At 47.2% G+C, this 121,896-nt stretch overlaps 1 protein-coding gene across 1 annotated transcript; it reads right to left on the bottom strand.

Annotated features, from left to right (window-relative positions):
* Window positions 1-1,361: 1,361 nt before the first annotated feature.
* Window positions 1,362-104,616, bottom strand: TP73 (tumor protein p73). The gene is made up of 12 exons (XM_084821707.1): window positions 104,428-104,616; window positions 76,071-76,316; window positions 32,052-32,238; window positions 29,401-29,516; window positions 25,015-25,124; window positions 21,377-21,519; window positions 15,789-15,877; window positions 15,485-15,609; window positions 13,388-13,542; window positions 9,068-9,200; window positions 7,945-8,038; window positions 1,362-2,595 (listed from the first exon to the last, which is right to left on the bottom strand). The coding sequence occupies exons 1-12, from the start codon at window positions 104,464-104,466 to the stop codon at window positions 2,275-2,277; spliced, it is 1,758 nt and encodes a 585-aa protein (XP_084677833.1). The 5' UTR covers window positions 104,467-104,616; the 3' UTR covers window positions 1,362-2,274.
* Between the last annotated feature and the right edge of the window lie 17,280 nt (window positions 104,617-121,896).

The raw sequence follows: 121,896 nt of genomic DNA, 5'->3' as shown, positions 1-121,896 counted from the left end.
CGAGTATCCAATGCAGCAGGAGGTGCATTGTGCCTCCCACCCCGCATTTTAGCTAGACGGGTGATTTTGCCCATCTAGCCAAGGCTTCAGGGAAGGGGAGGAAAGGAAGCTGGGGATGGCTGGGGATACTTTGTATCTCCACATCCTCAGCCCCCTCCCTGCCCCTAGGAACGCCCCCTTCCACCCCCTACAAGCTCGCATTTGTGAGCTTGTAGCAGCAGCCAGTGTGGTTTTCTTTGCCCTGGCTGCAAGGGGGTGGGAAGTGTGGTTTCCTGGCTCCATGCATGGAGCCCTGGTTCTAAGCTTGAAGCCAGGAGACTGAAATATCCTTTGTCCACCCAGATGCTGTCTAGGGACTATAGGATTTCTCTCAAGGTGTTCAGCGAGCAAAGGGCTGGATGCACCCGCTGATCCTGTAAGCTAAGCAGGGTCAGCCCTGGTTAGCCCTTGGATGGGAGACCACCTGGGAGTCAGGCTTCCTGCATTGCACAGGGGATTAGAGTCGAGGGTCTTGTAGGCCCCTTCCCACCCTATGATTCTATGATGTCGAGCAAAGGGCTAGATGCGCCCAATCTCGTCTGATTGCGGAAGCTAAGCAGGGTCAGCCCTGGTTAGTCCTTGGATGGGAGACTGCCTGGGAATCAGGCTTCCTGCATTGAGCAGGGGGTTGGACTCGATGGCCTTGTAGGTCCCTTCCAACCCTATGAGTCTGTGTCTATAGACTCCACCTGGGGGTGGAGCTATCCTCTCTATGGCCATTCTGAATAATGCCCCAGGTTTTGCTACACAGCTGTTGATACAGAATGATTTGCACAATTCTCTGCGACTGTGTTTGTGGTCTTTGTGGATGTGGGAATGAAAGGATGGGGACAGGACAGGAAAGAAGTAGGAATTGTGCATTAGAGAAGTGGCTAGGAGCACAGGACATGCTTTGCCTGCAGAAGGTCAATCCCTGGCATCTCTAGCTGAAAAAAAGAACCGGGTAGCAGGGGATGGGCAAGATTCCTTCCTGAGACCTTGGGGGGCCAGTATTCAGGGCTAGAAATTTGCTGGTGCAAACACTTTAGAAAATAAAAAGAGAATGATTCCTCAGGAAGCAACACATTGCACCCAATTCAGTAAAATATGCACTATGTTGAATACAATCCTCTGCCACCAAAGCATCCATTTGTTTGAAATTGAGGAAATGCGACTGTTTTATGGGGCTAGCAGGTAAAAAACCGCACCAAACTATGTATAATTGTGTGTATCTCTGTGTGGAGTGTAATCATGTAGAATCCATCCACACAGGCTCACACCCAAGGCTAAAGCTATGGCTTTTTGACATTTCTCTCTTAGGAATCGATTCCAGAGACCAAAATAATTATTTGGATTTTATCAAATGGGAAATCTTTGACTGTACAGATATTTGAGAGGGGGTTCCCCTTGGTAGAACAGGGAAAGAAGGATCAAGTCTTTACGTTCTCTTGGTGCAGGGGGTGGGGGAACGGGGGTGTGTGGAAGAGTCTTGCACATCTATCACCTCTTTATAGAATAGCTTACACAGAAAATAAACCTTACAACAACATGGCAAGTATACTGTATATACAGTGTGTGCAGGGAGTTGCCTCTCTATGCGACGTTTTCATTTAGCTAATATGAGCATTGCTTAGGATCGTCAGATTATAAAGAGCTGCTTTTTCCATTCTACAAAGAACTGTAGAAAACAAACACTTTTTTGGCAGTCCTATAAGGAAAAGAAGTTCTTAAATGGTTTTGTACCAAGCAGCCATGGAGACCTCCCAAGAAAGGGGGGGGGCGTCATGTAGGGATGACCCAATTTCCGCTGAAGAACTAAACATAGGGGCTTGGCCACCTCTGATGAGATGGATCAGGGTAGATGAAAGGGACACAGATGATCCTTAATGAACGAAAGCTGGTCCTTTACATTGTGATGCAAATTTGACACAGGCGTGTTATGCCTGCAACATACCAGTAGGTTTTCACCAATGCACGTTCTCTTGCTGAATACGACCACCAAAGACCTACTGACTGTTTCGTCTCGTGAGTTCCCTGGAATGGAAATAATAAATGCCACTCTTCATAGAAAGGTATGTAGGAATGCACTGTGCTTAAAGTTCCACCGTGCAACTGTAACTTTCTGCTACAAGCTCTGAAAAATACTTTTGGTGGCTACCCAAAGGCTCATTTCTGCCTGGCTTTCATGCCAAATACCTTTCAGGTCCTGTTAGTTTCCATCTCAGTCCGTCGGCTGCCATGCTGATATGGACATGCTCAGTTGATTTCTCCCTCTGTGAACTCCTCTTTGATGGACTGTTTGTGGGACTTGCAGTCCGGGAGGTCAAAGCCAAAGTCCGCCCACTCATCAGCCCCGCTGCGGTTCGGGATGGTGATGGTGTGGCGGACACGGAAGTGCACAGCTTCCATGACACGCTGTCGTTGCAGCTCACCAGATGTGCCGATGGAAATAGTGGATGCATTGCTGCTGGAGCGGATGAGTTGCTGGGCTCCATAATCGTGAGTCTGTTTCAGTTCTTGGAGACCCCTCCAGATAATCATCCGGTACTGCTCTGGGATCTTCAGTGCTCCAAGATCCTACAAAGACATCACAGCATTCAGTTAAAAACTGGATGAGCCGTAACAACAGATGGCAGCCATTCCAAACAACAAATGTGGAACAGTTCTGACATAGAAAGTAGTCGGAAGAGCTGTGAGCTACACTTAGGGCTGTGTGGACGCTGCATTAAGATTCTGCTGCGCCGTGGTGATCCATATCTGGCACCCAGAACGTTCTGTGGTGCAGATAAGTTCTGCTAATGAAGCCCTCTGTTCAGAGGAACTCAACCCAAGGTATCGTTAAAAAAAAAAAAAACGTAGTAGGCAGCTTTGTTTTGAATGAGATGTTGGCCTCAGAAAAGGTGTTTTCCCCCTCCTCCTGAACTCAAAGTCTTCTTTTTTAAATTGTAAAATTGTTTATGCCTGAAATGTGCCTATAGTGTCTACACATCAAATGATTTGCTGTAGATTTACAACACAGATGTCTCCTTTTTTTTTTAAGTGCAACTTTTAGGGCCAGAATAAGAATGACGAATTCCATTTTTCAGTTGGTGGTGGTAAGGGGATCCTATTGCAAAAGTGGTAGGGTGTCTGCTTCTTGAAGTACTCTAAAATAAGGCGATACTTTAAAAAAAGACATTTTTCTCTGTCACTCCAAAATAGCATTCGGAGAAGCCATACTGGTGGAACTTCTGCCCTGCCCCCTGCCCCAACTCTCCCTATTGGCAGGTTCTGTTCCATGACTCTGAGGACATAGCTATCGCACAAACTGATTTAACAGCTTTTCCCTCGCCCCAAGGAACCCTGGGAAATGTAGTTTTGTGAGAGAAGCAAGGGGAATTCTCATAGAGATTTCTGGGCACCCTCATCAAACTACAGTTCCTCGCATTCTGTGAAGGAACACCATAACAGTTAAACTGGTACGAAACTGATATAAACTTGTTACGGGTGGCCATCTGTCCTCTTTTACAGAGGACAGTGTTCTATTTGTAGGGCTGCCAGAGAACTGTCCTTTATTTGAAGGTGCCGTCCTGTCAAATTCCAGTTTACAGATAAAGAACCATAAGAGCTATTGCTCATCGACACGTAGCACCTAGGGAGAAAAGCAAACAGGTAGGCACACAGGTCACCTGATCACAGTCCTCCATACTATGGTGAGATTTACTGTATTTCTACTCAACTTATAATAATTATTTCTAAATTTGCGTCTATACATATACATTAGCATATGCAAAGTTTCTGCAAATTTGCATCCTCTTTTTTGCTGTTTCAGAAGTGGCCACCCAGCACATGGCGGGTGACTGCCCCAGGCAACTAATTTTCAGTTATGGAGGGCGCACTCCAATAGGGATAGTTGTCCACCTCTGAACTTGGAGGCAACCAACTATCAATGCAGGGCGGGCAGAATGCAGAGGGGACCTTCTCCTCCGTGCTCCGGCCACCCTGCATTAGCGACAACACATTAGCGGACCGGAATGGGGGGGAGGCCAGCTGGCACATAGGAAGCATCACAACAACACTTCCGCCATCCCCTCCCCAGCCCCAGGAACGCCCCCTTTCCCCCCACTCTGCACTGCTGTTATGAGCGCTGAGCCGGGGACGAACTGTGCCTCTTAGGAGGCGGCAGGGTCAGGGGGGCGGTTTTCTGGGAACTGACCTCGGATCGCTGGGTCTGAGGTCGGCTCCCGAAAACCAAATAACCCTATGGCCATCTAGCCACTGTCTAGCAGCCATAGGATTGCGCCCTTAATTCATTACTGTATTTGTATTGCCATTGAAAGGCACTTGTGAGATTTTCTGCCCCAGGTGCCAAAATAACTTGCCCACTCTTGGGTACTTGTGGGGAGGGGAGTTGCTACTTTTTATTTTGCCTCAGACAGGAACTACCTGTTATGTCACGTATGAGGGCTAACACCTTTGTGGTTTGTTTGTTTTTTCCTTTTTCACTTGAAAGTGCAGCCATGGTGAGCGATCGCGATTGAAAGCATGGGGCGAAGAGAGGAAAGGATCTAGTCTTTCACTTCTGGCCGCAGCCCTGACAAAAATCATGCTCTGAAGTGGCTATTTGCATTGGGAAGGAAATTGTCGTTGGCACACCAATGCAAACTCTCCAATGCTTCTCTCCCAATGCAAACAGCAACTTCAGGGAAGCGGTTTTTGTTAGGGTTGAGAAACGGGGGGCAAACGTTTAAATTTTTTAAAAAACATACATGTAACTTCCTCTCTTGCAGCGGTTCCAATCCTGGTTGTCCCCTCTCTCTCCATGGCTGGTATTTCAAGTAATAAGTAAGTAAATAAGCATGCAAGCATGCATTTAATGTAACATTCATGAAGGAAATAATTTGGAGCAGAGAATGGGGCGACATTACAGCCAACACAGGCGTTTAGATTCTCGTTAGCTGATTGATTTATTAAGCATATTTTTGGATCACCCCTCCACTCAATGAGTGCTTGAGGCGATGTACAATAAAAATACGAAGATTAAAATATATCAAATTTCAGCTGATTTTTAGACTTACCCCTGAGTCGGGCCAACTATTCATGCATAGCTATTATTTTGGTTAAAACAGTAAGTGCAATACTGTCTTGTGAGTGGGAGCTCAGCAAGTGAAGAGAAAGGCTTGATAGAATCGTAGAATCATAGAAGAGTAGGGTTGGAAGGGGCCTATAAGACCATCGAGTCCAACCCCATAAATTTGCTTTAGAAACAAAACACACAACACTAAACATTATCGGGTTAGTGGTGAGCAAGTTTGGATTCTAGTCTAAGATTGTGCAACTGGCCCAAGCTATTAACGAAAAAAAGTGTATCAGAGAATCCTCCTTATTATACGTATTTTCCATTCAGCACTTGATGCCCGGAGTGAAAATGGCCTGCAGCAAATGGCCCAGAAGCTGTGTGCAATCAGAACAAGGATCTGGTGCTGTGCAAAATGTGGCATTTATTGGGTGGATTTGTGTGTAGTGTTGCCAGGTCCCCTTAGGACAGTCTTCCCCCACCTGGTGTCCCCCCCAGATGTCTTGGACTACAACCCTCCCATTGCCCCCATGATGGGATGCTAGTCGGGGTTTATGGGAGCTGTAGTTTTGTACATATCTGGAGGGCACCAGGTTGGGAAAGGTTGCTTTAGGAGACTAAAGAGTGATACTTCAAAGGAAGGTGGTGATGGACCAATCTGCTACTTCCGATCTGTCTCACTCTCACAAGTTTTTACCCATCATGCCATTTTTATATCAATCTGCATTTCATTTTTTAAAAACCCTCTCAAAAATAAATGCCTATTTTGATATGGTGAAGAACTGCGGAGAAATGATCAGCACCATGAATCCAGGAGGGTGCCAATCAGGTCATTTCATGCATTAATTTTCAAAGATTGGAGTCCTCAAATATTCTTAGTAATGAGAAAGGGTGGCATCATAGGATGGCATCCGGTAGGTAGGGATGTTGGAGGAATCCGTTTGGGGGGTGGAGCTCAGTGAGTTTTCGCCAGCTCAGCCCCCTGGACCCTGGCTTGCTCATCCTCTTAGTTGGCCCAACTCAGTATGCGACAAGTCAGGCCAGCTCATGGATTTTTGGGTGGGGGTTATGCAAATTGCGGCCATAAACAGCACAATTTGTGCAAAGCTGCGGGCAGAAATGGTCTAATTCACACAAATCAGACCATTTACACCTGCAACTTTGCGCAAATTGCACTATTCATGGCTGCGAGTTTGCGCAAATTGCGATTTGAGCAAATAAAAAACACCCGATAAAGCGCCCAGGTTTCGAGAACTAACCCACAGCACAGCTTGCCAATGCAAGATGAGTTGGGGTACGTGGGGATCTGTCGGGACCCAAAAAGGACCGGATTTCCCCACAACGGACAGCCCTACTGGTAGGACCAGGGGCAGAGTCTGGTGTGGCAGGGGTGGAGCCTGGTGACTATAAGGAAAGGTTCCTCCTGTGCAAGCACCGAGTCATTGCTGACTCCTAGAGGGACGCCACTTGCGCTGGCGTTTTCATGGCAGACTATAGCGGGGTGGTTTGCCATTGCCTTCCCCAGTTGTGACTACCTTTCCCCCAGCAAGCTGGGTACATTTTACCGACCTCGGAGGGGTGGAGGGCTGAGTCGACCTGAGCCAGCTACCTGGGACCTAGCTTCCACTGGGATCAAACTGGGCAAATAGCAACAGCTCTCTAGCCAAGCCAAAAATAACGAGTCCTATGATTCTGGCCCTGAAAAGCAGCCTTCTGGAGTCGAACCTGACCTGACACTTTAGGCCAAATCCTTTAGGTGGGATCCTGAGGTCGGTCTCTCTCTCTCTCTCCCTCCCTCTCTCTCTCTGGGTGTTTCTTTTGGCTGAGAAGAACTAGTGGTACTGTTGAAGGACACTGCTAACAAAATGTGAAATATGTATTTGACTTACAATAAACAACAACCAACCAGCTACTGGATAAACCAGAAACCAATAGTAACGATAAGAAAATACAAATAAACACTGAGTACAGAAGTGATTGGACATAGCATACATACACATATACACCCTTATCATACAAGGGAGAAAATATCCTCAAAGAAGAAATAACCTCAGAAGATTCAAAGTCTTCAGGGAGTCAAAGTTTGATGTGAGTTTAAAGAGATATCTGTTATTGCTACTGCTGGTTCTGTTTTTATCATAGAGTCAATGAGTTGGAAGGTACCCTAGAGGTTATCTAGTCCAACCCCCAGCTCGTGGGCTGCAACTACAGCAAAGAGGCAACTATAGCATAGGGTGCACAGTGTCTGCTTAAATACCTCCAGCGAAGCCCACCACTTCCTGAAGCAGTCTGTTCCATTGTCAACCAGCCTTACCATTAGGACGTTCCTCCTTACATTTAGCCAAAATCTGCTTCCTTGCAATTTCCATCCATTCATTCTAGTCCTGCCTTCTGGAGCAACAGAGAACATACCCAGTTTTATCCAGTGGTTTTTGTTGTTTATTGCTAATTAAATCCATATTTCGTAGTTGGTTGGCACATACCTTTATTCAAGTGTTCTATTTACAAGTGGAATTCAGTTTATCAGTTTCGTGTAGCGAGACTGGTATTGTGGGATGCCTTCCACCCTCCTCTTGGGACTAATATACTAACAGTGTACTCCTATACAAGTCTACTCAGAAGTACATTTGAGTTCAAAAGGGATGACTCCCAGGTTAGTGGATATAGGATTGCAGCCAAACTCTTTCCCAAGTTAGAGTGAACGTACATAGGGAGCGTGGAAAGATGACAAGCAGGCCTTATGGCCGCTTGAGCTTCCCCATTCCCTCCCTGTTCCCCATCCCCTAAACTACTTCCTCTACATTTTACGAGCAGCAACCCCGAGAGAGACAGAGCACCGAGCAAAAGATCTTCTCAGAAAGTGTATTTACCTCCAGGGTTAAGTTCTGCAGGTGGTAAAGAGTCTGTAACCCTTGTGAAGTGAAATAGTCAATGCAGTTTGAGCACCCCAATCCTGTTAAAAAACTGCAGAAGGAGAAGAAGAAAATATATATGGAAAATAAAACCAGTGTTAATTCCTCAGGTACTCTTAACTGCACACTCCTCCTATACATGTCTGCTCAGAAGTAAGTCCCATTGAGTTCAGTGGGACTTATTCCTAGGACACTGTGTATAACAGGGATGGGGAACCGGCGGCCCTCCAGATGTTGTTGGTGTCAACTCCCAATGGTCAGAGAGGATGGCAGTTGTAACCCAAGAACATCTGGAGCACCATAGTTTCCCCACCCCAATCCAAAGCCAATATTTGATCATCATTTGTTGAACAAGAGGAGACAGGAAAGCCAATCGGCTAGTAAAACTCAGTGCTCTGACCCCTTGAAAGCATGGGGAGGATGTAGGGTGGCCATGTGTCCTACTTTATAGAGGACAGTTCTCCACTTTAAGGAGTCCTCTATCTGAAGGGCTGTCCAGTCAAAAACCAGTTTGACAATAAAGAGCCATCGGAAGGGAGAGCGGGGATGCCTTGAAGTTGCCCATCAACAGTTAGCACCGGGACAGAAGATTAAGCAGCAGGCACAGAGGTCACCTGGTGCCACGTCTTCCCCACTGTGGTGAGATGTATTGTATTTCTATTTAAACCCTAGTGATTTTGCATAAATTTGCATTTATACATGTAAATCACCATATGCAAATTTTATGCAAATGTGTGCTGCTTTGCATAAAAAGGGAGGGTGATGCGTAAGAGACCACCCTAGGAGGAAGTGCCTTAGTGCCAGCTTCTCTCACTCCAAATGGGATCACGCTTTTGGGGCGCCTTAATCAGCTAGCGGACCTGCATCTACAAACCATCTCATGAGCTTTGAGATGGAGAAGACAAATCTGCAAATTGGAGAGCGTGTTTTGTCTTCTCTCCCTCCCCATGCCGCCCACGCACCAAACGGAGCAGTGTGACTCCTGACACAGAACAAGCAAACCAGTTGCTACAGAGGTTAGTGCAAGGTTAAAACAACAAGAGACGTCGCTGAATTGCCCCAAACGGAGTCACTTCCCTACCTGACAAGGCTTGGGTCTGGGTTGTAGGGTGGAGGGGGAGTGCAATGCGACCCCGAGACCATCGCCTGCGAGGAGTGCCCACCATTCATCTCTCCGTTCGACTGCATGGCGTGGCTGTTCAGCATTCCTGGCCCTGGGTTCGAGAAACAGCCGCAAGCCTGCTTGGTAAGTTTGCACATATCTTCCCAGTGCAACCGTAGACACATTTACTTAGAATAGGTCTTGCTGTTCTCAAGGGGATTTACTTGGGAAATGTGCATAAAGGCAGTAAGCTAGCATAAGGACTGCAGCCTTAGAGTGAGGAGGTCTCCCCTGAGTTTGAGGGCTTCTCCGCACCAGGCTTTTTATCCTGCAACTTTACCGGGGCTTCTGCTTCCAGATTCTTTGCAGGATTAAGATTGGCTCCTTTACACACACTTCGTCTCCCACCCCCCACGATTGCCTTGATCTGCAAGTTCGATATGTTTCATTATACAGCCACTGGATGGTACTGCTGTTATAATGCAACTTCCTCTCTACACAGAGAAATTCAAATAGTTTTTATTAGCTCATTATTTCTGTTTCAAATAAAGCTGTGGAAATGGTCAGGAAGCACAGGAAAGGCCCTGGCAGGTGACAACGTCATGTAAAGGACCCGCAGTAGCCAATCTTGATCTCAGGATAAATGCCCCATGTGGAGAAGCCCTTAGTCTTCTACTCTGATCTTTTGCTCTAAAGCAGAAAGCCCTTTACCTAAAGCATCCCAGACAGAAGCCTTCTGGTCTAGATTTTTCTTCGTGATCATCAAGCAAGGAAGGTCCCACTGTTCCCAGCAGCTCCATGCAGTACTAAGCATATTTGTTTGTGCACTGGTTGAATCATAGAATTGGGAGGGACCTCAAAAGTAATCAAGCCTAACCCCCTGCCGATGCAGCAAAACCACAGCATCCCCAATTGGTGGCCACCCAGCCTCTACTTGAAAACCTCCACGGTGGCCATTTTGTGAGAGGACCCACTGCACTCTCTCAAGATTCCAAATGTGCCCACTGGCCCAGAAAGGCTGAGGAATGTTGCGAGCGTTGTGGGTACTCTGACAAAATGGCTGCCATGAAAGAGCTTGCCCATTCACAAAATGGCTGCCATGGTGGGTGTGGCCAGTCAGAAAACACCCATTTCCCGGAAGGCAAAGTAGTGGGAGAACGTCACTCATCCGGGATTTAATTCTGGACAAAGATGCTGACCCAGCATGCATCACGGAGACCTGGCTGAGGGAAGAGGGCGGAGTGTGTCTCAACCAGCTCTGCCCGCCAGGTTCTTCCACGGTGCAGCAGTCTAGGGCTGGGGGGCAGAGTGGCAGCAGTCTATACGGATTCTGTCTCACAACCTCAATGCTCCATCCAGCAGTCTGCTAATGTTGAGCACATGCTGCTGTGGTTGGGTGGCCCCGTGGTGTAGGGATTCTGTTGCTGTACCACCACCCTTCATGATCTAGCTAGGGGCAATCTTGGGGCCGGTCCTAGATCACCCCAGATATCTTCTTCTGGGGATTTCAATGTTCATGCTGAAGTTGCTCCATTAGGAGTGGCTCAGGATTTCATGTCTGCCCCGGCGACGATGGGTCTGTCCCAAGTACTATCTGGCCCGCAGGGCACACCGTCTGGTATTCTGCCCTGGCACAGTTGGTGCTCTGAAGGTGGAGGAGTTATATGTACTGTATAAGACTTCTTTCACCAAGATGGAGGAGAGCGGAAGCCAGAGCAGTCGCTCGCAGTGAATAATTTGCTCCCTTCTTTGCGGATCAAGTTGCTTGCATTTGCCTGGACTTGGACTCCCATATTGGAGCAGGTCAAAGTGACATAACCTTGGCAGCTGCTTGTCCAATCGTTCTGGATTCTTTTCAGTTCGTGGATCTCGAGGATGTGGACAGGGTATCTGGAGCAGTGAGGGCCACCACCTGTGCAGTCGACCTTTGCCCTTCTTGGCTGATTAAATTGGCCAAGCTGAGACTGATGCCATGGCTTAGGGAAGTGATTGATGCTTCTCTGCAAGAGGGGATCGTTCCCTCTTGCTTAAAAGGGGCAGTAATAAGAAAAAGAAACCAAATGCACAGTTACAAGATGGGGGATACGTGGCTCAACCACACTACAAGCGAGAAGGATCTTGGAATTGTTGTGGATCACAAGCTGAATATGAGCCAACAATGTGATGTGGCTGCAAAACAGGTAGATGCTATTTTGGGGTGCATTAATAGAAGCATAGCTTCCAAATCCTGGGAAGTACTAGTTCCCCTCTACTCAGCACCGGTTAGGCCTCATCTGGAGTACTGTGTCTCGTTCTGGGCACTTTAAGAAGGATGCAGACCAGCTGGAGAGGGTTCAGAGAAGGGCAACGAAAATGATCAGGAGACTGAAAACAAAGCCCTATGAAGAGAGACTGAAAGAACTGGGCATGCCTTGAGAAGAGAAGACTGAGGGGAGACAGGATAGCACTCTTCAAGTCCTTGAAAGACTGTCACAGAGGGGAAGGCCAGGATCTCTTCTCCATCATCCCAGAGCGCAGGACCCGAAATCATGGGCTCAAGTGACAGGAAGCCAGATCCCGGCTGACAGCAGGAAAAACATCCTGACTGTTAGAGCAGTACGACAATGGAACCTAGGGAGGTGGTGGGCTCTCCCACACTGGAGGCATTCAAGATGTAGGGATGGCGGAGAATTCCGCCACAGACTCCAATGAGGCAGGATTCTTTAGAATCCAGCCCCCGAGAGTCTGTGGTGGAACGGACCACTCCCCTCTGCCACCCTGTGAAATTCTCCCCGAACAGACCCTATCTGCCACCGGCCGGGCCGGTCCATCCGCTGCCATCCGCTGCTCTGGTCTGCGGCCACAAATGGCGTCCGGCATAGTGGACGCCATTTGCATCCCTGCTTTAGCCATGATAGGCTGTGTAAATATTTACGTAGCCTATCACGGCTAAAGCAGGGATGCAAATGGCATCCGCTGTGCTGGACGCCATTTGCGGTCACAGACCGGCAGCGGACGGAAGTCTGGCTGCGGATGGGCCCGGCCGGCAGCTCCGTGAACCCACTGTGGAGCGGAGCCGGCCAGGGAGGATTCCGGAGGGAGGGACGGGTCACCTCCCCCCACAGACACCCTGGACTGGAATGGTAAGTGGATTTCGTACACCCCTGTCAAGATGAAGCTGGACAGCTATCTGTCGGGGATGCTCTGACTTGGATTCCTACCTTGAGCAGGGGGTTGGACTCGATGGTCTTTTAGGCCCCTTCCAAGACTACTATTATATGATTCTATGACTTAACCCAGGAGATCTTTCTATAAGCCGGTCTCAAATGTACCATTCTTAGCGACTGAGAAGCATTGCGACTCCAGATGCATCTGGGCAAAACTGATTATTTCGAGCCATTTCAATCAGGCGTTTGGCCAGGATGTCAGACTGAGATTGCCTCAGTTGCCTTGGCGGATAACCTATGTCGGGAACTGGATGGGGAGCAGGGAGTGTGACCCTATTAGTTCTCTTGGACCTCTTGGCAACTTTCAGTACCATCAACCATGGACTCTTTCTGGGCAGCCTGGCAGGCCTGGGCCTTGGAGGTGCTGTTCTGCACTGGTTCCGGTCATTCATTCATTCATTGCATTTCTATACTGCCCAATAGCCAAAGCTGTCAGCCTTTCTGGTGGGCTGTGTCCAGAAGGTGGTGCTGTAACCTCTGGCCTGTGGTGTCTCTCTCTGGGTTCTACCCCATGTTATTTAATATTTTCGTGAAACAACCGGGAGAGTTCATTTGGAGCTTTGGAGTAAGGTGTCATCCATATGCTGACGACACCCAGCTCTATTGCTCTTTGTCACCAAAGCAGCTGAAACCCTTGAGCGCTGGCTAGCTTTGACAATGGGTTGGGTGAGGGTGAACAAGTTCAGGTGAAACCCAGACAAGAGAGAGGTGTGGTTGATCTATAGAAAGCCTGGATTGGGAATTAACCTGTTCTGGAGACGGGTGTGCTCACCCTGAAGGATCAAGTCCACAGCTTGGGTGTGCTGCTTAATCCTACACCATCTCTCGATCTTCAGATGGCAGTGGTGGCAAGGAGTGAATTTACGCAGTTATACTTGGTGCACCAGCTGCGACCCTTCCTGAGTCGGTTTGACCTGGCAACAGTTCTCCATGCCTAGGGTACATCCCATCTAGACTACTGCAGTGCACTCTACATGGGGCTACCCTTGAAAGGAGATCCCGCAAGCCTGACGTCTGCCCATTTCTGTTCTAAAGGAAGAGCGGGACATATGTATCATTACGTATTTCTGGTCAGTTGCATTAGGTGCTTTACCCATAGGCCCGAGGTTTGGCCCAGTGCCAGGGCCGTGCTGTGGAGGCTGCCCGACCAGCTGATTCACAGATGGCAGCTTGTTGATCCCTCCTGTGTGGAGCTTGTTCATCGGCGATAGAACTGGGCCATACGAAGAAGGAGGCTGAAGGTGAGTCCTGCTTGGGAACAGAACCAACAGTCAGCGGAAACAGAATCCACCAAATCTATGGTGGCCCTGTGTCCCACTTGGACTCCTGCATTGAGCAGGGCGTCGGACTCGGTGGTCTTATAGGCCCCTTCCAACCCTACTATTCTGTGATTCTACTTTATACACCTCTACTTGAAGGGCTGTCAGAAGATGGGCCTCTACTTGAAGGTGTCCTCTACTTGACCGTCTGTCTGTCTGTCTGTCTGTCTGTCTGTCTGTATATCTATCTGTCTGTCTGTCTATCATCTAGAAATTTAATGCAAATTGGTGTTCTCTTTTGTCCTCTTTTTTTGGCAACGTGTAAGTGGCCATCCTGTCTAGATCCTTGGGTGCTGTTAAGTGTGAGCTAACATCACCTAAGGAAATCCCTGCTGGTTTCAGCCTGGTAGGCTTTCTTTCTCTTCAGACTGTACTAATTTTGTGATGAGTTCGCTGCCTGTCCAGGTCAAAGCTTGGCTCACCTCACATCCAGCAGCTTATCTTGGGCTCCCAAATTGGTTGGCCAGACCGGGGGGGACATGGCCTGCAACCTGGACATGAGTTGAACTGCTCACAGGTTGAAGTAGCAAGAATGAGCATGCTACGTCGAGAAGCAGGGGCCCAGAATAAAACAACCACATCAGTTTCCCCCACTCCTCAAGCCTTTGATAAGAAGATGTGTTCCGAAGAACAGAAGTGTTCTCTCTCAGAAACTCCCTCTCCCGTCTGCTTCTGCATCTGGCCACTCCATTTCCCAGGTTGGCCAGCCAGATGTTCTCGGGCAACCGCAGGGCAGGAGGGCAGGAGCTAGGCTTCTGTGTCTTGGCTGGCCATGGCGAGTGCAATGAGCCCTGGCCTTCACCCAAAGCTTGGAGCTGTACAGGTGGGTCAGGACCGTCACAGTAACTGCATAGCTTTCCTTGCCCCCTCCTCAGCTCTGGGGACAGGAGGAAGGCTGGGGGTTGTGTGGCCACTGCACTGCTCTACACTGCACTGCTCTGTCCAGCTGCTGGATGGGCTTCCTGCTTTGGTATAGGAAATGAGTGGCGGGCAAGGGGAGGGGGCCTTCTTTGGATGCTGCACTGCTAAGGCATATCTCAGCTGCACAGGGCCAGACCTGCAGGCTTGGGGCGGCCCTTCCCAGCTTCAAACCTGGAGCTGGAGAGGGGAGCAGGGGACTCCTCCTGATTCACATGAAGGCACAGTGCAAGGTCAAGGACAAAGCGGTGGGAGCAAACGTCCTGCCATCACAACTAGCTACCTAACAAAACTGGCCCAACATTGTGGACCCCTCAGAACAGCCTTCCTCTGCCGACATGCCCCAGCAGCCAGTTTCCCTCTGAACGTGGCAATTCAGTAGAGACAAACTAGCAGGGAACTAGTAGTGGTGAGGAACCGTGGCATCTTGCCAGGGATTGACAAGAACTTGAGAGCCCTGCTGGGTTAGGCCAGGGGTCCATCTAGTCCGGCATTCTGTTCACACGGCGGCCAACCAGTTCTCGATCGGGAACCCACAAGCAGGGCACGAGTGCAACAGCACCCTCCCGCCCATGTTCCCCAGCAACTGGTGCACATAGGCTCACTGCCTCTGGTCCTGGAGGTGGCACATAGCCATCAGGACTAGTAGCCATCGATAGCCTTCTCCTCCAGGAATTTGTCCAACCCCCTTTTAAGGCCATCCAAAGTGGTGGCCTTCACAACAGCCTGCGGGAGCGAATTCCATAGTTTAGCCATGCACTGTGTGAAGAAAGACTTCTTTGACAGTGTGCACACTGAGATCCCTGCAGTTGCCCGAGGGTGCTGACCTCTAGATGCTGGCCCTGCCCACCCACTTTGATGAAACCCTCCCACGGGAAAACAAAGGTTGCCCCAGACGGGGCAGAAGGGGAAGCTCTTTACAGAGGGTGGGGGGGACACCGCTCGGGACTCACTGGCGCTGCAGTAGCTGTTGCTGCTGCTGACGATAAGAGTCGACCAGCTGCTGGGGGACCAGTTCGACCAGCTCTAGGCTCTCCTTGATCTTCATCAGGATCTCGAAGTTCTCTCGGCCGCGAACCTGAATCGCAAAGGAACAAGCAGCACAGTCCAAGCATCAGGCCCGGTTTTGTCCTTGTCGAGGGACAGGAGGGGGCACAGTCAGACCAACATGCATCTAGTCTGCCTTAAGTCTGGGGGCTCATCTGCCGGCCACTTGCAAATCCCTTCTGCAAAACGTTGGACTTGGATACTACTTACAGGCACGTAATACGTCTCCTCTTCCCCGTGCCTCCGTTTCTTAATTCCAGCCCCTAGTGCTGGAATACCTTGAGGACTCTGCTTGAAAGCTGGGCAGGGGGTGGGGGAGAGGGGGAAGACAGAGAGAAAAACAAGGAATGCTATTATGCAGGGTTTAATTTGAGCTGGGGGCGTGACAACACAGATGACTCTGGGGAGCACTGCAGAGGGCCCGCGTCTCAGTGGTGGAGTACCTGCTTTGCACACAGGCTAAAGAAGCTGCCTTACACGGACTTGAGACCATCGGTCCCTCCAGCTCTGTGTTGTCTATGCTGGCTGGCACTGACTCTCCAGGGTTTCAGGCAGGAGTCTTTCCCAGGCGGGAGTCTTTCCCAGTTATTTCTGGTGGGAGTCTTCCACTGGTTTCAGGTGGGAGTCTTTCCCAGGTGGGAGTCTTCCACCAGTTTCAGGCGGGAGTCTTTCCCAGTTCTTTCTGGTGAGAGTCTTCCACCGGTTTCAGGTGGGAGTCTTTCCCAGTTATTTCTGGTGGGAGTCTTCCACTGGTTTCAGGTGGGAGTCTTTCCCAGGTGGGAGTCTTCCACCGGTTTCAGCTGGGAGTCTTTCCCAGTTCTTTCTGGTGAGAGTCTTCCACCGGTTTAAGGTGGGAGTCTTTCCCAGGTGGGAGTCTTCCACCAGTTTCAGGCGGGAGTCTTTCCCAGTTCTTTCTGGTGAGAGTCTTCCACCGGTTTCAGGTGGGAGTCTTTCCCAGTTATTTCTGGTGAGAGTCTTCCACCGGTTTCAGGTGGGAGTCTTTCCCAGTTATTTCTGGTGGGAGTCTTCCACCGGTTTCAGGCGGGAGTCTTTCCCAGTTATTTCTGGTGAGAGTCTTCCACCGGTTTCAGGTGGGAGTCTTTCCCAGTTATTTCTGGTGGGAGTCTTCCCCTGGTTTCAGGTGGGAGTCTTTCCCAGGTGGGAGTCTTCCACCAGTTTCAGGTGGGAGTCTTTCCCAGTTCTTTCTGGTGAGAGTCTTCCACCGGTTTCAGGTGGGAGTCTTTCCCAGTTATTTCTGGTGGGAGTCTTCCACTGGTTTCAGGTGGGAGTCTTTCCCAGGTGGGAGTCTTCCACCAGTTTCAGGTGGGAGTCTTTCCCAGTTCTTTCTGGTGGGAGTCTTCCACCGGTTTCAGGTGGGAGTCTTTCCCAGTTATTTCTGGTGGGAGTCTTCCACTGGTTTCAGGTGGGAGTCTTTCCCAGGTGGGAGTCTTTCCCAGTTATTTCTGGTGGGAGTCTTCCACCGGTTTCAGGTGGGAGTCTTTCCCAGGTGGGAGTCTTCCACCAGTTTCAGGTGGGAGTCTTTCCCAGCTCTTTCTGGAGATGCCAGGGATTGACCCTGGGACCATGGAAAGTATGGGCCCTGCCACTGAACTACAGCCCTGCCCCCATTCTCCAGACTCTGGACCTTGGAACATATTGGGCTTGCCTGTGTGTGTGTGTCTCCTGGACCTTCCACCACCCTCATCTTCTGGCTCTTGACACGGATTAGACTCTGCCTGCCTATTGGTTGCTGTTCTTGCCATCCACCCCAGACTGTTCAATGGACCTTGTGTTTCCACGGCTGTCTGTGTTGTCCACTTCCCCAGCACAGGATGCAGGAACTCTGGTCAGCAGAGGGAACTGTAAGCGATTCAAGCTGGAATCTAGGAACCACAGATCAGAACCTTCCTGATCCTGGGAGTTAATTGACCAGCACCTGTTCCATGCCACTGTCTATAACATAATTCCGCTTGTACTTATTAACCTTTGTTAAAAAGCCACTCTGGGAGCCTTTTTCAGCTGAAGAGCGGGGTAAAAAAAGCAATGAATGAATGTGTTTTAGTTTAGAAGCTAATAACATACTGGATTTCTCGCCCCTTTCCCAATATCTTTGCATGGAACAATTTAATTTAACAGTTCAGTTTCTGAAGCACATAATTGGTTAAGTTCATATTTCACAGTAATGAGAGACCTGTATAACTCAGGAGAGGGATTCAGTGCATATGAAATGAATATTGTTTCAACTCTTTGTGCTAAACATACATACGTAGTTAGCTATTTGCTGTTTCCTTTTATATGAAGCATATGCTATAATATGACCTTGAACAAACACCTTCACCAAGACAATGATGTGAGTCCCTATTAAAATGAAGCCTTTGATATGGTACACTAGGGTTTTATATGGTACGCTGGGGTTACTGTTACGTGTTTTGACTAAATATGGATTTCCTCAAGTGTTGGCTCTTGGATAACTAAGTTATATATGGCCCCTCAATCATGATTGATCACTGTCAGCGTGTTGTTTGTGTAGAGGTTCATATCAAGAGATTCCCTTATCCACTTTTCTTTTAAATTTAGTATTAGAATTGCTTGCTTGTGCTATTAGAAACTCTGAAAATATAAAAGGTATTACAAGGATATAGCTGGGTTGAATATACGGTGTTTTTGTATGCAGATGACACTCTTATGTTTGATTGATAAACCAGGATTTTTAAATTCCTAACCTTATTTCTTTAATACAACAGTTTGGCATTTTATCTGGTTATTCTATAAATCAGGGTAGTTCTCTGATTTGATGCCACTGGGTTCTAATAGCATTGCTGACATAGTCAGGACTTAGGGTTTTAGGCGGTGTTTGGATTCTTTGGTTTACCTTGGCATAATGGTCCATTGGAAGCTTTCTCAAGTCGTTAATTTAAACCTATTATCGTTTTTGGTACAAATGAAACATGATTTAGACAGGTGGTGTGTTTGGTGTTAGATAAATGCATTCAAGATTAATTCAGAGATTGGTCTATATTTTAAGAGCTCTTCTTATCTTCATAGCTTCATGTTATTTTAAGGGAGTTTATGAATCATTTAATAATTTTCTTTGGCAAGGACACCCTCCTAAATTTTCAGTACACAAACTGCAACTACCTATAGATGAAGGTGAGTTTAATGTTCAACCCTATGCATACTTACCAGGAAGTAAGCCCCATTGAAAATAGTGGCAGCTACTTCCAAGTAAACATGCCTAGGATTGCGCTGTTAATCTTCCACGCTGCCGACCTTTCCATTGGGCAAGATATAGCTTCTGTTACAGATTGCAATAAAGAGTCTCAGAATTTAGTTTCCCTTTGAGCTGAACTTGAAAGTTATTATCTCACTCCGCTGAAATCGTGGCAGGTACTAGATTCCTTATTTGTCCAGGAATCTGATTTATTACCAGTCCTTAACACTGTGAGATATATATGGAAAATACTGGGTCACGGGTATTGTTTTGGTCCTATTATTGATGGAACGCTTACATTGTGGAAGAATCCTAGTTTTAAAATGGCTCATAAATCTTTTGGGGGGGAGTTAATTAGGCCTCCAATAGTATTGCCACTTTGGATCAACTCATCTCCTCTGATGCCACTTTTAAAACTTTTGATGCCTTAAAAGCTTAAAAGCTAAAATCTATCTCAGAGGGCTTTTGGGCTGTTTATTCAACATCTGTTATCTCAGCTTTTTGATCCCAGTGCATGTGTGTGGCTTCTGAAGCTCCATTTTGAAATTGGATTTTGACTTCCAGTAGATGTACCTAAACCTGCAATGTATCCTAACCAGAAACTCAAAGATGGACATAAAATTGGTATTAATTATCTCTGAGATCTTTGGAATAATGAACTTGGATGCCATATTCTCTTAAACCAATAGTGGACTGCATTACAAACATAAATGCGGTTAATTCAACAGAAAGTTCTATTTCGTATTTATTAGACACCTCGAAGAAGGTTTAATAAGGCTGGTTACCGACCATTTGTTCCCAGTGACCAATAGTCACTGAAAGTTTAATTTGGGAGTTAGAAAATTCACTCATATGGTTTGGGCTTTTCCTACAGTAGTTCTGTTTTGGTCTGACATTCACAGGTTTTTTTTTAATACGATTCTACAACAGTTGCTTATTTATTAAAGACAGGCTATATCCCTAGTATATGGAATCCACCTTCATAGCAAGAGTTATAGACACTTTGAGCATGGGGTGTGGCTAAGAGAATGGTTATACAATATTGCAAGGACAAATCCACTCCTGATTTACGGCACTGTATATTTGATACGTGTTCTTTGTCGATGTTTGAATGGGCTTTTTCTCAGTGGAGGCAAGGAAGAAGCCTTTCAATCAATTTGTTCAACGTTCATTGAGTTGTCGGCTTTGTAATTATGTGTGTGTGTATTTGTTTCCTTTTTTCCTTTTCTCTCTCTTTTAAATGTTTTAATTTTCATTCATACCTTCTACATTAATATACTAGATTGGCTTTGTAGTCTTTATTGCTCATTTAAATTATATTGCCTTCTATTGGTGCTCTATCAGATTGCTTGCTCAATGTTTTACAACTAGGTTTTTGGTACGTTTATATTGTAATGGCCATTGGCAATAAACAATGCAATTTGAACACTGCTGATTCCAGGTCAGCTCCCTGTCCCACCCAGCCACAGGAAGCGGGTCTTTGGATGGGCTTCCTGCCTGGGCTACAAACTCCATCCAGGTTTCCCAACTTGACTTCTACTTTCAGGCACCTGCAACCTCTCCAGCCACTGGGGGTTTGATCCTGCCAGCACACAAGTGCCAAGCCCCCAGCGCTTGCTTTAGCAAGCATTACTGGCCAGGCGAAGCTGTGCATAAGCATAAGCACCATAATGCAACTTCTTACTTGAGCATCATCTAGCTGGTCAGCCATGTGGTGGAGTTAGGGATGGCAGAGAATTCCACCACAGATTCCAGTGAGGCCTGATTCTAAAGAATCCAGCCCCCCGGAGTCCGTGGCGGAACGGAAGACTTACCCCCGCCTCCCCGCGGAATGCTGTTCGGCCGGATCCTCCGGCTCCGGATTGCCAGTGATACGGCTGCCATGCCGTATCGCTGGCTGAAGGGGACCGACTGTGGACGCAAATGGCATCCAGGATACCATTTGCGGCCTTAAAGGCCTTAGTTTAAGGTAAATGCAGCCGTAAATGGCTGCATTTACCTTAAACTAAGGCCTTTATGGCCACAAATGGATGCCGTTTTGCAAACTGGACGCCATTTTGCAAAATTTGCCTGGACGCCATTTGCAAAAGTGCTTTTCATTCACGAGATAGGCTATGCAAATATTTGCGTAGCCTATCACGTGAATGAAAAGCATGGATGAAAATGGCGTCCTGGACGCCATTTGCGGCCGTAAAAACCTTAGTTTAAGGTAAATGCAGCGTCCTGGAAGCCATTTGCATCTGCAGGCAGTCAAGTCCCCTTCAGCCAGCGATATGGCATGGTGGCCATATCGCTGGCGCTTCGGAGCCGGCCGGCGGCTCTGCAGAATTGCCGCGGAGCAGAGCTGGCCAGCGAGGATTCCAGGGGGAGGAACGGATCGCCTCCCTGCCCTGTAGACACCCCCCCCCCCGACTGGCAGGTAGGGGATTCGTACATCCCTAGGTGGAATGGATGCTGCTTCTCGACTGGCCGATGGCTGCCCCTGTTCTAGCCATGATAAGACAGCTCTCTGGGCATCAGTCATGATGTGTAGGGTTCCGTCCTCTGAAGACTAGACCTGGGCCTGAGCTACAACCCAATGACTTACTCCGCTTGTTGGGGTTGCCATTTTTCGCTGCGCTTTCGTTCAGGGCTTGCTGCTCTCTGTAATGGTCCTCATCTGCTTTCCGGTCTCTGCCAGGGCAAGCGCAGATCCGGCCTTCAAATGACCTCCGCCCCAAAACCTGCCCACTGAGAAGCAAAGTGCAAGTCAATGAAATGGACGATAATCCTACCGTAAAAGAGCAAAGTCCCCTGCAAGGAAAGGGGTCTTTCAGTGAGCTATTCCTACTACCCCAAGATAACTGGATGAGTGTAATGAGCTCTGTGTGGCGCTGCCTTTGAAGACAGTTCAGAAAGTTCAGTTGGTACAGAACATGGCAGAGAGCTCAATGTTCAATTTAAGGGAAACCGGCTCAATCACATTCATCCCAAATATCTTGGGGTCACACTGGATAGGACACTTTCCTATAAAGAACACTTGATGAAGGCTGCTGCCAAACTGAGAAGCAGAAATAACATTCTACACAAACTATGCGGCACTAGCTGGGGCTCGACAGCGGAGACACCAAGAACGACCGCACTCAGCTGGTTTACTCAGCAGCAGAGTGCTGTGCCTCAGTGTGGCTTAATAGTCCGCACACGAGAAAGATCGATACACAACTGCATGAGTCAATGTGCATTGTTAGTGGGACGATACGATCTACTCCCACATACTGGCTGCCTGTTTTGAGCCATATACCACCTCCGGATGCAAGACGAAAGAGCGCCCTTCTTCAAGAATACCGGAAGATTATTGACAATCTCCAGCTACCAATATTAAATGATGTAACCTACTTGGAGCGAAACAGGTTAAGATCAAGACATCCAGCCATTTTTACTGCTAAAGCTCTTCTAGAAGATGATTTCAATATCCACAACACGTGGAAACAACATGGGCTAGGAAACTGCCCTCCACAATGTCGAAGCCTGCCCTGCATCTTGGACAAACCACCTGGATTTGACCAGCCCCGTGCGATATGGACAACCTTGAACCAAATTCGCATGGGTCATGGCAAATGTGCAGATGCCCTTTATAAATGGGGCAAAACAACATCATCAAATTGTGATTGTAGGGCTGAAAAACAAACTATCCAACACATAGTGACAGAGTGCCAAAACCGAGCCTACAATGGAGACTTTGCTGATTTCCTGGCTGTGACAACTGAAGCAAAAAACTATATCTGTAACCTAGACAGACGTTGGTAATATTCCTGTCTATATTTTATATTTTACATTTCATAGTTATTATGCTTTATGTTTTTATTGTAATGCGATGTAAATGTGTCACACGATAAATAAATGGCAGCAATAATGCTGGTAGGAGCCAAGCATTCAGAACATGTCACAACAATTCCGCACCAGTTACACCGGCTGCCCATTTGTTCCCAGGACCAATTTAAAGCGCTAGCCTTGAAGCCCTGAATGGTTTGGGACCAGGTCATCTGAAGGACCACCTGCACCTGTACATGCCTATCCAGACTTTGCAATCAGCAAATTGCTCTCTGGCCCACTGACAAGATATATTGGGTTGACAGTTATCACAGGCAGGGCCTTTTTGGCAATGGGCCCCCACTTTGAGAACAAACAACTTGAAACATGTTTGTTTCAGTCTGCTTTTTAGTCATTGCTGCTGCTGTTGATGTTGTAACTGCCACTGCTCAGTTTTAAGGGGTATAATGTGGTTTTAATTGGATGAATATATTATTATGCTTTGTGATTATTCTTGTTGTAGTTTATGTACACCTCTTTGGAGTGGCAATTGTGCCCGAAGAGGCGGTACATAAATTAGGCAATGGATAAAATAACTGCCCCTTTCCTCTGAGGCCCCAGCAAGAGCGGTAGCTAGTCTTGGGGACTCTAGGACCTACACTTCAAACAGAGGCAGGCTGGTGTGGTGGTTAGTGTGTTACGTTAGTATCCAGGAGGCCCGAGTTCCAGTCCTCCCTCAGGCATGAAGTTCCCTCTGGCAGCCTAACCTACCCCTCAGGCTTTTTGTAAAATGAGGAGAGAGCAATCGTGCATACTGCCCTGAGCTCCTTGGAGGAAAAGCAGAATCAAAACGGAAATACACAGACTAAGGGCAAACTAGCCTGAAGACTTAGAGCCAAAGTAGACATGACATGGGAGATTGTGAATACATCTCCTGCCATCTTTTCCTCTGCTAAAACCAACTGGGGAGAGGAAATTTGGATTGCAGCCACAGTATGGGTAGAGGAAAAGGGTCCAGGCCTTTCCTCCTACATTCTGATCCAATACCACCCCCTCTGGGTCTGCTATTGGGCACAAAGGGGAAAACTAAAACTTTGGGAGAGGGGGCAATTTTAAGTCACAGAATCAATGTGACCTCTCCCTCTCTATTCTATAGCTCCAGGCCAGCTCTCTCCTCTCCCTCCTGGCTGCTTTTAGAAGAAGGAAATGGCATTGGGAAAAATTCCCCAACTATGGAATTCCACCATAGTATCTACCTTGGCCCTTAGAAAAGGCATCCCTCACTTATATCTCTGCCATATGCATAATCTCGAAGCATAATCAGCTAGCTTAAGACTCCTTTCATCATCGGGGTTGGACTCGATGGCCTTGTAGGCCCCTTCCAACCCTGCTATTCTACAATTCTACGAGGAGTAAATATGAGCAGTATTTCCCTTTCCCATTAGGGATGGAAGGATCACTGTACTTCCACTTCATGTCAGTTTTGCACATGTTCATTGGTAAGTCTATTCCTTTCCATTTCCACATCGATCTGTTATTATTTTTTAAATCTGCATGAAAACGAATATATGTATTTTTGGAGCCTTTTCTTCCAAAATACACACGTATAAATGTATTTTATCTCATTTTATCTCAGTACATATTTCTAAGCTTATGTTATCCTAAAACACTTTGTGAGATTTTTTTGAGTCAAGAACTGCATTGCAAAATGTAGAGAAAACTGAACGAGAACTGTGTTCAACCCACATACTAATCTGGGAGGTACGGATCAAGTCAGTTCACATCAGAATTCACAATGGCTAAACTCCTTAAGTAACCCTATTCCACATATGACAGCGTGGACGTGTGTGGGGTATATCTCACTCAGGGCTTCTCTACACAAAAGCTTTTTATCCTGCAACTTCACTGGGGCTTCTGCTTCTGGATTCTTTGCGGGATTAAGGTCGGCTCTTTCCATGCACTTCTGCTTTTTTTCCCCCCCAGAGGGAGTTCCTTTATTTGCAAATTCTATATGTTTCATTATACAGCCACTAGATGGCACTGTGGTATAGCTGCTGCTAAAGCGCCACTTCCTTTTTTCATGGAGAAATTCAACTCACGATATTTAGATAGCTCATTATCCCTAATCTTTAAAAAAAAAAAAAAAAAAAGGGATGAAGGTCAGAAAGGACTGGAGAGGCCCTGGAAGTTGACGACGTCATGTAAAGGACCCGTGAACGTCCATGAGTAACCAATCTTGATCCCCTGTGGAGATCCCCCTGTGGAGAAGCCCTCACACACTGTTCCCAGTGATCTCCTCCTCCAATCCGCAGCTGCCAGATCCCTCACCCCACCCCCGCTCCCAAATTAGCCTTCCATCTCTCCCTTGGGAGCTGTATTAGCAGCACCGTTGCGTGGCCTCTTTGGACGCCAGCATTTTTGCTTTGACTGACTCACTCTCTGGTCTCCAGGGTGATGATGATGAGGATGGGGCGCCTGTTCATCCCTCCCACGCAGCTGCTGTTGCACATGAAGTTGTAGAGGATGGTGGTGAATTCGGTACCCACCTGCTCCGAAGAAAAGAAAGAGAAGGTTCATTTCCTCGGCAGTCACCAAGGTGCTGTGGTGAGAGAAGAAGTGCTGAATTTCTACACTGAAGGCCATGCTAGACATGGGTGCGGCAGCTACGTTACTCTGCTCCCACTCTTATCCCAATCATGTATAAAGTGTCAGGATTCCCCTTTTGCCCTGCTGAAAACTCCAACAGCCAAAATCAACACTCGGACAAGAGGCTGCATTTCCAAGGCTTTAATTCCATTTACCCTGATGAAGCATACAGATGCAAATTGCTAGAGACTCACAGACTACAAAGGAAAAGCCTTCAAGGAGTTCAAAGGGGAGCTATGAAAATTGGTCTCGGTTTGGGGAAAGGCAGCAAACTCTCTTAACTTAAGGGGTGGGAAGGGAAACTCTCCCCCTGTCCCGTGACACCTCTAGGCACAGCTGTTGACGTTGAGCCAATCGGGCAGAGCACCTAAGTTCAGCCCCTGCGATTTCCCGCTTGTGCCTCCGTCTGCACCTTGCGTCTAAGAGTTCAGGTTGTCCTTCCCTCGCCTCCCCCCATTCGCTATCACTCACAGGGAAGTGTGAAGGGAGGGCCTCTCCATCCACTTGTGCCTCTGAAGCCTGGGAAACTTCCTCCCCCACGTGTTGCAGCTCTTCCTCAGAATGTGAACTGCTCTGGCACTCTATATGCTCAGAGGCAACCCTGACATAAAGTGTGTGTGTTTCATTTTTATACCAAAAGGTGCAAGGGGATGAGGAGAGCTGAACTCCAGGAACAATGCACAGAGGGGGTTGCAGGGACACCCTGCCACCATCCAGGACAGTAACACTCAGGGCTGGCCCTACCATTAGACAGAGGGAGGCAGTTGCCTCAGGCGCCAGATGCTGGGAGGCGGCAGCAAGGTATTGGAGAAGAGAGTGTCTGCCACACAGCCCGCCCCTAAGCTAGTCTGCTGCCTTCAGGTGTGGCAGAGGATGCTGTCCCATCAACAGCGTTGAAGAAAGCTTAATTGCCAGTCTAGTCAGCGTTTGTGCATGGACTGGGAGGGGGCGCCATCTTGTTCTTCGCCTCAGGCCGCAAAGCCTGTCAGATGTGAAGTGAGGAAGTGCAGGTTCAAAACCCCCACTCAGCCATAAAGCTCACTGGGTAACCTTGGGCCACTTACTACCTCTTAACCTAACCTCCCTCCCAGGGCTGTTGTGAGGATAAGGCGGGGGGGGGAGAGAACCATGTATGCTGCCTTAAGCTCTTTGGACGAATTCCATTTGGACTCCCCGCTCTCCCATGGGGTGTCAGGGTGGAAACTGAGCTGATAGAACCCCAGAGCAGTTCTGATTCTGAGGAGGATCAGCAATCCGTGGGAGAGGAGCCTGCCTCCTGCCGGCATTCCTGGGATAGATAGTGACCTGGGCAGCGAGACAGTGCGGGAGGGGGGCTTGCTAGACACTTGGTGCAGACGCAGGGAGCGACGAGTGATGGAGGGCGCGGAAAGGAGACGTAGTGCCTATTTGGTGCGCAAGCAACAGCCGCGTTTCATGGACCCAAGGGAAAGAGGGAGGATCTCTCCCTAGCCCATAAGTTCAGGGTCTTCAAGTGATTCTCCTTCAAACGGGGACCAACTGCCTACCCGGAGCACAGGCTACTCTGCTGTTCATTTCTTAGTCGCTGGTGATTAGCATCTGAAAGAGTCATTAAGTTGTAAAAGGATTAAAGCCTTGAAAAGAATCCTTTCGTCTGTGTCTTGAGTTGGCTATTGGAGTCTACTGAAAGAGGCCGCCAGGGCACTCCTGACACAGGGCTAGCTGACATCACCTGCCCTGGGAGAAAAGAAGGCGCGAAGGAGACAAGAGCAGGCCGAGGGAGAAGTGGGGCCTGCTCCAGCTGGACTGTTCCCCCGCTCTCCCAGGGAGATGAAAGGCAAAGCAGGGCCATTCCACAGCCCTGCTGAAAATCTGCTTGATTTTTTCCTTTCCCTTCCGGATCCCCATTTCCTTGTGTGTTGTGTCTTTCTAAAAAGCGTTTTATCGATTTTAAGCCACTCTACGAGCCCCCCTCCTTTTTTTTTTTTTCCCCTGAAGAGCAGCATAAAAATACTATTAATTAATTAATTAATGTCAAATAATACAGGTGGGTGCAAGAATAGAATCTGCAATTATTTTGCCAAACAGTAGGGGGTGCTCCAAGCCTGTAAGCAGTCTCTCCCCCTCCTCCCTCTTCTTGGACCTGCCTCCTTTGATGTTTTATTTATTATTTATTTAATTATAAACAATGTATTTATATCTATTCATAAATATGCTGCAATGTAAGTGATGCTACATTTTATTGCCCTAACCGTACAGACAATGGGAAGTATCAAGCTGCATGTACACTTTTCCATGGGGGAAGCATAAAATACATATGTAGTTCTAGATCTAGCCACTTCTTGATTTCTAGGTAAGATGAAGTGGAACCTAAGAAGAGCCCTGCTGGATCAGGTCAAGGGTCCATCTAGCCCAGCATTCTGTTCACACAGTGGCCAACCAGCTGTTGACTGGGAACCCACAAGCAGGACACGAGTGCAACAGCTCCCTCCCGCCCATGTTCCCCAGGCAGGTGTTTTCAACTTCAGCTCTCAGAAGCCCCTGTCACCATGGTCAGAAATCCTGGGAGTTACAGTCCAAAACATCTGGAGAGCTATTTCAGCCCACCCCTGCTATAAAATAATTATTTAATACTTGCAAGGCTGTTGTAGTGGCTAGTGAGGTCATGTATATAAAGCGTTTCTGAGCACTTGAGAAAAAGTGCTCTATAAATATGAATTCTCAAATAATTCTCAAATTATTCTCAAAGAACCCAAAGCCTTTAGTGACTTTTAAAAAATCCTGTTGTTCTTTTTGTTTGTTTCTTTTGTTTTGTGGAAACTCACAATAAAAAACTGATTTAGAAAACCATGGGAGAGAAGCAGATCTAATCCAGTGGACCAGAGCATCAGCCTCAGCAGGTTCTCCTGAGTGAGTAAGAACTGTGGAAATGAGCAGGAGGTATGCAAAATGCTCCTGTGCAGCTTCCGCTCCTTTCCATAAGGCTGGAGAATTTCCCAGGCAATTGCGCCCAGCCGTCAATCAGTGTGAGGAGGGGTGTTTGGATTTCCTGGCTCCAGAACCCAAATACCTTTAAGCTGGCGCTGCCGACATTTTAAGCAGCATTAACCCCTACGCAGTCAGCGACAGCTTAATCTGCAGATGTTAGTAGTTTGGAGAAAAGCCATCGATGCGGATTTCTATGGCTCACGCTGCTGTTAAAGGCACAGGGGCAGGACAGGCTGGTCAGTTAGCAACCCTGCTTTGAGCCAGCCCTGCTGACGGCAGAGGGCTGGCCGGGGTGCCTCAGTGCTAAGGGGAATGTACTGTGCCCACATAATGAGAGATACCGTTTTTCATTATCACCGCACATGCACTAGGCCAGCCTTCTCTAGCCTGGCGCAGTCCAGATGTTTTGGACCTCAACTCCTATCAGTCTTAGCGAGCATAGCTAATGGTCCGGAATTCTGGGAGCTGTAGTCCAAAACATCTGGAGGGCACCTGGTTAGGGAAGGCTTCACTAGGTTCAAGTCCTGCTGATAAAAAATAGATGCTGGGCTGAGCCCCGATCGGTACCTGTAAAACACTAGAACGGTTTATATTCTAGCAAAGAACCCTCTGTCCCAAATGTTCAGAAGAGCCATTAAACTGCAGCTGGGTGCATCCTTCCCCACAGATGTAGGGCCCAGCAAGACCTGATGTTAAGCGTGCTTTAGAAAAAGGTGTGTTTAAGCCTGCTGCTTTTATCTGGAAAGAAACGCTGCATCCAGATTCTACTCCCAACCCAGAACAGGGTCCCGGACAGCTGCTTTCCTTTCAAAACAAAAGTGGCTAGCTTAAGTATGCTTTTAAAAAGTGTCTATCGTGATGTGTACTTTGGTCCTTTGAAATGGAGAAATTTGCGCAGCATCCATTTTTGTCCACCTTTGTCAGGTGGTAGGAGCACATCATCTGGACCTGCGAAAGCACTCAAGCATCTACGAAAAGAAAATTTCTAGCCGCCAGCAGCTTCCTTTGTTTTAAAGGATGCCTGATGAGGATGCCGCTCTAAATGCTCTTCCAACAGCTGTCACCGAATCCCCAAGGTCTAGCAATGCTCCCTTCGGGGCTGGTGGGACACAGCCTCCCTTCCCTCCCCAAATAATGAACTTATACTGAATTACAGAGCTTCCCATATTGCTCCTGCAGTCCGTGATTTTCCCGATAGCGAGACCTTACCTGGGGGGGCTCATACGGAACCATCACACTCTGCCTTCCAGTTACAGGGTCATCCACATACTGCGAGAGGTTGTTACCTTCCACGCGAATAAGGTGGCTGGCGGGAGCTGAGAGGCCTGTGGAGACAAAGGGCAGGTTTACTGCAAACAGAAAAGCCACTCGGCAGAACTCAAAAGTCGATGGTAGAAATTCCCAGGGCTTAAAGACGTTGTTCTCAGCCCCTGAGAAAGTCAGACTTCTTGTTAGATCAGACGTAATTCCATCCAGGCCAGCTATTTCTTTCCAACAACAGCTATTCTTCCAGAAGCTCTAGGTGCCTCAAGAACTTCAAAGGGAAAATGTCTTGTCGTTTATCTCCAGTATCTGGTACTTAAAGCTACACTGCCTCTGTATAGGGAAGGTCCATCAAGTTACCTGGCTAATAGCAATTGACAAGTGGGACCTGCAAACAAATGTTGCAATGGGGAGTGCACCTCTGCAGGGTACCAGCCAGGCAGCCATGCCCTCTTCTAGGATACTCCATTCCATTGTAGGGATGGGGGGAATCTGTCACGTTCGTTTTTGGCCAGGTTGTTGGACTTCTGTAGTTAAAGTCATTCTGTCCCATTTCCACAATTATTTGCATTTTAAAAAAAACAACCCTGCATGAATATTGGTGCATTTTTTGTATGCATTTCTCCAAATATACACATTTTTGTATATAATTTTCCAAATATTAGCCTTTTAAAGAATGTATGCATTTTCCCCATAGGCAAAAGCAATTTTCTGTGGACTTTTCTCTAATATGCTCATTTCCGGTGAACTTTTTCTTAACCTATGCATTTTGAGCATATTTTCAAATCGCTGAACTTGAGCTCAACGTTAGGGGAAATACAGGTTACACAGCATCACTGCATTCCGGTTCATACTTTGGTTCTGGGAGTATGAATTAGGTATGATCACATCAGAATGAAAGCCAGTGTGGTGCAGTGGCTGGAGTGATGGACTGGGAGTCAGGAGATCTGGGTTCAAGTCCCCACTCGGCCACGAAAGCTCACTGGGTGACTTTGGGCCAGTCACGGGCTCTCAGCCCAACCCACCTCACAGGGTTGTTGTTGTGAGGATAAAATGGAGGAGGGGGTGGATTATGTACACCACTTTGGGTTCCTTAGAGGAAAATGGTGGGATATAAATGAAATGAATGAATGAATAAATGAATGAATGAATAAATAAATAAAATTCAAACTGAACCAAATTCTTACCCATCTCTATTCCAGCCTCCTATTCAGCCATTTTTCCATTTCCTCTTCCAGTAGCCAGTCAGCTTTCTGTGGCCATGTTCACTCCTCACTGTGCTGTTTTGGGTCCTCCGTCCTTTATTCCTGCCCCCCCCCCCCAGTTTTTCTACTTCTGAAAAACACCCAAGTTTGCTGATACCACGGTCCTCTACATGGGTTGTGCTATATTGGCTACTTATGTATGTGATGGCACTTATGTAGAGGGAGGGATGGACCGATCCTTTGTGTATTTGTTTAATACTTGTAGGATTTGTCTAAAGTACCGGCCATTGTTTCGTGGTTATTTCTTTATTTCTTTATTTGCAACATTTGTATACTGTTCCACAACCAAAGAGATGCGGGAGCAGTGATTAAGGAGAGTTAAAATGATAGAATGATAAAAAAAGAATAAAACACGATATTAAAATCACTCTTTTTAAAAATGGAGTGCTGATAAAACCATGGCTGGTCAACCAAGGAAGGCTTCCTGTAAAAGAGCTGTTTTCAGAAGGTGCCAAAAACAACACAGTGTTGGTGCCTGCTTGACCTCCAGAGGCAGGGAGTTCCATAGGAAGGGGGCCACCACACTGAAGGCTCTTCTCCAGGTGGACTCCACTCGGGCCGTAGGTCCATGTGGAACTACCAGGAGCATGTCCTCTGATGACCTCCTTGACCAGGCAGGTTGGTAAGGGAGAAGGCACTCTCTCAGGTATCCTGGTCCCAACTCATTTAGGGCTTTGTACACTAGTGCCAAAACCTTAAACCTGGCCTGGTAGTGAATAGGCAGCCAGTGCAGTTCCCTCAGCAAAGAAGTTGCATACTGAAAAGGGGCAGCTCCTGCCAACAGCCGAGCTGCTGTGTTCTGCCCTAGCTCCAGCTTCTGGAGCAGCCTCAAGGGCTGCCCCACAGAGAGTGCATTGCAGCAATCCAGCCTGGAGGTGACTAGCGCCTACAGCACTACGGCCAAGCTATCCCTGTCCAGAACAGTTACAGTGCAATCCTATACATGCCTACTCCGAAGTAAGTGGCATGGAGTTCACACAGACACACCCGCACACATGGGCTGGGATCACTGGGTGTGTGGAAGTGATACCAATTGGGACTGGGATTTCCCTGCCCCTCTTAGCAGTGGAGAAACAGCAGTCCTGGCTGCATTGGGATCAATTGTGCTGGGGGTGGGGGAGGCATGCAGGAATGGCTCTCCCTACACACACCCTTCCCCAGCTCAGTCAGGTTACGGAAAGCCTGCCAAACAGCTGCCCGCTTCTGGCGCCCAGGAGAAAGCAATGGTGATGGCGGAGGGGAACTGATATCAAGCAATCCTTTATTGGGGGGGGCAATGTTTTCCTGAACTTCTGGGGCGTGAAGACAAGCTCCTGTCTGCAGTGATCTCACCATCATTGAAGTCGCGTCCAAGCTCGTGGTTTGGGCACCGCTTCACCACTTCCGTCACGTGCTCTGCCTTCTTGTAGACGGGCATGGCCCGGATGATGGTGCCTGGGGGAGGCGGTGTAGAGACTTTGATCTGAATGGGGCATGTCTTCGCAATTTGACAGTAGAGCTTCTTCAGCAGTGGGGAATACTAGAAAGAAGAACAAGTTTCGTAGAGATCAGGCAGGGTTAGAACATAACGTTCGTTTTCCTGGCTGACCATGGAGAGAGGACAATTCGTGTGGAGTCAGATGACCGATGTCTAAGGGGATTAGAATATCTGAAGGGACCCGAAGTACTTCCAGAAGAGGCTTTTTTCATGCCACCACCCTGTGCCAATCACAGAATTTTGTGGAGGGTCTAAACCAGGATTGCGGTTGTCCTCTACTCATAATCCACCGCTTCTTCCATCTTTTTTCTTACTACAGAAAATCTGTTAAGGAGGAAAAGACAGAATAGCTGCACAAGGCCTTCTCGTTGATAGTGCTAAGAGCTGTCCATCTGGAAGCACCCCTGGTAACTAGAGATGTCAGAGGAATCTGTCCTGGGTGATGGTGGTGGAGCTCAGCAAGCTTTCATAAGCTCGGCCTCCCGGACTTGACCTTCTTTCCTCTGAGCCAAGTCAGGTAGCTCGCGGATTTTTGGGTTTTTGTTTTGTTTTCGTAAATAGAAATTTGCACAAATTATGCAAGTTACAGCTGAGATTTGCACAAATAATGCAAACTGCAGCTGCAATTTGTGCAAATTTCTAGTTACAATTTTTTTTAAAAAATGAAAGAAGCTCCCAGATTTGGGGAGAAACCTCATGGGTCAGCTTGCAAATGCAAGCCAAGCCGGGGGCACCACAGAAATCCCGCAAGCCCCACTGGATTTCTCAGTGACGGGCTCTGCAGCTCATCTAACAAAGGAGATTTATGCATCTTGCCTATTTGTTTGTTTGTTTGTTTATTTCATTTTTATACCTCCCAATAGCTGAGGCTCTCTGAGCAGTTCACAAAATTGGAACCACAAAAATACAACAGAAAATACAATATAAAATACAACAGATTAAAACTACAGAATAAAAATACAACCAAGGTAAAACCTAGCAGCAGTGCAGATATTTAAAATGCAATTGCAGATTTAAGACAGCAGAGCTAAAAATACTGGAATGCTAAAAATGCCTGGGAAAATAAAAGAAGGTCTTCACCTTGCGCCGGAAAGAGAACAATGTAGGCGCCAGGCGAACCTCTCTAGGGAGTTCATTCCACAACCGGGGTGCCACAGCAGAAAGGGCCCTTTTCCTGGTAGCTACCTGCCTTACCTCTTTTGGCAGGGGCTCCTGGAGAAGGCCCCCTGAATGGATAATGAAACAAATAATCCTAATAATTCGTTCTAATAACTAACAGCTCAAGGTCTTGCGGTCTTGTTTCATCATGCCCCATCAAGATCAGGACAGGACACACAGCCCTAGTACAAAGCAAGCAGCCATGGAATCTGTTGGTCTTTGGATCCATGAAGACAACTGAGTTCCACTTGAAACTCCTCGGAACTCCTCAACTTCCCCTTACAGCCATTCTCCAAACTTTAGCCTGGCAATCTGTGCATGCTGAGGCAGCGGGGCTGTTCACACAACATGCTAATTTGGGGTTGTTTAACCCATGAACAACACCGAGTGCTCAGTTTCAGACATCACAGAGACAACTTATGAATGTTGCATTCGTAGGTTGTTGCTGGAAACAAGAAGCCACTCACATGCAGCGCGCATACCCACAATCCCTGGGTTAATTAACCTACAAATTACCGCCGAAAGCCAGCATTGCTTCCAAACACAGTCTATAATTATCTGAAAAGCGAGATAAAAATGGTGCTGGCACCTCAATTGTGGAATGTCCTCCCCAGAGAGATCCCCTTGGCACCTACTCTGTGGCCTTTTCAGGATCAAGATCTTGCAATGTTCCTAGGCCTTTTTAGCCCTCCGGTTTTAAAAACAGCGTTAGTGTGTTTTCAGATCATTGCAGTGCTGCAGGTGTTTATCGTGGTTCCTACATTGCTTTTCTTCTGTTTTAAGCTTATAGTTTTTATCCTATGCTTTACTGCGTTATTGCATTTTATGGTTTTATGTTTGTTTTATGAACTTCCCAGCTAATGGGTGCTATAGAAATGTAATAAATTGACAAATCGATGCAGTCAATAAATATGTCCTCTAAGGAGATTGTTCCTTACCGTACTCACTCTTTTTGCTTCCCGACCCTAGAAGCAAAATGCAAGGTTTGGCTAGTCCTTACATGGCAGGGCATGTTTTTCTGTTGAACACATTCCACCATCTCCCTACAAAATGCAATCTGTGTCTGCCAAAACAACACACACACACAAATCCTTTAAAAATACCACCCCATACAGAAAGCTTCCAAGGTATGTTAAATCATCAAGGAGGTTCCTGCCCACACATGTCCTTCCAAATAAGATCCCAGGATGCAGCATGTGGTACCTAAGAGCAAAAGCAGCTATGACCTTGAGCTCAGCTTCCTTCACTTTTCCATCATCACTTGCTGGAACCCCATGGAAAGAGAGGGTTCCATCAAGCGTTTAGAGGAACAGATGCTGTGATCAGGTGGCTTAGTCCTTGCTGTGGTGGTACACCTGCGTCTGGGGTATACCACTTCAGACTTCAGTCAAGCTTATGAGCCTGAATGCTGTTCCATAGCAAAATAAATATGCACAAATTCCATGCCGACAGAAATCCGTCACATCTCGGTGAGCTGGTCTAAAAGGCACAACACAAAAGGAGGAGAGACCGGGAGAGAGGAGGAAGAAAGCAAACGTAGGCACCAGTTCCTAGTCGCAACCTTTTAATCTATGCTGCAGTGCAAAGATTTTAAGGAGAGGATGAGCCAAAACATGCTGTCCTGTCAGGAGAGGTGACGTGACAGGACGAAGCCTTGCTTCCCTTGTCTCCCTCTGTTGCAGGCTGACTGAATGGCTGCGGCCAGCCAGGCGACTTTCGACTTGTGAAGCAAGCAACCCAGATGCTTCCAGTCAGAGGTAAAGTCTGGTTGTTGTTTCAGAAGGCGGCATATTTTGGATGCCACTAAGGCTGCAAGCCTATGTGCACTTACTCGGGAGTAAATCCCACTGCATTCACAGAGACCTGCTCCTAGGAACATAGGAAGCAGCCTCACGCTAGGTCAGACTATTTGTCCCTCTAGTAGCATCGTCTCTTCTAACTGGTGGCAGCTCCCTAGGGTCTCAGGCAGAGAGAGTCTTTTTCATCACCCCATCCTTTTCACTGGCGATAGCGGGGACTGAAGCTGGGACCTTCGGGATACCAAACAGGGGCTCCACCACTGTGTGAGGGTCCTGAGGAGATACGAACAGGCTGCAGCGTCAAAGGCAGAGAGCACTTACCTAGCGGCACAATCTGCTGTGACGTTTTACCGTGCAAGACCCAGCAGGCTCTCGGTGTCCCTGCAGCCCAAGTCCTCAGAATCTGAGGACAGTGATGCAGTCTCCTCTGGAGCCAACCCCTGGGGTCTTTCTGGAGCTCCTTCAATTCCATGTCTACACAGCTGATGCAGGAAAGCTTCCAAGTACATCCTGCGCTGTGCTCATCAGTGGGAGAAGCCTGTTGGATTTTCCAGCTCAGATGCCATTTTAAAACTCTCTCAACCTAGTCTACTTCACATGGTTGTTGTGACCGGGAGTTTGTTGTTTATTCGTCCAGTCGCTTCCAACTCTTCGTGACTTCATGGACCAGCCCACGCCAGAGCTTCCTGTCAGCCGTCGCCACTCCCTGCTCCCCCAAGGTCGAGTCCGTCACCTCCAGAATATCATCCATCCATCTTGCCCTGGGTTCAAACCCTCACTGTGCTGTGAGACTCACAAGGTGACTTTGGAGCCAGTTGTTTTCCCTCTCTCAGCCTAGCCTTCCTGACATGTTTGTTGTGACAGGGAGACCTGGGTTCAAATCCTCATTCTACTGTGAAACTCACAGGGTGACTTTGGGGCCAGTTGTTTTCCTTCTCTTAGCCTAGCCTACCTCACATGGTTGTTGTGACAATAAACTGGCTTGCTTTATTTGAGCTTCTTGGAGGAGGTTTTTTTTTTTTTAATGTATGAAATGAATAAAATAGAAGGGTATATGACAAAAACGGATGCTAGGGAAAGTGGGAGGCCAAAGGAAGAGGGGCCGACCAAGGGCAAGATGGATGGACGATATTCTGGAGGTGACGGACTTGACCTTGGGGGAGCTGGGGGTGGCGACGGCCGACAGGAAGCTCTGGCGTGGGCTGGTCCATGAAGTCATGAAGAGTCAGAAGCGATTGACCGAATAAACAACAACAACAAATATGACAAAAAGCAGGTGATTTCTCTAATGCTTTCTATTATTAATAATAATTGTTATTGTTATTGTTACTGCTGCTGTTGTTATTAATGTTGTTATTATTGTTAACATTAAGAGCTAATCCTGTACATGGTGCTTTACAAAGAATAAGAGTCTCTGTCCCAAGGGGTTTACGGTATAGAAATAGACACAAGGGGAGGTAACCGAGGAAGGGGAGGCAGGAGTAAACTGGGAAGCAATATGCAATTATTCGATGGTGTACTGGAGCAGGAAGGTGTGGGAATTCCACTCTGGTACTTTTTTCACAGCAGGAGCGATGACATCAATTGCCAGGGTGCTGCTTGCCAGTGTTGCAAGTTTGAGGGGTTGGAAGACAGGTGTGGCCTGGCACATGATCCTGTAATGGACCAAGGTCTTCAACCCTTGTCCTCAGAAGAAGAAGGTCCAGAGTTAATGGGAGAGGACTTGGCCATGCAAAGGCATCAGGAGGCTTCCATCTCCCCAGGACCCAGCTCTCTAGAAAGGCCCTGGGGGTCGGCTCCCCTAAATCCAGAGGAGGTTGCATTACAGTCCTCAGACTCTGAGGACACAGGCCTGCAGGATACTAGTGTGCCACAGCCACTCCCACGTTGTCACAGCCTGAAATTGCTAAAACAGGCCAGGCCCCTATAAGAGACAAGCCTCCATCAATATGGAGATAGGCCCAATCAGCCTAAATGCGGCTAAACTCTTATTAAGACTCAGTCTTGCTTTGCTCCTGTCAAGGGCTCCTTGGAGGCCTCTCTCAGTCTAATCCAGTAGCCAAGTCCAGACACAGACAAAGGGATTCTTTTCAAAGCTTTATTCCTCCTTTACAACTTAACAACTCTACTGTTAGCAACTAGATATGAGCAGCAGAGCACCTATGCCCTACGTTGGAACAGCTGGTCCCCGTTTGAAAGGGAATCACTGGCAGACCCTGAACTTAAGGGCTAGGGAGAGTCCCTCCCCTTTTCCCTTGGATCCTCTGGGCGCAACCATTGTTTGCGCGCCAACCGGGCACTACGCCTCCTTTCCGCGCCCTCCATTTGGCGCCACTCTCTGCGTCGGCGTTGCGCATCCATCAAGTCTGCTTCCCGTGCTCTGCCACTCCCAGGACTGCTATCTAAGCTAGGAATGCCGGTGGGAGGAATCTCCGTCAGCTGTTGGCCCTGGGAAAGAGGAGCGTGCTCCTCTCCCAGGAGCGACTGCTCTTCCTCAGAATCAGAACTACTCAGACAAGCCTGTCTGGCTTCCAGCCCCCAGTACCATCCTGAGCTTTCTGCAGTGCTGTTCTATTACTGTTCCTGAAACTTGACCTTGCTGACCATTCCTGGAACCCAGCCTTTCTGAAAAACCCAATACATAGGGCCTGCAGTCCAGGCCTCACCAGCATCTAAATGACCCTAAGTCCTCACCACAGTAGAGCCAGAACAGAACAGAACAGAACAGAACTGATCCGCTTCCTAGGTAGGCTAGGCTCAGGCAGTAACTGGCCCAAGGTCACCCACTGAAGTTCATGATGATCCAGGATATGAACACAGGTCTCCCTGGATAAGCAGTTCTGTATATGTGCACACACGCACACATTCAAATGCGCACAGAGCTGCCAATGGATCAACAGAATTCCCTGAATTCCCTTGGGGGTTTGGGAATGGACTCTTCTAGGGTGTGGGGGCTATGATTATGAGCTCCTGCACTTCAAAAGGTGTCTCTGCACCACAGCATGTATTTCTGTACTTGGGCTTAGTTACAAGTGAGTAGAGGGACTAGGACGTTGTAGCCAGTGGTTTCACAGAAAAACAAATGACTCAGCCAGGATATCAATTAAAAAACACACACCACCGAACGGTTCAGTCCAAAACAGAGAATGTTATTTTGACTTTTCACTGCAGGTGTGATGACATGCAGTGGTGTTTCTGCCTTGGCATTTATGTCTTTGTTTCGCTAATGAATTACCATGACTAACCCATTCGGGGTGCAATCCTATGCATGTTTAGGGCGCAATCCTATGTATGTTAGACAGAAAAAGTCCCACAATTCCCAGCATGCCCCAGGCAGCCATGCTGGGAGTTGAGGACTTTTTTCTGTCTAAACATGCATAGGATTGTGCCCTAAACATGCATAGGATTGCGCCCTCAATGACTGAAGGGAAGAATGGCTTCTAGGGCTTCTTGCATTCCACCCATCTTTAGACATTAAGTCCCAACAATTATCGTCCTCCAATACATTTATTTCTAAATAATGCAGAATACTTCAGCTATCCTGTCACCACCGTTGTGGATTCCAGCTAGCCACAGGTGAAAGGAATGAAAGCAGTTCCTGTAAGGAAAACCCTGCCACCCAAGCACCATTTAATTAGAACTGGGCCAGCCAACAAAAATAATGTCAGATTTCCTTCATGCAAACTTACATCAGCCATACTTTGCCTCTCCCGGCGGCCCGTCAACAACTCTTGAAGAGGAAACGGGATGAGAAATGGAATGGAAGCATTTAGAAACTGACTTTTTCAGTATTTTCTGCTGGTGAAATCTATGTATTTTGTATCTGGGTGTGTGTGGGTTCTTAAAAACATATTTTTGTGGTGAGATGATGGGTTGTTTACCATTATAGCTCTGTATATTTCAAACACTTGTTAGCGGCCCCAAAAGTGGGACTTGAAACAAAATGTTCAGGTTCCTGCCAGCCGGCCATCCCTTTTCCTTCCCCCCTCCCAGTTCCCCATTCACCCACCCCCAGCAGACACTCAGCGTTGGGTGGCTGGTTTGTTCTCCTCCCCGCCCCCCCGCCCATATTTTCTTTCCCAATTTCTTTCTTTTTTGGTATTTTTCCAACCTGGGGTTTTCCCACACTCTGCTGATTCCTCCGTCTTATGCATGAATGGTGCTGATTTGATTACATAAAGACACTTGGAGAATGAGTTTGCTGTTAGGATATGATAATTGTAGTTGAGTAATTGTTTATTAAGTATGATTAATTACTGGCCCTGTTCACACGTAACGTGAAGCCATGATGGTTAGGGAATTTCTCCTAACCACGGTGGCTTCATGTGGGGGGAAAAAACCACTTTCCTCATGATTAGTAAGCCACCCTGGCTAACCACACCCCTACAAAAGGGTTAAGGGGTCCCAGGGTGGCTTCCCGTGTTGTCTGGCGAGCTCCCCGGTGGTTAAAATAGCCTCTGGAGAACTTCCAGGCCATGACCATAGACCTCGCTGGCTAGAGTGTCTGCTACCTCTGGTGACACTCTAGCTGGCACGGACTTTCTCTATGGTCAGCGGAGTATTGGAATGGCTGGAGTGGTCAGCGCACATGTTTTCACGGCACGTGGGCCACCGGGATCACCGGCGGTGGCAGGAAGAGGGTTAAGATAATTACGGAGGGGTGGTTACAGGAACTATGTGGTGCCACATGGTTCCCAGTCGTGTGACGGGTGCACGCGTCATGGTTATGCTATCCCCCTCTCCATAGTTACCCTAACCACCCTCCCCCCCATGTGCATCTGAACAGGCCCACTAATTTTCATAATCTTATATAGTGACAGATTTGCTTATTATTTATTGGTTGGTTGTTTGAATTTATACCTCAGCCTTCATCGAAGGAGTATATAGGGACATATCCAGGGAGTTAACTCATTTTATCCTCACAGTAGCTTACATTCAGTGTGAAGGAACAGAACTGTCTTATACTTTTGTATGTAGTTTGGATATTATGGGGTTGATTTCTTTTCTGTGTCGGCTGAACGAAAAGTTCGCAAATTCGAGAAGCCAAAGGCCTTGGTGCCATCAGGTCTGAAAGAGCAACGCAGAGAACAGGAGGTTCAGCAGACAGTCAGCAAGAAAAGGAGCTTGCAAAAGGGTTGTGTTTTCATTGTGGTGCACTGTAAACTACAATGTTTACAAGAAGTTTCAGTTTTGCAAAAAATGTTGCAAAAAGGACAGAAGAAAGACACAGGGACTCAGTTTGGGTAAAGGTGAGCCCTCCTGATTGGTCGGAGTTACAAGATCATAGGCTAGCTTTAACATATAAAAACTTGAGGCTAAAAGGCCAGATTGTGAGAGAAGCTGAGAGTGAAAGAGAGAAGTAGTTGGTAGTCTGGAAGGACAGAAGAAATAAGATCAAGAAAGAAAGAAAGTTGCTTGAGAAAATTGTGAATACTGACAATAGGAAATTGCTTGGAAAAACTTGGATAAAATAGGGACAATCTAGTTAGAACTAGCTGCATGCGTTTTGCTCTTGTGGTTTTGTTCTGTGTGTGTTGTAACCATTCCTTCATGTTAAATGTTTTCCCCTAATAATAATACCTTTTCCGTAAACTTTTAAAATGTTGTTGCTTAAAATGTGTGGTCTCTTTTCTTGTTGGGTCACCCACCCCATGACTAGAAGCCAAACCCCACACTACCTAACAGTATTTACAAGAGACCATGATGATCTTAAGGCTGTTTAGAGGAAGCAGCCGGGGAAAATAAAGAATTCCACCTGATGGCAGCAGAAAGGTCATAGGAAAGGAAGGACACACAAGAGTGGGGCATTTTATTTGGCCTACTCTCCCTTCCACACAGATTAAGATGTTGATAGTCCCATGATACTGAGGGTCAAAGTACACATCCATGACTAGCTCTCCCAGTGTCTGCATGTGTGAGTGTGTGTGTGAGAGAGAGAGATTTGGACTGGGACCAAAGCACTGGGGTAGGTACTGTTTAACCATTTTTCTCTGTACCATTTTCCTAATCTTCCCCCTCTACCCCCTTTGGTAATACCCTTTCTGGAGGGCAGGAAATATACAATACATATATCTGCCTATTTTGTTCAGCAGGTAGGGTGGCCATGTGTCCTACTTTACAGAGGACTGCACTCTCTTTGAAGGCATCCTTTATTTGAAGGGCTGTCCAGTCCAAGTTTTTAAAGATAAAGAACCAAAAAAGGGGAGAACAGGGGCCTTGAAGCTGCCCATTCAGAGTTAGCACCTGGACATCAGACAGCGCAAGACACATAGGTCACCTGGTCAATTTTCCTCACTATGGTGAGACGCACTGTATTTCTATTTAAATTCTAGTAGTTATTCCTATATTTTCATCTACACAGCTTATGAAAAGGGTATGCAAATCAGTGCCCTATTAATTCCCCCCCCCTTTTTGGCAATATGTAAGTGGAAACCTTATCAACAGGGCTAAAAGAAATGGGGGGGGGGATTTTGACTGGGGAAAGGACCCCTTCTCCAGTGGCACTGCTCACTAAACCTCCCTACTATCCCCACTCAATGCTCACCTAACCAGTGTCCACTTACCCCATTAAACATAATGGAACTTACCCTTGAGTAAACCTGCACTGAGATCTGTGCTATTGGTCACAGATCTCCTGTGTCACCCGTCATTTCGCACTGACAGATGGAACTGGGCTACTCTTGCTCTAATCTGTCAATTTAAACCATGTTCTGTTGGTTTTTTAAAAACACTTTTTTGTTGTTAATTTATAAACTTTTTATTTATTTATTTATTACTATTCTATACCGCCCAATTGCCAAAACTCTCTGGCCGGTTCACAAAAGTGAATCATATATAATCTATCTATCTATCTATCTATCTATCTATCTATCTATCTATCTATCAGTCATGAAGTGGAATATATATTCCATATATATTCCACTTCATATGGAGTACTGTGTCCAGTTCTGGGCACCACACTTCAAGAAGGATGGAAGCAAACTGGAAACGGTTCAGAGGAGGGCAACGAAGATGATCAGGGGACTGGAAACAAAGCCCTATGAGGAGAGAATGAAAGAACTGGGCATGTTGAGCCTTGAGAAGAGAAGGCTGAGGGGAGATAGGATGGCGCTCTCCAAGTACTTGAAAGGTTGTCACAGAGGGGAAGGCCAGGATCGCTTCTTGATCATCCCAGAGTGCAGGACACGGAATAATGGGCTCAAGTTACAGGAAGCCAGATTCCGGCTGAACATCAGGAAAAACTTCCTGACTGTTAGAGCAAGACGAGAATGGAACCAGTTACTTAGGTAGGGGGCCCCCACACTGGAGGCATTCAAGATGGTCAGCCATCTATGATTAAATCAACACTCTCTAATTGGTGTACAAAAGCACAACAGCACAACTGTGAACCGCCCAGAGAGCTTTGGCTATTGAGCAGTATAGAAATGAATGAATGAATGAATGAATGAATGAATGAATGAATGAATGGAAGAACTAATTATGTGGGGGAAAACAATTCAAAACCAAAAATGAAAGTAGCATTAAACAAACAAGCAAACAAATTGGAGAGTAGCAAAGCAGAACCTTAGATGGACCACCGAAGGCAGAAAGAAAACCAAAAGCTCTTAACTTGTGTGCCCTCAGCTTCCAGGAGGCCAGAAGAATTGTGTACAGACAAAAGGAAAAGTTGCTTCTGTAGATTGATGCCTATTGCCATAGTCTGTATGTTACCTTTGAGAGAACAGCCTGGATCCTGGACCCACTGCAAGGGACACAAACGGGCTGTCCCTTCACGCACGATACACGACACACCCCTTTATTATATTTTGCCTTTGCATGGACATTTGAAATTGCTTTGGGAGCCTGTTACAAGCATGCTGTCTGCTATGCAAGGTATCCATGTTGTAAGCTGCCTTCAGTATCGCTCAATAGGAAACACTGCGTATTTTAGTAATTAAATAAATATGTGCAAATGGGGTGGTGGAAGCAGATTTTCCCAACCCTTCCTCCCCACATGAGCCCCTCCAGCCCCCTGGAAATGGTATATGCCCTGCTAAATGGGGTACAGGGGAAGGGGACCCCCCCAAAAATCAGGCAGAGGCCCGTTACGTCAGTGGAGCCCTTCCATCAATGGCAGGTAGATCCTGGCTCCAACCCAACAGATCATTAGATAAAATGCTTCTCTCTTTCGGTGACCAGGCTGTTGAGTAGCACTGGCTTACTGTCCTTTGACGGCTGGTGGTTACTCCAAGCCATTCAGACGTGCGTCACATCCCACCTTCCTGGGTGAGCGCCGGAAGGAAAAAAAACGCGAGTTCAAATTGGGGCAGGTGAATTTGTGTGTGGGGAACTAGTTTGCAAGAAGAAGCCTTATTTGGGATGGGGCGGGTGTGTGTGTGTGTGTTCAAAGAGCGTGCTGTTACTTTAGAGAGATTGATGCTGCTTTAAAAACTAGCTTGCCCACGTGCTGACTACATCTCTCTTGAACCTCAACTTCTTACAGTTCATTATTGTGCTACCAATGGCTCAAAAGTCTCCACTATTCTATTCTACTAGTGAACTGAGCCCTATGAAAAAGGCTCACTCTCTTGACCTCTCTCCGCTTTTCGTATGAACATCACTGTACGCTCGCGACCCAGTCAAAGCTCTCATGGGTTCCTGTGGGGAAGGGATAGCAGAGAATGTTTCTGGCCAGGTGTTAAGCAAACCGACAACTCCTGTCAAACAATCCCTTTCATGCTGACATTCCCAGGCACGTCCCCGACATGCCCGGGAAACGAAAAACTTCTGGGACAGCGGAGGGGCTTTATGCTTTATGCTCGGTACAAATTATCTCGTTATGCCATGTTGTGACACGGAGAGCAGTCGGAAGCATTGCCCTGCGGGGGGAGAAAAGGCTGCCACGGCCTCATGCAGACAAGCCTCCTCTGATAACCTCGTCAAGTCCCAACAGCACTGGTGAGGCCTTCAAAGATCCATCAACAACAAACCCATTTTGGCAGCACGTGCCAAGGATCGGCGTGTTCCGATGGAAGTTGGATGAGCCGGGGTAAGCAGAAGGCAAATGGAGATCTACTAGTAGATCTCTGAGTGATTTGTAATAGATCAGAAAGGCTGACTCCCGATTGTTTAAATGATACAACAACTAAAAGGGGGTTGGACGTGATGGTCTTATAGGCCCCTTCCAACCCTACTAGTCTATGATTATTCTATGATTTCTCCCATACATTTTTGCTAAATTGTTGAAGTGAAATTAATTAACTGAGATTCAACTCTATTTCCTATGCTTTGAACAAGGAAAAAGGCTGTGTTTTTAAGTCATACTACCTATGTGAAGTAGCTCACCATTGCAACAATGTCTACGTTATCACCTAAGGTTTTTGAATGACAACTGTTAAGACAATTATCACTGTCTGTGCTTCTTGCATTTCAATTCCCTCTGACAACACAGTTTACATTCCCTCGCCCACCCAAGATGTATACTTGTGCGGAGCAATCTGCCAATTTGAGGTTAACGCTTCTGATGAAGTGGACAGTGCCCACAAAAGTCTATGCCAGAATAAATTTGTTAGTCTGGAAGATGCCACAAGACTCTTCGTTGTAAATGTTGACAGCGGGAGGACAGGCAACATATGGGAAAGAAAGCGTAACAAAAAGATGGAGGAGTGAGGGGAGGATGGGAAGTTTAACAGTGCAGGTTATTTTCTGGGTTTCACAACTACGGTACAGAGTTCTGCTAGTAGGTCTTGATCTACTTCTGTTCATCCTGGCCTTAGGCTGTATTCTATTTGAGAAAACACATTCTCTTCCCACTACCCAACATGACCATTTCCACTTATTTTCCCTCCTCCACCGTTACAAGAATAACAAAGGACCAGAGGGCTTCAGGCACTGTTACACCTGACAGGATTTCTTCCCTTCGTTTCTTCTGTCTTTGCTTTGGCCATTTGTCAAAGGAGCTGTCCCTGGTATTGGGGAGGGAAATAAAAACTTATTGAGCGGCCGGTGCATCTGAGAAAAGGATTAAGGAAGCACAATGTAAAAGTAAAAACAAGACCCATTTTCCTCATCATGTGATATTCTTTCTTGGACAAAATAGAAATCACGCTTGTTAGGTGGATTTGACGTGGATTGAAAAGAATGTGATTTTGTTCTGGGCAAGGTGATGTCCAATGTAATTATATAACTGGCTCAGATATGGGCATGAGGGAGATTTTCATCTGTCTTCCTTTCCCTATTTAGTTATTGAATGTATTTTTTAATCAGCCCACTATTCATGAGTGCTTGAGTTAATTCACAATAAAACCATGATGCAAAAAACGATGACAAAAGCTAAAACTGATTTCGAACTGTGGTGCTGGAGAAGACTCTTACGAGTCCCCTGGACTGCAAGGAGGTCAGATCAGTCCATCCTGAAGGAAATCAACCCTGAGTGCTCATTGGAAGGACAGATACTGAAGCTGAAGCTCAAATATTTTGGCCACCTAATGTGAAGAGAAACTCCCTGGAAAAGATCCTGATGCTGGGAAAGATTGAAAGCAAAAGGAGAAGGGGATGGCAGAGGATGAGATGGCTAGATAGCATCACTGATGCAATGAATATGGACTTGAGCACGCTCCAGGAGAGAGCGCAGGACAGGAAGGCTTGGCGTGCTCTGGTCCATGGGGTCACGAAGAGTCGGACACGACTGAACGACTGAACAACAATGCGAAGAGAAAACTCCCTGGAAAAGATCCTGATGCTGGGAAAGATTGAAAGCAAAAGGAGAAGGGGACAGCAGAGGATGAGGTGGCTAGATAGCATCAGTGATGCAATGAATATGGACTTGAGCATGCTCCGGGACAGAGCGGAGGACAGGAAGGCCTGGCGTGCTGTGGTCCGTGGGGTCATGAAGAGTCGGACACGACTGAACAACAACAACAACAACAACAATGCGAAGAGAAAAGTCACTGGAAAAGACCCTGATGCTGGGAAAGACTGAAGACAAAAGGAGAAGGGGATGGCAGAGGATGAGATGGCTAGATAGCATCACTGATGCAATGAATATCAACTTGAGCGCACTCCAGGAGAGAGCGGAGGACAGGAAGGCTTGGCGTGCTGTGGTCCGTGGGGTCACGAAGAGTTGGACACGACTTAACGACTGGACAACAACAGCAAAAATACAGTCAATACAGTAAAACAGGAGACCCCTCTAAAATCAAGGAGTGGCATTAATTACTGAATGCTGGGCAGAACAGTATTGTTTTTAACAACCGTCTAATGGCCAATAGTGAGCTGTAATACAGTGTTCTTAATGAAAACATCCACGTCCACAGTTCCCATTTATTTCAACTGAACTTTCATGGGAGAACTTTCCAGGAGATCCAGAGGACGCTGCTTTACATGAAGACAGACCATTGAACTGTACTACCTACACCACGGGTGGGCTACTTCAGGGCACCCAGAGGCCACTTTCCACCCCTACAGGTCCCACTCCTGCTGCGCCTGCACCACTGAATCTAGTGGCACAGCAGGGAAAAAATAGTGGCACACTGCTACGGAAGCTTAAAAAGGAGACATTTAACTGGTTTCCAAGTGGCCATGGTGTCTCGGAGTGCCTTTTGCCAGCTTCGACTGGTTAGAGTCATAGAATCATAGGGTGGGGAGGGGTCTACAAGGCCATCAAGTCCAACCCCCTGCTCAGTGCAGGAAGCCTGATTCCCAGGCAGTCTCCCATCCAAGTACCAACCAGGGCTGACTCTGCTTAGCTTCCGAGATCAGATGAAATTGGGCGCGTCCAGCCCTTTGCTCAACGTCATAGAATCATAGGGTGGGAAGGGGCCTACAAGACCATGGAGTCCAACTCCTGCTCAGTGCAGGAAGCCTGATTCCCAGGCGGTCTCCCATCCAAGTACCAACCAGGGCTGACCTGGCTTAGCTTCCGAGATCAGACGAGATCAGGCGCATCCAGCCCTTTGCTCTCCAGCTACAGCCCCTCCTGGACAGGGATAGCTTGGCCACAGTGGCACGGGCACTAGCAACCTCAAGGCTGGATTACTGCAATGCGCTCTCTGTGGGGCTGCCCTTGAGGCTGCTCCGGAAGCTAGTGTGGTGTAGTGGTGAGAGTGTTGGGCCGGGAGCTGGGAGATCCCGGTTCTAATCCCCACTCAGCCATGGAAGCTCACTGGGTGACTTTGGGCCAGTCACAGACTCTCAGCCCCACCTACCTCGCAGGGTTGTTGTGAGGATAAAATGGAGAGAAGGAGGATCATGTAAGCTGCCTTGGGTTCCTTGCAAGAGGAAAAAAGGCGGGATATAAATGCGATAAAAATAAATAAATAAATAAATAAATAAATAAAAGAGCTAGTGCAGAACTCAACAGCTCGGCTGTTGTCAGGAACTGCCCCTTTCCAGCATGCAACTCCCTTGCTGAGGGAACTGCACTGGCTGCCTATTCACTACTGGGCCAGGTTTAAGGTTTTGGCACTAGCGTACAAAGCCCTAAACAGCTTGGGAACAAGATACTAGAGACAGCGCCTTCTCCCTTACCAACCTGCCTAGTCTCTGAGGTCATTGTAGGGCATGCTCCTGGTTGTTCCACACAGACCTATGGCCTGACTGGAGTCCACCCAGAGAAGAGCCTTCAGTGTGGTGGCCCCTTTTCTTTGGAAATCCCTGCCCCTGGAGGTCAGGCAGGCGCCACCACTATGTTGCTTCTGGCACCTCCTGAAAACAACTATTGATTGATTGATTGATTGATTGATTGATTATTTAATTTCTTAATTGCCCATCTGGCAGGTCACCTGGCCACTCTGGGCGATGTACAGCAATACAGCCGTTTTAAAACAATAACATTCTACTTTGAAACATCATATTTCTAAAAATACCCTAACCCACCCCAAATGCCTGCCTGAACAACCATGTTTTTAATGCGTGGCGGAAGCTCATTAAAGAGGGGGCATGGCGGAGTTCCCTAGGGAGGGAGTTCCACAGAGTGGGGGCCACCACAGAGAAGGCCCTCTCCCTCGTACTCACCAGCCTAGCTGTCCTGGCTGATGGGACAGAGAGCAGGCCATCCGAGGCTGATCTTGTTAAGCGGCCTGTCTGGTGCTGCTGGAGGCGCTCCTTAAGATAGGCTGGGCCGGAACCATATAGGGTTTTAAAGGTCAAAACCAACACCTTGAATTTGGCCTGGAAAACAACTGGTAACCAGGAGCTCTATTCCAGGAAGCATTCCTGAACTGACCAGCCACGTTTTTTATCAGCATTCTGGTTTTTTTAATAGAATAATTTTAATATCATGTTTCATTCTTTGTATCGTCTCACTGTTTTACTTACATTCACCACTCCAGAACCTGTTCTAGATATGGAGCGGTATACAAATGTTGTAAATGCATAAATGTGTCCTTCGTAAGCATCGGTAGTGGTTTCAGGGGCTGCGCCTGAGGATGTGTGGAGGGGGGTGGGCAGAATACAGCGGACGTGCTTTGTGTTGCTCAGCCCCAGTTTACACTGGTTACACTTTACAATGCAGGTTCCTAGCATTTCAGACAGGAGTCTTTCCCAGATGCCAGGGATTGAATCCAGACCTTTTGCAAGCAAAGTGCTCTACCACTGAGCAATGGATCTTCCTAATACATAGTGTGCTGCCTTATATGGAATCAGACCACAGGTTCATATAGCTAAGTACTATTGACATTAACAGGAGCTCTCCGGGTTTTTAAATGGCGCTCTTTCCTAGCCCTAGCTGGATATGCCCAGAATTGAACCTGAGATCTTCTGCATGCAAAGCGTGCAGAGCTACACATTTCCCCCGTTTGGCAGGTCAGATCTGTTCACCTCCCACTCTGCCACCCTCAGCATCCTTTCTGGCTGCCTCATAGCAAGATCCGCCTCTCCCTCTCTTGAGGCTTGGGGTTTTCCATAGTAGGGGAAAAGGTGGGGGAGAGGTGAGGTAACGAATGTTTTCCCCATCGCATTTGGAGAGCTCGGCGTTAGCCACACTTGCCAAATAATATTCCTCAAGAGAAACATGTCCTTCCCTCCCACTCTCCAGAACCGCTAGATGGATGTGTCCTAACAGAATCCCAACCGATAAGATCTTGTTTATCATTGGCTTTTTACGCAGAAGTGTCTAGACTTGAATGGCAAAGGGCGGGTTCATCTTCCTTCTTTCTTGAAGGAAATGATTTGAACCATTCCTGTTCCCCACTCATCACATACACACGCTTCGTTCTTTTTTTTTTACATTCCACTCTCCTCATTAGAATTCTCTTCCAGACATGTTTGGGACTGCAGTCAATGGATCCCAAGAAAGCCACCAGCCTGGAAGGAGGGAGCAAGACAAGAAAAATGGTGCCTCGGGCTGCTAATTTCCCTGCACTCCCTGAGCAAGCAGCTGCAGAGTCCCCTTCCCAAGGCAGGTTTGGGCAGATAGCAGCAGAGAGGTGATAATAATGTGTCTGTCATTTCCCTCCGACATGTAGAATCTTGCAAACCGCAAATACCGTTAACCAGCTTGGTCAAATCTGTTAGGACAGATCCCGAGAGATGAGAACACATGCCTATTGCAAGGTCCGTGTTCGTTCTTTCTTTCTTTCTTTCTTTCTTTCTTTCTTTCTTTCTTTTCCTTCCTTCCTTCCTTCCTTCCTTCCTTCCTTCCTTCCTTCCTTCCCCTTCCTTCCTTCGTTATGTTTAGGAGCAAAATGCCCACCAAATTAGGGGAACGTGTTTGGAAGAAATATTACTAGAGTTGGAAGAATCTTTACATAAGGAGAAGCAGTTTTGTCTTCTTTCTCCTAGGCCTCCCTCTTGGTCCCTCTTTCTCAAAGTCCTGTCTTGTAACTTAGTTGTCCCTCCAGACGATAATAGTTAAACTCACTGTTGTCCCCCTCTATATTCCCATGCACATTTTTTAGCCTTGACTTCCATGGTTGTTAAGCATGTCAACCATCGCCTTTGCTTGACACAGAGAGTTGGTTGCTAGGCATGCAAATAGGTCTGAGATGAGAGAAAGGATTGGTGTAATGGCTGCTGATATCATAAAAGTACTGAAAGTTCCCAAAAGCTGGAGGAAGCAGTGATCTTCCCCTATGGAGTTCCTAGGGGAATGGACAATGAGGGGGATTTCTCTCTGCTGAACGATTTAGGACCTTGTTACTTCTCTTAGCCTTCTGTCAGTACCTTTCTTGCCCACACTTGGAAAGCAATTGATGAGAAGAAAGGGACAGACAGACTCTTGCAAAGCATGTGGAACATTATTATACATTATTATCATCATTATATAAGGTTTTAATCATCAATCTTTCATGGGAGATGTAAATTTTGCCTCAAAGTTACCTCAGGCCCAATTCAAGGGTTCTTTCTGCAGCAAAGAATTAAGTATAAGCACACAGCCCAGAAAATGACTAGACGAACATGCTGTCTTGAACTTCCAATACTGAATGGAAAGCCAGGACTATGACGCAGATGGTATGTGTGCATGGCGGGGAATGTGGGGAGGTCACACTATCCACTCTACATCACTATGCGGCAAGACTTATTTGCCAAACACTGGTCACCATGCAAAAAGCCACATTCAATTTGATACTGGAAGCACCAATCAAACTGCACAGGACAGAGAACCCTTGGGATGCAAATTATCCTCTCTGCTAGGATAACCCAACTTTCAATGATGGCTTAGAGCCCCTCAGCCCACCCAGACATGGGTCAGTCAATGGCACTCTGCTTCCTTTGTGCCATGACTTGCCAGAGTTCACCCACAGTGTCTGTTTACATTGTTGGGCTTGGCCTTGGATCATAAATTAGAGGTCTAATGTCTAAGTAGTCTGTGTCATGGTTCCCCTTATCAGCTGGACCCCTTGAGCAACTCCTTAAGGATCTTTGCCTCCTTAAGAGTTCCCTCTCTTCTTTTAAACTTCCCCTTCCCAATAATGTGGGGTGTAAGCTGTAGGCCTGGGGTGACTGACATTACAGACACAGAATTTAACCACAACAGTTTACTGGTAAATTAAAGCAAGCAAATTACAACTAAAGGTATTTACACAATAGAGCTGAGTGATGCAAAAGGCATTAAGAGAAAGTAAAAGTTGCAAAACGTACGTTCCTTTATCCCAGATGTACTGAGACTTCTCCAGGCTGCTTCTTCCTGTTCTCTCTTTGTGCTCTGCTGTTCCTGACTCTGCTCTTACTGGCTCTCTCACACTCTTTATATACCCACCTCCCTCAAAACTGAAAGTACTGTTTCAAACCTGAAGAAATTAAACTTAACTGGGGAAATGAAACTGAAACTTAACTGGGGAAATGAAACTCCTCCTCCCAGAGATACTCCCTCCCCCAGACAACAACAAAAACAGGCCTCTAAGCCTGACCTTTTTTACCTGTTGCCTCTGTAGGCCTCAAAGCTTCATAACCCCATTTTTGAAGACTTATGCCAGCTACCACTTGCAGGAACACCGCTGACATTGCTTTCTATCCACCAAGCTCTTGGCAGGCACAGTGGAGACCACTGCAGCAGGCCTCTTCAACATATCCTTATCCTCTCCGGCAGGAGACATCAGGGGTTAGGATTGCACTGTTCATAATAAATGAATAAATAAATGCTGATTTCTTTCATTCATTTAACAAATCAGGAATGAGCCCCTTGAATGGAGGGAGGACACAACACTATCAAATTTCATTTCCAAAATTTGCAGCATCAAATGTTAAAATCTGAATTGTACATTTTGAATACTGGCTGAATTCTGACTTTTGATTTTTTAAAATTATAGAAAAGATTACAAAAATGTTTCTCCCCCGCCCTCCAAGTTTTGCTTTAGCTCTTGACTATGTGTTCATGGTCAGAATTTTCTCTAATCATAGCATTCTAGCTGTCCATTGTGGAACTGATTTCAACAAACCCAGATCTAAAGGAAAAAGAAGAGAAATGGTTTCCACTACTTGCCAGTTTTACAGAAAGTGGAACTGAGGTATGGTGAAGGGATGAGACCTTCCCACTTGTTAGATCACTCAGAGAACCTGCAGTGTTGAATCGTCTGCATCTACTGCCAGAAAAATAAACCGAGTCAAAAGAGCATGTTACTTTCTTGTCTGGATCTGGCATGAGAAGTTGTGGGACTTTATGATTAATGTCTTTAATCTGGTCTTAATGCAACATGGGATAAATTTGGATCCTGCTCATGTAATCAGAGATCCTCCGACAGCCAAACAAAAAATGGCAGGGATACCTTCCAGGTGAGGTCAACGAAGATAACTGCTGCACTCAGATTGCTGCAGTTAGCATGGATGGATAATTTCTCATCTTGCCTCATTTAGTGGCTGAGGGAACAGGGAATGCATTGGGTAGTATCCAATGGTAGTCCTACTTAGATTAGGCCCATTCACTTCAATCGGTCTACTCTGTATAGGAGTACCATCAGAGACTACCCATTGTCTGCCATAGGGCTGTGTGCCAAGAGCCTCTCAAAGTTCTCCATCCTATTGTGGGCGAAGAAATCGGGGGCAGGGACATTTTACCAAATTTCTCTATGGGGAGACCTAGCATCGTTCCAGGGCATTGTGGGAAGAAAATGTCAGCTATCACCAAAAAAATGGGGGAGAATATTTGGAGAAAAATCTACAGTGTGGTCTTTCTTTTTTAAGGGGTGAGAAAGAAAAATCTCAGAAATTTTCTTAGAGAAAAACTATTTTGAGACATTTCAGCTCAGCTCTACTCCAGAATTCCTTTTTGTTGTTCGTTGTTTCAACATGTTTGTTGTTTCAACATGATTTGGGCCAGATGGATGGGTTGTTACTGGCTCCAAAGAGTCATAAACTAGGTTGTATGCAAGCAAGCAGCAAGGGCAGAACTCTAAGAATAGGAACTCAAAGGTCAGGTAGGGATGGGTGAATTTCTGGTCCATATTTCTGGTCCGTATCATTTTTGCAGGTGTTCACCAATAAGTCCATTCCATTCCATTTCCGCATTCATCTATGATTTTTTTTTAAAAAAAATCTGTACCAAAGTTTGTATTTTAATCGCAGTTGGTAAAAACAAGACCTGGAGCTGATTGTAGTTCAGATCACGAACTTCTTATTGCACAATTTAGAATCAGACTAAAGAGAATAGGGAAGACCCACAGAGCAGTTAGATATGAGCTCACTAATATTCCTAATGAATATGCAGAGGAGGTGAAGAATAGATTTAAGGGACTAGATTTAGTAGATAGGGTCCCGGAAGAACTATGGACAGAAGTTCGCAACATTGTTCAGGAGGCGGCAACAAAAAACATCGCAAAGAAAAAGAAAACCAAGAAGGCAAGATGGCTATCTGCTGAGACACTGGAAGCAGCCCAAGAAAGAAGGAAAGCAAAAGGCAACAGTGATAGGGGGAGATGTGCCCAATTAAATGCAAAATTCCAGAGGTTAGCCAGAAGAGATAAGGAATTATTTTTAAACAAGCAGTGCGCGGAAGCGGAAGAAGATAATAGAATAGGAAGGACAAGAGACCTCTTCCAGAAAATTAGGAACATCGGAGGTAACTTCCAGGCAAAAATGGGTATGATCAAAAACAAAGATGGCAAGGACCTAACAGAAGCAGAAGAGATCAAGAAAAGGCAAGAATATACGGAAGATCTGTATAGGAAGGATAATAATATCGGGGATAGATTTGACGGTGTGGTCAGTGAGCTAGAGCCAGACATCATGAAGAGTGAGGTTGAATGGGCCTTAAGAAGCATTGCTAATAACAAGGTAGCAGGAGATGACGGTATCCCAGCTGAACTGTTTAAAATCTTGCAAGATGATACTGTCAAGGTGATGCATGCCATATGCCAGCAAATTTGGAAAACACAAGAATGGCCAACAGATTGGAAAAGATCAACTTATATCCCCATACCAAAAAAGGGAAGCATCAAAGAATGTTCAAACTATCGAACAGTGGCACTTATTTCACATGCCAGTAAGGTAATGCTCAAGATCTTGCAAGGTAGACTCCAGCAATTCATGGAACAAGAATTGCCAGATGTACAAGCTGGGTTTAGAAAAGGCAGAGGAACTAGAGACCAAATTGCCAATATCCGCTGGATAATGGAGAAAGCCAGGGAGTTTCAGAAAAACATCTATTTCTGTTTTATTGACTATTCTAAAGCCTTTGACTGTGTGGATCATAACAAACTGTGGCAAGTTCTTGGTGGTATGGGGACACCAAGTCATCTTGTCTGCCTCCTGAGGAATCTGTATAACAACCAAGTAGCAACGGTAAGAACAGACCATGGAACAACGGACTGGTTTAAGATTGGGAAAGGAGTATGGCAGGGTTGTATACTCTCACCCTACCTATTCAACCTGTACACAGAACACATCATGCGATGTGCTGGGCTGGATGAATCCAAGGCTGGAGTTAAAATTGCTGGAAGAAACATTAACAATCTCAGATATGCAGATGATACCACTTTGATGGCTGAAAGTGAGGAGGAGATGAGGAACCTCATGACGAAGGTGAAAGAAGAAAGTGCAAAAGCTGGGCTGCAGTTAAACCTCAAAAAACCCAAGGTTATGGCAACCAGCTTGATTGATAACTGGCAAATAGAGGGAGAAAACGTGGACACAGTGACAGACTTTGTCTTTCTAGGCGCAAAGATTACTGCAGACGCTGACCGCAGCCAGGAAATCAGAAGATGTTTACTTCTTGGGAGGAGAGCAATGACAAATCTTGATAAAATAGTGAAGAGCAGAGACATCACACTGACAACAAAGGTCCGCACAGTTCAAGCAATGGTATTTCCCGTAGTAACCTATGGCTGTGAGAGCTGGACCATAAGGAAGGCCGAGCAAAGGAAGATAGATGCTTTTGAACTGTGGTGCTGGAGGAAAATTCTGAGAGTGCCTTGGACTGCAAGAAGATCAAACCAGTCCATACTCCAGGAAATAAAGCCAGACTGCTCACTTGAGGGAAGGACATTAAAGGCAAAACTGAAGTACTTTGGCACATAATGAGAAGACAGGATACCCTGGAGAAGATGCTGATGCTAGGGAAAGTGGAAGGCAAAAGGAAGAGGGGCCGACCAAGGGCAAGATGGATGGATGATATTCTGGAGGTGACGGACTCGACATTGGGGGAGCTGGAGATGGCGACGGCCGACAGGAAGCTCTGGCATGGGTTGGTCCATAAAGTCACGAAGAGTCGGAAGCGACTGACCGAATAAACAACAACAACAACCAGAGGAGAGTCTTCAGGTTGTCCTCCCATAGCGAGCACCTGGACAGAACACTCAACAGGCAGACAGGCCACCTGGTCAGGGTCTTCCCCACTATTGTGAGATGTACAGTATTTCTATTTAATTCATCGTAATCACATCGCAATTAAGCCCTTGAAATAGAGGATGCCTTCAAACACAAGATTGCCCTCTGTAAAGTAGGGACGCATGCCCATCCTAAAATTCATCCAGTCTGGTTTATTGATCAACAGCTTGCAAGAAAATGTACCTACCTGGATCTTAAGATCATCTTCAGGGGTCCTTCTCTGGGATCCCCTGCCAAAGGAAGTGAGGTGGGTGGCTACCAGGAAGAGGGCCTTTTCTGCTGTGGCCCCCTGGCTGTGGAATGAGCTCCCTAGAGAGTTTCGCCTGGTGCCTACGTTATACTCTTTCCGGTGCCAGGTGAAGGCATTTTTATTTTCCCAGGAATTTTAGCTTTTTAGCATTCTAGTCTTTTAGCTCTGCTGTTTTAAATTTGCTAAGTATTTTAAATCTCTGCATGGCTGCTAGGTTTTATGCTGGTTGTACTTTTATACTACAGTTTTAATGATTTTCTATTTTCTATTGTTTTTATGTTGTACTTGTGGTTTTGGCTATTGGGCAGTATAGAAATGTAATAAATAAATAGGAAGGAAGGAAGAATCCCCATTGGACTTCAAGGACAGAAAGTAACATGAGTTTAGTCTCACTTACTAATTCTCAGGCCATTGGGAGACAGATGTCTAGATCTCTTGGCAGAGAGGAGGTACTAGGAAAAACTATATTCCAAGTGGAAACATCTCCTCTCCTTCCCATGCCTTCTGGTAGAGGCTTCTCCAAAAATTGACGTTCCCCAGAGACTAGCTTTGGTATTTCTGAAAAGAAAACTGTTTCCTCTCCAATTTCCAAAATATATGGCAGAAAAGAACAAGAGGAGGCAGTGCTGCAGTGAAGCCAGGTCTGGTCCCAAAGTGGTAGTAAGGCTTCCCATCTCCTTCTGCATGCAGCACAACCTCACCCGCCCTTCCCTGAAAATCCCACCCTAGCCTCATCTCTCTCCCTTTATTTCTCAGCCATCATATCTTGAGATATGCTCTCCCTTTGACCTTTGTTTCTGCCATGCTGAGTCTCTTGACGGCCTCCTGCCTGTTCTCTCTTGCTGCCCCCTCTGCCTCTCCCTTTCCTCCAATCCCCGCTCTTCTGAGAAGACGTTAGCTTCAACCTTAGTCTTCGTCTACAGCTGGGACCATCACTGACTGGCAGAGCAGAGGCATGCAGATGGCGCCAGTTACAACCTCCTGGTGAAAGAGATGGCATTGGATGGGAAAGTCCTCAGAGGGCTGCTGCCAACAGAGTAGACAATTCTGGGCGAGAAGGGCCTGTGTGGAATAAGGCACCTTCTTCTGTTCACTGCCGAAATGGAGAAAAGCAAAAGTAAACATAATTCCATGTGCTCACGTGCATCCGTAGTGACCTTGGCCATTCCTTCCCCTTTCCATTTCTTTCCTATACTTCCCCTGCCCTGTACTTGTTCCACATTCTCTGAAACCTATTTATTTATTATTATGTTTATATCTTTCTTCCAACCACAAGGTGGCTACCTGCGGTTCCCAAGTGGTCTCCGCTCCAAGCACTGACCAGACCCAGACTTGCTTAACTTCAGCAAGGTGGCTGCCTCATGCACCTTCAGACCATGCCCTGTGGTTTACAGTCCATTTTGACTGTAAATCCCTTGGGGCAGGAACTCATCTCTGAGTCTGCTTATGTTATTTTGCAAAGGACCACATATGCAGCTTGTACACAGTAACAAACCTAGAGTAATTATTGTCCTCCTCTGCCCAAAAGGTTGGGTGCTGGACCATCCAAAGTCTGCCTCCTTGGAGAACATCACACCAGTTCTGAAGGGAAAACATGCAAGTCCCTTTTGCAGCTTGCAAGACATGGGGGGCCAGAGTCTCTATTCACACTTCATGCATTCTCACTTTAAAAAAAAATTAAAAAATGAGGGAGATAGTGGGTGCTACTGCTGATGAAATTGGAGTTGAGAAAAATACTAATTATCTATCAGTTACCAGCTGGCTGACGTGAGGAGGATGGCATGAAGGAGAGACGGCAGCTGTGATTGACTCCCAGCTCCAACACGTCTGGGCAGCTCCCGCAAGCAGACGGCCTGATAGCTTTGCGCATCTTGGCGGGCTACTGACATGCTTCGTCATGCTGTGTGTCAGAGACCCAGCTTTTCTCTGGCCTCCCACCCTGTATGAAAATTAATCGCAGCACGGGTGAGTGGGTGGGGGGTGCCATTACAGTATGGTATTTCTCTTTAGGGTTACCCCACCGAACCCTGATTCCCCATTAACAAAAGAAAATCCAGAGGTGGATTATTTTTTAACAAGGTGCAGCAGAAGATGTTATGGTGAGCCCGGAACAATATCTTGCATTCTCAAGCTGCTGCAATAATATCATGTCCTAAGGCTGAGGCTGTAGAACATGCACAGGGCCTTAGGAATACCACTACCCGGGGCCAGGACTGAGTGTTCTCGGATCCCAGCACTCTCTTCAAGCATAGCCAGAATAAGGATATGCAATACCAGAACTGTGGAATTCTAACTCAAGAAGAAGGTCAGCTACGGTGGCCATGGGTCCTCTATAACAGAGGACAGTCCTCAGTTTGAAGGGCTAAAAAAAGGTAAAGGTGTCCCCAACCAGTCATGTCTGACTCTAGGGTGTGGTGCTCATCTCCGTTTCTAAGCTGCAGAGCCAGTGCTGTCCGAAGATGCTTCTGTGGTCATGGGGCCGGCATGACTGAACACCGAGGTGCACGGAACGCTGTTACCTTTCCCGCCGAAGCGGCACCTATTTATCTACTTGCAATTTGGCAGGAGCTGGGACTGAAGATGGGAGCTCACTCCGTCACGCGGCACTCGGGTCTCGAACTGCTGTCCTGTCGACCTTCCGGTCTGCAGTTCAGCGTCTTTAACCACTAAGCCACCGCAGCCCCCGGATGACTATTCTGAAGACGTCTTCTATTCGAAATATAGATCTGGAAGATACTGTGAAGATCATCTAGTCCAACCCCCTGCTCAATGCAGGCTCTGCACTACAGGGTGTAACTACAGCACCCCTGACAGATGGTCACCCAGCCTCTGCCCAAATGCCTCCAGTGAAGGAGAACCCACCACCTCCTGAGGCAATATCTCCATTTCTGAACAGCTCTTGTTGTTAGGAACTTTCTCTTCACCTCTAGCCGAAATCGGCGTCCCTGCAACTTCCACCTGTTGGCTCTAGTCCTGCTTGCTGAAGCAACAGAGAACAAGTCTGTTCCATCTTCTGCATGGCAGCCTTGCAGATATTTGAAGACTGCTACCACGTATCCCCCTAATCTGCTCTTCTCCGGGCTAAACATACCCAGTGTAGCTCAGTGACAGAGCAGCCGCTTTGCACGCAGACGGTCCCAGGTAGGGATGGCGTGGGAGTCTGAAAAGGGGGTGGAGTCCGGTGGAGTCCCCCCTGTCCGGCCTCCTGGACCCTGCTCACCAACCCTTGGGGCACTGCCGGACCTGGCTGCTGGGGGCTGGCCGTGCCGGGACCGTCCTGCTTCCGCTGGCTGTTAAGGAAGCCCTTGGCAGCCGGCATGGGAAGGAAGGGCCTTGGAGGCACTCCCGAGGAGGCCAGGGCGATGGTGCTGGGGGCTGGCCTCACCGAGGACTTGGCAGTCAAGGCCTTGTGCGCATAAAGCACAAGGGTTGACTGCCGGAGCCCTTGACACAGAGAGGAGGGCCAACGGTGGCCAGGGGGGCGAGCAGGGAGGCTTGCCAAGCAGGTCTGGGCCACATGAGCTGGGGGGCAGCTCATTGAGCTCCTCCCGTTCCGGGCGGAGATGGGTCCACCCATCCCTAGTCCCAGGTTCGATCCCTGGCATCTCCAGATAGGGCTGGAAAAGAAACCCTGCCTGGAACCCTGGAGAGCTACTGTGAGTCAGCATTGACAATACTGGGCTAGATGGACCCAGGGTCTGACTTGGTATATATGGCAGCTTCCTACGTTCCTAACTCTTTCAGCTGTTTCCAGGCCCCTCACCATCCTGGCTGCTGTCCTCTTCCCAGTCCAAGTCTGGTATAAAGAACCCTCAGAAGGAAGAACTGGGCCTTGAGGTGTCCCATCCACCACACCTAGTCAGCAGACTGAACAAGGCGCAGGTCATTTGGTCACAGACTCTCACGCTATGGTGAGATGTACTGTATTTCTCTTTAAATTACAGTAATTTCTAAATTCTAACACAGCCTTTAGCCACTGTCCTCTGAAAAGTATTCCATCTTGTACAAAAATCTATAAATACTGTTCAAAACATTCAAAATCTAGGCCAGGCTACCTGAAGAACCATCTCCTCCTGTACATACCTACACAGACTCTAAGATCACCTTATGAGGCCCTTCTTTGAGGTGAGGTGAGGTGAGGCAGGTGGCTACTAGAGAGAGGACCTTCTTTGTGGTGTGGTCCAGCTGTGCCTGGAACGCTCTCCCCAGAGAGGTGCCCCTGGGCCGTTTCCAGACAGAAGAGTCCTAGCGCCACCAGTTAGAAAGTATTGTGCCCCTATTCCGTCTTTTCTTCCTTAACAGATTTCCCATGGCAAAGGGAAAAGATGGAAGAAGCTATGGGAAAACATGGGAGGTTATGAGTGGAAGACAACAACATCTGGCCCCCCCCTAAAATTCAGAGAATGAAGCAAGCTGATGGTGCCATAAAAGCTGCATCTGGAATGACTCCTGGTGTGTACGTTGTGGTCTTTCTGGCACCACGTGAAGACCTTTTTATGGGGTTTTAGCCTTTTAGTTTTAGAAAGGTGTCAGTGCTTTTTAGAGCCTTGCACTGCTGCTGTCCTCTGCTCTTGCAGATCACCCCTTCCCTCGTTTGTTACCCCTGGTCTTGCCTACATAAGCACCACCCCCACCTACCAGGGCAGGTGAGGTCCTACTCGACCTCACCTGCCCCGGTTTGGGGGTTGGACTCGATGGCCTTGTAGGCCCCTTCCAACCCCACTATTCTATGATTCAACCTCCTGGTTCTACTGTCAGAATCTTTGGACAGCTGCCCCATGTGGTGAGCCACTGAACTGCAAGGGGCGGCTTCTCAGAGAAGTACCCTCACGTTCTGGACTGACTCCGCCCACCCCGGGTGGCCATTGGCTCCTCCTAGACAGGAACGACTATAAAAGGGCTTCCAGCTCCAGTTGCACCTCCAACAAGGCCTTATTCAGCTCTGTTGTTTTTCTGTATCCGTGGTTGTGCTTGGGTTCTGACTGCTAGCTTGCTTCTTGACCGTGCCTCCTGCTTTGGCTCTGTCTTGCTCTTCGGTCCTGTCCCTTGGTTTGCCCCATGACTCCTGGTTGCCAGTTCCCGCCTCACTTCCAGCTAACCTTCCCCCAGCTCTACAAATCTACTGACAGTGCTGATTGCTTGTTCGTCTTCAGGAGGAACGTCCTGACTGTTGGAGCGATGTGACAATGGAACCGATTCCCTAGGGAGGTGGTGGGCTCTCCCATGCTGGAGGCATTCAAGATGGGGCTGGACAGCCACCTGTCAGGGATGCTCTGACTTGGATTCCTGCCTTGAGCAGGGGGTCGGACTCAATGGCCTTGTAGGCCCCTTCCAACCCCACTGTTCTAGGATTCTATGAAGCTGGATAGCCACCTGTCAGGGATGCTCTGACTTGGATTCCTGCACTGAGCAGGGGCTAGGACTCGATGGTCTATGTAGGCCCCTTCCAACCCCACTGTTCTAGGATACTAGGATTCTGTGAAGCCGGACAGCCACCTGTCAGGGATGCTCTGACTTGGATTCCTGCCTTGAGCAGGGGGTCGGACTCGATGGTCTTATAGGCCCCTTCCAACCCCACTATTCTAGGATTCGATGAAGCTGGACAGCCATCTGTCAGGGATGCTTTGACTTGGATTCCTACACTGAGAAGGGGGTTGGACTCGATGGTCTTACTGGCCCCTTCCAACCCCACTATTCTAGGATTCTATGAAGCTGGATAGCCACCTGTCAGGGATGCTCTGACTTGGTTCCTGCACTGAGCAGGGGGTTGGCCTCGATGGCCTTGTAGGCCCCTTCCAACCCTACTCTTCTATGATTCTATGATTCTTCCTCCTCCATTTTTTTTCCTGGAGAAACCCTTAAACTTTCCTGTCCTCACATCAGCCACGGTGAGGTTACACTTCTGCTCTGGTCGTGTTCACTTCTTCTGGCTGGTTTGGTCACGTTGTGGAGATGAAGTGGGAGTGAATGTAGTTCTAGACTGTTGTCACTTTTGCATGCTTTTACACATACATTCTGCTCCATTCAGTTTCTGCATTAACAAAATTCTGTTGTTTTTAAATCTTCTCATGCTATGAATCTTAATACAGATTTAAAAGTTTATGTTCTATCAAAATACATTTAAATGTGTCTGCTCTCTCAAAATTTGCATTTCAATGTGTACATAGATATGTTTAAACTAACTGCATCACAAGATTTGGAGAATTGCAAAATCAAGTGGATTCGATCTACGCGTTAGGTCATTTTGTAGAGCAGGGGTGAGCAATGCATGACCCCCATTCTATATGCACCCCGCCATAGGTTGTTGTTGTTGTTTTGCAAGCCCTGTTGGGGTCCCTGCTGCCGCCAGGCTGCCATATCCTCAGCAACTCTGCTGAGAAACAAGGTGTACCGGAATTGCACACCTTGTTATCCAGCAGAACCCTCCACCACCTCTCAACAGCTGTTTGGCGGGCTGGGTAGAGTGAGATTCTGCTGGGAAACAAGACGTGAGCTCCCAATTCTGTGTTTCCAGAATCACTGGGAATCCAATGGCGGTGCGCAAGGGTTGTGGCCAGCAGTGGGTCATGGGAGGCAACACAGCACCAAACCCAGCATTGCTCACCACTGTTGTAGAGGAATTCAGATTAACCAAATGCCTCATGCATCACAGTGTAATGATGAAGGGCACAATCCTATGCATGTTTAGACAGAAAAAGGTCCTACAGCTCCCAGCGTGCCCCAGCCAGCCATGCTGGAAGTTGTAGGCCTTTTCTCTGTCTAAACATGCATAGGATTGCACCCCTTATATAGTTTATACGCTGCTTTTCTACATTAATGTGCAGAAGCCCGAATGCAGCTTAAAATCATATTTGCTTTTTTTGCAGCTGCATCACATTGCTGGCTCATGTTCAGATGCATCCAGAGATCCTTTTCACCTGTACTCCTGCTAAGCCAGGAATCACCTATATCCATGTTGTTGTTTTTTTATCCTCCTCCTCATCTAAATGCGGGTTCATTTTCAAATGATTTGCTGTAGATTATTGATTCACCATAATGCCCACCCCATCCCAGCCTTTGTTTTCACGATTAAGGGTACAATCCTATGCATGTTTAGACAGAAAAAGGTCCTACAACTCCCAGGATTCCTGAGCTAGCATGCCTGGCTGGGGAATACTGGAGTTGTAAGACTTTTTTCTGTCTAAACATGCATAGGATTGTGCCCTAAGATGCTGAAATGTAAGAAAGCTTAGGGGTAAATCCAGGAATGTATGTTTTTTTCTTTTTTTGGTGAAATGGTGTGAGCTCCGTTCTAGTGCTGAAAGCAAATCCCTGGGCTGAATATATCCTCGGCAGGCATCCTGTTCTTTGATCTGAAATGGTTGCCTCCCCTATCCCGCTATTTTGCCGCTGTCTCTGCAACCCTATTATTTCAGCAAGCTGGCTGGGGAATGCTGGGAGCTGTAGGACTTTTTTCTGTCTAAACATGCATAGGATTGCACTCTAAGAGACTGAGCTCCTGGTTTGAATGTCATCTCTGCTACACCACTCTCTCAACCTCCCCATCTTTATTATGGGGGATAATAATACGGATTTATGTACCTTATAGGATTGTTGAAAAGATTTCACATAGATAATGCATATGAAGCACTATGAACACTGAAAAGCACTGCAGACTTCTTATTATTATTATTACTATTACTATTATTATTATTATTATTATTATTATTCCTGGTGGAGAGGCCAAAGAACCCCAAACAGCACCACACCCAACAGCTTTCCATCCTTTCCTGCTCCACAGAGCAGCCTCTCTTCTGTTGTTTACGCCCTGCTCTCTGTCAGCTCCATCCACCCCAACTCTGGGATCAGGTTCAGTTCCCCAAGCGTCCGCCTGACCCTTGGGCAGCAAGAGGCTGATTCAACATTCAGACGTTCATTTTGTCCCAATGTCATTTCAAAAACAGGCAGTGAGATCCTAGGAAGAACACCCACGCTGCTGGAGCAGAGCAAAGGCCCAGCAACCTGTTTCCCACCATGGCCAACCCAATGCCCCTACGAAGTCCTCAAGCAAGACATGAGCACGATAGCACCCTCCCACTCATGTTCCCCAGCAACTGGCATAGAGAGGTACGCAGGCTCTGATCCTGGAGGCACCATACTACCATCATTAGTCCTAGTCATTGATAGATTATCCTCCAAGAATTTGTCTAACATCTCCTTAAAGGTATCTAAGCTGGTGGCCATCATCACATTTTGTGGTAGCTAATTTCATAGTTTTAATGGCCCCTGCCAAAGGAAGTGAGGCGGGTGGCTGCTAGGCGGAGGGCCTTTTCTGCTGTGGCACCCCGGCCGTGGAATGAGCTCCCTAGTGAGGTTCGCCTGGCACCTACATTGTATTCCTTCTGGCGCCAGGTGAAGACCTTTTTATTCTCCCAGGCATTTTAGCATTCTAGCTTTCTAGACTTTTAGAAAGCTAAAATGCATCTAATGGTGTCCCTGTCTTCAAAAAGAGTAAAAAGGAGGAACCTGGGAACTACAGATCAGTCAGTCTGACATCAATCCCTGGGAAGATTCTGGAGCAGATTATAAAGTAATACATCTGTAAGCACCTTGAAAACAATGCACTGATTACTCGAAGCCCACATGGATTTGTCAAAAACAAGTCCTGCCAGACAAATCTGATCTCATTTTTTGATCAAGTAACCTCCCTTGTAGACCGTGGGAATGCTGTAGACATAATATACCTCAACTATCTCAAAGTGGGCTAGATGAAACAACGATCCGGTGGATCCACAGTTGGCTACAGAATCGGACTCAAAGAGTGCTTATCAATGGGATCTTCTCTAACTGGGGAGAGGGAACGAGTGGGGTACCGCAGGGCTCAGTCCTGGGCCCAGTGCCCTTCAACATTTTTATTAATGACTTGGAGGAGGAGGTGCAGGGAATGCTGGTCAAATTTGCAGATGACACAAAACTGGGCGGGATAGCTAATGCCCTGGAAGACGAAACAAAATTCAAAGTGATCTTGACAGACTGGAGCGCTGGGCAGAAAACAACAGAATGACATTTAATAGGGATAAATGCCAAGTTCTGCACCTAGGAAAAAGAAACCAAATGCACAGTTACAAGATGGGGGATATGTGGCTCAACAACACTACAAGCGAGAGGGATCTTGGAATTGTTGTAGATCACAAGCTATGTGAATATGAGCCAACAATGTGATGTGGCTGCAAAAAAGGCAAATGCTCTTTTGGGCTGCATTCATAGAAGCATAGCTTCCAAATCCCGGGAAGTACTAGTTCCCCTCTACTTAGCACTGGTTAGGCCTCATCTGGAATACTGTGTCCAGTTCTGGGCACCACATTTTAAGAAGGAGGCAGACAAGCTGGAGAGGGTTCAGAGGAGGGCAACAAAGATTATCAGAGGACTGGAAACAAAGCCCTATGAAGAGAGACTGAAAGAACTGGGCATGTTTAGCCTTGAGAAGAGAAGACTGAGGGGAGATAGGATAGCGCTCTTCAAGTACTTGAAAGGTTGTCCCAGAGAGGAATGCCAGGATCTCTTCTCGATCATCCCAGAGTGCAGGACACGGAAGAATGGGCTCAAGTGACAGGAAGCCAGATTCCGGGTGAACATCAGGAAAAACTTCCTGACTGTTAGAGCAAGATGACAATGGAACCAATGACCTAGGGAGGTCGTGGGCTGTCCCACACTGGAGGCCTTCAAGATGAGGCTGGACAGCCATTTGTCAGGGATGCTCTGACTTGGATTCCTGCCTTGAGCAGGGGGCTGGACTCAATGGCCTTGTAGGCCCCTTCCAACCCTACTATTCTATGATTCTATGATAAACAGTAGACATTCGCATGAACAGCACAAGAGCTTGTTTAAAACCTCTTAAGTGAAAATGCCCCTCTCTCCTTCACCAAGCGTATAGCTCATATAACTGGCATGTTTGTAACTACCATTTCTTTTTAAAATTATTATTATTATTATTATTATTATTATTGACTCTGCTCGCCTTTTAAGAATAGTCAGGCACACAGAAATTTAGTGGGCAAAGTGTGGTGTAGTGGCAAGAGTACTGGACTGGGAGCTGGGAGATCCGGGTTCTAGTCCCCACTCAGCCATGGAAGCTCACTGGGTGACTTTTAAATTTTTTTTTATTTTTTTAAATTAAATTTATTAATCGCCCATCTGGCTGGTCACCCAGCCACTCTTGGCGATGTACAACATACAATAAAAACACTTTGGGCCCCAACCTACCTCACAAGGTTGTTGTTGGGAGGATAAAATGGGGAGGAAGGGTATAATGTATGCCACCTTGGGTTCCTTGCAAGAGGAGAAAAGGTGGGACATAAATGCAATAAATAAATAAATAAATTTTCCTGGAATGGAAAAATTTCCTGCCATGAACTCACCAGATGGACTTAGAAAAGGCACTTTCTCTCAGCCTCTGTCCCCCATCTACATTATTTATTGGGGGGGGGGGAGATAATAATACTGAATTATTATACTTTAAAGATTTATTTATGTATTTAAAACATTTATACCCCGCCTTATATCATTAAGATCTCAGGGTGGCGTACAGATAAAATCAATTTAAACGGTATAAAACAATAAATAATTTAAACAGCTAAAAACATATTAAGCCATTAAGCCAATTAAAACCTAAAACAATAAAGGCACAATCCTATGCATGTTTAGACAGAGAAAAGGCCTACAACTCTCAGCATTCCCCAGCCAGCCATGCTAGCTGGGGAATACTGGGAGTTGTAGGCCTTTTCTCTGTCTAAACATGCATAAGATTGTGCCCTAAAACAGTTAAAACAGTGTGCTACTTTAGGGAATGCATTCCTCCCTCAAAGGCTTTGGTAAAAAGCCATGTTTTTACTTGGCGCTGAAATGAGACCACTTGTCTGCGCCAATCAGGCCTCCAAGGGGAGGTCATTCCACAACTGGGGTGCCACAGCAGACAAGGCCCTCTCCCACGCCTCACCATAGTGTATGTCTCGCATTGGTGGGACGCAGGAGGGCTCCTCCAATAGATCTCAGTCCTCCAGCAGGCATATACAGGGATTGCAACTAGATGACGCCTGCAAAGCACTTTGAATGCTTGAAAGCATTATACAAAGGTTAAGTATTATTCTCGTGCTGGCACACACCATTCTTGGATTTAAACTAGGCTACAACATTTATTTACTATTTGATATTACTATACTATTTACTTTACATCACCATCAGCCCTGGTTAGTCCTTGGATGGGAGACTGCCTGGGAATCCGGCTAGCTGCACTGAGCAAGGGGTTGGACTTGAGGGTCTTGTAGGCCCCTTCCCTCCCTATGATTCTATGATTCTAAGTCCTTCCAACGTGACACTATTACTTTTCGAGTGGCAAATAGAAGATGCGAAATTATCTCCTTCTGCTTCAGATTCTTACTCGCCTCAGCAGATATATTCAACAGACCAATTCCGAGTCCAGATGTACTTCTACTTTTGCAATCTGGGTGATCTCAGTAAAAACTGCAGTCCAGAATTTTTAAGTCCCAGCACATTCCCACCTCATGTGCCAGTAGGTGCCAAACACTTGGCACCCCCCGCCCCAAGCACACAGGGGAGGAACCAGACAGAGGAAGCTGGCTGCCTCTGTTCTTGGGAGGTCAGCTCAAGTCTGAGCCTTCAGCTGTGGTACAGAGCTGTGCTGGTTGTTACAAGTGGGCTAAGCATGTTTCCCAATTCCAGCAGTTGCCCCAAATCTGCTCAGGGATTGCCGCTCCACCCTGTACCTCTAGTTACAGGCACATTTCACTTCACTTCCTATGGGCCCTGATCCTTCGCCACTGCCCCATACGCACACACTTGCGATGGGCCGTGATCCTTCCCCACTGCCCCATACGCACACACTTCCCATGGGCCCTGATCCTTCCCCACTGCCCCATACGCACACACTTGCCATGGGCCCTGATCCTTCCCCACTGCCCCATACCCACACACTTCCCATGGGCCCTGATCCTTCCCCACTGCCCCATACCCACACACTTCCCATGGGCCCTGATCCTACGCACACACTTCCCATGGGCCCTGATCCTTCCCCACTGCCCCATACCCACACACTTCCCATGGGCCCTGATCCTTCCCCACTGCCCCATACCCACACACTTCCCATGGGCCCTGATCCTTCCCCACTGCCCCATACGCTCACACTTCCCATGGGCCCTGATCCTTCCCCACTGCCCCATACCCACACACTTCCCATGGGCCCTGATCCTTCCCCACTGCCCCATACGCACACATTTCCCATGGGCCCTGGTCCTTCCCCACTGCCACATACATACACACTTCGTTTGCATCTACTAAAGTTGTGGCAGATACGTACTGTAGCAATTTATATACAAGAGCCTAAGGTGATACCGTAGGGGAAGCAACACAACCATCCCCAACTTTGGCCAACCTGGACAAGATGAAAAGAAAAATGCCCCCAGCTGCATGACTAATGAGTGCCTGTCAGGGTGGAGACTGAGCCCATAGAGCCCCAGAGCAGTTCTGATTCTGAGGAAGAGCAACGACCCATGGGAGAGGAGTGCGCTCATCGCTCACAGGCACAGCGGCAGGGAGAGATTCCTCCTGCCTGCATTCCTGAGACAGATAGTGACCCTGGCAGCGAGAAAGTGGGGGAGGGGGCCTTGCTGGATGCTCGGCGCAGACGCAGGGAGCGGTGCCAGATGGAGGGTGCCGAGAGGAGGTGCTCTGCCCGCTTGGCGCTCAAACAAATGTCGCGTCCCGAGGACCCAAGGGTAAGAGGGAGGACCTCTCCATAGCCCATATGTTTGGCGTCTTCCCACGCTTCTCCTTCAAACGGGGACCAACTGCCTTACCTGGAGCTTCGGCTACTCTGCTAACTACCCCAGTGCAGTTCCTTGCTCAGTCGCTGGTGATTAGCATCTGAAAAGAGTCATTAAGTTGTAAAAGGAATGAAGCCTTGGAAAGAATCCTCTTTCTCTGTGTCTGGAGTTGGCTATTGGAGGGGACGGTCAGAGGCAGTTAGGGCGCTCCTGACAGTGCCTTGGGTAATTATTAACCTGAAGGAGTGGGATCTGGGTGCTGCATGGCCCGCCTACTGGCAAAGCCATATGTGGTGGGGAGCTTGTATAGGACTCACGGACATCTTGCTCCCAAACCGTGGGAGACATTGAAATCATGCGTCCTGTGAGATCTGGGCTATCCAAGCTCTTGTGCAGACCAATAATACCTGAGCAGCGTGAGGTCTCCCAAGCCCCGGTGTAGCTGCTATGGATGGGGCTGGGTGGCTGCGCAGGGTTGGGGCCGAGGCCACCTCTCCTACCTGCAACCACTACCACCCTCCTGCAGATATGACCACCTGGTGGGGCTTGTTATTATTTTCCCTGTCAGTACTGACGATTTAGAATTTAGAAATAGCAGAGACTTAAAAGAGTTCCTAGGCATAAGCAATACGTCATCTGAACTGCTCTTATGCTAATTCCATGATCCCCTGATCCCTTGTTGATGTGGACTTTGAGGTAGAGATTGTTACAGACTCTGTATTGTACGTACCACAATGGAATAAGTATTCTTTCCTGGAAATTTTTATGTGCAATTTAGAAAGCCCTTTAATATGCACTTTTCAGGGAGAGCATTAACCAGCTCCTTCATCTTTTCTTTCACAGAATCATAGAATAGTAAGGTTGGAAGGGGCCTACAAGACCATCGAGTCCAACCCCCTGCTCAAGGCAGGAATCCAAGTCAGAGCATCCCTGACAGGTGGCTGTCCAGCCTCGTCTTGAATGCCTCCAGTGTGGGAGATCCCACCGCCTCCCCAAGTAATGGGTTCCATTGTCGTATTGCTCTGACAGTCAGGAAGTTTTTCCTGATGTTCAGCCGGAATCTGGCTTCCTGTCACTTGAGCCCATGATTCCGTGTCCGGCACTCCAGGATCCTGGCCTTCCTCTCTGGGACAACCTTTCAAGTACTTGAAGGGCGCTATCCTATCTCCCCCTCCATCTTCTCTTCTCAAGGCTAAACATGCCCAGTTCTTTCCCTCTCTCCTCATAGGGCTTCTTTTCTTTTTAATACTGTAGTTTATTGATTGGCTGATCTGAATTGCTGGAGACTGATGGCATTGCTTGGTGTCTGTAGTAGCAGATGAATTCTTGATGGTATCACCTGGTTTGTATGTGTGTGGAGAGGTGAGGGGAGTTTGCCTGCCAGCTCAGTTACTGTACCAATCATCCTGATCTTGCTCATTTAATCTCCTCCTTTGATTTATGAAGAGAAAGAGGGAGTAAAAAATTTGGGGGTGGGAATAGGTTTTGCAGTCCATGCACATACATGGGTGTTTAAGAATGTAGGTCTTCTGTATGCAGTGTACGTAGAATCCTACAGTTGGAGAGACCCTTGGAGGCCATCTCTTCTAACCCTCTGGTCCATGCAGGAGATCCAGAGCTAGAGCATCCACAACTGATAGCTGTCCAGCTCTGCTTGAAGTCCTCCAGTGAGAGAGAACCTACCCACACCTCCATCTGTTCTTACCATCAAAACGTGTCTCTTAGGGCACAATCCTATCCAATGCAGGGCAGGAGAAGCACAGAAGGTATCATTCCCTCCGCGCTTCTCCTGCCCTGCATTTTCAGCTAGACAGCCAATTGCAGCTGTGTAGCCACGGCAGGGGAGAATGGGGGAGGAGGTTGCTGTACACTGGATGTGTTGTACAGGCATTTCCGCCCTCCCCACCCTGGAACGCCCCCCCGGAACATCCCTTTTCAGCTGCTCCACGCTCCTCTTGCAAGCGCAGAGGATAAGGCTGTCTAGCGGCCATAGGATTGCTCCCTCCATGTCCAACCAAAATTTACCCTCCTCTCATTTTAGCCCCTTAGATCATGTCCTGCCTTCTGGGGTAGCAGAGAACAAATCTTTGCCCCGAGTGCTATCATGTTCCTCCTCAATCTTCTCCCGGCTAAACATGCTCAGTTGCTTGAAACTTTCCTCATAGGACTTATTTTCCATATTCCTGACCATCTTTGTTGCCCTCCTCTATCCCCATTTCATTTTTGTCTCCATCCTTCTTCAAGTGTGGCACCCACAATTGGACAGAGTATCCCAGATGGGGTTTGACTAATGCAGAATAAAATGGAACTATTAGTTCCCTTGACTTAGAAACAGCGGTTCTATCAATGCAGCTTAAAATCGCGTTAGCCTGTTCTGCAGCTACATCACAGTGCTGACTCAAGTTTGCCATAAAAACCTCAAGTGTAGCTTGTGAAGTGGATCTGTCCTAGTACAGCACTCGAATTGTGGCCTGACAGATGCCTCACAAGAACAATTAAAAGTATCTACCCTGTGTTATTTGCCCCCACTGGACTTTATTAATTTTAAATACTTATATTTCACCTTTCAGGACAATCACCTTCTCAGGACAGCTTACAAATGATAATTAAAATGTGTTAAAAAAATATAACAATCTTTTTAAAACAACAACAACAACCTAAAAACAGCAGCAGTTTTAAAACCCAACTCATGGCATGCTTAATAAAGTGTTGTTTGAAATAAATAGGTTTTTAAGGTCCATTTAAAAATTAGCAAATATAGGGCTATATATACTTGTTTGGGAGAGATTTCCAAAGACATGGGGCCTCTACGGAAAAGGTCCTGCCTCTAGTTCCTGCCAGGCTGTTGGCTCTTGATAACAGTCCTGTGAGGAGGGCCTCAGAGGCCAATCTTAACACCAGGGCAGGTTCATAATTTGGTAGTCTACTGCCTCTGAATATAGATTCTAACACCGATGTACCCATGACAATCATAGTTGCCATGTAAAAGTTTGGAACTGCTCTCATGCAACTAGGGGAAAAGGTTGAAAATATCTGCAACATACCCTTAAGTTACAAGCTTCGGGGGTGGGGGGTGCTTCCAGAGGGTGGCGGGGAGGTGGGGAGGCTTTTAGCATGCCCCAGTCTTCTGCTATAAGGTGCCTATGCAACTGAGTTTCCACACTTTAGTGGGTATAGCACTGCTGTGTATGCGTAGTCTGAAGTGTACATCCTGCTGTGATCTGTCCACGCTAGTAAACATATAACATAGCCGTGTGGGTGGGAAAGGGACAGTGTGGCTGAGGAGCACACACCATTTAGCGGCGTGTTGAATTTATTTTAGCAATTTGTGCCAAAATACTTTTGTTGTTTACATGCTATTGCACAGATATTTGAATAAGTTTGGAAGACAGATGCAGATGTGTGAAAAAAAACCCTATTCCGTTACTGCTTTATTGGACACATTTGTAAAAAAAAAACAATTACAACCCCCCACGCCAATAAAATGATGCTGACCAGAAGGTAATACTGAAAGTGTGCTGAAGTGGGAAGGTGTGGTGATAGGGCTCAACTGCCCCAACTACAGCAGATGTCAAATCACCTCTTTAAAAAGCTGAAAGGGTATCACTAAGGTAATCCACACCTGTGGCTGTGCCGTTCCTCCCCAAAAGTTTTTTCCGGTAAATCTCGGAAGCAGAACCTAAGTCTACGCCTCTTCCTTCACTCCATCTTACAACTGTGACCATGCAGACTTCATGACTTCAGCATCAAGCCAGCCTTTTCTTCCTCCTCTTCCCAACCTCTCCGCTCCCTCACTTGTGGGGTTTTTTGTTTTTTGGTAATATCTTGCCTGAGGAAGAGATCTGGAGATCTTGAAAACTTGCCCACAGTTTTGTGCATATTTGGTTGGTCCGCTTAAAGGGATTGCCCAACCGTGGATTTTGGCTTTTTTTTTTCTTTCTTACGGACTAAAATGGATTATTTTGTTTTATGTTTTCTCCGTAAAATGTGTGTGAACAAAGAGTAGCAATTCCAAAGCAAATACTTAGCACAGAAGCGCCTGAACGGAATGAAACATCTATGCACAAATGCATGTGACAAAACTTGGACACTTATATTTGCAAACATTTGCCTGGAAAGAGTTGCAGTGGGTAGAGAAAAGGCTAAGTACCCCTGCCCTCTGCCTCCCCCCATGACACACCCCACCACTCCAAAGTGTGTTCTTCCCTAACAAAAGCAATCATCTTGATTTTGTTACATGCATTTGCAGGAGATGTTCTGGTTTGTCTTCCTTAGCAGCTTTGCTTGAACTGCAGATCTGGCTTGCCTGGACCAACTGGGGTTTGTCCTCCCAGACCTCTCTCAAACAACCTGGGAGCAGTGCGCTATCCCGAAACACACACTCAAAACCGGAAAGTGACCACTGTGGTCCAGGGGACGATGGATTTAAGATGGGTTTGTTTGACATTCTGTTCCTAAACACACTGACTCAAAAGTAAGCCCCATTGATTGTCGTGTACCTTACTTCCAAAATTCTTGGGCGTACAGATAGGCAGGCAGAGGGTCATATCCTGCACACGATTTCAGTTTTGACTTATGCATGTTTATTTGGAAGTTGCCTCTCATACACAGTGGGGCTTACTCCCAGGTATGTATGCACGGGGGATTTCAGCCCAAGGCAACTTAAACCGCATTGATGTCAGTGATACTGTCACTTCCTTAATGCATGCAGGATTGCAGTCAAAAATTGCGTGCAAAGCGACCGTGTGCATGTTCATGCAGAGGTTGGGCCCATCCGAGAAAGCGTGCCTAGCAGGTGAAATCAGTTGAAATCACAGCCCTGGGTGGGAATAGCATCATCTCAGGCAAATAATGAGCCCTCTGGTACGAGAAGTGTGTGTGTGTGTGTGTGCATGCGTGTACACCACCCTTCCCTAACTAGCAGAATATTTTAGAGCTGTGCGTAAATGGCCTCTCTCAATTCTCCAGCCTATTTGTGGGCAGATTTCACGGAATTTCTCCTAGGAGAGGAGAAACTCTCCAACAGTTTCTCACAGATAGGGCTCTCTATTGGCAGGGGTTGTAGCACAGCTCTTTTCTTTTTCCCCTCAGCGTTTTTGCTTTCTTGCACTGCTTCTGTAGGTGGCAACAGCATCCACTGGGTTGAGGCTTCCACTTCTCTGAGGCAGAATTTTGAATTTCTTTGGGTTGTATTTTTGAGCTTGCCCAACCACTGCGAGGTGGCTGAGGGGGCTGTGTGTGTTTTCTCTCTCTATTACACACCTTTCCATGGCTCTGCAGCCTCCCAGGCCACCTGCACTCCCTGGACTGCAAAAGCCCCTCATGAATTGCCTCATGACGTCTTCCTCACGACAGCTCTAACTGAAGTGCGGGAAGCCGGGGAGGCTACAGGCTGCCACAGGGATTACTGTACAATGACAGACAGGACACTCACTCACACTCCTCAGCCACCTCACAAGTAAGGTAAGCACAAGAACCCCAGACCCAACCCATGAGAATTCCTCCGAAATTTCTCCTCTTTTGAATTTCTTTTCGAAAGCCATTTCATAGAATCATAGAGTCATAGAACAGTAGGGTTGGAAGGGGCCCACAAGGCCATCGAGTCCAACCCCCTGCTTAGTGCAGATCCAAGTCAGAGCATCCCCAACAGACGGCTGTCCAGCCTCGTCTTGAATGCCTCCAGTGTGGGAGACCCCACCACCTCCCTAGGTCACGGGTTCCGTTGTCATCTTGCTCTGACAGTCAGGAAGTTTTCCTTTCCATCAAATCGAATGGGAATGGTCAAAAAAAATGTGGGAGAAATTTTCGGCACAGAACTAGAGTATTTGTTCTATTAATTGATTTGTTGTTGCGGTTGCTCAGTCATTAAGTCGTGTCCTACTCTTCGTGACCCCATGGGCCATAGCACGCCAGGCCTTCCCGTCCTCCGCTCTCTCCCGGAGTGTGCTCAAGTTCATATTAATTGATTAGTCATGCCGGCCACATGATCACGGAAGCATCTTCAGACAGCGCTGGCTCTTCGGCTTAGAAACGGGGATGAGCACCACACCCTAGAGTCGGACACGACTGGTTGGGGACACCTTTACCTTTTTAATACTTATATGCCGCTTAATATAATAAAATCTCTAAGTGGTTCCTTATACCTGGCGTCCTCCAGCTGTGTTAGACTATAACTCCCATAATCCCCAGCCAGCACAGCCAGGTAGTGCTGGCTGGGGATGATGGGATTGTAGTCCAACACATCTGGAGGACACCAGGTGAGGGAGGGCCTGCCTAGAAAGAGAGGAAGCTTGTATGTAGAGTTCCCAACTTCTTAGCTCTCCTCTTAACAGCAGTTGGACCTGCAGCCATCGGCAATCCCGTTTAAGGTCTGTGCCATGAACGGTGTCACAAAGATAATTCCATTCCCTGTGGGGGCAGCTGGTCAGTGTCTGCTGGGACACCTGGTTGAGGGTGGATGCCAAGCTTTGCCCCCACAGCAACAGCATCCCTGAGAGCAGTGTTACGTAGGGATGGACGACAGCTATTTACTTATAAGGGAGAGAGTAAGGAGCTTCCCTCTGGGGGTGACACCTCTCACTGCCCCAATCTCATGACGGAGAGTCTGGGTGTCGCACAGATAAGGCGGAGCGACGCTATACACATGACTACCATGCGTGAAGTGGACAGTCACTTATAGCGGGGGTGCAGAGGTATTGCTGTGTAGGGGGCCAAATTTATTTATTCATTTGCTTGTTTGTTTTACGATATTTATATACCGCTCCATATCTAGAACAGATTTCGGAGCGGTGAACACAAGACAGAAAAGAGCAAGAGGATAAAAAGGTTAAAACACCAGATTAAAATTACGCTATTTTTAAAAACAGAATGCCAATAAAAAATGTGGCTGGTCAGTTAAGGAATGCCTCCTGGAACAGTGCTGTTTGCAGGAGGCGCCGGAAACAGAACCGTGCTGGTGCCTGCCTGACCTCCAGGGGTAAGGAATTCCAAAGAAAGGGGGCCACCACGCTGAAGGCTCTTCTCCTGGCGGACTCCAGTCAGGCCATAGGTCCATGTGGGACCACCAGGAGCATGCCCTCTAAATTGCCTGCTGTTGGGCCCTATGTGGGCCAGATGACCCCAGTGGGTGGGGCCATGTCCTCTGACTCCATTGTCATGTGCGCCATCACCACAGGGCACTATGCACTGCATGAAAGGGTCTCAGTCAGCACTGGGAAGAGAAGCCGCCTTGCTTGCATCCCCACAGTTCTCTCAGATCTGTACTGAGCTAGACAGTGTGATTGGGTGTGAGGCAGCTTTCTATGTTCCTATTTGAATCAGCCCTTCATTCAAAACCATGAGGGCTGGAATCTCACTTTATTTTTATGAGAAGGACCAGAGCTCAGTGATAGAGCACCTGCTTGTGCATTCAGGAAGTCCCAAGCTCAGTCCCTGGCATCTCCAGATAGGCGGGGAAAGCCCCGTGTTTGAAACCCCCGAGAGCCAATGCCAGCCAATGCAGACGTTCTGTCTGCATAATATAATTATCCGTTGGAGATTTCTGCAAGATAAACCCATTTGGAAGATGCCCCAGAAGCAAAAAAAGAAAAGAAAAGGAGACATGCGACTTACTGTCCAGGTGGCGGATTTCGCTGTGCTTGATTGCTGGAAGGTCACTTCAAAATGATGTGGTCCCGGGTAATCTGTGTTAGATGGGATGACAGGCGCGGGGGACATGGTGTCGAAGGTGGAGCTGGGCTGTGAGTAAGGTGAGAGCGTTGGGACATTGGAGGCGTGCTCCGAGCTATACGGGCTTGAAGAGGCAGCTCTGCTGTCACTGCTCTGATCCATGCTGCTGTTCAGCAAATTAAACTGGGACTGGAGGAAAGGAAACAAGGGGAGGAGGGAAAGGGTGTGTGTGTGGGGGGGGGGAGGAAGAGATGGAGAGAAATAACACTGCTAGTTTAAAGACATGGAAACCTCAGGCACACTCTTTTGCAAAACTACTCCAGGTGTCTTGTTACAGGCATCTTAAAGGGGCAGCCTCGCTTGAGAAACTGCTCGGGAACAGAAATACCTTGTGCGGTCTTGTGGCTGCACTTTTTGCATCCCCCTCCCTCAAAAAAAAAAAATCCCCAACAAGTCAGCACTTGTAAAAAAAGAGAGAGAGAGAGAAAAAGATACTCTTGACAGACTGACCTCATTCCTCACCGTGATCCGTAACAGAAAGGCAGCACAACAAATGCAAAGAAGAATGGACTGTGTTTTTTACTCGAATGCAGCCGGTGTGATGGGAGTTGTAGTCTGACAGAACTGGAAGGCAGGGGGTTGGGAAAGGCTAGTCTGTCCCCGACATCTTTAGAATTATTATTATTATTATTATATTTATTATATTTATATTTATGTATATCCCGCCTTTTCCCCAATACTGGGACTCAAGGCAGCTTTACAACATTAAAACTTGTACAATTAAAACCGATAAACAGAAGTATAAAGAGAAGTATACAAAAGTTAAAACTACAATTAAATCATCAATGGTATAAAATATCAAAATGTCAAAGGACAACAAGAAATATAGTATCCATCTGTCCTGTTCTCACAGGTCCAGACTAGCTATCCCCAAAGGCCTGCCAGAGCAAGAAAATTTTTACATGCCTGCGAAAGCCTACCGAGGAGGGTGCCGCTCTTTCCTCCCTGGGAAGGGAGTTCCAGAGCCTTGGGGCAGCCACCAAGAAGGCCCTCTCCCACATTCTCACCAGACGTGCCTGTGATGGTTGTGGGACGGCGAGAAGGGCCTCCCCTGAAGATCTCAGGGCATGAGTATGCTCATAGGGGAGAAAACGGTCTTTCAGATAACCTGGACGCGAGCTGTATAGAAGTGCTAACAGTGTTGTGCTTACGTCACTGTCTCTTTTGAATAAGAGACTCAACCTGTTTGCATTAGCGACTGACCCTCCACGAGCTTCTGCTCTCGTTAAATGCCGCTGCAGAGGAGTGGGGGGAATTAGGTACTGGGGCAATGGGATTAACTCTTCTCCCAGTCGAAATGCTCTATTTACCATAGAAAAACCCACTGGTGGCTCTAAGGCTGCGTCTACACAGAGAGGCTTTCCAGCGCGATTCAGTTTAACGCCGCATTTTCACCCATTCAGGTTTGCTCCTCCTGCGGCCCACGCAGCCAATTAAAGCGGCTTATACATGGGAAAAAACTGCATTTGTTCAGGCACATGCAGGTGGAAGTCTCACGGCATCAACAAGTCATTAAACTTATGCGCAGGTCCGCTGCAGTGGATAAACGGAGATTGAAAACAAAAGGCAAAGCAATCCCCGATTCCCCACCCCTCTCTCCCCTCCTGTGCTGAGTAAGCGCCATGGAAGACAATGCGGTTTACTTCTGAGTAGACATGTTTATCTGGGCTGTTTTCAGCTAGTTGTTCCTTGAGGCCATTATCCTTAGGCGAATATGTGTGCCAGTGCGGGAGGGGATTTTAGAAAAAGAAATCCCAAAAGCCATGTGCTGACCTTCTCAGGAGTAAGGCTCATGGGGGGACACGATCCGTGGAGAGTGACACCAACTCCTCTCCTCGGGTCCACCCTTTGCTGATGCAACTTTCCCTTCTTCCTCACAGCGTTGGTCCCTCCCCTCCCACCACAGCCAGTATTGTAAGCTGAGGTCACACGGGCTCCCAAACATGGCCCCCCCGCCGTGGGAAAATCCGCCACAAAATGACTTCGCAGAAATGCGGGTTTTATGGCATGAAAACCTGCGGTTGCTGCAGAGCGGGGGAATGCGTGTGCCACGACCATGTGTGAGGCACAGTAGCGCCCGAGGAAATCTGCCATGTAGATCCAGCCTAATTATGATGCTTTCATGCAGGCTCAGTTGAAACACCTGGGCTTCTGCCAGGTCCAAGCATCAAGGCAGGAACTATAGGTGGTGCCACCTGGGTCACATACCTGCCCAGTCCCTTGGGTGGGGCATAGGGTGGCAGGCAGCTGGCGAAACACCCATACTTTTAATTTTCCCACAGTGCTCCAGAGCATCTGACATAGAGTCTCTCCAGAGCATTGCAGGAAATTAAAATGGCAGCCAGCTTCCCAGGTAGCTGCCACCAGGTAAGGTCTGGGGTGGCTAGGTGTCCTCCTCTACAGAGGACTCTACTCTCCCTATTTGAAGGAATAGCAGGGGGGCAGTCCTCTATTTGCAGCCATCCTCTTTAGGGATGTGTCAAGAAGCAATGTTCACATTCGCCTAGATTCTCCGAACACCAACTTGATGTTCGTTTCTCCTCGTTCACTGTGTTCGTTTGCGATCTCTGTTCGTTTGGCGCGAATGGGAGAACTGTGCAAAGCGAATGGAGGAAATGTGCCCCGAAATGGCACATTTTCCCAAAGTGTGCACTTTTCCCCATAGGGTACAGCGTGGGGTTGGTACAAAGATAGCTCATGGCTGAGGGAAAGCCTAAGCAAGCAGATACGTTTTCAATAAACGCCTAAAACACGCCAGCACTGAGGCCTGGTGTACCTCAGAGGGGAGATCGTTGCGCAGGGTGAACACCACTGCAGAGAAGGCCCATCTCTATGTTGTTGCCAAATAGAAATCTGTATGCCGCGGCACGGACAACGGAGTCTTCCCTGAAGATTGTAGTGGTCTCAGAGGTTGATAAAGGGGGAGACGTTCCTTGGTGTTACCTGGTCCTGAGAGGGACAGGGCTTTGTATGCTAATACCAAGACCTTTAACCTAGCTCAATAACAGACCTGCAGCCATTGTGGATCCTTCAGCACAGGCACAATATGTGCGCTATAAGGCTCCCTGGTCAATAACTTAGCTGCTATATTCTGCAGTAGCTGCAGCTTCCGAACCAGTCTTAAGGGCAGCCCCACAATGAGTGCGTTACAGTAATCCAATCTCGAGGTTACCAATGCGTTGATCACGGTGCCCAGGCTATTGTCAGGAGCGCCCTAGCTGCCTCTTACCGTCCCCTCCAATAGCCAACTCAAGACACAGACAAAAGGGATTCTTTCCAAGGCTTTATTCCGTTTACAACTTAATGACTCTTTCAGATGCTAATTTCCAGCGACTAAGCAAAGGACTGCACTGGGGTAGCTAGCAGAGTAGCCTAAGCTCCAGGTAAGGCAGTTGGTCCCCGTTTGAAGGAGAAGCGCGGGAAGAGTCTGAACTTATGGGCTATGGAGAGGTCCTCCCTCTTACTCTGGGGTCCTTGGGACGCAACTGTTGTTTTAGCGCCAAGCAGGCTGAGCATCTCCTCTCGGCGCCCTCCATCCGGTGCCGCTCCCTGCGTCCGCACCGAGCATCCAGCAAGGCCCCCTCCCCCGCTCCCTCGCTGCCAGGGTCACTATCTCTCCCAGGAATACTGGCAGGAGGAATCTCTCCCTGCCGCTGTGCCTGTGAGGGATGAGCTGGCTCCTCTCCCACGGGTTGTTGCTCTTCCTCAGAATCAGAACTGCTCTGGGCTCTATGGGCTCAGTTTCCACCCTTACAGCTATCCCTGTCCAGGAATGGGTGCAGTTGGCATACCAGCTTAAACCTGTAGTAGGCACTCCTAGCCACAGAGGTCACTTGGGCCTCAGATGACAGCGATAGATCCAGGAGCAGCCCCAAACTGTGGACATGTTCCTTCAAGGGGAGTACAATCCCATCCCGAGCTGGTAAATCCCTTAATTCCCGGACTTGGGAACCACTGACCCACAGTGCCTCCATCTTACTGGGATTCAAATTCAGCATACTAGCCCACCACTGCATTCAAGCACTGATCTCGGTCATGTACGGCCTCTCCTGATTCAGAAATAAAGTTGGGTATTGTGACGTTACATGTGTGTGTGTGTGTGTGTGTGTGTGTATGTGCGCATGTTTTATGTGTATGTATACACACACACACACACATATATATATATGCGTGCGCGTGCGTGTGTATACACACACACATATATACATATACATATACACAAACACAGAGAGAGAGAGAGAGAGATGGAATTTGTAGGTATAATCATGTATTCCTGTTATAAGTCCATGTTTATGCTGAGTATCTCTAGGGTGAGCATGGGATGAGTGATAGGAAGAATGGTGGATCTGAATATGTGTGATGATTGGCTGAGTGAGTGAAAGGGCGGGTGAAGTGTGTGCTATAAAAGCTGGCTGCTGTGAGTCAGACAGGGATATGATTTGAGACAGGGTTTAGAACAGTGACAGGGATATGATTTGATGGGAATATAGATAGGATTTAGGACTGAGAACAGAGAGCGAGAGGGAAGTCTGTGGTGATTGGTGAAGTGATAGTTTGAGAGTGTGATCTAGTTTGAGAGTGTGATCAATATATGTGTATGAGAAACATATATTGATAAAGCCATTAAGAGTTACTTCTTTATTATTCAACAACTTATTACTGTAATTAATACAGCTTTCTTTGTTTAAAAAATCCTACACCTTCTGTGCTTGGCTATGTAAAGGGGAGGTAGAAAGGGAACAGTACAAGATTATAAGGTAAAAAGCGTTGGTCCTGAGCCTTAAGGATCCAGGTGGCAGCAAAACCCAGTGTGTGAGAGGGAAGGTGGTTCCTGCTGGGATGAGAAAGGCCTTAGAGAGGGGGAATTCTCACTAGGAGAAGGCAGGAACAGCACGGGTATCATCAGCGTACTGACTGCACCTCACCTCAAATTCCTTAATGACTGCACCCAGCAGCTTCATATAGATATTAGCACTGGATACAAGATGGTACCACGAGGCACCCTACAGCAAGACTGTCAAGGGGCCAACATACAGTCCCTCAGCACTATTCTCTGGAACCTGCCCTGTAGAGAGGAGTGGAACCACCACAAAATGGTACCCCCCAGTCCACAGAGGCGATCCAGGAGGATCCATGCTCAGTGGTTATCAAAATCTGCCATGAGATCGAGTAATAGTAACAGAGTAGCACTCCTTCTGTCCCTCTCCCGATAAAGATCATCCATCAGGGCAACCATGGCCGATTCGATAACCAGGCTAGAACCCAGTCTGGAATGGATCTAGACAATTTGTGTCCTCCAAGAATGCCTGTAGCTGAGTCACCACAACCCTCTCAAGAATCTTGCCTCAAAAGGGGATATTCATCACCAGCCAGTAGTTATTATAAACCTCTGGATCCAGTGAGGGCTTTTCCAGGAGTGGTTGTACCCATCAGGGGCCATGGCCTCATGCAATGATGCCTTCACCAGTCCTTGGACCCACCTAGTCAAACATTCTTGGCTAGCTTGAATAAGTCATAACGGACCAGGGTCGAGAAGACATGGTGCATCAAACTGCTATAAGTGTCTTGTCCATGTCCTCAGGCCTCAGAAACGGATTCCACAAAACTGGATAAGATGGTGCATTCGTTTGGACCTGTCACAACAGCAACTTTGAGACCAGTATGAAGGGCATTATTTTGTCTTCAAAATGCCTCGGAAAATTGTCACAGCAGGCCTCCAAGGTTGCAGTTTCATATTTGTTGGGACAGATGTTAATAATCCCCGTTCCCCCCAGAAGAGCTCCGCTGGATGGCTACTCAAGGACTCAATGGAGGCAGCGAAGTAAGACTTCTTTGCAGCCCTCACTGCTAGTCGTAGGCATGATTATGCGCTTGAATGCATGTTCGATCAGCCTCACATCAAGTTTATGCCCCCTGTGTTCCGGCCTTTGTCTTGCCTGTTTCATCACTTGGAGCTCTCCAGAGAACCAGGGAGTGACCCGGGCTCCACACTGTCAGAGAAGGCACCCGGGAGCACGTCGATGGCCAGTCACATCTCGCCATTCCACTGAGAGACAAGAGCCTCAGCAGGTTCATCTGCTCTAGTTACTGGGAAATCCCCCAGAACATTCAGGAATCCATTTGGATTCCATAGATCTCTGAGGGCAGGCCAACGTAGAGCGCAATCCTATGGCTCCTGGACAGCATCAGGCGGGGGGGGCAATAGGATACTTTGGACTCCCAGATCACAGCATCCTTGACACATGGCCACCCACCCTCTACTTAAATACCTCCAGCAAAAGAAAATCCACCAAGCCGGAAGGACAAGGTGCCATCTCCCTTTATTCTAAGTACAAAAGCCAGGAAGGCTGGCTGTTGAATCTTCCTTCAACACTGGTGATGAGGCAGTGTCCTCCAGGCAGCAGGCTAGCTTAAGGGGGCACAGGCCTGGCCCTATGGCACACCCAGCTCTGCTTCCCATCCCTCAGCAGCTGCCTCACTCTGTCTAATGGTAGGGCTGCCTGTGACGGCCCACCACCTCCCACAGCACAGCAGACTGTTCCACATCTGAACAGTTCTTAGGAAGTTTCTCCTAATATTTAGCCAAAGTCTGCTTCCCTACAATTTCCACCCTCTGGTTCTAGTCTTGCCCTCTGGAGCAACCGAGAATAAATCAGCTCCATCTTTGGCATGACAGTCTTTCAGGTATTTGTAACTGCTATCTGGTCTCCCCTTAATCTTCTCTTCTTCAGGCTAAACATACCAAGCTCTTTCCATTGTTCCTCAAAGGACTTGATTTCCAAATGCCTCACTATCCTGGTTGCCCTTCTCTGGACATGCTCCAGTTTGACAACGTCCTTCCTGAAGGACATTGGCATCCAGAAGTGGACGTATTACTCCAAATGTGGCCTGACCAATGCAGAATAGAGCAGAACTATTACTTCCTAGGATCTGAACACCATGCTTCTGTTAATGCAGTCTAAGGTTTCATTAGCTTTTTTAGCAGCAGCGTTGCATGGCGGGCTCATATATAGTTTATGATCAACTAAGTGTGCAATCCTGTGCATGTTTAGTTAGAAAAAAGTCCTACAACTCCCATCATTTCCCAGCCAGCATGACTGGCTGGGGAATGTTAGGAATCGTTGGACTTTTTCTTGCCTTAGACATGCATAGGATTGTGCCCTAAGACACCTAGATCTTTTTTTTTTTTTTTTTACTACCAAGCCCGATTTCCCCCATGCCTTTGATTATTTGGAGCTAAACGCAAGACTTTATTTTTTATCTCCATTGAATCTCACCTGATTAGTTTCATCCCAGTGTTTCAGCCTGTCAAGATCCTGTTGAATCTTGATTCTATGGTGTAACCTATCCCTCCCAGCTTTGTGTTGTCTAAAAATTTGATAAATCTATCCCATCATCCAAGTAATTTAGAAGAGAGTTGACCACCACAAGGTCTAGGACTGAGTCCTGTGGCACTCTGCTCAAGACCTCCCTCCAGGTTGATGCAACTGTATGCAACTATACTGTTGGATATAGTTGTTTTAATTGGTAAATGCAGTTGTTGGGTGGGAGGGGAATTGGATCAGTAATGCTGTACTGAGGAAATGATCCAGTTTGCCAATTAAAATGAGGCAAACTCTTTCCCCTGCAGCGTTTTCCCAGGTGACAGTTAAGGCAAGAACTATAGCTCAAGGGAAGGACCATTACTCAGTGGAAGAGCCCCTGCTTTGCATGCAAAATGTCCCTGGTTCGATCCCTGGCATCTCCAGGTAGGTCTGGAAACATTCCTGCCTGAAATTCTGGAGAGCCACTGCTCCCAGTCAGTGTTGGCAATACCGGGCTAGATGGTCTGACTTGGTATATTCATATGACAACTGTCTACTATAATTTTGCATTTTAAAAACAATTGTTGCAAACATTATCCTGGGGAGAGTCAAGGAGCTATCGAGGGGCAGTGTGTATCTCCGCCTGTTAAGAATTGGGCATCTTAAACAACCACTTCACCAGCATCTGAGATTTTAGCAGGCATTGGCCATGCCCACACACTTTCAAACATAAGTTTGCAAGCAAAAGGCTAGAAACATCTTTGGTTTAATATGTATATATGAAAAACTGTGATTCCTGCATTGAGCAGGGGGTTGGACTCAATGGTCTTATAGGCCCCTTCCAACCCTACTCTTCTATGATTCTACAATTCTATGAGGACGGGCAGCCATCTGTCAGGGATGCTTTGACTTGGATTCCTGCACTGAGGAGGGGGTTGGACTCAATGGTCTTATAGGCCCCTTCCAACCCTACTCTTCTATGATTCTACAATTCTATGAGGACAGGCAGCCATCTGACAGGGATGCTTTGACTTGGATTCCTGCACTGAGCAGGGGGTTGGACTCAATGGTCTTGTAGGCCCCTTCCAACCCTACTATGATTCTATGATTCAACAACCTCTTGCTCAATGCAGGAAAATCCAGTATTAGAGCATCACCAACAGATGATTCCCCATCATCTATTTGAAGAGCTCTGAGTGAGGAAGAGCCCCCACTTAAGTTACAGGAGGGTAGATTTCAGTTGAACATTAGGAGAAACGTCTTGATGTAATTGCTTCCATTGTTGAACTGCTTTTACCATCAAGACTTTTCTCCTAAGGTTCAACTGAAATCTACCCTGCTCTAAGTTAAGTCCATTAGATCTACCCCCTGCCCTCTGGGGTAGTGAAGAACAAGTCTTTGCCCTAAACTCTGGACCCAAGATGGCAGCTTAGATTTCTTCTGCATTGCCAAATGGGTGTCTATATGTGCATCACCAAAAAAGAGGACACAGATTTGCATCAAAATTGCATATGCCAATCTATATGTATAAATGCAAGTTAAGAAATAATTAATATAATTTAAATATACATACTATACCATGGTGGGAAAGACCATGACCAGGTGAATCATAGAATAGTAGGGTTAGAAGGGGCCTACAAGACCATCAAGTCCAACCCCCTGTTCAATGCAGGAATCCAAGTCAAAGCCTTTTTTGCTTGCTCAGTCCACTGTCCAACTTCTAACTGTAAATGGGAAACTTCTAGGCCCTTGTGGTTCTCCCTTCTTAGAATTCTCTGTCTTTAAACTGGACTTGGGTCAGACATCCCTTCTAATAGAGAATGGCTGCAAATAAAGGGCTATGCTCTGACAACCCTTCAAATGACCACCGTCTGTATAGTAGGACACACGGACACCCTACCTCCCCTGTAATTTCAGCCCACACAGAGCCCTCCACTAAGCATAATCATGAACATTGCAACCGTAACACACTCCTACCCTCTGCTCCACAAAATGTGGAGGCTGCCAAGACCTCTTGGACAAGACAGTAGCACAGATTCTAATGTGAAGGCCGAAAGATTTGGAGGCTGCTGTTGTTACACACCTTGCCTGCATAAAAGTTTGCAAATGGCTTCAGCCTTTTTATGAAAAAGACTCGGTTTCCTCAAAGATGGAACAGGACCCAGATGAGCAGAGAACTGAAGGTGGAATGTATTACTGCCTGGGAAGACTAAGATAAAGAAGATGGTTCCTGACACATGAGAAAATGGTTCCTGAAACATATGAATTGCAAACCCTAAACTGAAAATATTTGCTGAAACTTTAGGAAGCAGGGAGAAAGATTAATTGGCCCTGTTCAGACATCATGCTAAGCCATGATGGTTAGGAATTTTGAGCTAATCATGTTGGCTTAGCGTGATGTCTGAACAGGCATCTGTCCCAACCATGGTTGTTTATTAACCACGGTCTAACCATGTTCACTAACCACTTGCTGCAAGATGGTTAGTGGGCTCTACCATGGCATAGTGTGATGTCTGAACAGCCTCCGTGGTTAACTGAGAGCTGCTATAGAGCTCCGCTGCAAGAGCGGCCAAAGAAGGAGTAACTGCCAAGCACCAAAATGGCTGACAGCACCAAGCATCAAAATTGCCAACAGAGCAAAGGCTGCTGGGATGCATGGCTACCCATCTGGAGGACTGCAGGTTCCTGCAGGAGAGAGGGTGGTTAGAGAATGGTTAGTCAAACCATGTTGCGGAATGGTTAGTCAAACCATGTTGCAGAACATGGTTACCTGCATGTGGGGCAGTAGCACTCACAGTGGTTAGCAGTAACCACCATGCACCATGCTTAGCCTAACCACCCTTCTCCAATATGTGTCAGAATCCATCTAGCCCAGCATCTTCTCCTTTGATAGGCGGTGAGTCTCCCAGCTCTTAGGCAAAGATTCTCCCCTAAGATCTTTTAAGGATGATACTAGGGATCATGTATGCAAAGCAGGTGAGTTATGAGCCCTCCTCTACATAGATTTAAGGTGCACTCCTATGCGATCCGCCCTAGGTATCGTAAGAGTCCGAACTCAGGGGCTTACGAGTATCTGATGCAGAGCAGGAGGCACATTTTAGCTAATGGAGGCTTCAGGGAGCGGGAGGGACGGAGGCTGGGGGAGGCTGGGTATAGCTCGTATCCCCACTTGCCCCATCCCCTCCCTGCCCACTGGCACACCCCCGTTCCCTCTTCTATGAGCTCGCATTTGTAGGTTCGTAGAGGCAGCCAGCGTGCTTCTCTTCGCGCCGGCTGTGAGAAGGAGGGGGCGGAGAGGTCAGACCCTTGTGTCCGAGGTCGGAGCACTGTCTCCAGCCTCAGATCCAGGAATCCAAAACATCCGATGTCCCCCAGACACCATCTAGAGGCCATAGGATTGCTCTCTTCACCGATTTATCTCCCACCTTTCCACCATCAAAGTTCTTGAGGCAGCTTACAAATGTGTTCGAACAAAGTTATTTGCAGTTTCGCCAGGGGCAAGCTTCTTCGTGCAGATCTTTCTCTCTGGAACAAACTAACCGTCTCTCGCACTGCACCTGATGTCTGTGCTGGAGGGCCATGCCAGAGGGCAATTGTGCTCCATCCTCGCTCGCAGGAACATACCACCAGCACCATCTTAGTTGTGGCAGCAGTGCAAAGAGCAAACTTTCCCTGGACTCTTCCTAGTCCAATTGGAGGGCGAAATAAACAATATCCAGCTTTGGGAGAGGAGGAGGCTAAGGCCGGATTCTGCCACAGAGTTCTTTTCCAGAGGCAGCTGGCTTGAGGGACGTTAAAATCTTCCTTTTCCATGTTCATGCACGCATGGCTCTTGCTTTTATGGTTCCCCTGTTATTGATTTCCTGTGGATGAGCTCTTAATTCTGATGTGTTTGTTTGTTTGACATCTTGGAGTCATTTTTACTGGTGGTGTTTTTAACTGGATTTGCGGTGGGATGTTTAAAAACACAACAAAACTTTAAAATAAATAAACTCTATTTACTGATTTGATTTCTAGCCTGCCTGTCTGCCAAAAACAACACTCAAGGCAGCTAACAATAAAATCCAGATTAAAAACAAAATCTTAATTAAAACATTAGCGTACAAAAACACAATGAAAAAGACAGCAATGGAAGAAATAAACAGCACCAACCACATAAAAGCCGCTTCTGCAACAGAACAGCTTATATGCCAAAGGCCTGCCTGAATAATACAGTCTTTGCCCGCTGGAAGAAGGCAAAAACCTGTATACTGATAGCAAATGCGTTCTCCAAGTGTGGAACCTTACGCAGCTAATCCAGCTCCATCCATGCACTAAAGGGAAACATTGCAGGCTTGGGGAAACTCCAACATTTGCAGAAGTACAAAAAATCTTTGGAAAAACAACCCTAATGGCACGGGGGAGGCGGGGAGAATATCCCAATGAGGACTGAGCATGCTCAGTTAGGACAAAATGCTAACTAAACATTGATGCAAACCCCCAGGGAAATGGGGGAGAGGATGGGGAATGGAATATCCTGGAAGGAAGCATGGCTGACCGTCTGGCTGGCACCCTGAACAGGAATACTCCACAATGCAAACCGGTCCCACTTCCAATAATAAATGTGTTTGCTATTTCATGGATTCTGACATGTTCACATAAAACATTTTATAGGTACATCTGAAAATGGACATGTGCAGGGCTGGTCAGAGTGCAAGACATAAGGTTATGTGTAGGGCCTAAGGCAGAATGAGGCAGATGCCGAAGGGCAGGGAGCAGTGAGGAGATGTTGGGGTACAGAGCTGTGGAATTGTCCAGGCTACCCTATGCCCCCTAAGTTAGCCTGCTGCCCTCAGCTACAGAGGGAGATGCTCTCCTGTGCCAGAGTTCAAGGGCTTCACCACACAAGGTTAAAATCCTCAATATCTCCAAACTTTAAAAAAACAGAATAAAGGTCATTTACAGTGGGAGATGCCCCGGAGGTTGACGACCTCATCTAAAGGACCCGCAAACTTCCGTGAGTAACCAATCTCAATAGCAGGATAAAAACTCCATGTGAAGTAGCCTTGCAGTTTGTTTTCCCTTATCACAAGGAAAAATCAGCCCTTTCTGGCTGTGGTGCCACCAAATGTCTGTAGCAAGTTCAGCCATGGTTGTGGTGGCAGGCCACAAAAAGGCCGGGGTGGCACATCTGGCCTGCTGCTACCCACCTCAGATATATCTGATCAACTGCACAAATTAATTAAGGCTGCAATCTTACACACACTTACTTCCAAGAAGACAGTCTAGGCTTGTATTGCACAGCTTCCAGCAAACATTAGTTCCCCTCCCCGAGTCTACTGTTAGTCACTGGGGCCAATTAGCTGGTCAGATTTGGTCAATTCCTCAGTAATTAGCTAGCCAAATATAATTCAGATATGAGGTCCAATAATGATGAACTATTTCAGACATAAATGTAACAGAAGTGTAGTGAAGAAACAGCGAGCTTATGCCCATTACACAGAAACAATTCAGTTAACTCTCATTATGAAACTGTGAAATTAAAATTCTAAATTATTGTGACGAGCTGTAATTTATAACTAAAAGAATGTGCAAATATAAAAGATCTCTTTTTAAAAAATATGCGAACGGCACGTGGAAAGATTAAGTAGTTTTGCTTGGCAATCCTATGAATTAGTAGCGAACTCGTTCTCTGAGTGCCAATCCTTATGTAGCCAAAACAACACCACCAAATGACAAGAGGGAGGGATCAGCGGGGTTGGGGGAGTGCCAAAGTTTGCAGAAGTACAAAAGAACTTTAGAGGGAAAAATCAGCCAAGTGAAGACTGGGCGTGCTCAGTGGCCACAAAATGCTGAGTGTCAGGGTGGACACTGAGCCCATAGAATCCCAGAGTAGTTCTGATTCTGAGGAAGAGCAGTCGCCCCTGGGAGAGGAGCGTGCTTCTCTTTCCCAGGGCCAACAGCTGATGGAGATTCCGCCCATCAGCATTCCTAGCTTAGATAGCGGTCCTGGAAGTGACAGAGCGCGGGAAGCAGACTTGGTGGACGCGCGACGCCGACGCAGAGAGCAGCGCCAGATGGAGGGCGCGGAAAGGAGGCGTAGTGCCCGGTTGGCGCGCAAACAACGGCTGCGCCCAGAGGCTCCAAGGGAAAAGGGGAGGGACTCTCCCTAGCCCTTAAGTTCAGGGGTCTGCCAGTAATTCCCTTTCAAACGGGGACCAACTGTTCCAACGTAGGGCATAGGTACTGTGCTGCTCAGATCTAGTTGCAAACAGTAGAGTTGTTAAGTTGTAAAAGAAGAATAAAGCTTTGAAAGGAATCCCTTTGTCTGTGTCTGGACTTAGCTACTGGATTAGACTGAGAGAGGCCTCCAAGGAGCCCTTGACACTGAGTATCTGTTGGGGATGGGAAATGGAGGTTGGGGGTGATGGAATTTCCGAGAAGAAGGCATGTCTGGCTGACTGACACCCTGAACAACAGCATAGGAACACAGGAAGAGTCCTGCTGGATCAGACCAAGGGTCCGTCTAGTCCAGCATTCTGTTCACACAGTGGCCAACCGGCTGTTGTCCGGGAACCCACAGGCAGGACACGAGTGCAACAGCACCCTCCCGCCCATATTCCCCTTGGAGCAACTGGTGTACAAAGGCTCACTGCCTCTGGTACTGGAGGTAGCACAGAGCCATCAGGACTAGTAGCCATTGATAGCCTTCTCCTCCAGGAATTTATCTAACCCTCTTTGAAAGCCATCCAAATTGGTGGCCATCACCATACCTTATGGTAGTGAATTCCATAGTTTGACTATGTGCTATATGAAGAAGGACTTTCTTTTATCGGTCCCGAATCTCCCATCATAGGAAGACCCCACTGGGTTCTAGTCGTATGAGAGAGGGAGAAAAATGTCTCCCTATCCATATTCTCCACACCAGGCTTCATTCTGTACACCTCTATCATGTCTCCCCTCACCCTCCTTCTTTCCAAGCTAAACAATCCCAGCTGTTGTAACCTTCCCTCATAGGGGAGTTGAACTAATTAAAGACACTTAGCCTATATATAAAAGACAAAACTCGGATTTTAAAGAGTGGTTCTGTTCCTAGTGTAGGGCAGGGGTGCAGAAACTCAGGCCTGGGGGCAAAATCCAGCCCTCTGGGCTTTCCCAGGTGGCCATGCCCCATCCCCTCGCCCCTGGCTGTTTGGTGGTTTCCAGGCTTTTGAACTGCTTTTCCCCCATCCTAAAAGGTTGCAATGCCTCTTCTAAGGCTGAGCCTATGGCCACTAGACAGTGGCTAGATGGCCATAGGATTTTTTTATTGATGGGAACTGACCTCAGAGCCCGCGCTCCAAGGTTGGTTGCCAGGAAACCACCTCCCCATCCACACCCCCTCGTAAGTGGCACGGTTCGTCCCCGGCTCCACGCTCGTATGAGCAGTGCAGAGCGAGGGAAGGGGGGGGGCGTTCCTGGGGGCGGAGAGGGGATGGCGGAATTGTCATTACAACGCTTCCTATGCACCGTCCGGCCTTCCCTCCCCCAGCGCCCGAGGTGCCCTGGCTAGACAGCCGAAATTGGCCATCTAGCTGCTAATGCAGGGCAGCTGGAGCACAGAGAAATTCCCCTCCGTGCTCCGCCTGCTCTGCATTGGATAGTTGGTTGCCTCCGTGTTCAGAGGCGACCGACTATCCCCATTGGATTGCACCCTAAGTTATTGGCAGTAAGACCTTTAAAGCTAACATATGCTGATGTTTTGGCCTCACCCTTTTTGTCTCTGTCTCCGCCTCCGCCTTTTTTGCCTTTGTTTCTGCCCGCCACTGGAGTGTAGCTCCCAGAAGCTTCTCCAAACTGGAATTCAGCTCTTGGGCTGAAAGAAGTTCAAAAGCCCTGGTGTGGCGGAATGAATGTCAACTCCTAAATAAAGTGTGTGTGGGGGTGGTGGGGGGTCTTGACTCACTCAGAGCTGAGGAACAAGCAGCCCTTGCTTTTGCTTCGGCTATCTGATCATACCACTCCATCATGAAATTAACAAACCATCCCTGGCTTTCTGCTACTGCATCCAGTAAACGCAGCTCCTGGGTTCCAGTCTTGTGTCATATGCTAGCATGACTAAGATACTGAACCCAGAGTGAGGCTATGCAGAGGAGAGATGGGACTGATTTGGCTCATAATGGCTCCCGTCAATGTTGTGTGGGACAAAGCAATTTGGGACACAGTCGAAGTCAAAAGGCTGGGTTCGCACAATATGCTAACCCAGACTCGGTGATTGAGTGTGGGTTATTGTTGAACCGTGGGTTATCGTGTTGTCTAAATGCAGTGGGTTTTCTGCAGGGTGGGTTATCATGTTGTCTGAACGCAGCACATTTTCCACAGGGTGGCTTGTTAACCATGCAGTGTGGCTCGGTAACCACCCAGAACAACCCAACAACAAACCGTGGGTTCTCAAGGTGGCTCATTTGAGAAAAATAAGCCACACTGCATGGTTAACCAGCCACTCTGACTAAAACACGCTGCGTTCAGGCAACATGATCACTCACAGTACAACAACAACCCACAGTTCACCAGCAACCCACACTGAACCACTGAGTGTGAGTTAGCGTGTTGTGTGAACCCAGCCAAAGTGTCACCTGATAGGAAGCTGACTCAGGCCAGATCAGACTGATTGGCAGCAGGATGTCAGGCCAAGAAGCATCTTTCCCAACATTTGCTACCTGATCTTCTTTTGTGAACCGCGCAGAGAGCTTTGGCTATGGGGTGGTATAGAAATAAACAACCAAACAATAAACTGGAAATGCCAGGGATTTAGCCCAGGACTTCCTGCATGCAAAGCATGTGCTCTACAACCAAGCTATGGTCCTTCCCCTAAACACTGTTGGCAATGTCTCCCTCTCTGCCCCTTCCCATTGTATGGGCCCATTTTTCCACACCCCCCATCCATCACAATGATTATCAGTTCACAATTTGACTGGATAGGTCATCAGTTGACCTCTCCATTCACAGTATTTGACCGGACAACCGACCAGACTTTCCGGCCTACCCAAGACTTCGCATTCACATTCCTTCCTAGCCAAACGACGGAATGCCCCATTGATATGAACGGTAGCTCCATCTGAAGAGGAGCAAACCATGGACCAAATGAGAAGGAAGGGCTTCTTCACACGGCACAGAGTTAAACTATGGAATTTGCTACCAGAGGATGTTGTGATGGCCACCAATTTGGATGGCTTTAAGAAGGGGTTGGACAAATTCCTGGAGGAAAAGGCTACCAATGGCTACTAGTCTTGATGGCTATGTGCTCCCCCAAGTACCAGAGGCAGTGAGCCTATGTACACCAGTTGCTGGGAACATGGGTGGGAGGGTGCTGTTGCACTCATGCCCTGCTTGTGGGTTCTCGGTCGACAGCTGTTTGGCCACTGTGTGAACAGAATGCTGGACTAGATGGACCTTTGGTTTGAGCCAGCAGGGCTCTTCTTATGTTCTTATGGTCTTATGTAAGGCAGACCTTGAGCTTAGAGACCAAGGACTGAGCAGCTCAAACGCTCCAGGACATCCACTTACCAAATGCCCAGAGTGCCACCCAACTCCATAAAGCCCTTTGTGAGGCACCAGCGGCCGAGAAGAAGCTGAGCATAGAAGGAGTTCATGAAGGATAAGGCTATCAATGGTTACTACTCATGACGGCTATATTTATTTATTTTATTACATTTATACCCCACCTTTTTTCCTCCTTAAGGAACCCAAGGCAGCATACATAATCTTCCTCCTCTCCATCTTGTCCCCCAAAAAACAACCCTGTGAGTTGAGCTGAGAGTCTGTGACTGGCCCAAAGTCACCCAGTGAGCTTCCATGGCTGAGTGAAGACTAGAACCTGGATCTCCTGACTCCCAGCCCACCACACAGGCTATATATTATTTCCAGGAATATAAGCGGCATGCCTTTCAATACCAGTTGCTGGGGAACACAAGTGGGAGAGTGCCTGTTGCATTCATGTCCTGGTGGTGGGCTTCCTGGAGGCAACTGGCCACCGTGGGAACACACAATCCTGGACTAGATAAGCCTTAGGTCTGATCCTACAGGGCTCTTCTTTAAGGTGCCTCTGCTCTCAACGGAGAGGCAAAGCTTGAGAAGATGGCCATCGAGGCCTTCTCTGAGATATAAGGCCTCACTTCAGCTCTGCACCTTGTGAAAGGAGAGATCATCTACTGTACTTGGAGCTCTCCATCTTCTGACCGGGCATCTGCTTGACTCAGAACTTTTGGTACCTACTGCCATTGCTGCTTACCATTGGCTGCTAGTGATCATATCAATGGTTTCTAACTACGATGATGATATGGAACCTCCAGTTGGATGCCCTTGCCCAGTACCCACATAGCCTGACCCACCAAATCCTGACATTTGCCCTCTTGCACACCTTCCGTTCCTTTCAATGAAACTCGCACAGGAGCGCTTCCTGAGTAGGGATGCTGGAGAAATTCGAGATTGACTAAAATGATCTTGGATTGCTAAGAATCCGACCTGCGGAATCCACTGCAAACTGACCTCCTCAGCCTGTGACCTCCTCAGGCTGTCCATGGACATCCAGATCTTCTTCTTTTTTACTTTCCGGATATTTATTCATAGGAAAATATGCAAGTTTCTGCTGAGACTAGTAAATATACGTGGCGAAATGTTGAACGGAATGGGAGACAATACGCTAAATGTTACGTACTAAGATAAATTATGTAAATTGTCGCAAACCCTCTTATGGAAGTATTCGCGTATTTTTCCGCACAACGGAAAAAAATTTGAATCCGTCTGTGAACGGACGACAGAACAAAAGGTGCCTGACAATCTGTGAAACACGGATGGATGATACACAATCCATACATCCCTATTCCTGAGGGCTTGTGCTCCACGGGCCAGGTTTATCTGTTCCCTGTTCTCTCCTACCATTTCAAAGGGTATATAATTTGGATTTTTGGCAGTAGGCCACCTGCTCTGCATTCAGAAGGTTCCAGGTTCAATCCCCAGCATCTCCAGGTAGAGCTGGGAAAGAACCTGGTTTGAAAAACTGAGGAGTTGCTGCCCGTCAGTGTATTGTAGGAAGACAGATGAACCAATGCAGTCTGATGCAGCAGAAGGTCACCTCCAATGGATTTTCCACCACACTCTCGCATAGAGATGTGCAGGGCTGGAAACAAACCCAGGAAAATTCAGAAGAAAAAAAAAACACCTTTGTTCCATTTTTTCCCAAGGGCCATTTTTGTTTTTTCCCCAACAACTGGAAAATATTAATCAGCTTTTAGATTATGAAATATGTTCTTTAGAATTTAACACATGGTGTTTATATATTCTTACCCAGCCTTTACTCCTGCCAAAATGCTTTCTAAACACTATGTAATAAGAACACTTTTACAGAAAGACTAGAGATGTAAAATGTCTGCAAATAATGAAGCCATGGGGAAAATGTTTTTTAATCCGCTCTGTAAGATGCCCAGCATCGTTATTCCTTTATTCCTTATTTCTGTTCCAAAACTAAGTATTGCTTATTTTTTCCCAAAATTTCAATTTTTCTCCCCCCACAAACCCCCAGTTTTTTCCCATGCCTTCAAAATTTCCAGGAATTTTACATCTCTACTCCTGAAGTGCATTCAGATTTTTCCTGCAAAACCTATGTGAAGTTTTGCATTCTGATGTAATGCTGTTTATATGTATTGCTCCACAGACAATTCTTTGTGGAGAGGCAAAAAGAACTTAGTTGAAATAGGGCCCTGATATCAGATAAGGTGCAATCCCATGAAGAGGTGGCTGCAAAAAACCCAAAGCTAAATGGGTTTTGTTTCTAAGCTCCCCAATTCCACATGGCAATGAAGCTCAGGAACTTTGCCTGGCTCCTTTTACCTGACCCTTCCATTTTTACCAACATGCCATCAATCTTAAATTCTTCAAAGTAACCAGACTTCAGAATCAAGGAACATGTTATAACTTGGGATTGCTGAACCTCACCCACGGATAACTTTCTGATGTTGCACTGTAATAGCTTTCCTTTACAAAAAAAAAGAAAAGAAAAAAAAGTACCCACATGAGCCATCCATGTCAAGTAAGACCTCCAGCGTGTTGCATCTCCCACAATATCATCTGTGTTCAGTGAGTAACTGTTGGAATTTGGAACAAGACTGAACTCGTGCTGGTGAAGAACACCTCTTTTCTCCCCGAAAATATGCAGGCCAAACCCTTTTGTCCTTTTCATCTCGTGGTCCCAGGATGCTTTTGCTCTGTACAAAACTAATCTCGCGATCCCTCTCCAGGCAGGGATCCTCAAGAAGCATATGCAGGTGGTTTTGCTCCTGATCTGGTTCATTTTTTTCCAGTCATGTGCTCAATTCTTGGCCACCATTTTATCTGACATTTACTGGCTTCTCATACTATGGAACCAGCCCTGTGTGTCTCAGGTTTTCCCTTGTTGCCCCATATCCTTTGAGCTGCCTCCTAGAAGCCTTGTAAGATGCCACGTCTCTCACTCCCTTCAAATCCTTCCACAAACTCCACCTTTCTCTTTGTCCTTTGGTTCAGCTCCCTACTTCAAAGTCCACCACATGGTGCCCTCCAGATGGGTTGGACTATGAATATGAGCCAACAATGTGATGTGGCTGCAAAAAAGGCAAATGTATAGCCTCCAAATCATTTGAAGTACTAGTTCCCCTCTACTCAGCACTGGTTAGGCCTCATCTTAAGTACTGTGTCCAGTTCTGGGCACCACACTTTAAGAAGGATGCAGGGTTCAGAGGAGGGCAACGAAGATTATCAGGGGACTAGAAACAAAGCCCTATGAGACGAGAGGGAAAGAACTGGGCATGTTTAGCCTTGAGAAAAGAAGATGGAGGGGGAGATAGGATAGCGCTCTTCAAGTACTTGAAAGGTGGTCCCAGAGAGGAAGGCCAGGATCTCTTCTCGATCGTCCTGGAGTGCCAGACATGGAATCACGGGCTCAAGTGACAGGAAGCCAGATTCCGGCTGAACATCAGGAAAAACTTCCGGACTGTCAGAGCAATACAACAATGGAACCCATTACTTGGGGAGGCGGTGGGCTCTCCCACACTGGAGGCATTCAAGATGAGGCTGGACAGCCATCTATCAGGGATGCTCTGACTTGGATTCCTGCATTGACCAGGGGGTTGGACTCGATGGTCTTATAGGCCCCTTCCAACCCTACTATTCTATGATTCTATGACTACACATTTTATCATCCCCAGGTAACATGGGGATGATGGGAGTTGTAGTCCAACACATTACGCCTAAGCTCGTGGCACTGAAACGACGCCATCCCTTTCCACCATTGTTTGCCCTGGGTTGAATTTCCAATTGTGAGCTCCTTGGGGCAAGGACCTTGTGCTCTTGTACTGCATAAAGCGGCATGCAAACACATGGCGCTGTATAAATAAAATACTTTTTCATGCGAATGCTAAAGTTTAGTGCTGAGTGGGGCATTCTTGTCTCCGTACCCGGTTTGTTTGCTTCCTAGAAGACTGGACACTATGTGAAATGGGATGCTAGACTAGATGGATGTTTTTCTGATCCAGCAGGGCTCTTATTTATTAACGTAAGACATTTTTTTTTACATTGTCCTTCAATTATATTTCCAGGACAATTTACCAAAAGAACAAAAACGATGACTATGTAAATGCAATATATTTATGTGTCAAATAAGCCAAAAGCTACAAAATAATAACAACAGCCTAAAGCAGCAGGACTAACATTGCATCTCAACAGTTTGGGGAAAGGAAAAAGGTCTTTGGTACCAAATGAGACAATAAGATAAGGTGGCCATGTGCCCTACTTCACAGAGGACAGCCCTCTGTTTGAAAATGTGCCCCCTGTTCAAAGAGCTGCCCGGTCCAAATCTGATTTCAAGATAAAGGCCCTGTTCAGATGGAGAGGGTGGTTAGGGTAACTACAGGGGTGTGGTAGCGAAGCCACGATGAGCAGGCCTGTCAGATGATTGTGGAACCACACGGCGCTGCGTGGTTCTGCTAACCACCCCCCTCTGTAGTTACCTGCTGATCGTCCTGGCATGGTTAGCGTACATCCCATCATCCTCCATGGTGCAACTGGGCTCCCCGTGACTGCTCTGGTGGCCGAAATGGCCGCGCAACCACAGAGAAAGTCTGCGCCTTGAGCATCGCTAGACTCTATGGCTGCAGCCTGGAAGTCGGCAGATGACATGGTAAGCCAGCCGGGAGCCCCTTAACCCTGTTGAAAGGGGGTGGCTAGCCAGGGTGGCTTACTAACCACAGTGGTTCCCCCGCCCCCACCCCCACATGACATGCTAAGCCACTGCAGGGAGCAAAAAATGCCTAACCATCTTGGCTTAGCATGACTTCTGAAGAGGGCCAAAGAGTTCTAAGAAGAGAGAGCAAGAGGTCCTGGAAGTTGCCCCTCAACAGCACCTAAAAAGCAGACTAAGCAGTCACACAAATCACCTGGTCACAGTCTTCCCCACCATGGTGACATGTGCTGTATTTCTATTTAAGTTACAGTAATTCTTTCCAAATTCACATTTATACTAGGGTTGTCCATCATGGGGAAATCCAGCCATTTGGGGGGCCAATGGAGCCCCGCAACGGATCTGGCTCGGCTTCCATTTGCAAGGCGAAGCGCAATAGTTCCCGAAATCCCCCCAAACCTGAAAATTTTGCTGAATTTTGTTGTGCAAAACCGCAGCCATAAATAGTGCTATTTGTGCAGAACTGCAGCTGTGAATGGTCTAATTTGCACAAATTAGACCATTTATGGCTGCGATTTGGCGCAAATCGCGCTATTTATAGCTGTGATTTTGCACAAATCGTGATTTTCTCACACACTCCCTGAAAAAATCTGTGAGTTGGCCCAACTTGTCACGCACCGAGTCGGGCCAACTCACGGATGATCGAGCTGGAGTTGGGGGCGGGGGCAGTGAAAACGTGCCGAGCTCCACCCCCAAAACGGATTCCTCCAACATTCCTGATTTATACACACACGTTATACCCTGTACATCTGTGTCCTTTTTGCCCCCTTTTTTAGTGAGACGTCAGTGGCCACCCTACCCTGGGGAGAGCGTTCCACCACTGGGGTACCAGCACTAAGAACGTCCTCTCTCCAGTAATCCCACATCTTTTTGAAAACAGGGTGCCAATAAAACTGAGGCTAGTTAGCCAAGGAAGGCTTCCTGGAAAAGAGCTTTTTTCAGCAGGTGCTGAAAACAATCCAGTTTTGGCACCTGCCTGACCTCAGAGGCAGGGAGTTCCATAGGAAGGGGGCCACCACCCTGAAGGCTCTTTTCCAGGTGGACTCCAGGTGCACCATAGGTCCATGTAGAACCACCAGGAGCATGCCCTCTGTTGACCTCAGTGATTGGGCAGGTTGGTAAGGGAGAAAGCCTTCTCTCAGTTATCCTGGTCCCAAGTTGTTGCATAGAATCACAGAATAGTAAGGTTGGAAGGGGCCTATAAGACCGAGTCCAACCTTACTATTCTAGGGTTTAGGACCAATCATGTGCCTGCGAGATAGGATATGGGTCCAAATGCGGGCACTTGAGGGGGTCCCTATTAGTGTAGTGATGGGTAGGAAGAGGTATGGAGCTGGGAGGAGGAGTAGCCAAGTAAGGGAAACATGGCCCAGACTGCTAAACCTGTGCAATGTTTTGGCCCTCCCCCTGCTTGCAGGTTTGGTGGCTGCCCTACCAGCCTGCCCTTGGGTCTCTGGATGCTGCTTTTAAATGCCAGGTCAGTTCATAGTAAGATCTTCCTCATACATGACTTAATAGTGGATGATTCAGCTTGTCTGGCATGCATAACCGAGAGCTGGGTGGGTGAGCAGAGAGAAGTTAGTCTCTCCCAGCTGTGCATACTGGGGTACTTTGTTCAGCATCAAGGTAGATTTGAGGGATGGGGATGCGGGGGGGGGGGTGTCTGTGGTCTATAGGAATTCCATCTCTCACTGCAGGCCCCCTGTTCCTCTGACTACTGGTCCGGAGTGTTTGTACCTTGTGTTGGGCAGGTGGGGAAGGTTGGAGTTTCTGATGGTGTACCATCCATCCCATTGCCCAACAGTCTCCCTACCTTTGCTGACAGAGGTAGTCTCAGGTATGTTGTTGAGATCCCCCAGATTGTTGGTTCTTGAGAAAATCAGTGTTCATGCCAAGGGCATGTTGTCTGAGGTGGCTCAGAATTTCATGGCCTCCATGACAAACATGGGACTGTCCCAACATGTCATCGGCCCAACACATGTAGCAGGGCATATTCTAGACCTGGGTTTTTCAACTGGCCTTGGAGATAGTGATCTGAAAGTGGGGGATGGGTTGCACTCCCCCAAAGGAGCAGGTTCGTAATTTGGAGGTTCTCTTGGAGTCATCTTTGTCACCGGAGGCTCAGGTGGCCTTAGTGGCATGGGGTGCCTTCCACCAGCTTGGGTTGGTGGCCCAGCTGCATAGAATCCTAGAAGAGTAGGGTTGGAAGGGGCCTACAAGGCCATCGAGTCCACCCCCCTGCTCAAGGCAGGAATCCAAGTCAGAGCATCCCTGACAGATGGCTGTCCAGCTTCATCTTGAATACCTCCAGTGTGGGAGAGCCCACCACCTCCATTGTCATACTACTCCAACAGTCAGGAAGTCCCTCCTTATGCTCAGCTGGAATCCGGCCCCCTGCAACTTGAGCCCACCGCTCCATGCCCTGCACTCCGCTCCGTGCCCTGCACATCCCTATATGGACAGGGATAACTTCGCCTTGGTCACTTCTGGTAATCTCCAAGTTAGACTACTGCAATGTGCTCTACATAGGGCTGCCCTTGAAGATGGTTCAGAAGCTGCAGCTTGTGCAAAAAGCAGCGGCAAGATTGACAGTGGAGGTGTGAACATAGAACACCAGTCATGATCCACTTGCACTGGCTGCCTGTATGTTGCTGAGCCCAATTCAAGGTGGAGATTTTGACCAGAAGGACTTATATGCATCGGGAGCAAAATACCTGACAGAGTGCTGCTCCTGGTATGAACATACCCATACACTTCCATCATCATCTGAGGCCTTCCTTCAGGTGCCTCCAGAGGATTGCAACAAGGGAGAGGTCCTTTTTGATGCTGGAATGCTCTCCCTAGTGAAGTCTGCCTGGCACCAGCACCGTCATCCTTTTGATGCTAGACTTTGCTCTACTCCCAGGCATTTGACAGTATATGATCAGGATGTAACCAGTTTTGGGATTTTTATTGTTGATGGTTGTAAATTTTTTTTGCATGTAAGTGGTTTTTATATTATGTTTTATATTGTATTTTTTAAGGTTTTAATCTTTTGTAAACCACCCAGAGCGCTTTCGCTATTAGGAGGTATAGAAATGTAATAGATAGATAGATAGATAGATAGATAGATAGATAGATAGATAGATACAATTTGCACATGCTAATTTATATGTATAGATGCAAGTTTAGAAATTATTCAAATTTAAATAGAAATACAGTACATCTCACCAAAATGTGGAAGACTAACCAGATGTTCATTTTACAGCATGAAATCATTTTTAGAGACATGCATGAAATAACTTTTAGAGACTGAACGGCTTTTAAACAGGTCAGTTTATGCCCGTGTATTTGTGGGGAAGGCAAGATTTGGTATAACGAGTATTTATTCATTTGGTAAAAGCTATGCAGCTGTAGGAAGGTCAATGTTTTTGTTATCTTTTGAGTCAGAGGTTAAAATATGGGAGTATTGTATGCCATGTCTAAGTGTGATTTGACTTATACAGTCATTTTAGGTTGTGGAATTTTTATATAGAAAGTTTTCTGAACCATTGTAATATGGAATAGGGTGTTATCCGTAAGATATTATTCTTGATATTTTATATTTTATTTGGAGTTCCTGAATCATAGAATAGTAGGGTTGGAAGGGGCCTATAAGACCATTGAGTCCAACCCAATGGAGAAGGAGACATCTCCAAAATGTGTAGAGCACCATCAATGTTCCTTTTTCAAGCCCCAGAGCCTGCCTCCCCCTTCTTTGTCATTTGTCAATGGTGCTTCTTCCCTCTTCACGTCTCCTTCCTCCAGATTACCTGTATACCTTGCTCAATCTGCTGTACAGATGCTGCTAACTGTGGATGGGCAATGTCAAGGCCCATTTCTTCCTTCTGATGGTTCTTTATCTTTATATCGGACTTGAATCAGACAGTCCTTCTAACAGAAGACAACAAAATACAGGAGACCTCTGGCAGCCCTTCAGACAGACTGTCCTCTGTTCAAATAAGACTGTCTTCTGTAAAAGAGGACACATGGCCAACTTAGCTGGGGCTGGTGGGAGTTGGAATCCAACAATACCGGGGTTGCCACACTTTTCCGAACCCTGCAGACTTTGCTGCTGGTTCCTGTGGCACTAGTGAGCAACTGCGGTCCTTTCTGCCCAGGAAAAAGAGAGCCAAATCCTTCCCACTTTCTTCTCTGTAGGTCATCTTCATTCCTTCAGTCTCAATAGTTTGTTGCAGAGGGAGGCCAGAAGCTGTGTTCTGTCCCCCTGTCTCTGACACTTTTTAGTTTAGAAAAAGGGATGATTAAGTGGGGGGCATGACATAAAAGGATGTATGGTGTGGAGAAAGTGGATAGTGAGGAGGTTTTCTCCCTCATAATATACCCGAACTCAGGGGTCATCCAATGAACCAGGGACAGACAAAAGGAAGGACATCTTCAAACAATGCGGAGTTTATTAATGGAAAATGCTGCCACAGGGGTGCTGTTATGGCCTTTATCTTAGATGGTAATCTATAGTCATCGTGACATTAGCTATTGCTAGCCTAAAGGCACAATCCTATCTATGCATGTTTAGACAAAAAAAAGTCCTACAGTTCCCAGCATGCCCCAGCCAGCATGGCTGACTAGAGGGATGCTGGGAGTTGGCAGGACTTTTTTCTGTCTAAACATGTATAGGATTGCACCCTTATCCTCCATGAATTGGTTTAATCTTCTTTTAAAGCCATCCAAGTTGGTGAGCATCGATGCATCTTGTGGGAACAGGTTCCATACTAGTTTCATTGGATGTCCCCAGGTTCTAGTATTATGAAAGAGGGAGTAAAAAACCTCTAATATATCCCCCTTACTCATCTTTTTTCTAAACTGAAAAGTCCCAAACATTGCAGCCATTTCTCATAAGGTAGGTGCTCCATTTCAGTTCCCTTTTTTGTCTCCTTTTCCAGCTCCACAAAACACTCTTTAAGATGCAGGCAAACAGAACTGTACACAATTTTTCAGGTCTGACTGTAGCATCAATGTGTATAAAGGCATTACAATACTGGTTTTCGATCCCTTTCCTAATAGAACCCTAGAATAGAGTTTCATACTTGGTCGACATTTTTACCCGACCTCAGCCTCAAGATTTCTTGCATGGAAATACTTGATGTGATAGAACAGGGGGAGGGAAAAAGTAGTTCTGGATAGATCTGCTTGTAGCTCTCTAGCTGATTTGCAGGACATCTGCAAGTTTCTCCAAGTCCCAATTGTTTAGTAGTAGCAAATTCTAGTTCTAAATTAGAATTCTTGATCTGTAGTAATTCACATGTACATTTGTATTCAGGTATGCAAGTCTTCCCCATGTATGGCGTATGGGATTCAGATGGTAATTGGCTTCACTGCCTAAGCCACTATTTTGCATCTGGCTTCAGCTGGTAGAGCTTGAGGTTCTTGTAAAAAAAAACCCACAAAGTCGATTCTGCAAACCTGAAGTCACAGAATAATGAAAACTAAGCAGGCATGGATCTGATGGGAGATCAGTGGGAGTTCCATATAAGAGGAGGATATGCCTATAATAAATGTTGTTGTTGTTTTTAAAAAATGTGGTGATTGCAGAAATTAAAGACACACAATCATTCTGACTAGGCAACTATCTCCTAAGGTTACAGCAAACACATGGCATATACATAATATGTGATCAGAGGTAACTGTGACTCCTGCCAATTAGTGCAATGTTCTGAGTCAGTCCCATTAAATGCACACCGTCGTAGAAATAAGTGTGTGATATTGCGAGGCTAGAAGGCATAAGACAGATCACCTTGAATATTGATTGATACATTTACAGCCAAATCCTGAGTTTCTTCAGAAATACGTCCCTTTGATATTGGTGGAATTCCTGTCTAAGTATATATATATTTTAGGATCCTAGCTTGGAAGCAGGATGACAGAATTTAGTAAATGCACTTAGAATCGCTGGAGCCTTTTAAAGTTACAGGGAAGGACTGAGCATCATTTGATTTTGCCTTTGTCATTCCTCAACATTTTTTTATTGTGCATTTGGAAATTGTCTATACGTGTAACCAACTGTGTTGTTACGTAGGTTGTTAATTGTTCAACAGTTTCATGGATCAAAGCAAAAGAGAAACGAAAAATAAATCAATGTAAAATTGCAGATGTTGCTATTAGCTTTAAGAAGAAGCTCCTTTTTAAAGTGTGTATTCTTTTAGACTGGGAAGGATAATGTCAGAAAAAATCATAAGCATGCAACCTGATCCTAAGCATGTTTAAGCCGGATAATTTTACTGAACTCAATGTTACTTCCTCCCTACTAAATGTGCATAGAATTTTTGCCTCAATAGCATCTACATAATGAAACTGTGTGCACAGTACATAAACCCATTAGCAAAACAGAGAAGATCAACGAAGAAGCTACAAGTCTGAAGACATCATCAAGCCACGGTACAAAACACCAGATGTGGAGTCTTGCCAAATAAACAGCTGATGCGATGGCTGTGCTATTGTGATTTAGAAAAATGGTTGGGATACCTCCCAACGTCTTGTTCAACAACAGCCTGACAGAGAAAGATCAGTGCCTCTCCCCATGTGCTCAGAAATAAATTTCAAAAAACCTGGCTAAGCAAATCTCCAACCCTCTTCTTGCAACCTGTGTCAGGCAAAGTCTGGTATTCCTCTTGGCCTCGCCATGCTCAACCCTTCGCAGAACCCCAGTGAAAGAAAAGCCGGCACCTACCGTGGAGTAGTGCTGCATTGGGTTGCTAACGTACAGCATTTTAGTCTTCTTGGGATCTAAAAGTAACAGTGCAACTCCCTGCCGCTGGAGTCATGGGGTCAAGGGGTGAATGTTGAAGCAGCCAGGGCATTAAACGGCATGCCAAGATGGATGCTGCAGTGCCCGTGTGTGTGTGAACAGAGAAAGGGCAGCACAGAGATGTGGGGCTGGCTACTTAGGTGGCTGGCTATTTTGCTTGCTTCTCCCCCCCCCCCCTCCGCACCTTGGTTCTGTCATCTAGCTGCATCTAACAACAAAACTCATACCCACCCCTTTCGCTCTCTCATGACTATTCATTAAAGGAGAAGGCAGGCCCAGGCTTGCCCAGAGATGTGTTGGACAGTACCAATGGTTCTCAGTGGGAAGGGGGAGTGAAGTGCAAAGTGGGTTTCCTTCTGCAGAATTAAACCTCGCCAGATTTAATTCCCATTTCCCCCCGCCTGCAAAAGCTGCTTAAAACAGTCTTCAGAGTCAAATGCCACCGAAGCTGCATCTTTCATCAACATCATGACATTTGCATTTGTCGGTAAAATGGAACGATTTGGAAATTGTTCCGAGGTGTATCTTTGCGGAGCCGAACAACGGTCTATTCCCAGGGTGAATTAGGATAGGTCATAGAAAGCTATGCTTTAAAAAAGACTGGGTTTCTGCAACCACCACCACAAATAATATCCGGATTATTGCAAAAGAGGTATAAATTGTGCTGTTTCCACAAAATTTGTGTGAATCGACTTTAATTGCATCGGTTTCACAAGTTGGCATGCTGTACTTCTACTCCAGCCTTCTCTGATTTGACCTACAAAGTTTGCCTTCCAATTTGTCAGGGACCACCAAGCAGAAAGAGGGGCAACAAGAATGGAGGAATGAGCAACGGTCCTTTCTCCTAACTCTGAGTCAAACCAGTGGTCAGTATTGACTGTCTACATTGACTCTGGCTCTCAGGCTTTCAGATTATGCCCCTCTCCCTGTGAACATAAGAACCTAAGAAGAACCCTGCTGGATCAGACCAAGCGTCCATCCAGTCCAGCATTCTGTTCACACAGCGGCCAGCCAGTTGTTGACCAGGAACCCACAAACAGGACACAAGCACAGCAGCGCGCACACACACACACACACACACATACCATGTTCTCCAGCAACTGGTGTACACAGGCTTACTGTCTCTGGTGACGGAGGTGACATAGAAACATCAGGACTAGTAACCACTGTCCTTAAGGTTGGTCCAGAGGTTGCAGTTGGTGCAGGATGCTGCAGCCAGTTTGGTAACAAGAGCAGTTTACAGCCAGCATATTACATCTATGCTGAGGGAACTGCACTATTTGCACGTACACAAGGTTGGGTTTAAAGTTTTGGTACTTTTAAACAAAGTCCTAAGCAACTAAGAACCATCAGGACTAGTAGCCACGGATAGTCTTCTCCTCCAGGAATTTGTCCAACCCCCTTTTAAAGCCATCCAAATCAATGGCCATCACTATGCCTTGTGGTAGCGAATTCCATAGTTTAATGATGCGCTGTGTGACGAAGTCCTTCCTTTGATCTGTCCTGAATCTCCCAACAGTCAGCTTCATGGGATGACCCCATTGGGTCCTAGTATCGTGAGAGAGGGAGAATAATATCTCCCTATCCATATTCTTCACACCATGCATAATTTGAGGATAGCCTTCTCCTCTGGGAAATTGTCCAACCCCCTTTTAAAGCCATCCAAGGTGGCCATCTTCATGTCCTCTTCATCATAGGGGATTGGAATGCTAAAGTAGGAAGTCACGAAATCACCGGGATAACAGGCAAGCATGGCCTTGGTGTACAAAGTGAAGCAGGACAAAAGCTAATAGAGTTTTGCCAAGAGAACACACTGATCATAGCAAACACTCTTTTCCAACAGCACAAGAGGCGACTCTACACATGGACATCACCAGATGGTCAATATCGAAATCACAATCAGATTGATTATGTCCTTTGCAGCCAAAGATGGAGAAGCTCTATACAGTCAGTAAAAACAAGACCTGGAGCTGACTGTGGCTCAGATCATGAGCTGCTTCTTGCAAAATTTTGGCTTAAATTGAAGAACGTCAGGAAAACCACTAAACCGTTCAGGTATGACCTAAATCATATCCCTGATGAATATACAGTGGAGGTGAGGAATAGATTTAAGGGATTAGACCTGATAGACAGAGTGCCTGAGGAACTATGGACAGAGGTCTGTGCCATTGTTCAGGAGGCAGCAACTCAATCCATCCCAAAGAAAAAGAAATGCAAGAAAGCAAAGTGGCTGTCTGATGAGGGTTTACAAGCCGCTGAGGAAAGAAGGGAAGCGAAAAGCAAGGGAGAAAGGGGAAGATATACCCAAGTGAATGCAGATTTCCAGAGAATAGCAAGGAGAGACAAGAAGGACTTCTTAAATGAACAATGCAAAGAAATGGAGGAAAACAACAGAATAGGAAAGACTAGAGATCTCTTCAAGAAAATCGGAGATCTCAAGGGAACATTTTGTGCAAAGACGGGCATGATAAAGGACAAAGAAGGCAGGGACCTCACAGAAGCAGATGAGATTAAGAAGAGGTGGAAAGAATACACAGAAGAACTATACAGGAAAGATCTGAATGTCCCTGATAGCCATGATAGTGCGGTCACTGAACTTGAGCCAGACATCCTAGAGAGTGAAGTCAAGTGGGCCTTAGCAAGCACTACTAACAACAAAGCTAGCGGAGATGACAGTATTCCAGCTGAGCTATTTAAAATCCTAAAAGATGATGCTGTTAAAATGCTGCACTCAATATGCCAACAAATTTAGAACACTCAACAGTGGCCACAAGACTGGAAAAGGTCAGTTTACATTCCAATTCCAAAGAAGGGCAACGCCAAAGAGTGTTCAAACTACCGTACAATTGCGCTCATTTCACATGCCCGCAAGGTGATGCTCAAAATCCTACAAGCTAGGCTTCAGCAGTATGCAAACCGAGAACTACCGGAAGTACAAGCTGGGTTTCGAAGAGGCAGAGGAACTAGAGATCAAATCGCCAACTTTCGCTGGATCATGGAGAAAGCAAGAGAATTCCAGAAAAACGTCTACTTTTGCTTCATTGACTACGCTAAAGCCTTTGATTGTGTGGATCACAACAAACTTTGGCAAATTCTGAAAGGGATGGGGGTACCAGACCACCTTACCTGTCTCCTGAGAAACCTGTACGAGGGTCAAGAAGCAACAGTAAGAACCAGACATGGAACAACCCATTGGTTCAAAATTGGGAAAGGAGTACGACAAGGCTGTATATTGTCACCCCGCTTATTTAACTTATATGCAGAGTACATCATGAGAAAAGTCGGGCTGGATGAATCAGAGGTCGGAATTAAGATTGCTGGGAGAATTATCAACAACCTCAGATACGCAGACGATACCACCCTAATGGCAGAAAGTGAAGAGGATCTAAAGAGCCTCTTCTTGAGGGTGAAAGAGGAGAGTGCAAAAGCTGGTTTGAAACTCAACATGAAAAAAACGAAGAACATGACATCTGGCCCCATCACTTCCTGGCATATAGAAGGGGGAGAAATGGAAGCAGTGACAGATTTTATTTTCTTGGGCTCCAAGATCACCGCAGACGGTGACTGCAGCCATGAAATTAAAAGACGCTTGCTCCTTGGGAGGAAAGCTATGGCAAACCGAGACAGCATAGTAAGAAGCAGAGACATCATCTTGCCGACAAAGGTCCGTCTAATCAAAGCTATGGTTTTCCCAGTAGCAACGTATGGCTGTGAGAGCTGGACTATAAGGAAGGCTGAGCGCCAAAGAATTGACGCTTTTGAACTGCGGTGCTGGAGAAGACTCTTACGAGTCCCCTGGACTGCAAGGAGGTCAAATCAGTCCACCCTAAAGGAAATCAACCCTGACTGTTCATTGGAAGGACAGATACTGATGCTGAAGCTCAAATATTTTGGCCACCTAATGCGAAGAGAAAACTCTCTGGAAAAGACCCTGATGCTGGGAAAAACTGAAGGCAAACGGAGAAGGGGACGGCAGAGGATGAGATGGCTAGATAGCATCACTGATGCAATGAATATGGACTTGAGCACGCTCCGGGAGAGAGCGCAGGACAGGAAGGCCTGGCATGCTATGGTCCATGGGGGAATGAAGAGTCGGACACAACTGAACGACTGAACAACAACAAGGTGGCCATCACTACGCCTTGTGGTAGCAAATTCCATAGTTTGACTCTGCGCTGTGTGAAGACGTCCTTCCTTTGATCTGTCCTGAATCTCGCACCAGTCAGCTTCATGGGATGACCCCTTTGGGTCCTAGTATTGTCAGAGAGGGAGAATAATATCTCCCTATCCATATTCTTCACACCGTGCATAATTTGAGCATTTCACCTTTCTCCATGCCTCCATCTGCATGGATGAAGGGAGTCAACTGGTGCAGAGAGGAGCAGCCATTCATCTCGTACCAGCCAAGTCCCGAGTAGGTTCAAACGGTGTGCTCTGTCCTCAGGGGGCGCAGCACGTAATGCTCCTGCTGGGAAGATCAGCCGCTCCTCCTGTCACTGGGTGAGCTGGAGAGGCAGCGGGTGCCGTTCTCTCTGCGCATTTTACTAGTTGATAAATACATTTGATTCCAGCAGGTTTTTGCCCATTAAGTGTCTGTAGTTTTACCCAATGTATTATCTGTGGTCCTTGTCTTCGTATAACACATTTGTTGCATTTTATGACATCATTGTAAGTTGCTGTAAGCCGCCCTGAGTACTACATCAGCACTAGAAGGTCAGGATAGAAATCTCTATCATAGAATCATAGAATAGTAGGGTTGGAAGGGGCCTACAAGGCCATCGAGTCCAACCCCCTGTTCAATGCAGGAATCCAAGTCAGAGCATCCCTGAAAGATGGCGGTCCAGCCTCGTCTTGAATGCCTCCAGTGTGGGAGAGCCCACCACCTCCCTAGGTCACTGCTTCCATTGTCGTATTGCTCTAACAGTCAGGAAGTTTTTCCTGATGTTCAGCCAGAATCTGGCTTCCTGTCACTTGAGCCCATTATTCTGTGTCCTGCACTCTGGGATGATCAAGAAGAGATCCTGGCCTTCCTCTCTGTGACAACTTTTCAAGTATTGAGGAGAGCTATCATATCTCCCCTCAGTCTTCTCTTCTCAAGGCTAAACATGCCCAGTTCTTTCAGTCTCTCCTCATAGGGCTTTGTTTCCAGTCCTGTGATCATCTTTGTTGCCCTCCTCTGAACCCTCTCCAGCTTGTCTGCCTTCTTCTTAAAGTGTGGTGCCCAGAACTGGACACAGGACTCCAGATGAGGCCTAATCAGTGCTGACTAGAGGGGAACTAGTACTTCCCAGGATTTGGAAGCTATACTTCTATTAATGCAACCCAAATATTTATCTATATAAATAAACAATTTTGGGAATTTGCTGTTACAGGGCATGGTGGTGGCCACAGGCTTAAATAGCTTTAAAAGGGGATTAGACAAAGTCATGGAGGAGGACGTCTACCAGTAGTTATTCATCATGATGGCTAAGTCAGTGGAACCTCCATGCTCAGACACAATCTACCTCTGAATATCCTATTCCAGGGACAAACAACAAGGAAACCTCCCACCTTCATGTCCTACTTGAGATCTTTGAAGAACCATCTGGCTGATCATCGCTGGAAACTGAACAGTGGAGTCCATTAATCTTGGTCTGATCTAGCAGATGCAAATAGTGTTACACTCTTACTGTGCGAACGTATGCATGTTTACTCAAAAGCTAGTCCCATGGAGCTGGGCTGACTCCCGATACATTTATTATTTATATTTGTCACATCCCTACAAAACAAGTTCTGTGGGTGTTGCATGAAATCAGTTAAAAAAAACAGAACAATACAATACAAAATCCAACTCTAAATCCAATCCAGCATAAAAACTCAACTATGCAAATACCAACACAATGAAATATAATATATAAACTGAAGGAGCTAAAAGCAACCAATGAATGCAGGAGCGAAGACAACCATCCAGAGTCGAAGGCACTAAAACAACAAGATCGTACAAAGCCAGGGAGAACAAAAACGTCTTATTGTGGCATCAGAACATGTGAGAGCCAGGTAAGGTTCCCTAGGGAGAGCATTCTAGAGCTCTGGGGCTACCAGTGAAAAGGCCTTCTTGCTCATGGCCACCCTCCAGACTTCAGATTGTGGGGGCACTCTGTCATGTGTCAGGAGTCAGGACCTTGAACACAGAGAATACCGAGCCCTTGTCCTCAGAGGAGGCTCCAGAGTTAACAGTTCCAGGGGAGGTTGGTGGATCCGATTTTAGTGGGGGGAGATTCCATTTTGGGTTTTAGTTACAACCAGGCAGAAGTCTTAAGGAGCTCTAAATGGGTCCAGCACCTTGGATCTCTCCTTTAGACTTCTGGCGGGTTGTCACTACAACCCAGAATGGAATCTCTGCCTCGCCAAAATCGGATCGACCACCGTCCCCTGAACAGTTCAGGAAGACTGGAAGAGGATTCAGTAATGGAAAAGCATCACAAGGCTTCCATCTCCCCCAGACCCCGTTCCTCAGGAGGATTCAACTCCCTTGCATCCAGAGGAGGTTGTCTTACCATCTTCTGACTCTGAGGACTCTTGCCATGAGGACATATGCCACACTCCTATGCCGTTGCAGCTTGAGTCTGCTAAAACAGGCCACACCCCTTTCAGAGACAACGCCTCAGTTAGTATGAAGGCAGACCCACCTAGCCTAAAGACAGCCAAACTCTTATTTAAAGCTCAGCCTTGATCTGCTCCTTGCTGAAGCAACATATAGACAATCCTGTCTGGCCTCCAGCTCCTCTTGGAGCTTTCCATGGTTCTGATCTCTTCCTGCCTGAGAAAGCTGACCCAGCCTAGCCCCTGCTAAAGAACTGACCCATAGCAGAACCCTGCAACCCAGGCTACAGCACAGAGCATCAACAGAACCCATGGCCTGAAATGGTACACACGTAGATAAGAGCTGCCATAGATAGCCTTAAGGCAAGGGTGCAAAACCCCAGGATTGGGGGCCAAATCTGGCCCTCCTGGGTTCCCAATGCAATCCTCTGGGATTCTGTAGATGACCACGCCCCCTTCCCCTGGCTCCACCTCCTTTTCCCAAAACCTCCGATTGTTGGGCATTTTTCTGGCTCTTGTGCAGTTTTTCCTCCAATTCTAAAAGGTCGAAAGGCTTAGTTAATGGCAGTAAATGCTTTAAGCTAAAATTTGCTCATATATTTGGACTTGCCATTTTTGTCTTTGCTGCCCACCACTGGGTTGTTCCTGCCCCAAAGCTTCTCCAAAATGGAATTCGAACCTTGAGCTGAAAGAGTTTCTCCATCCCTGACTTAAGGCATTTGTAGACATACATGGGAGAGGGTGTTCCATCCGGTGCTGAGGTCTAAGCCATACAAAGCTTTATAGGTCAAAGCCAGAACTTCAAACTGGGCCTGGAAATGAATCAGAAGTGTGGATAAAACTGCAGCCATGCAGTGAAGTCCTATGCATGTTTACTCAGAAGTAAGATCCATTGTGTTCAGTAGGGTATGCTTCCAGGAAAGTGTGCATAGGATTGCATACTTTAATCATTGCAGGGCTAGACTTTTTGGTTCCTGGTGGAATGGGCTCTAATACCTAGGCAAATGAACAAAGGATATGCTTTTACACTGTTGACGTGTTCCTACTGTGTGTAAAATGATAGAATATTTTAATTCTGCTTGTCAGGGCAGGCAACAGAAGTATGATTCTTCTGCTTGAGAAGAGCTTTGCTGTACAGTTGAGGCGGACAACCAAAAAATTAAGTTGGCTCCCTCTTGGGGCCCAACTTTACATTTACATTCCCTTAGCTGCACTCCCAACCCGGATAAGACTCTGAGCTCACCGCCATCCCTACATCCATCCTCAGGCTAGGCAAAAGAACCAAAGATGCTTCCAAATGAGGGGGCCTTACAACTAATAATCAGGAGACATTGTGCAACTCTTCCCTCTGTTTTCCTTAATTAATTTTCCATCGGCAGAAAAAAGCCAGAAGAAAGAATGGGAAAATATGGGAGGGTTACGAGTAGTTGATATTGCCTGGACCTGCCCCACCTCCCACCCCGTAAAGATCTGTGAATGAGGTAGGGCAATGGCATAATAAAAGGCTCTCTGGAAGCACCCTAAGTCACTGCCAGTTTCCAACTGAGCATATTTATTCAAGAACCAAGTAGAGAGAAGTTCATAACCAGTCCACTTCTTTAAAAAAAAAAAAAGTAGAATAAGGGCTTCTCCAGACCAGGCTTTTTATCCCACAACTTACTGGAGCGTCTGCTTCTGGATTCTTTGTGGGATTAAGATCAGCTCCTTACACGGGCTGACATGGGCTTTTTTCTGGGACTTACTTTGTCTGCAAGTTCTACATGTTTCATTATACAGCCACTAGATCAGCGGTTCTCAACCTGTGGGTCGCGACCCCTTTGGGGGTCAAACGACCCTTTCATAGGGGTCGCCTAAGACCATCGGAAAAACATATTTCCGATGGTCTTAGGAACCTAAGACCTAGAGTCTAGGTGGAGAAACGAAGCGCGAGAACGGCTGTGGATGCGGCCCTGAAGACCACGCCGCCCGTGACGCGGTGCAAGAACGAGCAAACCGCGCGCACATGGAGACCTCGGGGTGGGGCGTTCATCGGGCGCGGGGCCTGGCGATGTCGAAGGCGCGGCAGCCGCCCGAGGCAGAGCCGTCTGGCGCTCCAGCGGGCAGGCGGGCCTCTCCCAGGGAACCCACAGAGCCCCGTTCACTGGGAAGGGGCCTCGCAGAAGCCCCATCGAAAAGAATGGGAACGCGACTCCCAAGCAGAGAGGCGATCAAGCCCACCCGAAAAGCACCGCAGTGCACAGATGGGGCCGGGGAGGCTTATTCCAGGACCGCTGGTGGCGTGGGGATGTGTAGCAGTTGCTCAGTGGTGTGGGAAAGGCACTCTGCGCATGCTTGCTTCCCGTGGCCCAGTGTCAAATCCTGCCACAACCACCCGCAGGGCTGCGTGGTGGCTCCTTAAAACCCTAAAGAAGCCTTCTCCAGCCCGGGAGCTGCAGCCCAAGGGGGCAGGTTGGGGGAGGCAGCCAAAGCACGCCGGTGTGGCGAGTTTTCGACGGGACGCGGAGGTGGCGCTCTCTCCGCCGGGTCGTGGTGTGCGGGAGTGCCCCCGCGCGTCGTAATGCATGGCCCCCGCCGCCAGGACTCAGCCGCCCAGGGAGCGAATTAAGCCGCGGGCCGTAATGCTCGATAAGGCCCATTGCGGGGCGCACGTCGACGCAGCTCTTTGTCGATCCGTCAAACCCTGAGCAGGGCCCTCCCCGCGGTTGCAGTCGTGGGGGTCCGCCAAGCAAATGGACCTTCCTGCCCGACAGGGCAGCGGCGCCGCAGCAACAAGCGTCGGGCTCGGGGCCACTGTGGTCCTTGCAGAAGGACTGTTTTCCCCCAGCTCACCCCTGCGCCTGAACACCTGCCTGCCAAGCAGAAATGACGGGGCCGCTTCCTCCCCACCCCTCCAAAGCATCCTTGCGTGGTTCATTTTGCCACCGGTTGAACATCTTGGCTTCAATGCGGGGGGGGGGACCTTTCCTGGCCCGTGTGCCTGGCGGGGGATGCGAGGTATGCCTGGCAGGCGCCTCCCCCCATGATTGGCCAGACAAAATGTTATGTTGTTTTTATTCTTCATTTAAAATTATCTTTAGGCTGCCTTTCAGGGTGGAACCCTCTCAAGGCAGCATACGAGATTTGTTTAAAAAGACATGCAAAACAGGTGCAATAAAAACCAATCAGAACATATTCAATAAAAAGAAATTGGGAGTTTTTAAAAAAGGGAATTCTAAAGGCACAATTACAAATAATTCCAACAAGAAAAAATGGTGGAAGACAACAGAAGAAGCCAATGTGGCTTCACAAAAGCTTAGAGATGACCTGAGAACAACAACGGACACATACAGGAAGTGGAAGGAAGGCAAGCAACAAAGGAAGAGTACAGGCAGGTGGCACAGAATTGCAGGGATGGCATCAGGAAGGCTGAAGCTGAGAACGAGCTGAGGTTAGCGAGGGATGCTAAAAGCAACAAAAAGGCTTTCATAGAATCATAGGGTTGGAAAGGGCCTACAAGACCATCGAGTCCAACCCCCTGCTCAATGCAGGAAGCCTGATTCCCAGGCAGAACCCATTTAAGTACTAACCAGGGCTGACCCTGTTCAGCTTACAAGATCAGACAAGATCAGGCACATCCAGTCCATGTTAAGAGCAGATATGTGCATAGTAAAAGACAGAGAAAAGAAATGGTGGTTCAGCTATTAAATAAGGATGGCAAAATGATGACCGATGACAAAGAAAAGGCAGAAGTGCTCAATTCCTACTTTAGCTCATTCTTCTCACAAAAGAGGGTCTATGAGCCCCCTGGCAAAGGCGAAGTACAGGCTGAAGGGGCAGGATTGCAGCTGGAGATCGACAGGCATATGGTCAAGGAACACCTCATTACTTTGAATGAGTTCAAATCTCCAGGGCCGGATGAACTGCATCCTAGAGTCATAAAGGAACTGGCAGAAGAACTCTCAGAACCACTGTCATTCTCTTTGCGAAATCATGGCGGACGGGGGAAGTGCCAGATGACTGGAGGAGGGCTAACGTTGTCCCTATCTTCAAAAAGGGCAAAAAGGAGGAACCTGGGAACTACAGACCAGTCAGTCTGACATCAATCCCTGGGAAAATTCTGGAGCAGATTATTAAGCAATCCATCTGGAAGCACCTTGAAAACAACACAGTGATTACTTGAAGCCAACATGGATTTGTCAAGAACAAATCCTGCCAGACTAATCTGATCTCTTGTTTTGATCAGGTAACCTCCCTTGTGGACTGTGGGAATGCTGTGGACATCATATACCTCGACTTCAGCAAAGCTTTCAACAAAGTGCCCCATGATACCCTGATTAGCAAACTTGCTAAAAGTGGGCTAGATGAAACAACGATCAGGTGGATCCACCGTTGCCTACAGAATCGGACACAAAGAGTGCTTAGAATCATAGAATAGTAGGGTTGGAAGGGGCCTATAAGACCATCAAGTCCAACCTCCTGCTCAATGCAGGAATCTAAGTCAAAGCTTATCAATGCGATCTTCTCAAACTGGGGAGAGGTAATGAGTGGGGTACTGCAGGGCTCAGTCCTGGGCCCAGGGCTCTTCAACATTTTTACTAATGACTTGGAGGAGGAGGTGCAGGGAATGCTGATCAAAGTTTGCAGATGACACAACATTGGGCGGGATAGCTAATGCCCTGGAAGACAGAAACAGAATTCAAAGTGATCTTGATAGGCTGGAGCGCTGGGCAGAAAACAACAGAATGACATTTAATAGGGATAAATGCCCAGTTCTGCACCTCGGAAAATGAAACCAAATGCACAGGTACATGGTGGGGGATACTTGGCTCAACAAGACTACAAGCGAGAAGGATCTTGGAATTGGCTTTTTACGCATACTGTCGCAAAATGTAGCAAAGTAGTTTACGGTTGTTATATTAAGACTGTTACCCATGCTACACCATGCTTCAAGACAAAATTTCATTTATTTGTAATTAGAAATAAATATTTCACAATATATAATTACATATTATTTTTGTGATTAATCACTATGCTTTAATTATGTTCAATTTGTAACAATGAAAATACATCCTGCATATCAGATATTTACATTACGATTCATAACAGTAGCAAAATTACAGTTATGAAGTAGCAACGAAAATAATTTTATGGTTGGGGGTCACCACAACATGAGGAACTGTATTAAAGGGTCGCGGCATTAGGAAGGTTGAGAACCACTGCACTAGATGGTTATAGCGGACCTGCGCAATTTCAGCGGGATTTCAAGAGGTGTAGCTTGCACAACACAACTATTAAAGGTGCAGGGTCCCTGCCCACTTTTGCATCTGGCCATCGTAACAATGAATCAGGAGGGTCCCTAGTTTGAATCTCACTTGTACCATGAACTCTCCGAGTCTTAGTTGCACTATATAAGGTCCATGAATAGCATATGCTGCTATCACAAACAACGCTGTCTTTTGTAGCATGAAACAACCCCGCAGATGAGCATGTTTGCTCACTTATATAACATCTGGAATAATAATTCCTCAAATATATATTGATGACTAACTTGCTGAATAAATAAATAAAATTTATAAAGAAATTTATAAATAAACATAAAGCCACAATAAATGAAATAATATAATACATAAAATTTATATATATATATATTTAATCTCTTCACTAACAGAAATGACAGTAATTTCATACTCTACATTCAATATTGGTTTCCTAGCCAAATCTTGATTGAGGGCATCTCTGAGGGGCTGTTTATAAAGAAACATTGCAAAAAATTGCAAAAACAAAAACTTTTTTTTCACTTAACCATTCTTATCAATCCGGATCTAGACTAGCGTTATTGAGCATAAACTATAGTTAATTTGAGTCACAAATAGTTGCTGTGCAATCATAAATAATACGGGAGATGTTGCCAATTTTCTGGAGAAAGTGGCCATTTTGACTGTCCCCCTCCTGCCTCCCACCACAACACACGTGGGTGTGGCACATGGGGATTCCGACCCATGGAAAGGGGGAGATAGTCAAGAAAAACCGTGTCCCAGTACTGGACCACAAATCTCTCATGAAATACCAGTTGCTCCTGTACTAAGAGGTGGAGGCAGAAAGGGAGAGAAAAGGGGTGACCACCCACTTTTGGCTCTGTCCCCATACCCCACTGGCTTCGACTCTCCCCACAGCCAACGGGCTGCACCTGACAGATTACCTCACGGGGACATGATCCTCAACCAAGAAAAGAAAATTGCCTACCCTTGCTCACAAGTAATTCCCATGCATGGAATGAATGAAAATGAGTTTTGTGCACATGAACTCCACAACTGTAAAGAGCAGGAAGTTGGCGGTTTATCAGAAACAGAAGAGGTAATCTTGAGAGAACTCATCTGGCTCCTGCGCCTGCTCAGAACCTGGCTAGTACGAACACATCCATAGGCCAAATCCACACATGCAGCAGAATATGGTAGTAGAGTCTTGAAATAGTAGAACGGACAGTACCCCTTCAGCCTGTAGGTCAAGGATACCATTTCTGAATGCCCCTTGATGCAGAAAACAAAATTCTTGGCACAGGAAAACAGCAGTACATCTGTGAGAAAGAATAGCCCAGCCCTCACCCTGCTATGCTAGTTTTCTACTTGCAGGGAGGTGAGTTTTTTTTTTAAACATAGGTTGAATTTTAAACTGTGGTTCCCTCCCCCACATCCACACACCTGTAGGCTGGAGTGGTACATCCATTCTACTGTCTCATTGCACTGGCATCTTGCTGCACAATCAGGCACAATCGAACCTTACACTTTCTTCCCGTTACTCACCATTACTGAATTGTTCAGGCTTCTCATCTGGAAGACATCCATGGTGACTTCTGTGCGGTTAGAGGTTTCACTGCCCCCGGTGTGCTCCGACTGGGGGAGGTCAAAGTAAGTGCTGTCAGGTTCCCTGTATAAAGAAGACGACACAGTGTTACTGCATCTGGTCTGGTCTTGTTCCAAAGCAGACTTCAACAATGTCACCCTGTGCATTGTGATCTTTTGTGATTTGTGGCTGTATCAGTCTCACTCTTTCTGGAAAAAAGGAGGCTCCTCAGAAGAACCTAAAGCTGGAGGTGAAATGAAATTGTCAACCCAAAATGTCACAAAGATCAACTGACCTCTCAGATTTCGCTGTCCGACATCGAAGTTTGACTCTGAAATTCGACGTCTTGTTCTTGGCATCTGAAGTTGACATAAAACCTGGAAACTTGAGAGGGTGGATTTAGGGGCAGGTATCAAGGGCTCCTTGGAGGCCTCTCTCAGTCTAATCTAGTATCCAAGTCCAGACACAGACAAATGGATTCTTTTCAAAGCTCTATTCCTCTTTTACAACTTAACAACTCTACTGTTAACTAGATATGAGCAGCAGAGTACCTATGCCCCAAGTTGGAACAGTTGGTCCCCGTTTGAAAGGGAATGACTGGCAGACCCCTGAACTTAAGGACTAGGGAGAGTCCCTCCCCTTTTCCCTTGGATCCTCTGGGCGCAACCGTTGTTTGCACGCCAACCGGGCACTACGCCTCCTTTCTGCGCCCTCCATTTGGCGCCGCTCTCTGCATCGGCGTCGCGTGTCCATCAAGTCTGCTTCCCGCGCTCTGTCACTCCCAGGACTGCTATCTAAGCTAGGAATGCCGGTGGGAGGAATCTCCGTCAGCTGTTGGCCCTGGGAAAGAGGAGCGCGCTCCTCTCCCAGGAGCGACTCCCCTTCCTCAGAATCAGAACTACTCTGGGATTCTATGGGCTCAGTGTCCACCCTGACAGCAGGTAACTTAAGCGAAACCTCCTGGGGTCCCAGGTTCCCAAAGGAGGTAGGGTAGCAAGATGCAAAAGACCACAAGGCTCCTGCAGCTTAGCTTCTACATTGTGTAGAAGAAGGAATTTCAGCAGGTGCAGCTGGAAGGGCCAACCCTTCCATGAGGCAGGATGAATCCCCTGCCTCAGGCAGCAGATCTTGAAGAGCGATGGATTCCCACCCCGTCCAGCACACCAGGAAGCCATGCTGATCACTCTCCTGCTGCGGCAAAAGCGGCTGGCGCAGCTCTCTGGAGCACCACCCGCCTGATGCTTTGCTTTGGGGACCCCTCTGAGCATGGCATTGGATGGACAGACTCTTTGGGAAGCCCCTCTGCCTGCTCAGAAGGCAGAGTAGCCAGCGTGGGTTTCCAGAGAGCCTGGCCCAAATGCCTCACTGTGAGGGGTCCCTTCTTAGAGCAGGGCATTGGTGGGGAGGCGGCCATGGAGGTCAGCTGCGCTGTCACCACACAGGCCATTTCTAGGGCCACCTCTCTACCAATGCCTTGCTCTAAGGAAGGACCCTCAAGCGAGACATTGAGGAAGGTCAGAGTCCTGTCACCACAGCCATCAGGAGGAGAAGGAAGAGGGCAATGACCACTGCACAGGAACATAGGAAGACTGGGAGGGGGGAGGAGGAGGGGGCTGTTGAAGCTGAGCATGGGTTTCCAGAGAGCCTGGCCCAAATGCCTCACTGTGAGGGGTCCCTTCTTAGAGCAGGGCATTGGTGGGGAGGCGGAGAAGGTGAGGGGGAGAAGATAGGGCAGAGGCAGCAGGAGAGCCGTGGCTTCCATCGTCATCATCATAGGGGGGAGGAAGAAGAGAAGGGGTGAGTGGCTGCCACAATCATTGCCATGGCTGGGGGGAAGGAGGAGGAGGGCATGTGGCTGCTGCTGCCATCATCGTCATCGAGGGGGGAGGGGGTGGGTGCAGCCACCACTGCCCCCATCAATGTTGTGGCCTGGGAGGGCAGAGAAGGCAGCAGTGGGGGGGGGAGGGTGGGCAATGACTGCCACCATCATCATTATCATGGGAGTGGGCAAGTGGGCATGGTTGGGGGGGAGAGAAGAGAGGGCAGCAGTACAATCTCCCACGTTAGGTGGCAAGTGGTGTTACACCAGCCCAGGTAGTTGGCATGACTAGCAACACCTGCTGAAATGCCCTCTCCTACACAACAATTAAAGGTGCACGAGCCCCTGCCCTCCCTTTTGCAATTGAAGGCGCAGGAGCCCCTGCCCTCCCTTTTGCAATTGAAGGTGCACGAGCCCCTGCCCAACCTTTTGCAATTGAAGGTGCACGAGCTCCTGCCCTCCCTTTTGCAATTGAAGGTGCACGAGCCCCTGCCCTCCCTTTTGCAATTGAAAGTGCACAAGCCCCTGCCCCCTCTTTTGCAATTGAAGGTGCACGAACCCCTGTGCTCTCTTTTGCATCTGGCCACCCTACAGGACAGGAATTCCATGAGCCACAACTGCCAGGATGTGCTATGCCTGAGCTTTTCCTCCTCTTACTCTAAGGACCCCTCCTCAAAACCCTCCATGGTGCAGGACAGCACCCTGCCCAACCACTTAGGGGCAGCAGGAAGCTCCCCAGCCCTGTTTGAGCCAACAACTAAGACCTTTTAAAGTGTAACCGCTTACTCTAGGGAGGCAGAACAAGAGGCTATACCTCAGTTGCAGGATGGGTGATTAAAGCCCTCAGTCGGCTCTAGACCTTTTCTGGAACAAGATCTTTTGCTGCTACTCTGAGTGTTTTCCTCTCTGCAACCGATATCTTCTCCACAGGGAGTTGGCTGGGGCGCTGCAGTTTTGCCAAGACCCCTGTGAGGTTCCAGACTGGAACAAGACGCCATGAATGTAATGTTGGCCATGTAGTTCAGTGATACTGGCTTGGTACGTGAAGATGAATGGTTTGTTCTGTTTCCGCTGTAAAGTAGACTGCCTGCGATAAAAGTCTTCCCACTCTCCTCTGAGCGCTATGCCTCAAGCAGGTTGTTTGGGGTGCCTGTCCCTAAATCTGGCACTGTCACACACACATACACACACACACACACACACTATCTCCTTTTGCATTTGTACTTCCATCCACACTATGGAGAGAGGGAAAACGAACCAAAATTGTATATGCAAAGCCAGTTGAATGTTCCAAGGTTTTTCATGTATGTTCCTTGGGGCAGGGGATTTGTCACTCTGTGAAGCTCTAGTCTATGCACACAGATAGTGCTATATATATATATATACATAAAACACTTACAGGGTGCTCCAGAGGTGTTCAAATGTTGTGCCTTCATCTGCTGGGGAAGACTGTGACATCTTCACAGCAGGAGAATCTGATGAAGGATAAATGGCCCTAACAGGGAGGAAGAGAAAAAAATCAGCGTAACCCCATTCAGCCATAGTCCTGAATACTTAAAGACTTACCATTCCCTCTATTTCCGATGTTCTGAGGTGAGTGCTGTTTATTATATTATTTTATTTATTACATTTCTATCCCACCCAATAGCCGAAGCTCTCTGGGCATGGGTAGCCAAAATGGCACCACACACACACACAAAGGAGAAGTATTGGCTGACATCAGCGGGAGGGGAGCCCCAAGGTCTGTGGAAATACACAAAAATATTTAGAAAAAAACAGAAAGGGGAACCCCAAAAACAGTCCACTATGAAGCAAGTATGCTCAGCGACCACCAAGTACTGACAGACTGCTGGAAGGGGGGACAGAAAAACAGGTGGGAAAGAGAAAAGCTGTTCGCACAACAAGCTAACCCAAACTCACTGGGTGAGTGTGGTTGTTTTGATCCATGGGTTGTTTCTGGAACTGTGGTTTAGCATGTTGACTCAACGCAGCCAGGGTGGCTTGTGAACCATGCAGTGTGGCTTGTTAACCACCCTGAACAACCCAGCAACAAACCATGAGTTCTCAAGGTGGCTTGTTGGAGAAAATAAGCCACACTGCATGCTTAACAAGCTACCCTGGCTGCATTCAGACAACACGCTAACCCACGGTTCAACAAACTACCCTCAGTT

This window comes from Heloderma suspectum, chromosome 15 (assembly GCF_057233095.1).
Source record: "Heloderma suspectum isolate Gila_16-S chromosome 15, 16-S_ref, whole genome shotgun sequence".
Lineage (NCBI taxonomy): Eukaryota > Metazoa > Chordata > Lepidosauria > Squamata > Helodermatidae > Heloderma > Heloderma suspectum.
The sequence above is the reverse complement of the archived record's forward strand: the minus strand, read 5'-3'. Positions and strand labels throughout refer to the sequence as shown.

Coding starts and splice junctions, on each gene's coding strand:
- TP73 (XM_084821707.1), bottom strand. CDS start 104,466: ATGCTGTACGTTAGCAACCCAATGCAGCACTACTCCACG. Junction 32,239..76,070: donor CGAAATCCGCCACCTGGACA/GTAAGTCGCATG, acceptor TCTTCTTTCTAG/TATTCCCCACTGCTGAAGAA. Junction 25,125..29,400: donor TTCCGTATGAGCCCCCCCAG/GTAAGGTCTCGC, acceptor TCTTCGGAGCAG/GTGGGTACCGAATTCACCAC.